This window comes from Strix aluco, chromosome Z (assembly GCF_031877795.1).
Source record: "Strix aluco isolate bStrAlu1 chromosome Z, bStrAlu1.hap1, whole genome shotgun sequence".
Classification (NCBI taxonomy): Eukaryota; Metazoa; Chordata; class Aves; order Strigiformes; family Strigidae; genus Strix; species Strix aluco.
Window position 1 is genome coordinate 79,693,861 of NC_133971.1, and position 144,179 is coordinate 79,838,039.

A 144,179-nucleotide genomic window follows, 5' to 3' on the forward strand; every position below is an offset into this window, starting at 1 on the left:
CATTGTTGACATGGGGAAAGGCTATACTACATTTTTTTTTCCGGGATTAGTGAGTGAAAAGACATCAGTCAGGAATCTGAGATTCACCAAGCTTCACTAGAAAATCCCAAAACTTATTCCAAGAAAGTACCCATATAGTTAAGTATGAGGTTCAAATTTCTGAGCAGGTATGCATAACTATAAATCACAGTCTGATAGGCCCAAAGCCAATTAGTTTCTCATATTCTATTTCTTGCTTGTAATGTGATGGGAAACAACATTTTTTGCATGTGTCTGTTACTTTCAGTTGCACTGAAATTGTTTCAGTTGATCTTTTTCTGAAAGATACTGTCAGTAATCACGCATTGACTAGCTGCAGCAGAAAATGTGTTTGTGTTATATATTGTACTTTCTCCAATTTAATAGGAACTTAGGAAGGTGAATTCTGCCCCACAATCTAACTTAATAGAGTAAATAATGTTTCTTGATACTTCAAAAGAAGGGCTGCCTTCATGCATTAGTTTCAAGATCACTCCTCGAAGCAGTTACAACTGATTGTGTGAACAGACATTAGCAGAGGCGTGAGTTACGAAGTTGTGCTCATACACCGGTATTCTCGTATTACTAAATAGCTTACTAACCTTTAGTAAACTTTATAACCTGAAATGTCTTGCATGAAGTCTTATATAAGATGTAATGATTTTTCCATATCTAAAGTTTACTTTAAAAATGTGAGTACATTTCTTCTTCCTAAACCTGTTAATTCTTTCATCAAATGTGCTTGCTTTAAATTCATTGTTTTTTCCACTGTATAAACTAGGTGGATTTGAATACTTGCAGGAAGAATCTAAAGCATTTGGTTGCTATTAGTGTGCAGATTGCTGACTCACACATACCAAAAATTAAAAAAACTCACAAATGTTCAAGTGATTTTTGTTTTGTTTTGGGGCTATACAGCACCAAACCACATCCTGTAGTACAACAGATCTTCCTTCTTATTTTTATTGTGCAATATAATTTCAGGTTAATAAAACAAACACGGACAATACTGTTATTGTCTTATCCCCAAATTTTATTATTTTTATTTAAATATAACATACTATACATTGTTGCTCAGTAACTTTTTTCCCCTTTTTTAAATCCCCTCCTCTGTTTCCCTTTTGCTCAGGAGTCTGTGTGCTGAGGATGACAGAAAACAGAGTTTATGGTTGAGTACCTGTGATACTCTAGATAGAGTTTCTGCAGTTTGCTCCCACTACAGTGGGTATTACAGTATACCAAACACACAGGAATCATTGATTCCTTCAAGGTTTATTTTGGTTAATATTCTGAAACCACTATTCATGTCACAAGTGGCTCCTGACTCACTTTGGAAAAGTGATATTTCCCGATTTTGGCCTCTGAGCAGCATGGTGTTTTGAGTACTATGATAATATTTATGCATAATCCCTCCTCTGACCAAGTCATACAGGTAATTCTGTTAAAAGAGTATTTCATTTGTACGCTAAAGTAGTCATTCAATACTGTATTCTTCCAGGCTCACATTGAATGTTCACTGCAGGTCCATTATGTTGTGTCAGTTTTAATTATCGATTACAAATTTAAATAACAGAAACTTGCTTTTATCATTGTAGTTAAGATTTGCTGTGACCTGCAATTACATTTAAAATCTGAAATTCATATTTCCCTTTCTGGAAAAATTTTATTTGTGAAGAAGAAAGCTGGAGATAAAGTTCCATGAAATACAATATCAGCTTTCAACTAAAATGTTGTCTCTCAATGAACTGTTTTAAAACAGTTGACTTCATTTAAGGACAGGAAATATAATCTGACCATTTTGTATTTTATGGGAAAGCTATTATTTTTTGCTTTTTTAAAAAACAGCTAATATTTAAATAACAGATTAAGATTGAAGTGCTGGTTAAACATTGACTTAAATAAGTTATAGAAGATTCCAACACCACCAGCCTTTATAGAGGTTAAACATTCTCAGAAAGACATATTATGCAAGGCTCTCCTTTGTACCAAAATACAGTTTCCAAACAATAAAAATAAAACCAACTTTTTCACAACAAGAAATGTTGAAGATAAAACTGCAGCATCAATATAATCTCATAGTTATCACTTAAAGTATTTAGAACAAAATAATATTATACTACTTTTGTTTCTTACTAAAGACACTGCAAAGGCTTACTTATTTAGTGGAATACAATGTGAAGACAGTGGTACAAATTGTTTGATGTACTGTTTTCTATTTATCTGCTCTAACAAAATGAATCTCAATATGGTTACATTGGTGAGCTATCCAGAGCTCGCTAAAATTACAGAATAAAGCAAAACATAAAACAAACCTTATGTACCTTTAATTGAACAGACTTCATATTATGCTTAACTTTATTATACTGCAGTTGCTGAAGTTAAGCCACGGGACTAGTAACACTTCATAAAAGTGTGCTGGATATTATGTATTTTGAGCCTTCAGTTACTATGATGAATACGAAAGGCATGCTAAAGCTGGATACCAGCACGGCTTTTTTGGTTGGTTCTCATATATAATATACATGTGAGTAATAATCTCTGATAAATGCATGAGCATGATTTTGGATCTCCTGTCCCTCAGTCCTTACCTAGGTATCGCTCTCACTACATGCCCGTAATTCTATAAGCTGGTAACAAAGACAAATGTGCTGAATGGGCATATTAATTGAATAAGGAGTGCAGGACTGTGTTGCCTTCTTACTTACCTTTCAGAGGTCAAATTTTACACTTGGGAATTATACACTGTTTAATTTTAACATTTGCAATCTCAGTGACTTTAATAGGGCTGTCCACATCTAGCTTCCAGCCCTATGCTTGCTGCAGAATATTGCACCGATTGCAATGCATTAGATCTCAGTTCCAAATTGAAATCAAAGTCAGATGAATATACACACAGATGCATTGACACCCAAGTACAGATGTAGCCTCTTCTCTGAATTTTAAAATAGCAGAAAGACCCCTTGAACAAAGTATTTCTTGAAGTTTGTTCTTGAGTACTGATAAGTAAAAAAATTTCTCCAACATTAAGACACCCAATACCATAAATCCAAGCACTGCTTGTTTGGTCTTTTGCTTAAGTGCAAGACAGTTTAGGAAAAAAATGGATTATACACATTAAATTCTGCCTTTAAAGCCTTGTCTAATACCTATTCTCAGAATACTTCTGAGGTTTTGACATTTTAACCTATCAACCTCTCTGTGAAGTACTGAGAAAAAGGGAAAATAACACAGAAGCAAATGAGGAAAACATTTCAAATCAAAAAGATATTTAACATCCTATTAAATAAATAACTTAGAGAGAAACAAAAAGAAATGAATTTAGAACATACAAGCAAACCATACTATTCGTTTTGTTAGAACAGTTTTACACTACTTTGCTTATATTCCTTAATTCTATCCATTCTTCCACAAGGCTTCTCCAGAAATATCATTATTTGTGCATATGACCCAAGTGCTTCCAGTAAATGCTTGCGTGTCTAACTGTTCATTGGATCACTAGGCTTGAATGAGCAATTAAGTTCTTTGATATGAGTTAGTATTCCATAAATAACTTTCCCCATGAAGATCATTCAACAGCTTGTCTCATGTCCCTTATGTTCTGTTGCAGAGATAAAAAAAAATTGTTCACACTGGCAATAACTTCCATCCCATTTGATCCAGCTTGTATCTTGATTATAAGATATGACACCAAACTAAATAAAAGTATTTCATGTGCCAGCAAGAAGTACAAAACCTTCAAAGGCTTCCCCTGCTCTCTTTTCAAACAAGCAGATGTCTGCATTATTCTTTGCAGTTACTCTTCAAGAAGATTACCAAATATTCTTGACATAAGAGCCTTTGGTTCAACTGCATCAATAAAATAGTTCCTTCATCTATGACATTACTACCATTGGAAGAAAGTGAGCTGAAGTGTTTTTCCTTCTTGTTTTCTGTCCTCTCTTTGTGGCTCCCCTTCCATTCAGGGCCACAAACATTTGCCTTCCATTGTGCTTCCAATTTAAGGATGCATATGTATTATATCCATTTTCTTCTATTCTTTCCTTCAGTTTGCAATCACTGTTAAACTCCTTCTGTTAAAAGAAGAAAACAAATACATAAATTCAGAATAAACATCATTCAGATTTGCAACGTACTGAAGGTAAATAGTTTCTAAAAATGTTTTGGAAGATTTCAGTGTTGTATATGTGACATCGTTTTAGGATTCTACAGTGTATTTAAAGTTTCTCTCTGTCCATAGCATTTAAAGCAACATCAGTTAGAATGCAAAAAGTGAAATCAACCAAAGACAATCAATTATTCAGTGCATAATTATAGCAGTGAAATGATATAATTCACTCACAGATGAAATTAAACTTCTTTGTGTTGGATTATGGTAACAATATTAAGTCATATTCTCAGTCATAAACTCAAGTATGAGATAGCAATCTTGGAATTATTCATCATATTTCAGTTCTAACAAATATAACCCTTAAATATCTTGAATCAGATTACTGATACCATATGTTAAACAGATATATATGGCATAGGCTTATTTAAAGCAAGATCCTTTACACCACACTGACCATGAAAAAGGGCTTTTTTGGATGCGCAGGTAAGTCACTGTCATGCTGCTGTTACGATGGCCATGAGGCCTGTTTACTTTGCGGACCTGAATTGGGGCTTAGCCTAAAAAGGAATCATGTATGATCCTGTACCTTATTGACTAAATAAACTTGAAAGTAATTTTGTGTGTGGTACTAGGGATTAAGGTTCTCTGTTTTTAAAGGAGAACCAGTTGTCAGTTTGTTAGAAAGAATTAAAATACAAGCATGTGGGGCATGTAGGGGGAGACTATTTTTTTCTGTAATGTTAAATGCACTTTTACACAGATCTTCTCTATAATGAAGCCAAGAATGCTTTGTTTTCACAAAAAAAGTAATTCCTACATAACCCCCAGTTTTGTCAAGTTACTTATATTCTGTTTGGAAGGCTTTTGAAAATGGACATTTATAACACACTTAAATTACAACCAAAAATTAGCATTTTGTTGTTTCTGCATTTCAGAAAATGGTATTTCACAGCTCAGGCAGAAGCACGTCAGAATATCAGACTACGATGAACTAACTACATGTGGTATTTTCAACATGTCTACAAACAGGACGAGAACTAAGTCTGAATAATAAAATTATTTTCATGGTACAGATACAAATTGCAGGGATGTTTTATCTTTTATTATGATCAAAATCCTTAGATCCTCAGGTAATAAAGATACAGAAAGTATCCACGTTAATAAAAAAGGACATAAGAATATGAAAAAAAATACATTTTCCATTCCTATTAATTTAAATTAGAATTTTAAACTAGTTAATATTCAGTACTTTGATGCAGTAAGAAATTTTGGGTGTATAATTAATGTTTTACTTAGTTGCTGCTAAGATGGCAGACCACGTGCTTATGTTTTCCTAACAGAATTCCACATATTCAAATTCAATTTGGCTACCAAAATGCTCTTTGACTTTTGAGATTAGTAGTTGAAAAATGCCTGGCACAGAAGACACTATCAAGAGAAGACTACAAAATGACCCTTGGTATTGCCTGTATTCACAAAGCTACATATAGAACATCTAATATTTATTTACTGTAATACCACTCCCCCACCCCCCACCCCCCCCCCCGGTGTCAAGGTATTAAGAAGGCAGGTGGCCATCAGTCCATCAATCTCAGTTCTAAACCTAACTTCTATCTGCCAGCAATTTATTTTGTTAAAGAAACCAAATAGTGAATCTTATTTTTCTCCCTCATTCTAACCAAAGTCAGTCAAATGGAAAAATATTTGATAAACATAGAAACAATCTTACTTTACTTGTTTTCCCAGATGCAGAATTGTACTCAAATCCAAACTTCTATCTCTATTCTTAGATAATAAAGAGAGAACAGATGACATTGTGATGTGGTTAAGAAGTCTTATTGGCAGGGGTCTGAGTGTTAGCCCAGGACTGATTTGCTCACTTCAAACAAATTTCAGCATAACCCTGTACCAATGTCTATTGTGCACATGTTTAAGAGTGTTTTTAAAATTTTTATTGGTTCCGTTTTTCATATCCATCTGCAAGCTGCCACACTGTAGTAATATGAGTCTAACTGCAACTCTTGGGAGGATGGGAAAATAATAACAGGAGCATTCTTGAAATCTCTGAAGTATTATGGAACAGGTTTTGATAAGTCATTATGTTGTGATTTTATGATGTGAATATTGAGAAATTATCTCAGCTGGAATTAAAAAAAAGGCTTTCCACATTTGAATCCTCCTGTCACCACTATTTCTAGTACACTATCAATTACTGAATCTTATGGCAGCACTTTCCATCTACGGTACATGAAAACTGCTTTGACTTCTTTTGTGTGTATACAGGGTTGGTGCAGGACTGAGCAATGATCATCCTGTATTTCTGGCCAGTGTAATTCTAGAAATTAAAATCCATATTTACAGCAGTTTCAGGAACATTTCTCTGTTCTGGTCTTTCCTTAATGTGATTCTCTGTCCAGAAGTTTAGAAAGTCAGAAGTAATCTTTTGAACCAGAAGTGACTAGCCACAGTGCAGATGAGGCAGGCAATTTATATGGTTTGTATGAACTAAACCCACCCTGTAGAAATGCCCCCTTAAAAAAAGAAGACCAAATGCCTTCAAGCTCCTTGAGTCTCAGTTGAGACTGACATTTGTTATTTTCAGCAGAGGTAGGAGGCTTAGCTACATTGCCCGAGCATAAACCCAGTCCGAGTACCTATCTGTGATCTGCTCTCTTTAAAACCTATAGATGTTCTCAGTACGGAGCAGTCTGAAGATTGGTTCATAACCTTTGCAGATGACTTAAATAAGTTCGTATTTATGTGGGCTCAAACTCACTGGAACTGGCAAAAAGTTGCAAAATTACAAATCAAGCCAGATGTAATACCAGAATAATCTGGTGTTTGTGTAACCATGTGGATGTGTGAGGGTACACTTGAGTTTAGTAGTCAGATTTATAGATCATATCTCTACCTGTAAAAATATTTGGATAGCTACAGGGTTTTGTTGGGTTAGTTGTTTTTTGTTTGGGTTTTTTGGTTGGTTGGTTGGTTGGTTTTTATTCCCCCCCGCTCCCCCCAGGTATCAGTAACCTAAAACACAAATACAAATAGACCGTATATGGACAATTTTCAACCAATACCCAAATTCTGCTCAGTCAAAGCTTATTTATCTGCTGATATATATGTCTGCGTCTCTCTGTACTGCCCATAAACTTGTGCATTAATTAATACAGTCTAAGTTAAAGATGGCTAGTCTAGAAATCTTCGAAGTTGTAGTTTGAGAATTTTGTGTGTCTGCTCCACTAGCTGAAGTTTCCAAGATTTCAGGTACACTTTATAACCCCCCTTCCAATTACTGTTAAATGCAACTCTACTGCAGAAAACCAGGGAAAAACAACCTTAAAGATTCCATTTCGTAGGACCCTCTCCATTGGCCACTACTGAAACAGTAAGCATGATAAATCCTAACAACTGCTCTGGTACAATATGAGCTTAACAAATGACAGGGAGCCTGTGGAGGGTGGGGCTGCTGCTTTGCCAGAGTATGAAATTTTGATGAACAGCACATTTCAGCTTTAATTAGTAATAATACACAGAGAAATGCGGTTTTCAGTAGGTAAGAAAAGGAACTGTGCAGACTACTGCAATCCATTTGGAAGGTAAAAATACTTACAGAGCCGTAGACTTTTCCTTTCTTGTTCATGGCTAAATAATAGTTGCTCTTAATGGACTTAACTGCCACAACTCCAATTTCTACAGATGTTATCTCCAGTATGCCTAAAAAATAAAAATTGAGCTATTTAATCATGTCATTAGAAGAGTTTCTCACTATAGAAAAGTCAATAAACCTGAAAAATATTAAACTAATACTCAGAACAAACTGACCAACAAACTTCAGCAAAATTCTTCTCTAAACCATTGCAAGAATATACACAAACATTGTTTCAGTTAACATGTTTCCTTTGCTAATCCTGCATTTTAAACCCCATAAATACTGAAATAGCTTCATTCTTCTCAGCATGCTTTTTACCAAAATTTATCAGAAGGGACATCTGAACCACAGCATTAAATTAAATCTATAGCATATGTCAATAGAATGATAGATTTACCCCAATCTTCAAAACCAGTGGTAAACTATTCTTTGTAGGACATATAGATAAACTAAATCTCTTGGCTGCACTGAGCTGATACATTCACTTTTTGGCAAGTGTGTTGACAGTTTGGGATATAGTAAGACTAACCCTAACGACCACATTATCTTTGTCTTTCAGATATCAGAGACATTTTGCTCTGTTTGTAATAAATATGATTCTTTTTTCTTTAAAACAAACTCTTTCTGGGATACTGGATGGCTCAAGGGGCCAGTAATGGGAGACAGAGCTTTTCATGTCTATGTTTTCTGCCCAAGAGCATACTGATTTGGGAGCAGCAGAAATTATTACAACTTACGTAGTGAGGTTAGAGATCCCTTCTCAGCTATTCTAGTTACTACTAGAGTAACTGGATGGCTATGTTGTTTTGGCATTGAGTCTTAATACAGGATAAATATGGCTCCAACCAAATAACTTCTAAATGGTTTATCCAGGTAGTATGTCAGTCTCCAACATTTCTCCTGATAATACCAGGAGTAGTAGAAGTCAGAACAATAGCCCATCTAACTTAGTGGTCACTAAGGATCTACCAATGGGGAAATTACAGGAGGGGCAAAAGTGTTGAGAAATTGTGAAGAACATCCTACACCAAGACAACAAATAATGTGACGAATAGATCAGCTCAAAAAACATTGATGAGTTGCTACCTGCTTAAAAAAAAAGAATCTGCAATAATTTCCTTCTAAATATGTTCTATGTTTTTTGTCTGAGCGGGGTAGTACTGGAAAATTTATATGTTTTTTCATTTACTTAAGGATTCCTTGTGGTAACCACATCAGCTGAAGCCAACAGTGTAACTTGGTATTCAGTGCTTTTTCTGGAAATGCTGATTTTCTGTCCCTGAAACTGAATGCAGTCTTTTCAGACTGTCAAATCATGTGGACTTCAGTGTGCAGAGGAGGAAGTTCTTTCACTGTAAATTTTTTTGAAAACGGCTGCTTTATGTACAATCCAAAAGCCATTCTGTATGGCCTTTGAACCAGTCTGTGCAACTCAGGAGTGAAGGTGTTACTTGTCTGTTACTAGAAGTAGAAGCTTTGATGTTATCTGGGCAGTGGCTGTGAATCAAGCATGAAAAAGTAATAACTAATTTTTATTGGGAATTAAACTGATGACATAGTTAATGCATGTGAAGAAGAGAGAGAACATCAAACTAGGCAGTCTAACGTGAAAGACTTCCTTTTATCGTCAAGAAAGGAGAGGTGTCCTTTCCTGGATGCATTTTTAAATATATATAAAATTCTATACTTATATAAATTTTGATATGAACATCTATAAATTTCACTGCAACTACCAGAGGCTTTGTGTTTACTTAGCAAGAAGCATTAGGTTGGCCACAGCTACAAGGTCTATAGTCCTTGCATATGAGAAAGGCTGTGACAACTGCAAGATAAAAAACAGTAGGTCTAGGATCTAGTAAAGCTCTTCAGAAACTGGACCATATTAAACCAGAAGTAATATTAAAAAAAAAAGTTTCTTGTCCAAATCTATAGAATGATGGAAGTGGAGGAATATTTTGTTTAAATATTGACATCAAAACACAAATATAAGTGTTGATAGCCACAAACGATCGTGTATTATCTTAAAAAAAACCACAATAAAGCCTTCTGCTCTAAGATTTTTATGGTAAGATTCTTAATGGAAGCATGAAAAATCAGCAGTGCTAAGGACAGAATTGCACATATAAGCTAAGAAAACTTCACCTATGCTGTGAAAGATCTGCATATCCACTGAGCTGTGTGAGAACAATTCTGCACTAATCCTCTCCCAGGCTTGAAAACCAGACTTGAACAGAATGAATGAACAGCTGCATATGGCACTGCAAGTCTGCTACCTGTGAGGGGGGTAAAAATAACAGTTCCCAAAATAAGCTCACTCCATCATCAGTAGTATCCACTCAGTAGCAGCAAAGGCCCTTCTGATGTCTGGAGTTGCCTAACTACTGCAAAGCAGAAAAGATATGGCCAGTTATTTAAATTAGAACTCTAAACACAACTTTCATTAGTTACTTAAACGTAATGCTAGCTTGAGAATTAGCACAAGGTGCCTACGGGGAAATAAGAGGAGCTATAATTTAGGGGAAGTGTGTAATCTAGAAAGACACAGAAAATACGAGGGAAGAGTCAGTTAAGACCCACAACCTACTTTAAGACTAAATTGTCTACTGCTGCAAAGGAGCCATATATAATTTTCCATATGTAAAATGAAGAGAATTATACTCTCTGATCTCAAGAGAAGTTGCGAGGGCTCCTTAATTAGGTCTTGATAGTCAGGTCATATATATCAGTGTCATGCCATTGATACAAGCAGTGAGTCCATACCAGCCAAGGCCCATTATGCTTCTATTGCTCTTAAAATATTGCTCATTTTCACAGCAAAGCCAAAGTTGCTTTCTTGATTTTCTGCAAGAGCATTAATACAAAGCATTGTTCTTTAATATTTCTCTCCCATGGCATATGTCCTAAATTATCTGTGCTCAAAATCAAACAGACTTAAGTGGAGTGCCTTGAGTTATGTGGATGACAAGCTATTAGAGGGTAAGAATGTGGTGCGACCACTGCTACAATGCCCACTTCTTTTTACAGGAGTGACATGTTTTTTTGTATTTTCCCTGCCAAAAACTGATGAGAAAAATTTAGTTAAATCTTTCTACAGAAATTAATTGCTGCAACCCAAACTGTGGCACCAATAAAACTAGGCTGGATCTATTCCTAACAACAGCAGGGAAAAAAAAAAAAAAGATACTGGCATAACATGTAACATTATTAATTTTTATTTTGAAATTGATTAAACTGAGTTATATTTTGTTATATTATCCTTATAATAATAACACCATATTAGACTATTTCAATTGACTATTACACTTGCAGCTGAAGGAGAACAGTGCTCAAATAAGAAAGTTGCACTGAATTATCCCATTTTAAGTGTCTTGTACTTGAATGATGGATATACATTGCTCTTCAATACAATACCTAAGTAAAAGCAACAGAAGTATTCATATAATTCAGGAAAATTTAGTAATTTTTTCTGGTAAATTTTGTTCACAATCTCACACTCCATTATATCCCCAGTGGAGCAGCTGAAAGTAGGTAGTAACATTTCTATTATATCCACAGTAACTGGCTTGATTATTCCTGGTTACGTTATTTGACTGGAGCCAAATGTAGATGATTCTTTGGAACTATTATTAGTTTGATCTCATCACTAATGATCCTGGATTTATTCTCACTGAGTGTGTTTTGAGTATTTGGAAGTTAAAAAAGATATAATTTTCAGGGACAATTTTGCATATTCTGACCTCTGCAGTATTTTGCAGAGAGAAGGAGAAATTTTAATGGCCGTTTCTCATTCAAATGAATTTATTACTCTTGATCTATTACCGCTTGGGTAACAGGGACATAATTTGGTACTTAGCTACCCTGTTACTCTCTGTACACCCCAGAGACTTCACTGGAGTTACATGCTAGTTACAAGCACAGAACTAGCTCTTGTCTAGATTGCAAATTATTCAATATTGTTTACAGATTTTCTCAAATGGAGATTCTCTCATGAGTTTGATAGAAATCTACTGAAAGCAATAGGAATCTTTTCATAGATGTCAGTGATGTAGACATGCATTTCAAAGGTCAGCATGACAGCACCAACTCACTTGACATGGATCTACAAGCAGAAGTCATAAGGACTTTGCAGAACTTTGAAGCAGACTGGATTTAAATCAAACACCTTTGATGCAAGGGTGAAAATATGTATTTGATTATTCTTGAGTCATTATTAAATTCAGCAGGGATGTATAGACAAAAGAAATTGAGACACACAGTATGAAGCTTAAAACTGTAGTTTCATCATCTATTGAAGATGAGTTCTTCAAGGGCACAAAAAATTTTGTATTTACTTCAGGGTTTATGTAGCAGAGTCACAGGCCATGACTGGACTTCTATACTACTGCAATAAAGGAATAATTTCCACGGGCTCTCAAGATTAACTCTGTAAAATTTCATATTCTGTAATTATGCAGGTTTGGAGGTAAGAGCCTATGTGTAGTCATAGACAATATGGACGAAAGGATGCCAGACCACTGTGGGTACTCCACTGGCCAAGCTATTCTTGGCAGATGATTGTTCTCAGACACCTTCAAAAAATGAGATTCTATGACCTCCTGGGTAACCTATTCTACTAGCTACCTTAGAAAATTTTTTTAGCTTCCAACTTAAATGGCCTTGTAATTCAAGCCAACTAATTCTTGTTTAAACTGTAAACTAACATGAAAGAGATATTTTGTTTATCTTTGCAGAAACCTTTTACTTATTCAGGAATTATTATCATACCTACCTATGTATCTACCAACTTTTGCTCTCTAACCAAGACCAGTTTTTCAATGCTTTCCTTAAAGCTTTCAGGTTTTCTAGACCTTTGAACACTCCTGTTGCTTGTCCCCACAGCATGGCCATAGTATGTTTACTGAAATCTTGCCAGTGTTGATACAGGAAGGAACATTTCATATTTTCTGCAAAGGATATATGCATACTTGTACATTTATGCATACTTCCTTTTTTTTTTTTTTACAGTAATATGATAATACTAATACATGTTTGATCTGTAATCCACCACCCTCAGATACATGGAAGAAATGTAAGCAACCATTCCTCATTCTATATCTGCATATTTGGTTGTTCCTAATTAAATGTCATACTTCACACACGCCCCAGTTAATGTGCTCTTGTTTATTTTGTAATTTCTCTAATCTCTCAGTGTTGTTTTGAGTTCTTATTCAGTCCTCAAAAATACTTGCAACAATTCGAAGTCTGATACTGCCTGCAACTTTTATAACCATATTTTCAATTCCTTTGTTCAAGTTATTACTGAATTTTTGATTAGGAGATATCTTGAAGAGACTCTTGTTGAACTTGATGCGTCTGTTTAGATGGCAGTGAGAAGCTGCTAATTCCTGAGTATGGCTTTCCACACTGTAAGACTTTCACTAAGATTATGCTTGCTGACCTTGGTTAAGAGAATATTGTTAGAGATATTAGTTTCAAAAATCTTTCCCAAATGTATCTATCTTCTGCTTCTCTCCTATACATTTTTATTTCATCACAGTTGAAATTTAGGTTGGTTTGGAATTCTCTTTGATTAATTCTTTGATCAACTCTTTTTGGTTAATAATTTCTTAGGTGCTTATAAACATATATTTAAAAATTACTTTTCCCATATTTTTTCTCAGGATATGCTGACTTGTCTCTAGGTCTCTGTTTTTTCCCTTTTTAAAGTCAGATATTTACTACTTCCTCAGTTATATGGGGAGTCATTTTTCTCCTCAAGTTTTCAGAATGAATCTCCAGCACTTGGCCAATCTACTCAGTAGAGTGACTAAATTTTATCAAGTAAAAACCAGATAAATCATGCAACTGGTTTTGACTTTGTTCTTCTTCTGTTCTAACCAATGTTAGCTTCTCTTTGGAGGTCCTGTTTCTCTTCTGTGAAGACTGAAACAAAAAGGCATTTCAATGTACTTCCTTGTATGTTTCTTGTATCTGATTTTCTACCATTGCTTTGGCTCAGGCATTTCCATGCCTTAAACTTTTTTCTCAAGAAAATTCTTAAAGTAATTAATTTCCATGAAATAATGTTACTTCTAGTTAGGCTTGATAATAAGCACTACAAAAAAAAATTAATATTCCTGGGGGGAAAATTCTTGTTACTGGTTACTCATGTCTGGTTCCATGCTTTCTAGGAACTTGGAAAGGAAAATAAAATAATTAAAAGAAAATAAAATGCTGTGGCCTTCATTATGGTTTTAAAACAGATAGCACACTATTATTTTACAGCCATAACTCTATAAACTTCAACAATTACAACTAATCCCCTTTGACCACATCCACTGTAAAAACATAGCTTTCAATACCCAAACCATTTCCAACTCATTATAATTAGAAACATTTCAAATATCAACTTGAGATGTGCCCTGTAGCTATGCATGTGCTCTCTTTACAGGTCCCAAAGGCTAGAAACATATTCCCAATAGAAACCAAATATATTTAACTTAAATAAATTGTATTTTTATAGTTTATAAAAGTGATCATTATATAAATGACAAGGCAACAGAAAGCTGACTGGCTGTCTTGTTCTAACAGAGGGGCTGTAAAAAATACAAGTGAAAAATTACACTTACATAAGTCTGTATGCTAATGCCAAATGTCCTAGGTTTTTATAAAAATGTTGGTAATATGAGGCAAAAAAATTTACAAAATATCCTAGAACTTGAGTGAAATTATGTCAAACAATTTGTTAGGAAAGACAACTTGACAGAGCACCAGATGTATTACCAAAGCAGTACTTCAATGGATCCAGACATACCCTACAACAAGAACCATTTGACTCTGGGACCAAATTCAACTTCTATGCAGTGTAAAGCAGTGACCATTTTTCTGTGTCTGTGTCATTTGTGTAGTAAGTTCTTAAAATGCACTTTAAATGTCTGCAACCATAGTTGCAGTCCTCTTAATGTAGAGGAACAGGACCACCTTATATCTTCCTTCTCCTCTCAGAGATTATTCCATATACGTGTCAATCCACAGGCAGTTCCTCCCTCCCTTGTCTTTTCTTCTGTCTGCAGAAATACGCAGATGAAGAGTGAGTTCAGCTGGATGGAATGTGATGATGACCGAGAGCTTCTGAAACTTCTGTTTCCCAAATGGTTACAAGAAGCTGCTGGGCCTGTGAAGGCAGCTGCTGCTCTTGGTGGGTAACTGGAGAGGATGGAACTTGGTAACAATCCTCTAAACTGACTTTTCTGAACTTTGCTTTGTGCACCCTCCAGGGAGCTTCTCTGAAGAGATACCTTTGACTGGCATTGGCTTGGGTCAAACAAAGTTGGTGATAAGACATAACATCAAAGATTTGATAGTTCAAAAAGCTACTCTTAGTAAAGTGGTGGTTTGAAGAAATGAGAAGACTGGTTGGGTGTGGTCATGAAAGAGTGAAATGCTAAGGAATATGAGGCCACTGACTCCGATTCAACTGTTTCACCATTTACACCTGTGCAAAGCAAGTTGAAAACGTCCCCAAATGAGAAGTTACACTGTTATTCCTATCTTTTATTTGTTTTGCATAAGAATTATTGACAACAGAAAATAAAACAAATCTAGGAAACTGAAAATGGGCTAAGCAAGACATGCCTTTGGAAGCTTTTTCAATGAAGCAAAGTAGTTCCACTAAACTGTAATCTTAGAGTTTGCGGTTGTCTTTGAAAGGCAGCTTAAGATACAAATCTCACAACCCACAATGCCACAGTTATGGACAGAAATCTCAACTCATAACCAACCTGAACCATAACCTGAGCTTTGACTTAAAGCTAAAACTTTATTTGAAGTTTAAATCAGTTTGGTGGTTTTTATTATTATTTAATATTTTCTGACACCTTCACCCTTCCTGCTCTAAATCAGGAGTGGAAGTACAGAAAGGCCACAAAACAAGCTCTAAATGTATCATATTTAGATCAATTAAAACCAAATTGTGAATGTCCCATGAGCTTTCCAGTCAAAGTCCTACATCTGATGCATTTGGATAAGACTGAGAAATGTATCCAAACTTCTGGAAGGTTGTGAGGACAGGACCTCTGAGCCTTCCTGATTAGTACAATATCAACGTAAGATGTGAAATCTCCATAAAGACAATGTATAAGACTAATTATTATAGCTCTTTCTCAAACCCAGAAGGGGATTAAAAGAAACTAAACCACCTCTTTCCTTATCTACTGCTTTTATGGCTTTAATTTCAGAGCAGAGTAAGGACCTCTGTAGACCAAGTAAATGGAAGGGTGGCAGCAGTAGGGTACATAGGAAGAGAGAACCCTATTAGCAATGCAATAGTGAGAGCTATTGGCTAGCAAATGAGGAGTTTAAGTTTAGCTACAAGAATGGCAGGAATCAATTTAGCTAGTATACACCCTGACATGCAACTGAAACTATTAATTCAGGAGCACGGTTAGCCTACATTTTTCCCTTTTGTCAGTGAAGGGACATAACTCTGAAGAACAGTTCTAAACACCACCACTCCCTCTGTTAAATGTCTAAAGTTAGATGGGTTAAACTTAAGCAAAGGAAATGTAGGAAGTGACTTTGAGAACACATCTATGCTGTCAGTTGAGTTCAGATCTGCCCTTAAGGGCACCTTGTACATCACTTCCACCACTAACATGCAAGCATGTTATCAGATTTAGCCAAAGTGCTAAAACTATCTTGCAGGAGGGAAGATAAATATGTTTGCTTCCTTCACATGGATTTAATTTATGCTCTGGAGATGGGATGGCTGCAGGTAGAGCCAACTGTACCTAACTGTTAATCAGAGCTTGGATTTCTTGAGCTCCATGCTTTGGGCCAAGATGGGAAGACATATAGCCAGCTACCTGAATGTTGATGGAAAATATAAGGGTCTGAACAACTCAGTGTGCTTGACTCCAACACTGAAAGATTTGATAACTTATAGATTAGACACTGGCAGTGTCAGAAATCACTATCTGATCTGTTTCTGGGATGGAGGAGTTATAACTGACCAAGGAATGGTAGCAATTCATATGCCAAGAGAAAAAAAAGGAAAACAAAACGCCCCCCTTGAGTATATATGGTTAGATGCAGGGTTGTAGTTATCTGATTTGTTAGATCTCTTGACAAACATGGCTTAAGGAGTTTCAGCCCTCCCTTCCCCCAGATACTTTTTCTTGTCTCTGTGCTGAAGTTCACCAACCCTTCAAATATAACTGTTTGTGGAGCAGTACTATAAACAAAATCATATGAATGATCTGGCTTGGAAATAACTCTCAATAGGAAACAAATCAATCTAAAACCCCAAGGACTAAACAATCCAAGTTTTTGCAGTCTTTCCTGGTAGTACATGTTTTCTAGACCTCCTATTGCTCTCTTTCTGGTCTCTTTCCAACTGGCTGATTTTTTTTAAGTGAGGTGCCCAAGACTGGACTGATGTTCTAAGGCCTGATGGGTACTGAATTGAGCAGAAAGATTACTTCATGTGTTTATAAGGAAACTTGGATCCCAATCCAAATCCTAATCGAAATTTGGCAGTCCATATATGTTTCCATTTAGCAGACAGGAGAAGGCACTCAAGATTTCTGCCAAATCTTAAATTTCTAGGTCTCCACAGAAATACACAGGAGAATGGAAAGGTTATAAGAAACTAGTACAACTCAGTAACTTTTCTCAGGGGTGTGTGGAGCTGCCTATTTCAACCTTGGTGAAATCCCAAGTTATCTTTTACATTTATGATCATTGTGTTCATATCCTGCATTTTACCATTTGTATAAGTTTCAATGTGAATAACTGCAAATTGGAAGAAACTGGATGGAGTTAAGGCTGTTCCATTAATTGCCCATCCTAACACACAAGGAAGGGATAATACATAGGCCGTGACACTGAAGAAGAAGAAGAAACAGTCAAAATGCACAGTGACTGCTGGGAGAAGTAGCTGTCCATCACCTGCAATCTCATGAAAGGCAGGTCTTCACTGCTTAGTCAGAGGCTTCTAGCAGATACAGTTCATATATTTGCAAATGGCCCACAAATTATAATAAAATGGAGCCAATCACTACTTAGGCACTGACAGGTATAAGCAGATGCAAGAGAGTCTGGGTGCTAAAGTGGTCAGAGTATGTACAAAGAGATGAAAAAGGGTATCCGTATGAGATGTTGTATGTAAGTTGTGAGACTTATGAAAGTCAGTGTGCTGCAGATGGCCTCTGCTTCTTGTCTGTCAACAATCTTTATCCAAATGACAGGTTTGTTGCCTCCTACTGAGACTATCTGACACACACTGTAGCTGTTCTAGCCAAGGCTGCTCAGCTGCACATCAAAATGAGACAACAGTTTCTTTCAACACTTACATTTAATTTGGGGTCTCATTTGTTCTTATGATGGATTTCAATTTGACTCCCCACCGTGCAAGACAACAGGACTGGAAAAATATGGTCTCTCATTTGTTAGTCTCAAATACTTATCTTTCTGCGGAAGGTAGGAGACAGAAGGGAACTCACTGCAGAACTGTAGCATAAAACTTGGCAATGTGCATTGCATTGCCTGTGGCAGGTAGGATCCTCTCCTAAATCTGTATGGGCATAATGACCTAGTAATGGAGTAAAACAGGAAAATCAGAAAGTTCCGCAGGGTTCTCTTTAAGAGACCTTGACAAGGTATATTTCCTAGCAGTAACCTGCTACTGCTATGCTTCTCTGAAAAAAAGGGATGTTTTAGTGTTTTCTCTGCAATTCAGAAGGTTGCCAAACACACTAGTCCACCACATCAATTAGTTGTTGCTTCTAATGGTTTATGTCTGTCTTTGCCTCACACAGGAAAAAGGAATCCATGGTATTTTAAAATATGGGATTCTCATGTTTATAATGCAAGACTACCCCTGGACAGCTATAATGATCCCTCTTTTTCACATAATTATCTTTGGTGGCAGTTACTCATCAGCACTTTCAGCAGTTTTCTTCTACAATGCCACAAATCTTTCTAATATTGCTTGGTCACAATAATTACTTTTTTAAAGGAAACTTTATAATGCTGTGGGAACAGAATAAACATCTGAGAAGTATAGATTAACGCAGCTGTATGTTATAAAATTTTTAACTGTGGTTTGTTCCTCGTAGCTTTTCTTTCTCCACAAATTCTTTTCTTCACTGACCTGGATGTAATCAAACAAAAGGCAGGTGTCTGACCCTAACACTCATATTTGTGTAGTTTGGGTCAATATTGTACATGATTTAAGATGACCAGTCATCAATTGTGAGTAGCTCATAACCTCATGGGTACTTTGAAAACAAACTACTATCTAAGTTTTTTCAGACAAGATATTTATTGAAAGACACAATTGTTACAACACTTGTTATTGGACAATCTTGGAGTAAATAAACAGAAATTCATTGCAAGTTGTTACTATATAAGAAGATGCTAAGGCCCACAGTTTAGCAGCTGAAAAGAACTCAGTAGCCTCTGATCACCAGTTCATTGCTTTGTTCATTCAATTTTTGTTTTCTCTGACATAAATACCACTGTGTACTTAATTCATCCTAAATTACAACCAATCAAAAAGACACCATTCAATAACTGTACTATTCTGGTTACAATGCTATGTAATCAGCTTCTCATTTTTTAACGCCAGATTTGTACCTTGTCTTACATATTCTATACACTTCTTTCATCATCAAAGGTATGCTGAAACACTAAAGCAAGTAACAAGGTCGGTACTCTTGCATGCAGATGTAAACTATTGCCCACTATAGTGCAAGCACCTGATATATGTCTTTCACAGTGTTTTCATCTTTAATACTTGACTGACTCCTAACCTGGCTGGACCTGGTATCTTCAGTCTTCTAATACAAACATTTTTTTTAAAACTTTGATGAGCAGTGATAAGTGCTGTCTTCTTAAACATTCATTCAACACCTCATCAAAAAGCAGGATGACAAAATCGTCAGTCTTGCACAGAAACTTAAAAGGCTGATCTGCAGAGCACAATCGTTTCACACCCTTCTGCTTTCATTATCCTCCAGTCTCCTTCTATAGTGTTTCCCATCTTCCCTGCTGAGATCCTCAGATAGCAGCTAACAAGAATGTTTTGCATGCAGGATTATGTGATCTAATTGCATGTGCTTGCACCTCAGGTCTTGTCCTTTTATACAAACTCTGAGTCCCTAGACTGGGTTGCTGAAATCTTTTCAATTTTCCCTTTCCTTGAGCTATGTAAGTCTTTTCCACAAATACTCACAAAACTATGCTGGGGACAGTTAATGAACAACACGATTCAGCAGGTTTGATATATTCTTCCTAGCTTTTCTACTCAACCTTCTGTATTTAAATTGGAGTTTCTGCTTACTGGAGTCTAACAGCACAAAATCCCTCTCAACCAACCAACACCAATCAACCATGCAACTGACAGTGACTGTGATTTCTGTTGTGATCCCAGCAGAAACCTTGTTAGGGGATGTGTAGAGGGCAGTCAAACAACCTCCCATCTTCTCTATGTACTTTTATATCAGGCTCAGAGATACCTTTGCTTACACTGCTGTCTAACATTGCAAAAAGCACCTGGTCCCTAGGCTATTTGGTGAAAATGGACTGACAATCATATTCACACCTCTAGGGTGGTCTGGTGCATCTCTGACAGTGCTTGGTTCAATTTTCCTCAGACTATTACCTCTAGAGATTTTAACCATAGCCCTCAGGCATGTCTGTGGTTTTTCTGTTCTGAGTGTCTGACATATTGTGAAGACTCTGTGGCAGCCCACCAGCTCACTGTCTGTATAGTCTGATGCCAAGGTCATGTAGACATCCTCTTGCAGGGCCTGGCATGAAAGTATATAAAACCAAAGGAGACAAGCCTGGCTTGGTCTTGTGCATATTCCCTCTTAGGAGTGGTTCCTGCAGTGAACTATCCTGAGAACTTTGTGGAGATTCATCCCAGGAGAAAATAGTTCATGACAAAAAAAGCTAAGTGGGAACTAACGTGTATTGCAAAAGGTCAGGAGTGCTTGATTCAAAAGCCACCTGAGGAGCTAAGTTATTTGACACTGTAGACCTACCCTTAGACAGCTATGGAGATGAGCAGATGAAGAATAGAGCTACCATGTTTCTGTCTGGGATTTTGCATGTGGAGACAGACACCTCTGAGCAATGTCAGTGTGTGCTGCTTGTACAGCCTGGGCACAGAAAATGAATTTAAAACTATGTACAATTTCTTACTGCTTGTGCATGAACAGACTCCACAATTGTATTCCAGTAAGCATGAAGTTTTCTATACAGATGTTGTGTAGCTGATGTATAGATAACAAATAAGTAATGGGTTAAAAATTGGGAACAAAAGTAATCAGTTCTTTCAGGGAAGTAATCAGCAAAGTCCTGGTGTTGTCTGTGCTCGACATATTCATTAATGATCCACAGTTATGCGATGGCAAACCCTGCTGATTACACTAAATTATTCGGTGTAGTAAATCTGAAGGAACTGGGAGTAACTGCAGAAGAATCTCAGGATCCAAGCTGACAAGGCAATAAAATACCAGTTAAAATTCAATGTAGGTGAATGCTGCAAGAAGTGGTGCACACAGGGAAAGTAATATTAGGCTTATAAACACAAAATGTGTTACAGAATGGCTTATGACTCAGCTATCACTTCTTAGTCTTATAATAGATAGCACAACAAAAATTAGAAAAGTACAGGACAGGAGTAAGGAATGTTTAGGAAATGGAAAATATAGCAACAAAGTTCAAATCCATCTGTGCTTCAATTTGAACATGCATGTTACCTGAGTCTCTCATCTCATAAAAGATGGAGCAGAACTGGAAAAGCTACAGGAAAGGGCAACATGCATGATCAGAAATATGCATTAACTGTTGTTTCAGGAGTAACTAAAACCTAGGGCTTTGCGGGGTGGAACAGAAGTTGCTTGAAGAGGGGGAAATCTATAAAATTGTAGACAACTTTGAGAAAGTGAAGGAGCAACTATGCAATGACAAATGAAATTATTGGCCAGATGTTTAAAACAAAAGAAGGTATTTTTTCACACTTAAACTGAAAAGCAAACAGAACAATTAATTCAAAAATATACTCCTGGGACAAGTAAATAGATACCATCATTAGTTTCTGAATTCCATACTGATGGACAACAGGAAAGTATAAAAGGTAGTTGCCACTATATGCTTGTTCTTTTCTGCAGGCTGCTGCTACTGCTACTGTCAGGGACAGGAAACAGACTGACCTTTAGTCTGAAGCAGTGGAGTTTGCCTTTAATTCTTACATATACATCCCCTTATATAGACAAATGGAAGAAAGCAGAGAAACAGCCAACAAAGATTTGAAAAGAGCAAATTCTGTTAAGTCTAACTTCCTTTTATGATAACATAAGAGGTCATATCATGAAAAGAGCTGTGTAGTTAGGCTTTTGGCACTACCACATTACATTATCTTAAATACACTAGTATCATATAAAACCGTATCTTAAGTAGGATGAAAAACAGGCTAGAAACCCATATTAGAAAATCACTCTCAGTGATTCACTGACAATATGGAATGAAGTATTGAGGAAATGCAAATACAGGATGAAGAAGAATGAGATATCCATTTTGCAGAAAAGTGTCTGGGTGGTTTGTGGCTTACAATTTGAGCTTGAGTGAACAGCATGAAAAGCAAACACCTTCCTAACATGTCTAAACATGAAAATAGTGTGAGAAACACAAAAGAAAATCTTTCCACATCATCCAGCACTTAGAAAGCTTCATTTGGGCTCCATGCTCATTTCAAGATACGTCTATGGAGAGCAACCTGCATGGCCATGGGTCTAGAAAATATGATTTGCAATAGAAAACTAAGTAATTCATCCTGTTTATCTTAAGCAGAGGAGAACGGGGAAGAGAAAGCATGTCAGTAACTTTCAAATATCTGGAAATAGGAAGACAATATGCCATGCAGGAAGAAACAGAAATAATGGGCTCAACAGCACAGAAGAGTAAGAGGGGATATTAAGACTAATAAGATTTTAATAAGTGTGGCAAAAACTCTCTGTATTAATTAAAGATGCTCTGGAGTGTGTGCAGTCTTTAAGAGCAGGTGATAAAAGCATCCAACAGAGTTGATGATAGCTATCATCCAAATGTACACTGTGGGACAAGGGGATGCACCACATGATCTCTTGAGATTTCTTCCAAACATATACAGCTGTGTTTTCACACACAAGTCAATCAAATGTTTCTGAAAATGTTAGACTTACTATGCTATGGAGTAGCATTCTGTACAGTATTTGTGTAGGAAGTCAAACACTTCCAGAAATGTACAGACTTACAGCATGCATGGTATGTCCTGAAATATTCAGGATTTTTGGTTACACAGAAACTGGTCAGAACTACTGTACGATATTTCTGATCAAGGCATTCAAATTCCAGAATAAATGCAAAGAATCATTAAAATGACCTCTTCTGCTGTGTCAGTTCAGATATATGGTAGCTCTAGGCAGCACTAGGAGCGTGATTATTCAGATTTTGCTCACAATAACTTCAAGACCATAAAGTGTTTCACAGTGCATCACCTTTACAGATTATGTATAGACTTTGTAGATCTTGCCTCTAAATTGTGAGCTTTACATCCTTCATCTTCATGTTCTTCATTTGCAGGTTTTTGTTTATTGATCCTAACTGATATCTGATCAAATGCAACACTAACCATAATTCCTTTTTGTTTTATCAGAAACCATTCAAATACTGTAGTTCGTGGTGTTTAGAAATGAGACATCTACATATTTCTGTAATGAAAAGCATAATTATGACAACAGTACTAGACCTGTTATACTGAAATTTGAAGGGACATCTACTAAAAAAAATAAGGAGCTTGCATACTGGTACATCCTACAGAATTTGGGATTCAGTATCTGAAAGCTGGATTCCCAAATGTAGTTCCTACAAGGGTTACAAATTTTTGGGACCCTTTTCCCAAATCAGGCTCATAGACAGCAAGTATTTTACAAAGCAAAGCATGAAGATAACAGAACTACTTCTGAAAATGTGATTCTTAATGTTCATGTTCCTCTGCCCACTTCTAGTGAATTATTTTCTTTCTATTCATAATTTTCCTGGTGCCTCTTTTTCCTCTCAAGCCCACATTGTGATCTCCTCCTCTCTCCCTGTGGTAGACACGAACAAAAGAACTTGATAGAAAAAGAGTAAGTTGAAACATACGACTAAGAATCACAGTGGCTTCCTTTAAACTGTCAGTCTATTTATTTACTTTATTTTGCTGTTTTGAAATCTGTGTGTGCCAAGACCACGCTCTGGGAGCTCCTTGCTGTGTATAAACTAACACAGTAATCAACAGTTACAAGACACTGCTAAATCTATTGTCATACATCTGTACAATCATAATTCACTTCCATGCAACTACAAAGCAATTGGACTGCCTGATCCCACTCAGTCCTGCCAGTTGCATTGTCAGCTGCCTATGGAAAAATGAAAACCCTCAGAGAAAGCAGAAGCTAATAAACCAGTCTCTGGTAGGAAAGATGGAAGAAATTTTTGTATCAGGAGAGAAATTATATTGCAAAGATTTCCTTTGTTATGACAATAGAGTAACATCAATATATTACTGACACTATTTGCAGGTGATTTTTAATTTCCATGTCCCATATGTTTCATGTACATACTGAGCAACAGCTAGTTTCTGTAAAATCTTTAATAAGACAGAGATGATGAAATCCCAGTTGGCAAATTACCTTCTCAGTTCTCTAGTATCAAAGTGAAACAGTTCTGGTGCAAGGAGTTTTTAGTACGTTGACTGAAGGATCTCAAAGCTGTCAGTGCCACTGCTGCAAATGTCACCTGACAAGACCCAATGCCCACTGACCCCAGCATTCTCTTCTGATTGATCTTAACTCTTTGAATATCAATCTCTGATTTCCAATGTGCTGTGGGACACATAAAAGGGAGATCTGTGGCCACATTCCCAAATAGAGGCAGACTACCCAGTCAGGAAGACCGGAAGTTTCCAAAGGCTGACCTAAGTTTATGTCAGATCTATCCTTCCTCCTTAAACTCCATTTCAACAGATGTCAGATGTATCGATAAGTGACTAGTCTGGCATAGTTCTCAACTGTTTCATCATTATTTGCTCAAAAATATCTTAAGTCTAGTGCTCAGAAATAGAAAGATCTTAATGAGCAGTATGCTCTAATTTATGAAGCTTTATCTGTTCTTCTTAGTTAATGTCTAACAGGTAAAGTCAGTGACCAGTACTATCCCAAAATATACTGTAATCATCAGCTGATACTTCAGCAGTTCCTTATTTCTATGCTCCTTCTGACAAAATATACATAGCTCTGAAAATTAACAAAAAACGTTCTTGCAGATCTGTGGCCTGTGATTGATTAAATCTACCATTTTTCTTATCATAGAACTAATAATTTATTACTTCTCTGATTGCTTGCCTATTATCTCATAAGAGCTATATCTTTGGTTACATGAAAACTCCAAGCTATTAATTAACAAACCTGAATAAAATTTCCAGCAGATGTAAAAGTTATTAGAAGACAACTAGCATGAATACTTAAATGTTATTTCTTCCAGAAACCTGGCTTACCTCTAAGTAACAATTGGGTTAAAGCAAATCACTGATGGATTTATTATAGGACCACTCTATAATGTCTTCCCAGTCTGTCCTCATAAAATATTTTTTATCATGTTCATTAAAAACAGGCTATTACCTGTTTACTGTTAACAGACATGCCACTTCCCCTTTATGTACATATTAGTATACATATTACAATACCTGGAAAGAGTGTGACCTTCATTCCAGGATCGTTAGGAATCAGAGCCAGGAAGATCAGTTTGAGAAGCCAGTAAACATCATTGATTCAGGTGACTCTTAGCTTTGCAGTAGTGACCTAGCAGAATAACAGCAAAGCTTGAAATAGGACTCCGTTATCTGAGTTCTGTTTTGGTGTTTTATCCAGTGAGGCTACAATATTTAATAAGAACAAACTTTCTTAATTATCTTAAATGATTTGAATATCCATCTCTGATTCCCAGTTTAACAATACCAGTGTTGTGGGACATAGAAAAGATTTCCAGATGCCTTTTAAATTCAGACAATTATTTAGGTTGGAAAAGGCCTTTGAAAGTTGTCTGGTCCAACCCCCAGGGGCCAAATTAAAAGTTTTGTTAAGTTGTTCTATTTCTTCTTTTTGGTATCTGTGTTATCTCTGATGTGGCTGTGCTGGAAAAGAGTCAAGTGACTTCCATGACTGAAGATCCTTAGAATCCATGTCTATCAATGATCTCTTCCAAAACTGGATCTGTCATATACAAACTGAAACCTCACTCGAAGTCACCGTGGTAGAACTAGCATCTAATTCAGAATCTGGTCCTGATTCCACTGTAAATGAATTAGAAGCATTAAGCTCAGAGAAGATCACTGACATTTGTCAAGAAAGTGGCTAATGGGGCATAGTAAAACATATGCAAGAAGACAGTGACAGCTGATTCCGATTTCTCTTCCAACATGTGGATTATGTTACATCCATCCAAGAGCTAAGCTTTCATCTCAAACAGTTGTGAAGGTGAAGGCTTCTGGGGGTCTCATTCTCTAATTATGCCTGACTTAGAATTCACTTAACTTAGACTAACACAGATAGGAAGTCAAGTTCTGTTAGCTGTTCCACCTTTCACCTTACCACACATCTGGGAAATATTCAGATCAAGATCATAACCTTGCATTTTGGCATTAGCTACCTAAAAAAACATTAAGATATCACCAACAATTTGCCTTTGACTGGGAAAATTAGAAGCATATTTGAGATGTAAACACTGTTGTGGCACTAATATTGCTGGTACTGATTAAAGGCTGCTACTTTAACTATAATGGAATAAACCAAAACTGACAGTCTTAGTCCATGCCCATTTTCAGTTTAAACAAGATAAGGAAATCCCAGTGGTATATCATATTCTGAATGAGGGGGAAAGCTGGGAGTATTTAGAGATGAGTATTTTCAATGAAGTCTACAAATGGAAAGCAGTATGTGTAAAGTACTGTAACAAATTTGTGGTTACAAAGCCGAAGTAGGGACAGGACCCAGCTCTTTCTGCTGTAACAGGCTTCTCTATCACTTCAGCTTAGGAAGAACTGTCTTTAATTGTAAACAGGCTAGACCTATGCATATCCTAGAGCTGATGTAGTAGAGGGCAGCATTCATTAGTCAATTATTTCATATTAATTAGCAAATTTGATTATCATCACCATAATTATTGTTTTACTTCAAGAAAAAATATCAGACATCAGAAGCTGCTAATATAGGAGTTAGAGGGGAAGAGCAGCTGGGGCTATCCAGATGTGGGAATGGAGAGGTCCAAACTCCCTTTCCCCTACTGTTTCCAACTCAAACTTCAGAACTCAGGTCTAAAGTTGGGCCTATATGAGGAAGGATTTGCTGTTACAATCATACTGGCAAACCTTGCTCACTTCTAGGTTTATTTCTGTGTTGAGGTTTCTGATCATTTTTCAAAAACACCACAATGACTGCTTAAGGTAAAATACTCAGAGAATCAGCAGAGATCAAATTGTAGAAGCTGAAGCCAAGAAAATTCATTAAGAATGAAAGCACTCTAACGAAAAATTTTGATCAGGCTTTGGTACCCGCCATCAAAGAAAAAATGAAGATTCTCTATCTATTGATGTGTCTAAACCAAGACTAATGCCTGTCTTGGATATATGATATAGTGACAAGGAGAAGGCTGAGGTCCTTAATGTCTTCTTTTCCTCAGTCTTTAATAACAAGACTAGTTGTACTGAGGGAATCCAGCCTCCTCAGCCAGAGGACAGAGACTGGGAGAACGACCCCCCCCACATTCCAGGAGGAGACAGTGACCTACTGCATCACATAGACACACACAAGTCTATGGGACCGGGTGGGATACACCCGAGGGTGCTGAAGGAGCTGGCTGGGGTGCTCGCCAAGCTGCTTTCCATCATTTACCAGCAGTCCTGGCTGACCGGGGAGGTCCCGAAAGATTGGAAACTGGCCAATGTGACGCCCATATATAAGAAGGGTCGGAAGGATGATCCGGGAAATTACAGGCCGGTCAGCTTGACTTCAGTGCCCGGGAAGCTGATGGAGCAGCTCATCCTGAGTACCATCATACAACACATGGGGGACAACCAGATGATCAGGCCCAGTCAGCACGGGGTTATGAAAGGCCGGTCCTGCTTGACAAACCTGATCTCCTTCTACAACAGGGCGACCTGCTTATTGGATGAGGGAAAGGCTGTGGATGTTGTTTACCTTGACTTAAGGCCTTTGACAGTGTTTCCCACAGCATTCTCCTGGTGAAACTGGCTGCTCGAGGCTTGGATGATCGCACGCTTTGCTGGGTAAAAAACTGGCTGGATGGCCGGGCCCAAAGAGTTGTGGTGAATGGAGTTAAATCCAGTTGGCGGCCGGTCACGAGTGGTGTCCCCCAGGGCTCGGTTTTGGGGCCACTCCTGTTTAACATCTTTATTGATGATCTAGACGAGGGGATTGAGTGCACCCTCAGTAAGTTTGCAGATGACACCAAGTTGGGTGGGAGTGTTGATCTGCTCAAGGGTAGGGAGGCTCTGCAGAGAGATCTGGACAGGCTGGAGCGATGGGCTAAGGCCAACTGTAGGAGTTTCAATAAGGCCAAATGCCGGGTGCTGCACTTGGGCCACAACAACCCCCAGCAGCACTACAGGCTTGGGGAGGAGTGGCTGGAGAGCTGCCAGTCAGAGAGGGACCTGGGGGTGTTGATTGACAGCCGGCTGAACAGGAGCCAGCAGTGTGCCCAGGTGGCCAAGAAGGCCAATGGCATCCTGGCTTGCATCAGAAATAGCGTGGCCAGCAGGGACAGGAAAGTGATCTTACCCCTGGACTCGGCACTGGTGAGGCCGCACCTCGATTCCTGTGTTCAGTTTTGGGCCCCTCACTACAAAAAGGACATTGAATTACTCGAGCGTGTCCAGAGAAGGGCAACAAAGCTGGTGAAGGGTCTAGAGCACATGTCGTACGAGGAGCAGCTGAGGGAACTGGGGTTGTTTAGTCTGGAGAAGAGGAGGCTGAGGGGAGAACTCATCGCCCTCTACAACTACCTGAAAGGAGGTTGCAGAGAGCTGGGGGTGAGCCTCTTTAACCAAGTAATGAGTGATAAGACAAGAGGTAATGGCCTCAAGTTGCGCGAGGGAAGGTTTAGACTGGATATTAGGAAGCATTTCTTTATAGAACGGGTTGTTAGGCATTGGAATGGGCTGCCCAGGGAGGTGGTGGAGTCCCCATCCCTGGATGTGTTTAAGAGGTGGGTTGACACAGTGCTGAGGGATATGGTGTAGTTGGGATCTGTCAGTGCTAAGTTAATGGTTGGACTAGATGATCTTCAAGGGTCTTTCCAACCTAGATGATTCTGTGATTCTGTGATTCTATGATTAGCCAAATATTAGTTATGTTCAAGTGGAAGTTACTATTCTATTTGCAGTGTTAACTGCAGGAAATGCAGTAGGCTGTGATGTATAAGCAGTCAGATGAGATGTTCTTGATCTTTCTACACAATTAAGAACACTTAGGAATTGCTGTATATTAGAAATTTATTATCTATTTATTTTTTTTCTTTTTCTTCAAAGTTGTATTTTTAGGTTAGACTTGTAAAGAATGAGATTTCCCTTCAGAAACAAGTGTTTCCTACTGTATCAGTTCTTCACATCAATAAGCAGGAAAATAGTAATTCTGTCAAATCATGAAGCTGTATATGCTGCTAAAGACGGTGAAATGAGACACAGCACACATTAACAAAAGCATGTCTCGCATGTTTAGTTTCTTAAGGCTTTGATGTGTTTCTAACATCAGTAGAGCCTTTTCCGCATCTTCCCCATTGCAGTGCAAGTTCAAAGAAAACATATCATAAAAAAGCTGAATTGTAACAAAAGCTTCCAAAAAGCTTTGAATTGTCACATAGAATTTTAGCATTTATAAGACAATATACAATATCTGAGCTAAGATCACTAAACATTTTTGTTAGTTGGTGACCATTTATCTATTACAGGAGAAATAAATGAGTGTGGTGGAAACAAATAGAGATGTCTGGGGACATAAAGAATATGCAAGCTGTATAATGGCTATAGCATTTATTGTGAAAAATTCAGTTCTATAAAACTAATGTAACAAACAAGTTTAGCGAGAAGAAAGCAGAAAAACCCTAAGCATGCAAAAATTTGGTTCAAGATAAAAATAATTATTTTACCTACATACCTCAATATCATTGCTCCTCACAAAAGCAGTGCACAGAGCTCATGTATGAAGGAACTACTAAACATAGGTAACACTCTAGGAAAGGTAGAAATTGAAGCCACTGTCACAAAAAGAAGTGGACGGGGATAAAGAAAATATAATTTGAAAAATCCAAGAGGCAAGGCATTTTCACAGTCTCCTTCCACAAGCATATATACTTTAAAGTTGATTAAGTTAATAACATTGGATTTATCTAGTCAGTATATGCTTTAATTTTAGCATCAAAATTTAATAAGTTCGCTCCTTTGAGATAAATAGAAAGTGTGCCTAATTCTGCCATCTTTACTCCTTAAGATTCTTCTCCATTCTCCCTCTGACGCTTTGCCTGAAACCACGGGATAAATCAGTACTGTAAACAAAGCAGCACATCTACAATTACTCCTAGGCACGCAAGGCTGACATAGTGAATACTGACTTACACTTAAACTAAAGTAACTTTGGCATTCATTTCCTTCAAACAACCATTGGTTTCAAATATAGTTTTTTGAACATCTGTGACTATAAAATTCTAAGTAATGCATATGTATGATGTGCAGGAAAAACATGTATTATCACATGTGTAGATGCTGAAGGTAGGAGTTTGCCTGCTAGAGAGAAATGAAAATACCAGTGTAAACTGAAAACAGCTCTTCTGCAATCCTTGGAATTCATTAGTGTTTGTGACTAAAGAAACTTGGGTAATGTCACTTATCAGAACAATTAAAACAAAATTACAGAGGTTTTGCAATGGTTGAGGCAGTACAGAGACTTTTTAAAAAGCCCATCATTTTTCTGCTTAAGATACCTCAGCATCTGGGAGCAGCCCTGCCTGTGTGACAAACTCCCAAGCAGGCTGGGAGCCTGCACTGATTTATTTAAATTGTTTGATTTAAATGTAACATCTGATAAAAATTAATATGTTTAGTGCCATCACATTTTTCAGAGGAACTGTCTCCTATTTTGTACTTGTACTGTGTTTACCATAATGGGATTAACACCATGGACTTCCAGGTGCTCAGCACGCAATGTGTTAGCTTTGCAGACTGATCCAGCCCAGTGGCTTGATTGCTGCTGGTACTCCGGCTAGCTGGTTTAAAGCTAGTTTGAACAACTTTGTAATACCATAGTGAAAAAATCCTTTGTCTCTCCTCCAGAATAAACCTCACCCTTTCTGTTTGACGTTGATTCTCTGTGCTCAGCCATTCTCCTGCATTAGATGATATCTTTTTGTGGGCCATTGGTCATTGAACAGTGATGTTTCCATTTTTGTTCCTATCTTATGAAGTCTTCAGACAGTATTTATAAACTGACATCTGGTTGTAAAGGCTAAATTTTACATGCCCCTTTACTTAAAAGACACCAGAAAAACAAGTGACAAGTTCAGCAGCAAAACTGAACGGATAAAGGTCATATCTTTATCTATGCACCTGCAAGTATCTATATTCATCTTGTTCACAACATTAAATTGCATGTAGGAAGCTTTTTTCCACATGTATATTTTTGCATTTGTACCAAACATATATATCATTTTATATACATGTACCTCACCATGTCTCTGATGTAAGAATATACATCCAACCATATGAATGTTAACTACTGAAACTTCTTATATGTATTGAGCATTTGACATATAATTTAGAAATGTACTCCTAAACTCTGAAGTACATCTACCTGGATGGGAAATCCCTCGTATATTTCCCATCAGAGGCCAAATTGCTGCATAGCAGGATTCTACACACAGGCAAAATGATAGTGACCTCTTGTAAATACTTCATGTAACCCAAGGGCACAGGGTGAATTTGCTTCTCTTAAAATTTGATATATTTCAGGACAGGCATGAGACACCATTCATCTTCCCTTCTCATATTTCTACCCACAAGACAGATGTCAATGTTGTCTAATGGATAGATCTCGTCTAAGCTATTTTCCATCTGGAGGCTGGCAAAACAAAAGAAATAACAGCTAGAACCAGAGAATGATACCTTTCGGAAAGTATTCTAAGCTTTTCACTAATTGTGGGTATCTTTTTAGCTCACCTGTGTTTAGCCAGCTTTTAGTAAACATCTGTGAAAAACACGATTTGTTTTTGGGGACATCAGATAACATGTATGTTTACACCAATATGTCCCTAAAGATAATGACATCTAATAATAATAATTCAGTTGATGAACATTAAGCTCATTAATGCAGGTGTTTGCATCTCTCTCCATACCACAGAAATTGTCGGCCAGATATCCCAATGCATGACTTTTAAGCATATCATAAGTAAGAAGAAACATCATCAAATGTCATCAAAGAGAATAAATAATGAAAACTGAAATTGACAGACTATATTGCAGTGTGCACTTCAGCCCAGGGCTGAGGTGTATTTACACAACATGCTCACAGACTAACCACAAATACATCACAAATGCATCATGAAAAAATTTGTCTGTACAGGGACACTTCATTAATAAAGAAGAGATTGCAAAGAAACATTTGGCTGGCTTTGCTGAAAAGGAATTGTGAAATGTAATTATGAAGTGCAGTGTCTGAAAATGGATGCACAAAATGGCTGGAGTTTCTGGTTTTTCTTCCTGTGAGCCATGAGCAGGGCCGGCAAATACAGTGGTGACAGCAGTTTTAGTAGAGATGTGTCAGCTGTAGTTAAATCTCAAGTTTGCTCTCTGACTTTTCCACATAAAATACTCTCACTTTAAAGTCTGGAAGTCTTGCCAACACTGGAAACAATCTACTGCTTGAAAAAAGGCTCAGGTCCCTGAAAACATCATGAATAATTAAAATCAATTTACTGAATATTGCAGAATTAGTAGATATTATAGTACACAAGAACATTTACAGTTCATCATACAACTTCCAAGGCAAAATTATTTTGCATTGTTTATTGCTGTAATATTTTATTTGTGCTGGTAGAGTGGGGAAGTAAGATAAATGCATAGCGACATTTAGGATTGGCCTACATCTAAACAGTCCATTCTTGTGCTAAATGTGCTTTCACTAAAATCAACGTTGAATTTCTTTCAACCCTACATCCCCCTATCACTTTATAATATTACGCCTCCTCAGCATGTACTGATTGAGCATTTGGCTCTTAGAAATATAAACAGATATTACTTTGATTGTAGTGGGGTGTACAAAAGTCTGAATAAAATATTGAGTTTTGTATTATTTTTGGTTGGCACAGAGTTAAATTTCTTCATAATACCTTGTATGGTCCCGTGTTTTGGATATGTGGTGAAAATACCGTTGATAACACAGGATGTTTTAGTTACAGCTGAGCAGCGCTTACAAAAAAGTCAAGGCCTTTGCTGCTGCTCACAGTGCCCTGCCAGCGAGCACGCTGGGGGGGCACAAGAAGTTGGAAAGGGACACAGCTGGGACAGCTGACCCCAACTGACCAAAGGGACCTTCCATACTATATGGTGTCATGCTCAGCAATAAAACTCTGTTAGGCCAGAGCATCAGTTGGTTGGTGGTGAGCAACTGCTTTTTTAGGGTTTTTTTAATCACTTGTTTTTCTTGGTTTTGTTTCTTTTCCTTTTTATTGTTTCCTTTTTTTTTAAAAAAAATTATTAAACAGTCTTTACCTCAATCTACAAGTCTTGTCACTTTTGCTCTTCTGATTCTCTCCACCATCCCACTGGGTGGGGGAGTGAGCAAGAGGATGTGTGGATCTTAGCTGCCTATCAGGGTTAAACCATGACAGCTTTGAATCACAGAAGTTGCTTAACTAATAACTATAGGCAATGCTACAGCACTCCCCATTATTAAACTGTCCACCATGTCTCTCTTTTATATAATTGCAAAAACTCAAATCTGTAGTGTTAGATTTGTTCTAATTAAAAAACAATCAGTATTAACATGATATTTACATCTAACATTATATTTACTTATCTGGATTATTTTTCATTTAATAAATATTATTTAATGAAAAAGTTTAGCTGTATGACAACATATTAAGACTGACACTGAAATCATCATAGTAAATGAAGTAGTACACTTGCTAATGAAGTTAGGTCTCAAACACTTGAGTAGTAAAGGACATTGATGAAACATTTTGAATCCGTTTTAGCAAAGAAAATAATTTCTTCATTATGATTTATTCAACTTATTCATGTCAGTAAGTCATCCATTCAAAGTTAAGAAGTGATTGGTATTTTGAAAGTTAGTGAAATTCATAACGAGAAAGAAATCAATGACTAAAAATAAGGTGTCTGAAGTAGAGTTCTACTACTATTAAACACCAAGGAAGCAGTAACCAGAAACAGCCAGTTTAGTACACTAACTGCATACGCTTCTTTTGCTTGATAAATTAGTTCATACTAAATGCAAATCATGTTTTGACAAATTACTCTTTGTGTTTCCAACATAGTAATTTAATGTAATTTAACTAACAAAACAATGTTAAATTATTGGTTTTTAATTTTTTGTTACATGTTAATTTCTTTCCAAATGTGGCTTGACAAAAGCCATATGTTAATTATTATCTTATAAATAGCTAACTTATCATCCACCATTTTCTAGCAAAACCAAAAAGAAAAAATTACAAATCTGAATAACTGTTCATTAAGCCATATAACTATGCATATACAAATCTGCAAATACTTTGTGGTTAGCAAAGAGGAGTGTTAAACTGTACCAAGCAGTGAGAACCAACAAAAGTACTAAACCCAACAAAATGACTAAACTCACCAAATGCAAAATGATTATTTTTAAATTAAATGTTCCTGTGGGATGCTTTAAATCGTGGTAGTAAGTGGGGTAGCAAAGCTGAGTTAAGTTACTTGTTATGTGAAGCAACCACATCATATAGTCATTTCATAAACTGATAAACCTTAATTCTCGCTCAGGTTTTTGTTGAAAGTGCATTTCAAAAATCTCCTGTATTGTACAGTTAAAAAATATAAATTCCAGCAAAATTTTTAAAGGGTCATTTTTTACCAATTTACTTCTGTGTATCATTAGGTTTTTTTAGTGTAAGCAGACAACTTGTCTCTTTCCATATCTGTAGGGTTACTGCTTTTTATCTTCTTACTTAGATATATTAACACAGAAGTATTGCATCCTTTTTCAGCCTTTCTTTTGCTTCATTAAACAAGTTTTTTTTTTTTTTTCAGACTCCCTGGCAAGACTGTGCCTCTCCATTCCAGAGCTATCCACATCTTCATGTCTGCCTCATCTCCCATTTCCATTTTTTTCTTGACTAGAATCATGCATTTTATTTCAGATGAGCTCTTAACAGTGCCACAATGGAACCACAATTACTCTGCCTCTACAGGAACTCTCTAATGCGGAACACCAGAGGCTTGTGTTTATATTTTTCATGGCTACATCACATTAGAAATTATTCACTCTGTGGTGAAGCTGTATGCCGAAATCCCACTTTCAGATTAATCAATAGTTGCCTATATTATACATTCTTGTTACTAGCCCATAATGGTATACTTTGCTCTTTAAACTACCAAATTTCCTCTCATCCTTCACTCATCAATCTCATCAAATAATTCCTATATACTACTACTGCTTTATATTTTCAAGATTTCTTGGTGTCATTCCACCACATTTAATTTGCTCTGTTGTCCAAGTTACTACTGAAAACACTGGAAATGTACTAACTTTCCTGAAGTCCAGACAGATAGTTGAGATCTCATTTATTTCCTTGCCCGAAAAAAACAAAGATCAATGAAAGATATCAGATTTCCCTGATATCATGCCCTTTTGAAAAATCCATGTTAAAGTTTATCCCATTTTCTATTTATTTCCATGCATTTAAAGTGAATGTTGAAGAGAATAAGTATATCCTAAGATTTTTAGATTATCTGATTTTTAGTTGTGTGGATGAGTCAAAAAGGAAAATTTGAATTGATTGAAGAGAAGAATCTAAGAGCAGTCAGAATTGCTAAGAGCAGTCTTCCTTCTCCTCAATCAGCAGTAGATCCCAACACAGCTGAAATTTTTGCCTGACAATAGCCAGTGGCAAAGCATCCTATTTCTTTTTTTGATGCCACTCAATAAAGAATATGTAATGGACAGGTGTGGCCAGCTACCAGAGGACAGAAGTCTCAAGATACCACTTTTTTGCTAAAACCTGCCTTTAAGACCCTATGTTCATTTAAAAACAGCTCACCAAGTGGTGTTTTTCTGAAAAAATGCTCACATACATCTTGTGGATAAAAAAGTTTGTCCTACACAACCAGGAGGACACTAAAGAATCACAGTCTGCCCTTGTTTGTCAATAGACGGAAGTAAAATTACAACCATGCTGTCTTCATAAAATGGAAAGGGTGAATGCACATGCAAGTAGGGGATGAATATACTAACAGAAAAAGACAGACTGATTCCTCTTATCTTATAAAGATGCTTAAGCTTAACTTAATATACACAAGACTTTGCAGACAGGAGTGAATTACACCAGATCTTTGTCCATAACCATATCTCTGCATGGTTCTGCACAAACCATCTAAAACATGTGCCTTGCTTCTTTACAATGACAAAAAGCGTTTTCCTAACATGGCAAGTTTGGGCTATGTATGTATGTGCATGCTTAAAAAGTATTTCTGTTTAGCTGCAATGGTGCTTTGAGATCTCATGCAGGATCTACTGCCCTATTTTGCAGAGTTCTGTATTGATGTTCATTCTTGAAATGATCATGGTCCCTAAAAAAATATTGACAAGATGCAACGAACAGCATAAGTGACCACAACTTAACAATTGTGACAGTGTGGCAAGGTCAATTAGCAACAGTTTTCTGGGTGTGTTGTGATATATGAATTGGAAGCAGAGACTGGAAAGCATGGTATAATGGTTTTTACAGACTTTTTAAGAGTGAGAGAAAGGTGAGAATGAACAGACAAGAAATAGCAATGACATTTGCAAAAGCTGGAGTAAATGGTCAATAAAGACTAACATGGCTAGCAGAAGCCAAAGCTTTCTGAAGGTAATACAGGATTTATACAGACAGACTTTGTTCAGTGAGTCATAGCTTTGTACTATTACCATTTCTTTGTGCAGACAAAAATACTCCAACGATGAATTCTGGGCATAATAATGCTTGTGTGAGAAAAATTAGTTGGAAATTGTTCGAGGGAAGATTGTTGGGAGATGAAAGAGAGTGATCACAGTGAGATCATCTCCAGATGTGAGAGACCTGAATCTTTGAGGACAGCCATGTGTCCAGTAGGGCCCTTTGAGACAAAACTGTGTTCAGAATAAGATTCAGTCAAGGATGAGTTCAAAGTCATGTTGAAATTGCTATCCAGGATCATTTTTCAGGAGGATGCATTCTTGTCTCTAAGGCAAAGCAAGAAATTTGATATTTTGTCATCCATCCCAGGCATACAATAATTTTTATGGATCATTAAAGCTTGGAAACATAGTATGAGAATCTTCTGGGGTACTCAGAGAAACAGGGATATAACAATACCTGGGGTTTTCAACCATTTTATCTAAGCTAAAACACATTTTAATTCTTAGCTCTACTTAAAACAAATATTCTGCCAAAACAACCATGTTAGAAGTTGATTTATCTGGAACTGCATTTGAACCTGATTTAAAAACTCCCATTTAAAAGTTAAGGTAAGGAGTAGCTCTTGAAGAGGCTTAAAAATAAAACAAAAGTCAACTGTATGTTTGAAAGATTTTCCTTTTCACCTCACCTGCTTTTTAACACCACATTTTAACAATGTAGGGACAAATCTCTCTCATATATAATGATGTACATAGGAGAACTGAAATTCTTGTGTTGAAACTAATTGTTATCCTCCAGTTATGAACCAGAAGTGCAGGGCAGTATGTTTGAGTAATCTAAGGAAAGAAGATAACTTTAATTTGACATTCTTTATGGACCAGATTTAAACTTCACTGGAGTCAGTGGAAACGCTTCCATGAACTTCATTCTGGACCCTTTAATGGCACATACCTCAGTGAAGTCCATCTCCTCACAACTCAAACTCTCAATCAGAATAAATATTACTTTCTCATAATATGAAAATATATACACAACACTGAAGATGTCTGTAAAATAAAACATACCAAAATTATGAATTAATCTATGTTGATGATCAGATATGTCTGTGCCAGATACAGTCAACAGTTGTTTTTTATCAATCTACAATGAAGGACATATTTTTCTTCAAAAAACAATAATTATAATCACTCTATCAAGAACACTCAGCAAACGTAAGCAAGGAGGCATTTCCTATTTGATCTCTTTAAGGCAAATATTTAAATACCAAAAACAAAATAGCAAAAATACTATTAAGCCTTTCCACTCACAAAGACAAGCAAAAACTTGTGTGAGTAAAATAAAAGGATTAAACCCTCATCTACTTGATATCAAAGCTGGTCCCCTGGAATCAATAGAGATTCCTATTTTATACCTCAATGAGGTCTTACACCATTTATTAATTTTATTCGGGTAGTATAAAAAACCTTTTAATTAGTTTAGTTTTAATTAGGTATGAGGTTGTTTGGACTTTGTGAGTGGGATAATATGTAAAGGCACTGGTGGTATATAACAGCTTACTAAAGTTTTTTGGTTTTTTTTTTTTGATTTTCAAATGGGGATGGCCCAGAGCTTTTGTTACCTGCTGAACATTGTTAATAGTCCACAAAGAACTAATGACCAGAAAATGTTTTTCTTCTTTATTTCTACCTGTGACACCAAAATAAGAGGCTACTTAAAAAATACTTCGCATTTTTATCAGCAATGTCAACAGAGATAAATAAGCCTGGAGCTAAGGCACCCAAAAATGTGTCTCAAATTGTCAGTTTGCACACTGCTATGCTATTGCAATAACTGTATAAAATAAAATGCCATTGTAAAACAAAAAAAGTGAAGGTTTTCCTTGCTGCTAATGAAGTAGTCTCTACTAAGATCTGCTATGGACCAAGACCAACCTTGGGAATGCCTCTGTCAGTGACTTCTATCTAGGGCAGTATTTTTTCAATAGATTATTTTGTATGAGATAAAAATTGCATGACACACTTAACACTGTAAGACTGTAAAAGGAAGTTCAAGGGTTGCTTTAGAAGTGCCATTCTTCTTCAGAAATCAGTGGTTTACACTTTATGGAAATGTAAACTGGCCCTACTCCCAGTGAAGTCAATGGCAAATCTACTGCTGGTTTGAAGGAGAACAACATAAGGTCCTGCAATTCCAGCTGCTACTTTCCTACTATGGTGTAATACAACGAACAGATGCATAAAATCCACTGAGGACATGCTACTTACTTCGTCTGTGTCAGAAAACTAACTTTTGCCAACTTAGGAAAGAAAATGAAAGCAGTATATTTTGTTACTCTGTATCTATCACTGACATGAGATTGCACCACAATGTCATAGGAAGATAACTTTGATTTACATTATAAAGAAAATATTTGCCTTGGATTTAAGCAAGAGTCCTTTAGTGCCTTCCACCAAAGAAACAAGAGGGTAAATCAGAACTCTGAAAATTGCTTGAAGTACAAAAAAATGGTTCACTTTTAAGGTTTATTCTGAGGAGTTTTCCTTATAAAGAAGGGACACTAACATGCATTAACTGCTGAACTTTCTGTTTCCCTTGTAGTCAAAGTTGCAGTTTCTAATATACTGCCACTATATTTTTCAAACAATGGAGAGGCAAGGGCCTTTCTAGTGCCTTTCAGTGATCAGTTCCCTTGGTTCAGTCTAATTCTCTGAGTTTGCACCAAGAACCAGTCTCTTTTTATCCCTTTCACCCAACTGGACAAATGTGCCTGGGGCACAGCTTACTCCAGAGCATATTGCAGTTGTTCTACTCTATCTTCTCTTACACTAAGCTTATAACTAGAGAAGGAAACCTTTTGTTGTTCCTAAACCAGGGGCAAATGCCTCATTTTGCAAGGTTAAGGTCCTACAGTTATTACAACAAATCCTGAAATCCCCAGTGTGATAACAGTTCCTGACATGTTGTCTTCCTGCTCCTCTTTTCCTTGCTGCTTCCAAAGACACAAGTGAAAATCTTCACTTGTGCTGAGACTATGCTTTCCTAAGTGCTCGTACAGAACCTCACAAAGCAGCCCTTGTGGTCCCAGAATCCAAATTCTTCCTACAAAGAAAATTCCTTCCAAAGCACCAAAGCACTAGAAACAATGAAAGAATGGCCTGACAACTCTTTTGAAAGTGTACTTTCAAAAATCAGTATTTTTATGAGAAGACTAAATCAGCCTAATGTTACTAGAGAGGAGAACATACCTTACGTCTTCAGCTTGCAAACAACATACACAATTTAGGGACAATCTTTCCATTGCAGCAGCAGAAAATCAAATCCTTTTACTAGCTGTTTTATTAGGAAAAAGGAAGTTGCATTCACTAGGTGCTTACTTACATATACACTTACATCCAGTTTTAATTCACAACTTCTGTTTTCTAGTGGTTGGAAATACAGAGATAACTTACTGACATGAGCCAAAATGTAAAAAATTATGAACTGACTGATTTGCTTTGGTGTACCTCATTAGTTGGTTCTATTTACTTTCTTATTTTGCTTGAAGAGTATCCACTAGACACAGCTGAGTGGCAAGATCTTAATGGCAGTGTTTAGTACTTCCATACAGAGCTTAGACTCAAACAATCTCTCCTCCTGTTTTGTTTGTACTTTTATTATGCTAGGCAGTAGCACTTAGGAAATAACAAAACATGGTGAGATGATGATGATCATGTAATTTTAAGCAGTTAGAAGAATACTTCAAAAGCGATCTTAGAATTAAAAACAAAAATTCAGACTTGAGCCAGATGATATACATTGGCATGCCATTGTGAGGTTTCTGAATGGACACCCACATCTGTAGCTTACATTTTATATGAGATTATCATATAATATTGTTAAAAACTACTCTGAAAAACAATTTTGGCCTGTTGGTATGACACCTCCAATCAGCTCCATGAACAAAGAAGAGCTCTTAACACAGTGATGCTTACAGGCTACTTAGGCACAATGAGTATGATGGGAGTGGAATAGTGGTACTCTATGCACCTTACAAGAGAAGGAGAGGTGGTTGCCTGCTGAGTCCAGACACAATGTTTGCCTTTGGACCAGGCTGTAATGGAAGCCTCTTGCACCTTACATCTCAAGTGAGGACAGGATATATGAACCATGTCTTATTCTTTCCCTTTTCTCCCACAGTAACAATATTTCCTCAAAGTAGGAGAATAAGCAATATTTGCCAGAAAGGTATCTTCTAACTGAGCTAAGATCTGTATCTACTGGACTGGAACCGAAAGACTTCTCAGCCACTTCAAGCATATTAATAACAAAACACAGGTACACATCTCAAATTCCTGGATTCAGCTCACAAGTTAACAGAGAAAGATATGTGACACTCAGTGTAGTTTTGGCCAATCTTTATATAATGGAAGACATTTTTAAAATGGTATTTATCAATTTCAGGATCACCCTGTTGCTCTCATACTTTTGTGCCATGAATTTCTGAGGACTGCTGACTTCAGAGCTGACAAAGACGCCAAAAGTTGATTGCTGTCTGCCCCCTGCTATGTACACAGAGCACTGCAGTGCTCTCATCTACAGGAGTCAGCCAGAGGACTCTGCTTTTGTTGATTCTTTGCTTTCTGCATGGCTGAGGTTTTCAACCCTCAGAGAGTCACCAATTTGCCTCCAGGCCGGAGTTTGTAATGAAAGCCTTAGTGCCAGGATTTTGTACATTCTATTCTGCCTCTAGTCAGGATGAGGAAACTTTCAGAATAATTATCCAATTTTAAAGACAAAAGTAACAAATGGGTATCCAAGGAGCTGTAAGGTTCAATATAGGCTGTTTCCTCATACAGTCAATATTGGTCTACAAACACCAGGCCTAAGTTTAGCAGTGACTAAGATTGAAAACTCTGCAGAGCAGAAGAGAAATAAATCTGTACTGAGGAAAACTGCTGTGGTAGGAAAGCTGCCCTCTACACATTACCACCCACAAAGCCATATGGGGATTCCATGGATAAATATGTGACTGCTAGCAAGAGCTGGGTGGGAAACCATCTCTCTAGCCCAGGAAACATTTCAAGATTTCTAAAGTGTTCCCATTCTGCACCAAGGAGGCTGACCAAGCCACTGTTACCACTGGAATCAGATGTTACAGAACAAAACAGGTAGTGGCAAGGTAGCTTTCATAACCTACAGAGTTGTAGAAAAAAAAAAAAACTGATATCAGACTTTCTCACCACTAGAGTCTGAGAGCAAAATAGGAATTTCCTAGAATAGGAAACATGTAATCGAAGTCCCGGTAGCCTGGTAAAAATAATGTACAGTACAATGGACAAAGCCCAGAAGGGCTACAGCACACTTCCCCTTTCTCTTTACAAAGGTAAATTCTTTATTGTGATAGCATCTGGCCATTGCATAGTTTAAAACTGGGGTGAGTAAATCCTGAATATCATAGGGCAGATCCAGAGCACCATAATCAAGCTGGTGGTCTGTGCCCTGCTGCCTTCTTTCTTGATGGCCCTGTGAGAGGAGCCATGACAAATGTGACTGCTCCTGTTATATGGTCTTGATCAAATCATAAATGCAATTCCATTACCAGGTCAAAGGATGGTGATCTGAAGTCCTTCAGTGCCTCTCTACTTTTCACTGACTCTAACCAAAAGTCTTCATCATGGATTGACAACTACATTAGCAGACTGTCTATGAAGTATTTGATAGCACATCCTACAAATGTCCTTGATAGACAAATTCCATTTTATATGATTTATAAACAATTAAAATAGTTCTCTAACATGAAGACAACATTCAGACTGACATGAGAAATAAAAATTTTCTATAAGAGCTTCACAAGGCTACTAGGTGTGAGAGGCAAATTCCCTTGACATCTGCCATAATCCTATGACTTTTTGTTGATACCAGATAGCCAAGGAGCAGTACAGGACATAAACGGAGAATGATTCAAACAGCAGTGATGATAACGTGAATTTTCTGCCTTTTAAACAGATAAAAGCCTGAAATTTGGAAGACCTCATAAAGAAAAATGATGGCTTCACTTAGCACACTATTACTCCAGCTAGTATTCAAGACTATTTCGCATGCAGACATGTAAGCTGATTATGTTATCCTGCTACATCACATTCAAAGCACTACAGAACTTTTATTGCTTCATATGCTTCCAGAACATTAATTAGCTTATGCTGCTATAGCTTTGAAAATTTGAAGTAAAACTGCTAAATATTCTCTTCAACAGGTTGATTAGTATTACATTTAATTTCATAGCTTTGACACTTCAAATAATAAACATGTAATATTCAGGATTAAGAGGTTTTCTTGGCTGGTGAAGTGTGCTTGCTCTGTATTTCTTTGGCACACCTTGTACAGAAAAGAATACAATACTCTCTCCAAAGCTTCCTGATCATTAAAAAGGAAGAACAGACTGAAGAATAGTCTTCTCTAAGGATAAAAGACATCTTGGAATGCTGTGTTTGAAGGCAATGCTGCAACATCATCTCAACTAAATGTTCCTCCTGTGTATATAGGAAAGAAGCCATCAAAGCACACTGATGAACTTGAGCGTCTGATGTATACAATGCAAATATTTTAGTAGCAGTGAAACATTGTCCAGCTGTCTCTTCTAAGCTTTCAATTCAGTTTAGCAGGAAGCCAAATGGTCCTAGGCTGTTACATAAATTTGGTGACATCTGAAAGAAGTGGTGTGCTCAGTTGGACAGACAGGTTTTGCATGGGAATATGTTGTATTAGGAAAGTTATAAAGCAGCTGGAGATTCAATACAAAATCTGTGATGGATAAAATCCAGGGCTACTGGCTGTGCTACTGCCTGCCCTTAGTCACACCATCTCTACTCGACCAACACATGCAACATATTAACAATGCAATAATTAGTACACATTCCTGTCTGCTACTTAAAACTTCACTCCCAGATGCTGCTTTGGTCTGATCTCAATTTTATTACCTTTGATGATTCCCTGCACTTCATAATACCAGGCTCCATTGCTATTCATTAGACTCAACAGTGGTTAGGCAGACACTAGCTGAAGCCAGGTTTCTAACAAGAATACCCTTGCTTTCATTTCATGTGGCTAACTTCTGCAATATATGTTCATGCATGTATGTATCTAGGCAAAACAACTGCAGCCATAAGAACAAAAAACCAGGCAGCTAGATAACAAGCCAAATGATTAATTCATTAAAAAGAACCCAAACAAACAACAAAAAAGCTATTTTGCAGTAAATCACCTTGAGTAAGATAACATCTGTTGTTTAATCTATTATTTGTACATACACACACCCCCACCCCCCTACTCTTTTCAGTTCTTATGGTTTCTCCTCACCCATAACACTACAAGACATCTAATACTCTCCTACAGTTGGGCAGTCAGACCTGGTCATTTTATATACATATTTCTGCTAAGAAAATGCTCATGAGATGTATGTGAATGATGACATTTTTGTTTATAGTTTTAAATAACGAGATCTCTTACCTTTTATCTTATTGTTCTAGGTCTTGTCTCACCTTTCTTATCAGCTCCTAAGTGTTTTGCTGCAATGTATGTGAGCAGAGTGAAATTCTTTAGCATATTTTTCTGGACAGCAGCTATAAATTCTTGAATGTGTAAAAAAGTATGCACATTTGGACACTGTAAGTGGATAGCCAAAGGCTTAACTTCCATCATCGAAGATTTTAAAGTTCTTTTAATTTAAAATAAACATTAAGAGAAAGATTTCATACAAATACAAACTGTCAAGGTTTGACTTTAATTGATACAAACAAAATAATACTTTAAAACATCTTTACCTGCCTTTTTGCTTATTGCTACAGCAAAATATACTAAATAAAAGGGAAAAAAACCCCTATTACTTAGTTTGCAACAACTGGAAATATTCACAGTAAAGCCAGAAATTGTGAAGCTTAGCAGATGTTGACTTTAATGAACATTTTGGGATTGAGTTTTTGCAAGTGTTTATACAAATCATTCAAAAAAGAACAGGGCTGGTATTTTTGCCTATGTGGAAATCTTTCTAGAACTTGAATTTACTTTTAACATTTTTATTCAACAAAACCCAAACTAGAAAGCTAATGTTCAGAAGAAAGAGTAGTATACATCTAGACTGACAGCACAAGCCCTTTACAACTGCTGTTGATTTTAGACAGCTTTACTTCAAACTGGCTTAAATACCTTTTTTTTTTTTTTCCAATTTTGACTTACTTTCTTTTTTCCTAGAAAAGCATTTAATTTCACCTTCAAACTTCGGAGCTATTCCTAGCTACAATTTCAATCTGTTTCTCTCTTTTTCTGCTACGTAATTTACAGAACTGTCATCTCTCATTGCACAATCAACATGAATTTATGAGTGGTGCATTGGTTTAACTACTGTTACCCATAATGAGCAATTTTTCAACATGGATATTTCAGATCATGTTCTGTTTCAAGATATGTCTTACAGTACTTTACTTACTGATGGGATGGAATAAACAAACAAAACCAACAAGATACTCAAATTCCTCAGACTGGACAATGACTAATTAAGTGTTAGCGTCCAGGAAGGGTGTCAAACCAAACAAGGGACGAATGGAGCTTGTTTGTCACACTCTTAATCAAAAAACTTCTTATTAGACGTATAAATGGTCATCTTGATAATAGAAAAATAAACAGCAAATATAATTCATAAAAGCTGGGGTGTGCAAATTTTGTTTAACTGAAAGTGCCTGGGCAACTTGCAAGGAAACCACAGCTGATCCTCCTCCATCCAAGTTATATTTAACCTCAAGAAAATTATCCAATGACTACAATAGTGTTTTGATATATAAAGAATGAGATCCTTTAATCCTTAAATGTACTCTAAATGTCTTTAAATGTACTCTAATTTACAAAAAATGGAAAAGGTCGCACTCATTTGAGAACCAAGATCTCATTTGATAGAAGATAATAATGTGTGCTTATTCCCATTGGCCAGCTTCTACCCCCAAATATTTAAGTGCCATTTTTTGACTTGCACTATGAGTTTAAAGACGTTTTCCCCAGTACATCACTCTAGCAACACCTCACCTGTCCAAAAGGGAAGTTGTCTACACAGACTCTTGCTTACAGGGAATAAAAACTCCACTTTACACTATTCTGTTTTAAAGGAAACTCTCTCCAAGCTATCTTAGAAAAGCCTACTATCACATAGTAGTTAATTGCTATTTACAGGCATTATTATATGAACAGCTTAGTCTGTTTCAATTAATATGAATTAGAATTCAACTCTCATTCCACTCCCTCCCCAAAACCAGTATTAAACATAAATACAATTTAACACTACTCTGCCAAAATTTAATAGTTTCATTAACTGGACTACCTAGCACTCTTATTACACAACATACTAAATTATATAAACATAATTTTTGGCATATGTGTATTTTAATTCAAAACCCTAGTTGGACAGCACAATGTAACATTTGGCAAATCACAATCTTATCTTGGCTTTTGTAGTAATTATGTCTAAACAAAAGTAGACATTTACTGGCAACAGCAAACAGCAGAACTTGTGTCTTTTCCTTTTTACAATTCACAGTATCATGCTGGCATTTGTTATACATTTCTAAGCACATTTTGACAGCTAAAAATGTCCCACATCATATCTCAATGTAATGGCTGGTTTATATTATATTTTTATATCTAATCCACTTAAAAAAATGATGATCCAATTATTTTTGGTATAAAAGAATTCCTTAGAAATTCTGGTAATTAAATCTAGCAACCTGGAGAATTCCTTGAGTGTCTTATGATTTTTTTTTTTGCTGTGATCTCATATAGGCAAATTCAAGACAGCTCCTATGCAAGCAGTGTCCAAGTTGCTTCAAGCATACAATCCGTATCAAACAGATTTAAAAGATTATTGTGCTGCTGCTCTGAAGAAGCAGGAATGAGGTGAGACAGAAGTGAATTGCCACGCTTTGAGCTCACTGGCTGACCTTCCAACCCTTCCAACCCTTCCTCAACTTGTTCCTGCACACTCCAAAGCATAAAGCTTCAAAAATAAAGAAAATGGTGTTGGAATGTAAGAAAGCATCATAACAAGAGACAGAGGGAAGCAGGTACTTGCACTTTAATTTCTTTGTTTTGCATAACTGATAACTGATAACAGATAACTGATTTCACTGGAGTTTGGTTTGGAAAAAAAAAATAAATCTTGAGATGTGATTGTCCTGAGGACTGCTTTTGTTTGAAAACCTCATGCTTTCTGTTTTTAACCTAACACCTACAAGGATGCTATTAAAAGGAGAGCAATGATTTATCAGTATCCTTACACTGCACTCTTGGCAATACTTCAGTATAATGAGTTCTACTATTTTCCCAATGAAATTTAGCTTCTACATCAATATGGAATTTTTCACTGGACAACAGAGAAAAAGTAATTTTTAAACTAGCAAAATGTGATCACAGAACCTCAAAAGTTCTTGACAGGTACAATATACACAGGTGCTCTACCAAAATTACTTAAAGCTTTTTCTTAAAAAAAGAAATATCAGGTACGTTAAATAAAAAGAAAACTTTTAGAAAGGACTATTTAGGTGTTAAATTTTTGGAGGACAGGTAGAAATCTTTTTCCTTGTATATATGAAAAAAATCCACACACAGGATGTGCAGCTGACCAACAACTTATTTGAATTCGTATATGACTCATGCAAGATGTTCAACCATGTGTGAAGGCTTTGAAATGCAAGCAAGCAGTGCAGGGGCTGGGGAAGAGCAGCTCTCCTGCTTTGCTAATGATAGCTTCTCCTAGATTGTTTATGTAGTGTGCCGAGAGTGTCAACTGATGTGGATAGTACTGGAAACTTTCAGGCATAATTAACCTCTGTAGTCTCTTAATGCAGTTTCACCTATAATCCAGAGGTCCATATCAGAGAAGAGCAAAGAGTTTGTTCAGGTCCAACAGCAACATTTCACAGAGAAATCTCTGATTAAAGCCAGACGTACAGACAGTAAAAGAAAAGGAAAACAGAAAAAAAAGCTGTCACGCAATGCCCATTATCTCCATACATCAGCTGCAACAGCCCACACTTCTATATCTTGATGCATCAGGGGAACATAACAATAGCTTTGGCTGATATATCTACCTTAGAATGGCAGGAACAAGTGAAATTATACCTAAAGGCGTCAGGAAATACTATATTGAAAAGATCTGTCACAATATGAAAAAAAAAATTGTCAACACATTCTTGTCACCCCTCCTCAGCACAGAAGTGAGACACCTGTATGGATTGTATCAAATACAAATAAATACACAGCCACATAAGACACACTGTTTCCTAAAGTGCTTTTCTAAATACAAATGTGTGTTTAGCATACAAAAGATATAACGTCACGAAAAAAAAGTCCTGGTCGCTCAGCTTGTAATGTATCCAGAAAAAAACAGCAGTTGTCTTGCTACTGAAAAAAGTCAGGGGAAGCAATACTTTGCTTGGGGAGAAGAAAGAAAATGTATTTCCTCATGTTTACCATAAACCCACTGATAACACAGGGGAATGACATCAAGGAAGTAAAGGTAGAGCTCTGCCTGTTCTCTTCTACATGTGGACAGAGAGATAATGACCTGCAGCCAGGTTTCTGCACGGAAAGCAACAGTTCAGTGCAGAGTGTTAAGCCATTATGGGTATGTGTCCTAACTCTCTAGTATTTCTAATTCAATAATTCAATAACTCTTAGGGATTGAAGCTCTACCTAATGACTAACTGGAACTATCTATTCCTTCAGTCATACAGATACCAGTGCCTTGAGCCTCAAGTATTAACTTAGACATTCTACAGATGGTCAAACTGCTTGCCAGGACCAAGAACTTGGACATAGGCCTCTGCGAAACACAACATAGTCATTCTCTGCGTTTAACATCATGTCAGTGAAGAGCCTGATTATTCTGACAAAGAATACTACAATTCTCTTCTGAGCATTTATTTGCTCACTCTCAATTCTTTTCTTATTTTGAAATTAATGAACTGTATATGGAACTTTTATGACCAAACATTATTTCATTTGAAAATATCACTAAATTAGTTTCATTTTCCCATAGAAATAATGGGCTTCAACCAAATTTTCAATTCAACATTCTAAAAAAGATAATAAAATTCTTTTTTTATGCTTTTAAAAGACAAGTGAAACATTTCGTCAAGCTTACTATAAAAAAAAAATATTTCAATGTGGACATTTTTCATGATATATTTCCAACTAGTTCACACAAAATGTCATGCTTTATCTAAACTGACATTACTTTGGACTTTGATTTTGTAGAAGAGTCTGTTTCAGTATTTCATATTCACTCTAATTGGAAAATGCTTTAGCATTTCAAGATCTTTAAGAAAATGAGAATAAGTTCCTTCCCTAAAACACCCATAAACCAGTATTCTTTCAAATTTCAAGAGAAGTCTTATATACAAATCAATGAGAGTAAAAAATTACATGATAAATTATTTCAATTCACCTTTGTCTATATCAGCTGTATTCGACCATCACTCTTAACAGAGTACTTCAACCTTTCCAACACTCTGCTCTGTCAAACACACTGTAAAACGGGGCCATTTCTAAAGTCCACATTTCTTTTCCTAACTGGACATAGAGCAGCCTTTGTCAATTGGGAGATGTGAGGTCTGTTTGGGGGGTTTGTTAGTTTTGGCAGTCTTGGAATTCTTCTTTTAAGTCTGGGACATGGTGCGCAGTTCTGGTTTAAGACCAGGCACCTAGAAGCAGTTCTAGAAAGGCAGGAGTATGAAAACATTATCTTACAAGAAGAGGTCATGTCCACACAGAAACAACCAGAAGACCCACAAGAAATAATTCAAATTAAACTTCCCCAGAAAACCTACTAAACTTGGGTTTGGAAACCAAGACACCTACATTTTCAGGGTGCCACACAAATTAATATGCTCCACCAAGAAGCACAGTTTATTAGCCTATGTGGATGTAGCTACATTGCTTCACATGCAGAACAAGCAGGGAGATGGGAGAGCTATGTCTCAGCACACTGTTGTCTGTTTAGCAATGAACTTGGCATATTAAGTTTAGCAGAGGAAAAACAAAGAGGAGAGAATATAACTGCCTCCTATGTGTATGTTACAGTGGTGAATTCTAAAGAAGAAAAGCTGTGAGGCAGTGAAGGACACTACTGGGGCAAAAGAGTGGGAAGAGTAGTGCTGATTATGAAGGTATTTTGATTGAAAATAAGACTTATTTGTAGCCATTAGAGGTCTGAGATCGAGGAACAGCCGCCAGCTAAAGAGTATGGTGAGCAAACCTACCTGGTGTTAACTCGATGAACTTCTGAACAAATTTATATGACAAGCACTGGTGATAACAGGGGATATATCAGGGTTCCTAGGAGGTTTTCCTTGGTCTTGCATTCCTGTGACTTGACACATTTTTAGTTAATGGACACACACCAACCAAGTGTAACAAATGCCCATGGGGAGGCTGTGCATGCAATGCTGACTGCTTCCTGATCCTGGGGTGCAAGGCCTGTCAGACCACTAAGAAGTGATCCACCAGAAGTTGATGTTAAAAGAAGAAGACAGAGAAAGATGAGTAGAGATTTGTTTTGGTACCAGACATCCACTAGTTACATATTACATGGCTTTGCAGAACTTCCCTGTTCTAGACAGAGAGCCACAAACCACTCTCCACCTACCTACAGCTCTCAAACTGCCACAGACAAGATGTTTGTAGGTGGGAGAGGCCATCTGGAAGTGCCCATTTTGTGGATGAGAGAGCATTTGGGAAGTGTAGTAAAGATGCCATTGATACCATGCATAGACTGCTGTTCCACAGAAACTGTCTACTGAAGCTATCCAGTAGGAATGGTTACCTTTGAAACACAGAGTTTCTAGGGTAGTTGCAGGGCACAAAAGATGAGAAGCTTATTGTGTGAATTCAGAGTGCTCCTGCCTCCCCACTGCAGCTTGCATCACAAAAAATTCTTTTTAAAATTTGCTCTTCCTCTTTATCCCACAACTATTTCCTTCGGCTATTTCAGCTGTCTATAAAGCTGACATCTGCAACTTTTTGCAGGATTGGCACAACCCATAAAATCAACTGGTATTTTCTCCTGGACTAGATCCTAAGGTGGTATTATTACTTTTATAACAAGCTGAAACGATACTCCTGATAAAAATTGAAATCACAGTGTGAATAAATTGGCTACTTTACCCTGCCATTATCAGAGAAATACAAGGAATGCATAACTGAGATCCTGGACTGCTACACTTAGGTACAGGGTCAAAACTCCATTTTCTCTGTTCAAAGTCTAAATGATTTTGGTGATTTTGTATCAAATGTCACTCCTTTTAACACACCCTTTACTTTTTTTTTCTTCTAAAACATTCTGCATCCCTGTTATGAATCATGACTAAAGGAAAAAAATAAATCTGTACCAGCCAGTCTTTATGTTATTTCCCCAGATGGAGTTTAGCTGCTCTCCAAACACTCCAGTGTACACTTGCTTTAGATAATATCAGCCAGGACGGCTGAAATCTTTTATGTAAGCCAGTAAAACTAAGATGTGTGATTTTGCATGGGGGAAATTATGGAATGCTAACATGAGCTGGTGAGATTTAGTAACTTTCAGCAGAGGAGTTAGAACAAGTTGCTGGAGGGCTTCTCCTCTACTCACTCACCTCTGGTAGCGATTCCCTGTTTGCAATAGTCTCCATTTTTGCAATGTTAGACCTGTTTCTCCTGCCTTTCTGTAGGCAATTTTCTTTTGTTCCTGGGTGAATGCCTCTGCTTCAGTAAAATCTCTCCTAAATACCAGTTCATCCAAAAAGCTTAGCAATACGAGAAGGAAGCAATTAAAATTATGAATTTAGAATCCATATGCAAACTCTGCTGGTTCTCAGACCGGGCACTTCCAAAAGGACAGACTCTCTCTCCAACTGGTATCTGCAGTGAATACATTAATAACACTTAAACCATTTATCTTTCATGATAAAACAAACTCAGTTCCCAAACTCTTCCAAAGGATAGCTTATGGGTTACCATCAGCTCCTAGCTTTGCTCATTAAGAACAACTCATTTTCAAACATTGCCAATTATCTCATCTCCACTAGCTGATGAACATTTTTACCAAGAGAAGGCACTTTCCAATACCTCTGTCTTTAGACAGAATTTTGTCTCTTTTCAATCACTTCTGTAGACTTTTCTTCTACTTTCTGTATCTTTAACTAGTTTAAAGTTGTCGTTTAAGCTGTCACAGATGTATATCTGTTGGAGACATACTCTGCTATACAAAATAAACAGTATTACACCTTACCCTTCAATTCCCATTTCTATTAAGAACACGAATATCACCCTTTGTATTGTGAACACAAAATAAGGAACAAAGTGGAATCATCAGTCCAGGGATTGATGGTGGAATAATCTTCAATAAAAATAAAAGAGAGAAAATCCTGGTCTTTAAACCCTCTGCCTCAGTCCCTGTCTCTGAAGATGGGGAAAAATAACACAGGATTTGATTACCTGTCTGTAGAAGTGAAAAAGTCTAACACCAAATAGCAGTCCTAAGATTTGCAGCATGGTATTTGTAGGTTTTCTCTAACACATGAGAATTTAAGCTACTTCTTACTTTCATTTTTGCTGCGACTCAACAAAATTTCTGTCACTACTTATCAAAAGTAAACATGGAGTTACTGTTCTGAGTATGTATGTATCACTACAGTAAAAGTCTGTTGGCCTAACACAGGACTCTGTAATGCTGTCTTCTTCTGAAGAGCTCTTATCCAGTTGAAAAGTTCACCTTACCATATCAGTTATTTTTGTTTAGAAATATTTTAACTTTTTGTTCCTAATGGAAGCCAATCAGAAAAATGAGGGCAAGAGGTTAAACATACATCTGGTCTCCCTATTTAACGCAGGGGTTTATCTTTTGCATGCTGCTTCTGATAATTTAGCAGGGAGAGCACAAAGGAAAAGAAAAGCTTCCCTGCCCTAACACGTGTATATTTTTCTGTTATGAAAATGGCAGCATTAATTTCTCATTTGACATATGAAATAGCTCTGCCATACAAACCTGTATTTTTCAGCTTTGTGCTTAATTGCTGGAGCCAAGAAAGGGAGGCGAAGAAATAAGACAGATCTTGCTTGGGCTTATACTGTTTAAAAAGTAGGCTATGGCAAGCATGGCTCTCATTATATTTAAGTGAATTAGTCTGTTTCCTTTAAAAAAGGAGGGGGGGGGGGAGGGGAAAGGGGAGATTAACAAGCCACCAAGGGCCTGCTGTAAGATTTTGACACTTTTAGTGGCTTGTGACATATGACTTGTGAGTATCAGCTCTCCTTCAAAATCAGAAAACAAATCTACCATTTGGATAAGGAATGCACAAAAAAAAAAAAAGAGCAGCAAAAACTCTGCTACAAGGTCATGTTAGCTAGGATTCATTAGCAAGGTATTTATTGGAACAGAGAATGAGATAAATTCTTCAACTGACTAAACTCTGAAATTATTATTAGATATCTAGAAGTCTCTAACATTTGTCACCCTTTGCTAGGTAAAGCATATGTTACGGTCCTCCTGAAGGCAATAATCTAATGTGTCCAAATACTTTAATAATGACACAGATTTCTACTTATTCTCAAGATGTTTCACATCATGAGAGCTTTCACATCATAAACTTGATAGAGCAAGCTCTCAGAGGTGCTCACAGCAATAGCTGCACAAGGATTACACCTGAAAACCTAAGTGTGCTGTTCAGTTAGGGCCCTTACACATTCTTTGGAAACTTCATCTTATATGGTACGTTAGTTGCATCATCATGCAATCTACTCTTGCAATACCAGTATGTCTGCGAGTGGCTAACAGGAGTTTTGCACGTAGAACTTCTATAGCTTGACACACAAAACACACCTATAAATGAAAAGCTTATATATATATATTTATGACTGGCTACTGTGAAAAGCAGAAAGATTCTGAAACTACCACGAAAAAATACTTAGCTGAAAAAACAACAATATGAATATTAGAAAATGCCAGACTGAAGTTAACTCAAACACCAAAATTATGTTCGTGTCCCCACTATGAACTTAATGCGAAGTGTCTGGTAACCTCAGCTATAACTTCCTGTATTAAGCACAAACTAGTTAGACGTTTTTACATACTGGTTTTCCTGCTCATCATTACAGATATTTCTTGAGTCTGCATTGGTGTGTGAGCACAGAGACTCATACTCCTCACATCTGTGGCTCCCTTTTTAAAGATTTTAAACTGACTGTGATTAAGTTTTGGAGATCCCAGGATAAGAGAGCTGACTAACACTCTCCATCCACACAGTGGCAATTTTTTGGTAACATTGAATTTAATAGTTCAGAGAGCACTAAAGATCTTCCTGAATATAAGCACTGTGGTCTGCTTTTTTAAAAATTTCATTTTGGACACAGGAGTTACTTAAATCAGCCTGTACTGAAATGCTACATCAATCTTTGTTATGCCCTGAGTACAGCTGAAAACAAAAAAGTTACATCTTGCTGACCTTTATGGTCTACTCTGTACATTTATAAAATCAGCAAAAGCAAAGAGGGAAGAGTTCCACAGAAAAATTATTATAGGTATTTTACAATAGCGTTTGTCTCCAAATCCTCATCTTTGCAAAATGTTTCCTGTTTCATAAGCAGAATCAGCTGCAAGCAGAGTCCACAAATGCATGTGTGGCAGAACTGAAGGAATAAAGCAAGCATGGTGAATTTTGAGCAAATCTGGATAATGCTTTGAGGAATTATTTGGTGTGTGGTCTGAGGCAAGAAGCCACAGAGAGGCGGAAGTTAATCTTATGTACTCCCCAGCTGCAGATATGTCTTTCTGAGAGCAGGCTGCAGCAGGAGACACAGAAGAAATGACCAAGAGACCAGATTAATACCACATGAGCCAAGTGTCAGCCTCATTATATGTGTTTTCACTAAAGTTGAAAAGACTTTAACTTGGATGGCTGTCATTTCAAAGAGAAGTTGTGACATGTAAAAGTAACTGTAATAAATTAAACTGAAAGAATATTGTCCGTGACACTAAAGGGGAAGTATCAATAATAAAAAAATGGTAGGAAAAGAAATAAAAGCTAAACAAATAATTCCAGTAGTTTAACTCCAGGGAAATTCAGGGAAATCAAGGAAGTCCCAAAAATGTATAATAGGGCCAAATGCAATAAATATTGGATGGAGATCATGCTCAAATTTCTTTAACTAATAGGCCTGACATTAAAAAGAAGAGAGTGAAATTACAATTATATTTTAATTGTTTAATCATGGAAATTATACAAATCCTTGATCTGAAACATCCTAATGTTCATACCTTTGAAGCAAAATAAATTTTGATATCGCTCATGACTATAACTTTCATACAGCACAATCAGATCTAGAGCTCAGCTTGACAGAAGGACAGATCCAATTTGCGCCTACACCCACGCTGTTTGGTTAGGAGCTATTTTGCCATTAACTTTTGTATTATGCTATGTAATGAATTTGTTGAGTAATCTTGACAGAGTGCTTGCAAGAGAGACTATAGAATATTTTTTTTTCTGGGTGATGTTAAGTTTTTTCTAGTCAAAAGACAAACAACTAAGTCTGCTAGAGTTAAGAAGTAGCCTACTCTTTCCTGTTCTATAAGAGGAAAAAACTGTCTTTGCTATTCCTTATATCCAAATCTCTCTGTAAAAAGAGAACTATTACCCTCTGGGTGGCCTTTTTTCCCACTGGCACTCATTACAGTGTTACTGGTGTGTTTCACAAATAATTTGTTTTCATAACACCCTTGCTTATGTAGGAAGTATTACTATCTTCATTTTATAAGCAGCAAAGATCCAAAGAGACATTAGACTCAAATACATTTATAAATTTTGGGGTACAATGGATAACAAACATGTATAGGACCTGATATTTCATAATACCTAACACTTTACGGCACTCCCTATACTCAGAGTTTCTTTCCCACAGACTATCCTTGTGCCAAATTGTTCAGTCTTCTTCCCTCTCCCTTAAGTAGATTCCTCCTCTGTGTTGCTTAACCATCAGCAGGAGGAGCACAAGGAACTCAGAAAAGTGCCCCAGCTCCCTTTATGGCCAGGGTATCTTCACAGCACATGGCGAAGGGCATGAGCCTTTGGTTTCCCACAATCCTACATCATTATTCCAGTTTCAATCTTGATTTAAAAAAAAAAAAAAAATAAAAATCCATCGTGGTCTTTAAGAATCTTTCTAAAGTTCAAAAAACCCCCACAAACCCTTTGAGAAAGAAAGCTGATGTTGGACCTTTTCTTTCCCCACCAACTTAGTTGCAACCTTGATGGAGTAGTTGCTCTGTGAGGTATACCATCCAGTTGAAATGCATTTCCTGATCCAAAGCCCTATAACAAGGTATTTTACACACTGCATTTACTAATAGTAACCTTTTTATGCCTTTCATACAATGATCCTAAAACATTTTTATCCATGTCTGTGGTTCCAGTCTTGTAGCTCCTTAACACACAATTACCAGTAGCTCTGAAGGAATCAGCAGTCACAGTTCTTGGCTGTTTTATGCCATATGAGAAAAGGAAGTACCAAGGAATAACGAAGTAATATATAGCGGTTACATAGTCTAAATGCCATGGGATGTACAGACTGGGTTCCAACTAGGAACCACATTATTCAGGCACGTGAATCTGTGAGAGAAATGGTCCATTTCTCTACATAGTACTTCAAGCAGAGATTTTTGTTAGTATTATTCCCCTCCTCCTGTCCTGCAGTATCTCCCACCATATGTTGGCAATAGGAAACATCATCACTGCCAGGATGAATTGCCAGTCTGCATGATCTCAGCATCTCCCTCCATTTTCCTTGGCTTAGGACTAGGGCTGCCCACAAAGCAAAACCCAAGGGAAGCACCAAAACTGCTTGAATTGAATCCACTTCTTGGCCTCAGAAACAGCATGATTTTCACCTCTTGGTGCTAACCTTTATAAATTGTGTTTTAACTGCTTAAGTGGTTTAAACTGTGCATTGCCCTAAGAAATGAGTCATTGCTTGTGTGTGCTTATGGGTGTTTGGAAGCAGAGGATATGCTGGTCTGTGAATAAAAGCTAATAGACATGACAGTAAATGTTCATAATAATTGGTGTACTTGCACAACATGTGCCTTCCCCAGCATCTTCACCTATAAGAAGCTGAAACATTTCCTTCCATTTCCTACATGCCACTCACTTTCCAACCTATTTCTCTCAGAACCAGATGAAGTGATACTTTAAGATCTGGCAATGGTTTGGATGTCCAGCTGTACCTCAGAACACATGGTGAAACTCGGCTTGTACTAACTCTCTGCTCCACTTTACACAGAGTGGTGTCTTAGCCCAGCCCTTTGGCCAAAATACCTGCTGCTGACCCAGCTACCCAGTAAGGGTAGCACCAAACCCACATATCTATCTTTTACAGGAGGAGGTCATCTTTCTAGCATCTGAAGAGCCAGGTGAGCAACCAGGCCTAGATCTTGAAGCAGACTAACAAAATGTGCCCATAGCTTGGCTCATGCTGCTTCTTTCCATGTTAGCTTTGCAGTTACAGATCCTCAGCACACAATTTCTGTATTACAGTTATTAGCACCAGTGTTTTGACAAAGGAAAGGTGTCCTGTCATCCAAACTTGGGCCATGTGCACTGTCAAGCTTCCCGCAAGACAGGGGAGAAGGGCACAGTGAAGTCAGCTAACGTTACAGTTCAGGGGAAGGTTTTCATTAGCCTCCTTGCCTCCAAGGGACAGGTGCCACAGGTACTAAGATCTTTCATGTTGGTGAGAGAGGTACTTCCAGATCTACATGGTTTACACCTTTAATGTTTACCTCCAGAAAAACCATAGGGAAAAAAATAAGTATCTGGGAAATACACAGAGAACAAACTGTATTCTGTTGAAGTCAAAAAGGCTGTTTCAGTGAACATCAGGAGCTTTAGCATCTCCTAAAACATCATAAAAATGTACAAAAAGAAGGCACTAAAACTGCAGTCTTGTAAAATCCACTTCATATTAAATACAGTCATCCTGTATCTTATCCTACAGCATATATTCTCTTGCTCACTGAAGCACAGTTACTGAATATATGAACTTGTAACTATGTAAATACTTCAAATCTTAAAGATAAGCTTACAAGATATGACATACTTCATAACACTAAACACACCAGTCACAAAAATACCCCATTCCATCCCCAAAGATTAATACACCTAGAAGTTTAAGATATCTTGATGTCCTTCAGGTATATGATTCTCATAACAAATATAGTGGATAGTACTAGCATAGTGAAAAATTGAAGAAGAACCAACCAAACAAAACCTTAACTTTTTTTCTTCTTTAACAGGTTTGCTTGTGTCTTCTTTAAAATAGCTTATTACTTCCAAAGGCAAGTTTGCCCACCTTTCTGCTTGTGAGTAGTCTATGCTGACTTTGACATTAGGAATGAAGCAGGTTATTAATCCTCTTGAAGAGGATAATGTGAAGAAAAGAATCCCAGAGCACCTACCAAATAGTATCTAGTATCTACAGAATAGAGTCAGAGAAGACACAATGAAATTTGAGTGTGAAGAGTTATATCCCAATTACACACTTTTAGACAAATTCAACAGGCACCTTAATGACTTCATAGGATAAGACTGTGCAAAACTGATGATGCAGTAAGATGAGACAGGACAATTCAACATCACTGACAGTTCACAGCTGCCCAGATGGGTAAGCCATGCTTTCCCTCTCCCCACTTCTCTCTCACTCATGACACATGCTGCTCCTATTTCTTTTTGTCATCTTTTCTAGTGTTGCTCTGGCACTCGTCACACTTCCCATCCCCTTCCTCTAATGTGGGCACAATATCATTGATTTATACCTAGCCTTCACTTAGCATGATGCCTTAATTGCAATTAAACAACATCCCAGATGTTTCGGTGTTCCCTCCCCAACTCTCTCACACACTGACTACAGCTACACACATGTGCATCAGGAACCTGGAAGAAAACTTATATTTCCTTTATTTCTATGTAATGTTTGAAGCTCTAATATCAGTGGCAGAAGAAGGAAGAGCAACAAGACTTCTCAGGCCTCCCATTTTTCACTTCGGCTCCCCACGTAGGAGAAGAGTCAGGAACTGTAAAAAACAAATAAGTTTATTGTTTTCCACATATGTTTTCCACCATGAAAGGTGTAGGCATCGTATTGCTTTACTAAATCAAGGTTTATGAAATATCTGATCTTTGTTTTTATATAATATTTATGAGCATTCATGTTTCTAGTATCTGCAGCCTTTTCTTCTCTTGCACAACACCAGAAATTATGGAAGGAGAGAGGGAGAAAAGGAGTGAAACTTTTTGGTGTTGTTTCAACATTTCCTTTTTCTTGAAAGTCAGCTTCAATGCGTGTGAAAATTTCTCTTTAACTGTAGAAGTTATACACTACTGACAGATTATTTAGAGGTAAATGTGAAAGGGGACAGGCTAATAATTCTTTAGGCTAACTATAAAATAGGGGAATGCTTCACAGCTGACACCGTGAGTGTATCAACCCAGTAATTGGATGCACGTGTTAGTAGCAGTAAAAAGGCACTGTCCAGTTGTCCACCTTACATGGGAATCTACTTTGAGTGTATTCTTTGATTTACTGTTGCAATTAGAACTGAATGTTCAAAGAAAGAACTCAAGTGACCTAATTTAAAAGCAAAGAGTGCCTTTAAAGCCATTATTTAGCATGTGACCTGGCTCACTTGTAACTATTTCTTTCCCTTCCAATTTCCATTTGTTGCACTGTACTCATGAAGTGTATAATCAGTTTTAATAATCCACTCAGCTAATTAATTCAGTTTTAATATCCATTCAGTGATTAAAGATTAAGCCACTTCCTCCTCACTCCTACCCTTGAAGATTTTAATTTTTTTCATAAACACAGAGTGCTTTCCCAGGCTGACTTTTCAAAATTTCATGTAACAGAGCTTCCTGTCTCCTTCTTACTATGTTGCAACTAACAGAGATGTTTTACAGAAAATTGGCACTAGAAATAGAAGCAATTAATACAGCTACCAAAGGCTTTTTCTAGTTAACAGAACTCATGGTTGCAAGGCCACTGACTACTTTTCTGTGTTCAAAGCAATGAAAGGCTGCAAGATACTAAAATAGTACATCAAAATAGGTTGTCAAAGCAAAAGAATAAGAATTTGTTTGATAAGGGCATACAGTTAGACTAGCTGTACTAGTATACCTACCAACCAAGAAACATACATGTGCTAACAATAACCATTTAGTCCTCCATTTCTGATCTGATAATTTGGTCATAGCCCAAAGCAAGCCAAGGTTACTTCTCCATGGAGTCTCATCAAGCTGATGTTGGTTATTAATGCTGCTAAACATTCAGACTATTTGTGCTGTTCAAAGTGGCAAAGAGGTCATTAGATGATAAACCCTAGAATATTAGGATAAGGTAGTTCAGTGCCTTATGGCAACTGGAAGCAGTGGTAGCAAGCGTTCAAAATGTGCAAACGGAAATTTCAACTCAGTGCTGTTTTGGGGAAGAAGGGACTGTAAGAGCTTGGTTCAGAAAGCTCTTCAGAAAGCTGAGAAAACAAACAAACAAAAACAAGCTATGGAGGGAGCAGTATAACAGATCCCAAGCTGACCAAATAATTTCTCCGCTTTGCTGACACTTTTTCTATGATCCCAAATATTAAGCTTAGGAATAGAAATACAGTATTCTTTACAAAGATTTTTTTTCTATTTAGAACCTTCCTTGTGCAATTATATTACTTACTCAGAGAAAAAAGTTGGGAATCCACCATGACAGGTGATATTGCCCTATGTTCATACAGGTACCTGCTATTTTTAACCTAAGACACAGGGGTTAACAAGATTTGCTCACAGAAGGGTTTTTCCTTTTCCAGAATGAAAGTCTCTGTGGAATAAATGAAAACTCCCCTATTGCAGGATCTGATCTGACTCCCATTTGAAGTGAAAAGGCCCCTATTCATACACACAGCTCAAAGACATCTGAAAGTCATCTTAAAATGCTTTATTTCAAAACAGAGGATCTTATCCTATGAGTGAATGCATCCAAGATGTTTCAGAAGTGTAAGCACATTCTATAGTGCTCACTCAGCTAACGCCATCTTCAAGGGAAGCTTTGACCGAGCCACTACCTGAGAACCCTCCCATTAAAACCAAAGCATGGCACCTATAAGCCTGCATGTTCCTTGGTTTCTTTATTCTGAGGTTTTAAGTGGAGCAAACTTCCAATTTCTCTATTTTTTTCTTTTTTTTTTTTTTTTTTGCAAGTGGCTATAAGTTAGATTTATGAAGACAAAAAGACTTCTTACAACTGTATATTTTGAACAGATTTATGACAGGGCTATCAGCATGGAGGGTCCACAAGGCAGGAATGCAGTAAGAGTAACAGGAGACTGTCATGTAGCCATTAAATAGTACAATTCTTTCCACATTCATAAATCCTAAGTGCCTAAGGTTGTATACTGCTGGTTATATTATGTAACAGAAAGAAGGGAAAAAAAAAAAAAAAGGACTTGAAGTGAGAAATCATCTCCATAAGAACTCATACATTTCATAATAAAGAACCTAAGTTTCAAATTACATTACTAAACCAGTATTATTTCCTATTTAAAGTATTCTGATTGCTAAAAAAATAAACCAGATCTCTATGGAGAGTAAAACAACAAAACACATATGCCTACTGATCAGTATTTGGAAAAACAGAGAAAAGTTCTCACATTAATTTACAAACATCAGCTCATTAGGAGTTGATAACCCCAAACAGCTAGCTTAAAAAATGCCCGGTAGCAAAAGAATGTGTTTTACCATGTATTTTAATCCGGTTTGAGCTTTACAGCTGAGGTTAAGGTACCTGTCAAGCTTTATGATTTTACTGCACTTGAGTTATAATCAAAAAAATGAGTTTAATCAAAACACATTTAATGCTATTTTTATGTATATAACCCAATATATAACAGAAATCTGTATTTATGTGTCATGTATATATGCACACACTTAAAACCCTCAGTAGTAATGTTCAGCATTTCTAGTAATTAGAGTGGTTGTTTACAATCCTTTGGGCTACAGAATGAGGCTCAAATGTTTCTTGCTATTAGTCGCTGTGTTGCTAATCTGATCCCACACTACGTATCGCAAAACCAAAAAATATCAGGGACTTCAGCAGATCCTAAAGCTATGTATAAAAGATAATTGCATACCCAGGGGAAAAGCCTGGAATAGGTTAGCTCATGAGAAGTAGCTAATTATTTCATGCTAGCTTCTCCAGTAAACACTCTTAGTCTTCAATTGCAGTGCCTTCACACTGTTTGGATCAATCCACTCTGGATGCTCAGAAGGCCAATTAATAGACTCTCAGCTGGTGTAAACCCTTTTAGCTTTGCTTGAGCAAAATTAGCTCATACAGCTGAGGATCCAGCCCCTTCTAGTCCACCTACTTCGAGCAGAGGTGACACCAGACAGTGGCTGTGCCGCCATCTACCGTAGATTTTGCAAAGCACTGCTTGGTCTAAAGCCCGCAGGAATCGCTCCGGCAATTCTTCCCACTAGTATCCAGGCTCAATGACACAGCCTCCACTCCCTAAACACGTACTTAAATAATGGCCTGATCCTGTAATCCTTGCTCAGGCAGAACTCTCTCCACAGACTGCAGGTTAGCTGCTGCGAATTAGGCATTGCATATTGTTATCATTCTTCAGCTACTAAGATCCCTCCTGTAAATTTGAAGTCTGTGTGCTTCATAGCAATATTAACAGTTGCCTTAAAAGTCAATTGAAAATAGTATAACACTCGAAAATACGTGCAGGTGTTCCTGAACCAGCTTATCATATATCATGTAGCCTGATGCATGCCATGCATTAAACCCAATGAGTTTCACTACCTTCAAGAAAGCTTTCCGGGTGCAGATAAGGTCAGAATCTGCACACATGCAGCTCTCTCCCAATTTTAATATATGGCTTAAGCTTCTCTTGGTCATCTCAGATCAAGTTATAGTGAAAGCTTTTGTAATTGCTCCTTGGAGGCTTTTTGGTTTTGTTTTTCCCCCAGCAAGTACTTAAGTCACCAGAAAGCAGTACATCTCTCCGTATTCGTGCGTGCAAATGGCTCTACCAAGAACAGGGGCAAGGGACTTTACAGCTGTGGTGCTGTGGGACGAGCTAGTAGTTGCATTTCGAGGACAAGCTTCCAGATATAAAGAACAATAAATCAAAACCTGAAAAGTGTCCTACTTCTATCTAGTGACAGACACCCTCCAGCTATGCCAAATGCTGCATGTGCTCCCAGCCTCCTGACAGACCAGTGAGAACCCACCTCTGTTCCCACGACCCTATAGGTAGAGAAAGGCTGATGGAATAGTTTCAGGCATTCAAGTTGGAAAATATCTGCCAGAGTATTTAGCACAATCTACACAATAATTATAGAGAAAAATCTATGAATGCTGCTTGAGCCATTTAAAGGCTGGAGACTAAATTCTGTTTTCTGAATGTTTATTCTGACTTTCTCCAACCGCTCTTACTTGACAGTGCTTAGTTGGCTGCCAGCCATGAAAGCTGTTGTCTAATTACACAACATACCATGATCTTATAGCCCTATAGATAATGCTTTACTGCAGCAAAAATGGATTTCAAACATTAGCATATGAGAAAAAGAAAATCAGTCCTCAAATTAGGATATTTCAAAGTCTTTGTATTTGTTTAGCAAAGCACGGCTTTAAAAGAGGAACTTGTATTAGAGATTAAATAGCCTTTAATGTTAAACAGGCTACAATTTAGTGGGCTAGCTGGCTAATCCTTTTTGCAGAAATCTATTCACATGTAATTACATATTTTAGACTATCTTAAAGTTATACTTGCATGGAATCAGACCAGCTGGGGATTATGGTAGTATGATGATGGCACAGCCACACGTGAAGTTATGAAAAGCACAGATTTTGTGAATCACTTGCAACATTTTCTTACACAGACACTCTTGAAATAAAGGCACAGTAAATATATTCTTAAATGGTCTCAGACTATGTACTTTTACAGAAAAAACAATTTCACCCTTCAAATTTTAATGACTATCAAAGAAGAACATACAACTGTTTGACTTATCTTCTGCTAACAAGATCCTAATTCTTTTGCATTTAAAGGTGTACACTAGTTCTGACTTTGTGATGTAAGCGCAGTTAGCAAGTTGCAAGTTTTAAGATGATGGGAGTCTTCACTGCACGTGAACTTGAGGGACAGGAGACAGCTATGTATAATAAAGGCATTGTTTTGCTTTTATGGGAAACAATTACATTCTTTCAGTAGATACTCTGCAGGTGTGACAATAACCACGACATCACCAAGAATGCCAATCCTCTTTCTGATGCACTGACTGGAAAACTAGGAAAAAAAGAACCGTACCCTATAGTTGCATATCATACAGTTGCATGGGGTTCCATGTAGACTGAAAGCGTAGAAAGGTGTCTATGTGCATTTCAGCGTATTCTACCTTTTGGCAAGATCTCACAGAAGTTCATGCATGTGTGTAACTTTACTCACTGAACAGTTGTGCTGGCTAAGTGGGATGGCTCAGATGAGTAGTTACTTCTCCTAGTACACTGTTGTCAGATTGGGCCCCTTTTGCAGCCTTTTCGGCAGCAATATTCTACACAGAATGGCTTTTTCTCAGAGAAGCACACAAAGCTTTCAGAATCTCATTTTAGGGGAATGATGCTGTCCTCCTTCACAAACAAAAGTAAATCTAAGAAATACAGTGCCAGGGCTTCATTCCATATAGATTCAAAGTGAAGCCTTCATCATAGCTCCTTTTTTCAAGAAATTGGCTTTCTATGAGATATATAAAGGGAGGTGGTAAGATTAAGCTGCTTTGACATCTAAAGCTTTTACAAACATTAAGTGCATGATAAAGTATGAAGTTGCAAGGTGGAGCAAGCGAAGTAGTGACATATGATATAGCAGTCCTCTCCTCCCTGTTTATAAGCCTGTATTATGAGTATTTAATAGAAATACAGCTGAATGAACAGTAATGTCTATCATACAGCATGGCAACCTGCTGAAGTACTCCATACTTTATACATCAGCTAAGAAGAGATCTACTTAAGTCACTTTAAGTTGTTTTAATTTAACAGAAGATTTATCACCAGGTTTATCTGGATTTATGTGAAACAACCCAAGAACCAAAACGTGGTTTTCCACCAGTGAAGCAAGTCAGAGAGTTTCCTCCAACACAACAGAGCTTACTTTCTCAGCATGCTACTGTAGTAAGACGCAGTCACTTAAGAGTTACAAAGCAATATACTGTGATTTACTACAGTTACTTCAATTTGAGATTGCACAGGCAGGAAAATCGAATAAAGGTTACATTTCTAGCACTGACAGCCAAAAATACATTACCAGAAGCATGCTATTACTAAAAGCCTAATTTGTACTACAGAAAAGCTCGAAACTTCAGCCATGGAAACAGCCATATGACTTTTGCTTTGAAATAATTTCTTAAAGAAAAAAAAAAAATGACAATGAAACGCGTGTGAGGTCTGTGCGAACCCAGCCCCAGATGTTTACAATGGAGCGAGTAGCGGTATAGCGGCGCTGCAGCCCGGGAGCGGCGCGGCGCGCCAGGGACGCGGCAGGCACCAGCACCGCCGCACCGCGGGTGGCTGCGCGGCCGCGCACCGGCACCCCCACGGCGGAGAGCAAACACAGGCAAAATCCCAGCCCGAAGGAGAAAGCCCCTGTCCCGGGCTCGGGGAGGAGGGAGCGCGGAGCAGACGGCTCTTGTGCAGCTCGGGGGAAAGAGTGTGTGTGTGCGTGGGGGAAATCGATGCATTGTTTCAATACAGCGTTCTCGTCAAGGCGCTTTAATGACAAGGGATAATGATTTTCAGATTCGGGAGACAATGCCCCCCCCCCCCCCCCCCTCCGCGCCACATCCTTACAAATCTTTCTAATTTGCTTTTCTGCCAGGCAAAGAAACAAACTGTGCTCGGCGAAGCCATTTGCACAACAAATGTAAGCGGAGATATTCTCAGCTACGGGCCGGCGGGGAGCGACGGCCCGGAGGAGCCCACCCCACCTCTGCCCCGCGCCCCCTTCCCCTTCCCTCCCCAGCCCGCGGGCCCGGGGCTGCAGCTCCCGCCGCGGCCGGGGCGCTGGGGCGGGCGCGGCGGCCGCTGCCTGGCAGCGCGGCGGCGGAGCGGTACTTACTGAAGGGGCAGTTCTCCTTCTTGGTGCCGCTGACCTTGCCGTTCTTCTCGATCTTGAGAAAGTACTTGTTGTAAGAGTAGAGCTTCCTCTTGCGCACGTCTCCTTGGAGGTGATTGTAGCTCCGCACGTGTCTCCCCGCACTGGAAGGAGAGGAGAAGGACGAGGGGAAGGAGGAGGATGATGAAGAAGAAGAGTTGGTGGCCTCCGGGGACAGCATGTCCTGGCCGAGGTCATGGCAGGTGACAGGCACAGAAGACACCAAGAAGAGCAGCAGCAAGCAGCAACAAGGCAGGTGGGAAAAGGCTGAGGCACCATTTGTCAGTATCCATTTGCACATTGTACTGAAACTCTGGGCGCTGGAAAATGTCTTATCAAATGAAACATACTGGAAGGGTAAAACCTGGTAAAAGGCAAGTGGAGAGCCGGTGGTTGCTGCTTCTGGTTAGATCCCTCTGAGCTCTGATCTGGCCTGAAGTAAGTGCACCAACATCCATAACTCAGGGGACAAATCGCCTCAGAAGTTGCTGCCTTTTAATCCTTCGAGTCCTCCCTCAGAAAAAAGAGCTGTTGGTTTTTTTGGGGGGGTTGCTGTGGTTAATCCTCTTTCCTTTTGCTTTTCCCCACCCCACCCCCCCACATACACACACACTCCCCAACCTGCTTTGAGACTTCCCAGTAGTTATTTTGTTCTCTTCCTCACTCCTTTCTTCACCATCTTAGATGCAGAAAGGTCTGAAAAATAGATGACAGCAAAGTGAACAACAACAACAAAAATAACTAAGCAGCGGAAAGGGGTGCTGGAAGGGATTTTTCACACATACCCCTTTACATATACACACGCATTCACACTTTGTGGCTTTGCACCTTCTTCTGATCCCCACCCCCTTGCCTTTTTGCAAATCCCAAGCCAGTTGCACAACTCGTCCTTTCTCACTGACAACCCCAGAGGAGGCAGTTTCTTTGTTTTGCTTTGAATTCTCCAGAACAGTATTAAAAAAAAAAATCCACAGAGAGAGAGAGAGAAAGAAGGAGAGAGAGAGGAGGGGGGGAAATCCCAACTTGTCGTCCCCGTCCCCCCTCCCTTCCCTTCCTTTCCCTCCCCCTTTGGTTGTAAACAGGTTGGAAGTTGTAGCCTAAATGTCAGCGATTACAAGTCAGAGGTGGGATGTGCCTCTGGTGGTCAACCCTTATTTGCAGGGGGTCAAGCAGCGGTGGGACATCTGAAACCCTTTTGCAGTTGGAGCGAGCGGTGCCTGCTGCGGAGGGAGCCCCGGGAGCTGCCCTCGCTTCCTCCCGGGCTGCAGCGGCGGCGGCAGCAGCCGCCGCCTTCGGCTCGCTGCTAATTGCTCCTAAAGCGTTCTTCTCCTCAGAGCGCCGGCCACCAGCACGGCTTGGAGACTCATGCTTTACTAATTTCCCTGTCTTCCAGGCTGAACCAATCGCCTCTAGGGAGGCTTCCCTTCCCCTTCTTCCCTCCCCAACTTGTTTTCTAGCAGAGGACTTTATTTTATTTTTTTGGCAGTGAAGTGCTTGAGAAAGCCACCTGGAGCTTGTTGCCTGCTAGATCTCCCCCTCCCCCCCCGCTGGAGGAGGGGTTGGGTGGAGAGGTTGGAAAGAAGTGTATACTACAGGCAGACCTTGGAAAAGCAGATTATATGCTGGTCAGAGGGAGTGAAAAGGGGAAAGAGACATAATTAGCTCCTTTTCCTTCTTCTTTGCCAGCTTCCATGGAGGTCCTTCTCCCTCCTTTAATGAATCAGTGATTTCTCGCTTCCGCTGCTGAAATAAAAAGTTCACACTTTAGCCTGCTCTTCCTTTTAAGCCTCTCAAGATTTATTGTGTCTCTTTCCCCACCCTCACCCTTCTTGTCTCAAAAGAAATCAGGGCCCTAAATGACCATTTTCTAATTGCTAACATGAGTCATTTACTGAATCACGCGTCTGACTTCAAAGCAAAAGGGGCTTTATTGGGATTGCAAAGGTTTCCCCATAAAATCTGTCTGAATGTTTTGCTGTCTTTTTTTTTTTTTTTTTTTTAAACTAATGCAGTTTCCTTTGCCAGAAAAGAACAAATTCTCCATTTTCAAGGCTACTTTAAAGTGACTGTTCAAGTTATTATTTTCCTGGAGGGGTATATGTTGTTGGTTTTTCCTCTGATGCCACCTCCCTGAATGGATTTCTCATTTCACATACTGAATGTTATGACAGATTCATACTTCTAGCCCGTCACTGAACTGTCAACTTTCCCAGTGAATAACAGGCATCTTCCATATGATGTATTATCTTTTAACACCAGAATAAGGGATCAGGGACTGACAGGATATGGACATCATGCAAGACATTAAATTTTGGTTCAGTATTTAGTATTATAAAACAACTGTTTTATAATGCAAGATGGGACACTTGCTAAGAGAATGGAATAGCAGAGAAGTGAAGCAGTGCAGAAACGTAGCTCACTAGGTAAACCCAGAACTTTTTGAAATAGAAGCAGTTTAATAATGCAGATCAGTGGAATGCAATGGAAAACTGACTATGAAATTGCATTTGTCATGTGGAGTAAATCTTAATTTAAACAATGAAAATGCAGAAAAGAACAAATAGTTCTAAAATTAGACTGATTCATTAGATTAGGATGTTAAATATATTGTTAACTTCACAACAGAAATTAGAAATTATTTTCTCCAATTATGGCGTTCATTCTGGAGGGAGTTGGCTCCTAAATTTATGTGTTCAGCTTCTGGGGGTGACATTTAAACAGCCTTAAAAATGAAACCATTTAATGTTAGAATCAATATGTTTTATGATGTTGTTTATGGTACTTCAGAGTATTTATTCTGCATGGATTTGCACTGAGTGCAAAGCATTTCAGAAAATTTTCTGTGAATCTGATTTAGGCTTTCCTTTTTTGGCAACTAATAAAGAAATAGAAATAAAACAACTAGGAAAAGCAAAAGCCTACTTTTCAGTGAATGCCTGAGCTTACATGTAGTTCTACAAAGCTGATGTCAATGTTTGCTTGCTGTCTAGGTCATGAAGGGTACAACATGTTATTTCTAAAATTGAAGTTCTTTGATTCCAGGAGCTTAAATCATAAATAATTATTATAATGTCTTAAAATTATACATTTGAAGAAACCTTTCATTTTCTTATCTTTTACCTGTCAAATGCTGGAAAATACAGTGAACCAGCATTTCAGGTGGCAGGAGAAAATAGTAGTTTGGGTGTCAAACAGATGTATTTAACCCCTACTCATTAAAAAAATAGGTACTTTCTTGAATTTACTCAGGAGTTCTGCTTGCTTAGATCCATTTCTAGCTTGTGATTGGCTGAATGTTGGTCGTAAGATCTTGTGTTTAAGAACAAAACCCACATATCCGGAATTTCATATTAAATTTTCTTCTGGCAGGTGCAATATTCAGTGAAGTATTTAAAACTACTACAACGCATAGAGTCCTTTTCTATCCTGTGTGATGACAGGGAGGGCATTTACAAAACAGAGTCCAAATGAAAAGCTGACATAGCTTTTTAGATTATATCTCATTCTTTTTTCTACTTTCTGTATAGCCTTTCTTTTATAGCACAGTTGAATCCCTAAATACCCCACTACTTTGTATTGTCAGGTCACCTCTTAGGTTAGCCTGAGAAAGCCTGAGAAAAGTTCCACAGGAAAGATGCACTATTTAACGGAATTCAATCTGTCCCAATAGATTTGAATCACTAACATAAATGTATGAATGTAGATTATATCTCTGTAATGAGGCCTGAATCATTCTCAGTTACTTCAAAGGACTGAAATTCAACCTTCCTTTTTAGCAGCAACAATCAGACCTTAATGGGTTCCTTTATTAATTGTTCCATTGCTAAGCTTGAAAAGCATCTACCTTCAGTACAGGTCCTAGACTAGAAATGGTACCTACTGCTTCTAAAGTAGTGTTTCTGTTTTGCTTTTTATTGCTCCAAGATTCTGTGAAAATTTTCCTGTGCTGCAGTTTTATACGTGTTGAATTACATTGACCCATCCAGAATGAAATAAAGAAAACCCTTTCTAAGAAATGTGCAGAAAGTAGAATACATATTTTAAGAATTCTCTTTTCAGGCTGTTTTCTTTCTAAAGAGTGTTCAGGGAAATGAGTTTCACAGGTGAATTTTAAGGAAAAATAGTCTAAACAGAAATTTTTTTTGGATACTTGTAGCAATAGCTTATGTCACTTTTTTGTTTTGTGATCAGTAAAGAGGTATATTTGGTGTTTGGTTTTGCTTGTGGGTCTTTTTTTCCTTGTTAAGTAGATAACTTGAATCAGAGAAGGAATATTTTAAGGTAGTTGGAATAGATTTTGCCTCGTATGATTTCCCCTAGCCAAGGCATTATCTTTTTTGGTGTTGTAAATAAGTTCTGTCTATGCCTTTGAGTGTTAATATGATCAACTCACAGATGTCACCAGCCCCTCAGTCTGGATGGCTAGATAGCAATCATGAACATTTGCTACTTACAGTAGAGACGCACATGCATCTTCTGGTCATGGGACCCAATTCTGATCTTATTCAAGGTGCTGGGAAATTTGCCAGTGATTTCATTGAGAGAGATCTGGGCCAGGAATGTCACTGCCAGAAAGGCAGCTTTGCCAGAAATGAGGCAATGAATGCCAAATGCCAATGATGGCTCAGATGCCTCCGTCTATAAGTCAGTTCTGAACTGCAGAACTTGGTAGTGTTGTAAAACACTAATCTTGGTTATAAAGAAAAGGCAGTGGCTCATAGTGTCACAATCACCAGCCAGCAATGAGACAAACTGATTTGAGATGCAGTGCTACTTGCTGAAATCTTTACATTGTGGAGTTCGTGCCCACCAACAACAGGGAAGGCCATTGCATTTTATCTGAATAATATGTCTTACAGCTTGAGAAAAAAATCCTCATTACAGTTGTTTTCTTCTGAGAAATCTGCAAAATCACTATCATTGTATTTACCTCTATTTTTCACCGTTTCATGTAAATCCATGTAATTTAAAAAGTGTCAGAATATTAATATTATTCTAATTTTATGTATAGAATGAGCCCTTGAGTTGTCAAAGATCAAGACTGAAGGCAGTGTAACTCATCTGTGTGTATGAAGTTGGAATAAGATATAAAATCAAAACACTGTTTTAGCTGCCTGTAGTGGGATTTGGTAGTGTGTGGAGCATACTGCTTGGCTCATCTGTGCACAGTCCTTTCCAACTAAGTATCCAAAACTGGAGAAGAACTCGAGCAGACTTTAGCAGAGGTTAATAAAATGCTTGTTTCAGCATTTCTTTTTTATTTCAGAACCACTTGCGTTTCTAGGTCAGACATAACAACAGAGACGTACAAAATGAGTCTGAGATAACCAAAATGTAGTTCAGCCAGAGCTGGTTCCACCCAGTCTACGGAGTCACTAGTGAGAATGGCCAAGTGTCCTGCACAGGTTGAGGCTAGTCCTCAGGAGTAAAACGGTACTCACTCTGTGAGGTCTCGTGAAAAAATGAAGAGTTTGCTGGCCCACTGGTGATAAGTAATGATTAGCTGGAATATACCATGTTTCGTGTCTTTTTTAAGAAACAGAATCAAAATATGGCAACTCTTAGGACTGCGCAAGTCACCTTCTTGTGAACAGACATATAAATTGTGGGACAAGGCAGGATTTGCCCCATTACTTACATTAGTAGTATGTATTTCTCTCATGGATGTATTAGCAAAATTGTCTGAATGTTGTGCTTCAAGCATACAATTAAGAAAATTGTTTATCTTCTTAAAATGTTAATTATGGCTATTAGAATATAGTTATGCTGTGTCTGACCAAGAAATTACAAAGAGATGTATGAAAATATCTGTATGAATTTTGTTTGATAAATATAGCTATTAAAAAAAGAAAAAATAAGTTTAAAAAATGCATTCTATGGAAGTCAACTAGAGGAGACTACAGACCCCCAGACACTGAGCTGCAGTGCCATAAATAGCTATGTGCATGTGTTGGACACTGACCATGTTTAGTAATGGTCTGCCGACAGCCAGTTTTGCATACTCTGCGGCACACACATAATTAAAAAGGCAACATTTTCAAGGAGTTACTTTACTTTTAGAGGATTCGTTTTTCCTTCTCATTTCATGCAGAACTACCATGGATGCAGGCCACTTAAATACTCCTATAGATATAAGTGACTGAGAACAAAACTGTCAGACACTTCCAGGAAGAGGCAAATGTCAGTCATTCCTTTGCTGATTCTCTCTTTCCCGCCCCCCCCCCCCCCCCAATCTCATCTAAGCCTACACTTTCCATGGGGAAACCTATCAGGACTCTGAGGAAATACTCTGTGCTTTCTGATACACTCTCCCTCCACGTAAACCAATACACTTGTGAGTTTTCTTTGTAATGAATAATACTGACAGTAATTAATTACTTCCCCCCCCCCCCCCCCCCCCCCCCCCCCCGTGGTTATTCTGTTTATACATTTTCTTCTGAAGATACAGTATAAACGTTTTCACTAATCATTCCCAGGATCCAAACCTTCAGCTGAAACAAGGTGTTGGCTTATTTGTGACATTTGAAGCTCCCGTTCCCTGGAGGAAACTTTCCAGAAATGGAGATAATTTGGTACTTAAATGTCATCTTTGTATCTTTGAATTATATCTATTAATTTACTGAAAAAGGTAAATGTGGGATGTAACTGAGACAAAACCAAAAAAGTTACACAAGCTTTTTTATGAATGGGAGTGTGTACCCTGAGAGGTGCGAATGATCAGGTACTCTCCTGGATCCAACCAAGATCCCTTTTAGAAAAGCATCAAAGCCAAACCAAAACTCCACAGCTCTGCTAGGCTTTATCCTTCTTGAGTGCTACTGGAAGGGAGCGAAGAAGTCACTTCTAGGCATCGCTTGTGGAGCTATTTGAAACAGAGCTGACAGCTAGGAACATCAGCCCAACAGCTGAACACGCTTGCCTCACCACAGGCAACCAGGGTTGCCAGCTGGGCTCCCTCTGAGCTAGTTAATAGCTCACACATTGTGGGGGAGCTCACACATTGCCTCTTCTTTGTCAGTTAATTTGTAGCAGTCACTGGAATTACTTCTGTGAGTAAGCACCTCTCAGTGTGAGGAAGGGTGATGGAAGCGAGTCCTTTGCTAGCTGAGAAGTGTGGGGCAGAGCTGGGAAGCAAGGGACAGCTCCCTATGCCTCCCACTGAGCGGGTAGTGCTGGAGCTGCTGCGAGTCAGGCTGGGCACCTGACAGCCTTCCTCAGTATGGCATCATCTGGGAGATGTATCACAGTATCTCTTATAGAGTATATTCCACCTGTGTTTCCACAGAAGTGTTGTGCAGGGTTGGACACCACCTTTCCTAAGACCATGCCTTTTCATATATGTGTGACAAACATATCTCATTGAAGATACTGTGAAGACAAAATACAAATGTGCAGTCAGCTCAAATATACGGGATTTTTTCCTAAGCACTTCATAGCTTAGGGCATAACAGTACACTTAATATTATTAGTAAGAACACCATGACTCAGATATAATTGCCCAGCTAGATACACCCTTATTATTTAGTCCTGGATTTCAGAAGGAACAGTCAGGCTCTACTGCTGTTCTAGGCTCTGTATCAAAGAATGGGTCCCTCAAAGTCAGCTTATTGCTGAGTTGTGATCTTTTTAAAGATGATTTTCTTCTGTTATAGGGTACTCCCCAGCTTCTGATTATGGTTTTGGAAATGCAGCTTAATTAGTTCTATATTTATTAGCAGATTGTTTGGTTTTTTATTAAGATCAAAACACAAAGACAAAGAATAACAATATGGTATCTTCTTTCTAGCATTATTTAAACTGTTTACAGCATGTTAAAGATTTAAGCAACTCTCTGAAGAGCAGTCATCCATTCTGTGAGGCTTAAAGAGATTATTTTTCTTTACAGCATATGGATAACAACTGGCCACACAGATCCAAATTATTGCAGATTTTAACCATGTTGCCTGTTATTGATGATAATGGTTAGCTCCTAACTGCCAGATTCAGTAAACCTGACATCAATTTCATGTATCCTACATGTAGTTAAAAGCAAGGAACTTTAAAAATGACACACATTGGTTTTTGTATGCCAATAATTGATAAAATAACCTTCCTTGGATATTTCTAAATACTGAAAATCTGCTGCAGGTTTTTTCAGTGCAGCTTAGGGGTATGTACCCCTTAAACCAAGCTGGAATTTGCCAAACCAAGAGACATTACTGATCATAACAAGCAGTAGAAGCCTGTGTATATGGTATAAGCTTATCCTGAGTGTTTTTCAAAAATGTAAAAGAGCTTCTTGCACCCAAAGAATGGAGGGAGGAAGCCAAAGAAGGAGGGACACCTCCATTTCTTTCTCTCTACTCTGCTTGTGATGCTGCCTTGCCTCTGGTATTCCTTCCAGCCCTGAATCACCAAGTTATGCTAGTCACGTGATTACTGAGAAGAGAATATAATCTTGGAGCCTGTTTTGTGTATCTGAATGATAGAAATATAAACAACAGAGAGCAAGTTACTTAGTTGTGGCAAATGTTGGCTGTTGTCTGTAGAAAAGCACTACTTAATACAAAATGTTGTCTAAGCAACAAGGAGAGCATATGGAAGCGCTGAATAGAAAGACCAACCTTCAATAGCTACAGATGATGCAGGAGTAAAAATAATTTCTTAATTTCTGAGACGTTCAGCACTAGCACTTTTAATGTCTTCTGAACTTCTGTGAGTCTGTTGTACAAACAATTCAAGAAAACAGTGGTGACCCTTGCTTCAGCCTGTCCCAGGTCAGCTTCACTTGTTGGTGCTTGTGTCAGGCATACACCAAAAGGCAGAAATGAACAATTTCCATTAATTAACAATTCTATTCTTTAGTTAGTTAGTTAGTAAATTGTCAGGTAAATGCTCCTTACCAAAAAACTCTAGGCATGAGAGACAGCTAGTTAGATTAATGGTTACTGAATGGCAACTAGTCATAAAAAATTTAAAAAACATTTACAAATAATGTATTAACTTAGACCGTACAATTTAATTACCAAACAGTCTTTCTGGTCCTGGTTCCTTGTGGACATGCATTCAAATTTGTCAACGAATCACATCATCAGATAAGCCACCACAAATCAGCTCTCTGAGGAGAGGGGTATGAGGGAGAGAAAGCTCTTTTTTCTCTACAGTTTGCAGTAAAAGGTGCTTCTCCAGACGTCTAAGACTGGGAGCTTATGCACATTTCCAGTGGACAAGTTGGTCCCTGGTGACCTTTGGAAGAAATATCCTTCCATTCTTTTGTAATTGCTTAGTATCCTCAAATGGGAGCTAGGGAGAAGCCATACATCCTCCAAAATGGAAACTTGTCCTTGAAGATCTGTTCAGAAATGCACAATATTTTGGACCCTGAAAACAGCCTAGCCTATTCCCGACATGGAGCATCTGCAGAGAAGTGAAAGCTGGGATGTCATCTCCCCAGTTTTTTGATTGATGGCTGACACACGTAGATCTCCTTTCTGAACACTGAATAGAATTGGGAGTAGGGAGCAGCCTGGCACCAAGAATGACTATGTCCAGCCTGGATTTCTGACGAAAGCAAATCAATAAACATCAGCTTATGTGTAAGAAGTATTGTCCTCTACAACAGGAGCAAATGTGCAAGTCATATCTATGAAGACATAATTACTGAGATTTATGTCAGGGAAATAAACGCAAGTCAACTCACCAAATCATGACATAGAAAACACTATCCATAAATAAGGCCCTCTAATCTACTGGTAATCTTCAAGCAAAACTGTGCTTGGTTGTACAGAACTTTGAGCCCTTTGCCAGCCATCTAGACAATTTCTTATGCCTGTGCTTAAGCACCTACGTATTCCAAAGAGTTTCAATATGACAGCACATATGTTCAAAGCTATATGTGTGTTTAAGTACTCTTAGGGCAAGTTATTCAGCTTTCCCTACTCAGACTTTCAGTTGGCTTATAAAAAGTTCCTCAGGTGTGGAATTCTTCTTGAGGAAATCTGGGTATCAGGGGTGAAATTATCAAGATTTTTAAGGGATTAAAAACTACCCAAAATGTAAGAATAAAAAATTATGTTTGCATAGCCCTTTTTCAAGTCTGAAAGATACTAACGTTTTCATAACTGGAAAGAATGGTACCAAAGTAGCTGTTATGTGTTCCCTCAGGAGAAGGTCATTATGTTGGACACAATGTTCAGTGCTTTTGATGAGCATGACAAGGAACCAGTAGGTTGTATTTTTTGCATGGGAAGTTTCAAAAGTTAGTTAGAAAGAAATTTGTTGGTTTGTTCTAGGTGGCCCTGATCTGATGTAGGGATCAGTTTAGATGAATGCTGGATTGTTTTCCTATAGTTTTTGTGATGTTGAAGAAAACAAATAGATCTTGATTAAAAGCTTAACAAGATGATTTCATTACTAAATAACATCTGCAAAACTACAGCATAAGCAAGAACAGAGCAAGCTCTCTCATCCTTTCACAATAATTTATTTTCCATTTCTTTTTATGAGGATCTTCTCTCTCTAAAACTTTTAATTCTGCAAAACTTGGAGAATAAACAGGACTCAAATTTCAGTTGATTCTGGGCAGCTGACTTCAACAGATCCTATGTGGTTTTCCTGCACTGACCAAACTGCAGAAAATACATCAAGGCGTGGCAATTCTAGAAATTCCCTGGAAATTCCCACTGTAGACTAAGGAAGACAGACATTAATGCTTATTCAGTATATGCTGATTTTTTTCATTCTTCCTGTTTTTTTCAGTGTAGTATACTTGTGTCATGTGTGCATATCCACTAGGAATTTGATTTAGCAGTTTGTTTTACATAGTGCACGGAATACCTGTCAGACAGTATGACTGTTAGATCACAACTGAGTGAAAAAAATCAATAGTATAGCAGGAAAAGGTTTCTACTTTTATTGATAATCCTTGGGGGTTTTTTTAGCTATGCTATGTATTCATATAGAGGGTTTACTGTCTGGTAAAAAAAAAAAAAAAAAAGAAAAAAGAAAGGAATGCTAACAATCCATTAAATTCTGGGATACAAATTTCCCCTAGATTAAAAATGACATTTGCTTTAAGTACTGTGGGTTTTTTCCGTAATAATTGCTGGGTGATTTTGATTTAGAAAGACAAGTGAACAACATTTAAAGTCTTCAAGACTCACTATTGCATTACTGTAACATATGAATAACTTTGCTTGTTAAGTGAACATTTGTAACCAATTAGTCTGAAGAATGCATCCTTACAGCTGAGAAAAAGAGGACCTCTTCAGCTACCCTTGTTCTGCTTTCTTGAACATTGGCCTGCTATGGCAGCAGTAAGTAGGAGCTATGTAGGCATGTGCTTGGTGCACCAAGGTATTTAGCTGGGGATGGTGGTAGCAGAGAACAGGTAGACTAAGTTCCTTTTACTCCTCTGGCACCAAGTTAGAGGAAGGAATCTTTTGCTGGTGATATTATCAACCTTCATGGAAAGGGGGAAAAATGTCATGAAAGGCTATCTGACTCAGAAGGCCTTCTTCTGTCAAGATGTTGTTTATTTGTCAGTCTTACTCAAGGCTATGTTAACAATCAAGGTCCTGTCAATGGTTCTAGACCAATTCTCCAGCCTGTTTACTTGTAGAGCTCCTGCCAGTTTTAAGTTGTGTTAAAAATTTAAACATGTTGTGTCAAAAATTTAACTGTTTAAATGCTCCATTAGTTTGAAGTAGTCTTGTCTTTGTCTTTTGACCCAGACTTTGCAGTATTTTCTGGACAGACAAAAGATGTGAAAAATGAGGAACTATACCAAGAATCATATCCTCAGATGGTTGGCATTTAAACAAATAATTCAATAATAAAAACTCATGAAGTTGTAATTTATATTGCCACAAATCCTGACTGTATCAACCTCTTCAGAAATGTATGTGCATACACATACCCTCACTCCCCACCCCTTCCACTGACAGTTTTTCACAGCATTCTTGACAATAGCTGCAATAAATATGACAGTGGGTTAAGGTACTAAGGACCTGAACTAGACATGGGAAGTGTTTGACTCATGTCAGATTGTTACTGATTATGCTTTTACGTGACTGTCAGAATGTCATTTCTTACTGGTAAGTGCAAGGTATCTAAAACATTCTTTCTACATATTTTTATGAGAAAATGTATGATTTACAGAGTTGGAATCTGAACTGGAAAATTTGTAAGACTTGCCAAAAATTGCTGAGTGTCTGGGACATCATCATGTCTACAAGTGTGCTCCTGTCTCTGTGCAATGTAACTACCATGAGAATCTGTTCATAATAAAGGATTTTGGCACTGTGATATTCATCACCACAGTCCCTAAGTATCAGATGCTTGGCTCCTCTAGAAGAAGCTACAGCCTGTTACATCTAGACTGTTGTCTGTATACCTATGAAAAAATGTTCTGACCTGGTTAACATTCTGTTGGAGACCTAGGTGCTGTTTCCATACTAGAGGAAGATGACTTCTTCTCCTTTGGATTTATAGACAATTCAGGTAAATCTTTGTTCAAATGAAGTAAGAAACAGTACTTTGAAACAGATGAGAGCGCAAGTGATGATCACTTTTCAACCACAGGTTCTTATTCATGTGATGGGACTTTTTGGTTCAAATCCCTCTGCCTGAAGAGGATTAGGTCTACATTTCCAGCCCAACAAAGTGCTTGAGCCATGGTAGGTGAAATAATCTCCGTTCTTCTTCTTACTCAATTCTAATGTTGTTTTTCCACTTTGCATGCACTTGTGTCCAGAAAAACACCAAGTGTGGCCTAGGGTTAAAGCTTTCCTCTTAAAATAAAGATCTAGGTTCCAGTCATTGCATGGTATGTTTATGAATTTTATGTCTGCCTAACGCAAAATAAATAAGCAGCAGTTCAAGAAGGCACTGAAATTCGAGTCTCTCTTCTCATGATTGTTAACACCCACTGGACTGAATCCCTCATGGAAATAAGCAGATTTAGTTTCAGGTTTCCAGCAGAACTTGTGCTTACACCATGATATAAAGTATGCACTAGTGTGCAGAGCTGCTTGGTCCTATCCAGTTTTAGGTGCTTAGGGGCTTTTTTACACACTAGATCCATAGGTACCAATGTACCTTTGTTGAAGTCTGAGCCCCCTATAAACTTTAAAAAATCTTTAAGCAAAGGTTTTCAAAACTTCAGTTGATTAGATGCATAAGTCTGCCGTAAATCCCATTCTGGATACTGCAAATAGCCCTGCGTTAACATTATTTCCCCAAGGGTAGTGCTGTGAGGTAAACTATGTCCCACATGCCGAAACTATATTTTGCCTTCAAAAAGGATAAGATCGCAGTAAAGTATGAAAACAATACCATTTAACCAGAAGAGCATTACCAAGAAATCTCAAAATGCTTTTTGGAGGAAATCCACAGTACATACTATGAAACTGAGGTACAAGATATGGACGTGACTTGCTGAAGGTAACCCAGAAGGCCAGTAGCAAAGGTCAGAGGCAAATCTCCAGAACCCAAGTCTGCTACTCTATGCAGCAAATTAGTTCTTCCCGTATAGTGTCCACTTACTTTGTATTGTAAAATAGCTGACAAAATAAGACTTTGCTCATCTGCTTATTTGTTCATTTGCTATTTTGCTCATCTGATGTAGTTTAAAATTCTAATAAACCATTGAATTTGCTTCTCTATTTCTCAATTATATCTTGCCTTTCTTTTTAAATTGCTACCAGCTTTGTAGTTCTGTAGCTTTGTACATGGTAGCCTTTCTTTAAAATATGGAATAAAATGTACATCCGTTATTGCTGAAGATTCTATTTTTTTCATAAGCAGCACCAGGAATAACTGTTATGGCTATCAGATCCATCCTGGATTCTAATGTATGCTACAGGAAGCTCCTCTTTCCCATATCTGTCTTCCACACAATTCCTGTGGCTAGTACAATAACTTGTGGTTAAAAGTAACGTTCCAGAAGCCTCCAACAGCGGATTCTAGTCAACACCATGAGGAAGAATGAGCTCCAAGTATGACATTCACTTGCTTATGGACTAGAAATTCATGAATCTGTACGATAGCCTTATCCCCCCAAAATAAAAATTGAAACAATGAAAACGTGCTTCACTTCTATATAGAAGTGAAGCAACAGGTGTCTAAGTTCAGGACATTTATTTTTGAATGAAATGTTGAAATGTCTATATTTTATTTTCTGCTCTGACTGTATTTTTGAGTTCTTAAACTTTTCCATCAGTTAAAAAGAACAAAAACTCAGCTTAATTTGTGTTCATAACCAACAGATGCATTCACAAACAGATTTTCTCTCTCTTTCCTGTTTGTGCTGTGGCAAATTAGCTTTTAGCTCTGCTGAAAGACAAATGAGTTTTATGATTCTTATAGAATGCTGTAGTTTTTCTTCACTGAAGCTAAAGATAAGAGAACCGATGCTGTTGCAATTTTTGTCTTAGAGTATAAAAGCTGTGGAAAATATTAATGTCATATAAAAAGGGTTGACATTTCTACATCACTGGTCTTTGTGTTAGTCAGAAAGGAATGGAAGAAGAAGACATTGCAGTGAATCAGATCTTACAGTGACAAATTTTTCATATGCCATTTCCTTTAGAAAAACATACTTGCTTCATTTTCGTGGGGAACAAAAAAAAGAAGGAAAAGAAATGGACATCTAGGCTTATGGGTTGTTCTTGGAGTTTGAGATATTAGACTTCGTTTTTATTTTCTTTCCATGAAAACCTTAGAGCTGAAATTTCTAAATAGTGAAGACAAGACCAAACAGCCAGTTTGTCTTTATTTAAAGTTTCTTGTTGATGTGAGATTAAATGTCAGCAAACTTTAGAAATAAACAGAATATTTCATGAAAAAAGGCACCCTGTATTAATTCCTCTCTAATGCTTTAGCTGCCATATCCCAACCTGTCTGAGCTAGGTGCTGCTGTCATAACCTTAATGATTTAAGTTCACTCACTGAAAGAAAACCTACTCACACAAAAAAGGCTGTTTACAATTCCTGAGCCAAAGGTCTGTCACATCAGCTGGAAGAAGGTCTCTGTTCATATCAGTGTTTTCTGGATCAGGCTAAGTTTGTTAATTTGAGGTTGCAAGAGTAGCAACCAGATTGCAGTATCCCAGCCTGTTGCTAGTCACTGCAGTAACGTAACTCTGTTAGCGAGTTTTGACATCTTTCTGTGCCACTCTCAAGATTTCAGTTTCCACTGTATGGCTGGCCTGCCATCCTGTTAGCCAAGGTCCCCTGTAGCTGCAAGAACAGTAGCCACAGAGAAGGCATTGACAGGGAATCTGAAAGATTTGGAAAGGAATTTGTTTGTGAAGAATGGCTATTTTTACCCTCCTTCTCTCTTGTGGGTAGTTGATGACAGATCAACTACCAAGTACTTTAGTAGAGGGGAAGAATCCCTTTCTTGCATGAAGATTGTCCAAGACATTACAGTATTCTAAAAGTTGCATATCCGTATAATGAATGGCAGGTCTTGTCCCACAGAGGGGCCTGTATTTCCTCAGTGGACGACACAATCGTCCTTTAAGTACTATATTCCACCTCTATTAAAAAAAACCAACAAAACTTAAGCTATTACAGTCGGATTTATCCTTGAACCCATATAATGACCAAAGGGTCTACTGTGCACATCTTCAATGCAGGACTGTTTTAAAGAAACCTGAGATCACTGTAATAGGCAGTGCTTTTAGGACTGCACCTATAATCTTTGGTGAGATTCAAGCTACCAGAGGTTTGGAACACCATAGCATATTTCATTTCTCTCACTATTGGTTCTGTGCTTACAGACTGAGAAACATTTTTTTGCTTCTTTGAAATACTTCTCAACTTTCTTTGCCGTGCTGGCACAACTTGGGTCAGAAGAGCCATGCAAGCTTGACTCTTTCATTCTGGGAAAGTTGCAGAGGTAATTGTGCAACTTTGGCTATGACATTGGTGTTGCCCAAAAGAGTCTCTTAAAGTACCTGTTGTAACTGATGGTTATATGTTTTCTTTAATACATCTTTATAGGTAACAAGCAGAACTGTTCTAGCGTCTGAAGCCTGTTACTGGTTTAAAATATATTAAAACAATCTCCTTACTAAGTTTATAGCAATATACCTTAAGTCACAAAGTATTCAGTAAAAGCAGATTCATCTAGAAAGGATTGGCTGTATCATTTTTAAGAATACACTGCTGCTGCTCACTGTTCAGGCACAGATATCCTTTCAAGTTTCTCTTCCTTTAAAGTCCAACTTTAACATGTAGGGGCAATTTGCCTTGTTGTAGCCCAAGTGGGATTTCCTACTTAAAGAGACTGTTTTTTTCTTTTCAAACAAATAACTAGACAATACCAACACAAAAGCCGGCTGAAAAGCATCACATGCATGGAGCTTACTGAGTCACTATAAGTCTTTTTTGATCTTTCAGCATGGACCTCTGAACCCAACAAAATAAACAACCCAGATTATGTCCTAATTACTCCTAGTGAGCAGAGCTGCAACACCTGGGTGTGTGGTTTCCCTTTACAAATTAAAAGGTCAAGCTAGCCCCTCCTTCCTTTAGGAAAACATCCTGTGCCTATCCATCAGTGGCTTTAGGTAGCTAATCAGTTTTGTGCCAGTGGGTTAGTTGTGGGTGTCTACTTTGACTGTATCTTTCTCCGCCTGTATTTTATTCTCTGCTGCTGGTTTCCTTTGGAAATGTTCTTACTATTTAAACACTAAAGGAATAATGCTTAACAAATGGCAGCAGTCTCATATCAAGCCCTGAGCTCTGCAGGGACGAGTCTTCTGAATAAGCTGATGTGATCTGCATAAACAGCTATACTAGTGTACTCAAGGTATGTTGCCTCCCTAGGTCTATAAGCAGAGACTAACACAGTGGGAATGAATTTGCAGTTACAATACCTTGCTGTAACAGAAATAAAATAAGAACTGAAAAAAAAAATTCTTAATTAGAAGGCAGCAAAAAGGTAAGGTACTAATTTGCCTTTAAGCAGAAATTTTAAAAGAGTATGAAAAGAAAACATTCTCTGGGTTACCAACTCATAGTATTTCCTTTCTAGCAAGCTTGAAATAAGCAACTGAGGGCAAAAGGGAGCTCTGTAAAACATCTGCCATGTCTCCATTCCCACATTTCCTTTAGACTCTCTTTCAAAGTGCATGTTGTTTCTTTCTATTGGTAGGTCTAAGGTTAGGGTGATTGTACTGGAAATCACAGGGCATGCTGCCACCATTTGTATATTTTTTTTTGCAAAGCTAAAAACATTTTATCACACTATAGTGTTGACAGTTTGGTTTTCCACTTCTCTAGGTAAAACCTGCTGGTCTTTTTGAAAGTACTGCAGATATGTTATATTTTAAAAACTATTCTTACAGAGTAGCATTTCTCTCTAGGAAAAGAAGTGTTTTGGAAAAACAGGCCAAGTCCTGACACGGAAAATGAAAATATCATGGTTATGTATTTAGTGTTTGTATCTAACTCAGCTGAATACTGTGCCTTAGCTGAAGCTCACAAAACCTTATGTAATACCAGTTGTATAAGTAGATAATAATAAAGTGTGGCTTTTGACTGATAAAAGGCACTTGTTCCCTGAAAGAAAATTGCCTAAATATACATCTAGATATAGCACTTTTCTACTGGGGCTGCTAACAGAGTAATGATTTTGAGGTAGTTACAGGTGACTTTACAGTGGCTGCCAAACAGTTACATTGATGTAACTTAGTTTATTTTTAACATGTAAGACAGATGAAGAATGTTATATTAAACCATCCCTTGATTGGTTTGTTTTGTACATGTTTCTGTGGAAACAAAGCTTGTTGATGGTGTGTCACAGACTGGACACATTGGTTATCTGAGCTGGGTAACTCAACATGTAGACTCGGTGGGGTTAGTTTTGCTCCAGAGGTATTTGTTTAAATGTTTGCACTCTATTTTTGTTTCTATCCCAAGAAAACTGGGGTGGGGGAAGAATATTGCTTCATGAACAACATAATCTTGGGGTATTGCAGGCTGTACCTTACACTTACAGTTCTAGACCAATGAAACTTTTCTCAGGGACCATCCACACAAAAATGTACAGGAACAGGGGAAAGCAGTTAGCAGACGAAATTTGTTTGAAAGGCACCAAGGCATTAATAATTTTTCAGAATGTAATGGTTCTTCAGGGGCTTTCAACTGAAAGATTAATAATCTAATTATCATGCCTGTGATATAATTAGTTCCCCTGGTTTATGCAATATAGAAATTCTTAGTTATGGGGAAAAGGTGTGTTCCTACATCTGTATCTATACACTGTTGTGCCAAGGGGCTGCTGTGGCTGAGCTTGTAATAATATCTCACTTCTCTTTCTCTGAGCTCCTTATGCTACAGTGTCTTCCCATCCTTGTTTGCACTCAAGTTCTTTCTAAAGGCTTGCTCCTAACAATGATGATAATTAATGACTGTGTTTCAAGGCTTCCCAGTACATCCTGTCATTTCAGAGCCTGTCTTCTATACTGTAGGCTCTGAGAGGCAGTATTTGTTTTCATGTTTTGTCTTACGCAATGCCAAGCAGTTCATTCTGTTCAACAAACAATAAAAGTGGGTGAAATTTCACTCAGTTATACTTTTGCAAATCTTAAGCCTTTTAACTCCATATAGAGAGGAGCAAATGAATATATTTCATATGCATTGTTACATGCCAATATATACCTGTGCAAAACAGAAGTCTATTAGATTTCAGAATGGGTAGTTCATTTATTAAGCCATGCAAAACAGATGTTTCTCTGTACTGGCATGAGCAAATATTTCGTTTGGTCATCTAAAGCATTCTATGTATTTTATATTGCTTAAGGAATAAAACATCTTGCAGTTCCTTCTTCCCATTTTTATCACAGCTTTATGCTATCCATGTATTATAACCCAACATTGCATGAGTAACTGCAGCCCTCTTCTTCTTGGTCTCAGTTCACCTCTTTGAAAGGCTAAAGAGTTTTGTCTGACACTTTTATTGTCCAGATGGTTTGTGATGTGTACAGATTTTATATTTGGTAATACACTGATTATCAAAACATGTCCTGTTGCTCACTTGAGGGTTACGACTTGATGCATAGATCTATTACAAAGATTGATAGTCTTAATAAAGGCTAACCTACCGATTCTGTAAGTACACAGAGATTTTGTTGTTGGGATTTTTTATAAAGATGCTAGGTGGCACTGCTAGTCAAGGCTTTTTTTGAACAGCTGGGTTTCATAAAGTTAATTCTGAAAGTTACAAAAAGGACATGTAAGGTATTACTTAAGCTTAACACCTAACGCATTCTGAGAAATATATACCATGATGCATATAATGTTTCCACTGTACTAGCATTCAGGTTTAGGTCTATAAACTCTAGTTAACTGCAGTCAAAATTGTTGCACAAATATCCTTGTGGTTGCATTTTGTCCTCTGTGTTTCTTCTTCACACACCCCCTCATTTCATGGTTGTTGAGTTATGATAGCATGGAACTTGTTATTTATTTTAATTTTTTATTCAAAATATTTGTCATGGTACTTTAAATGCCTTTTTCAATTTAAGAATTAGAGATCCAACAATGGAAAAAATATACTTTTTTTTTTTAAATGGAATAGTTTATTTCATAAATGTTATGCCACCCGTGTTGAAAGTCATAAAATAATTATTTTGCAGTTCTGTAGAATATTTAAGTATCTCTGTAACCATAGTGCTCTCTGTTTTCTTCATTCACCTTAACTTCTATTTAGTCTATGGTTTACCTTTCTTTTATAGAAGTCAGGGATTCGATGTCATTGTCTGCCAACAAGTGAGGGTTTCATTTTAGAAAAATACATTTTACACCTAAAAAATTAGGGGAGAGAACAAAAAAAGCAATATTTGCAGTAAAAGACTCTAACAGCATGCAAAGTTGTTCCTGCTGCATAAAGATTTGTTACTTGAAAAAGTTTATACAATGTTATTGACTATTCATTCTCTGTTTAGTTAGTATCAAATTCCCTTCTTTTGTTTATTGTGCAGTAAGCTTACAAAGAAACTGCAAATTCTCAGCCTTTTGGGCAGACAGTTGGATACCGTGTCTAAGCGTTCGGAGCAACCAAATGGAACCTGTACCGTTCTGACCACTGGCTGGGTCACTGGCTGGGGCTTAAAGACTCACCTGAGTAACTCGAGAAATCCCTTCAATCTCCCCTTTTGATTTGCCTTTCACAGGCCAGTACTTTTTATTTCTTCTCATCTGTCTGCTATCATGTTAACAAGCAAAGGAGAATCTCGGCAGTTCATTGACAGCATAATAAAATGGGATTTAGATTTCAGTATTTGAAGAATGGCTTGCTTTTAGGGTTTTAAGCTTTCGTCTCATAGTTGTATTGCCCCAGTGATCAAAAAAGCCCCAAACCCCACAGTGTTTGTCATTGGCCCTATGAATTGTTCACCTAAGCTGTCCAGTCATAACTGGCAGAACATACAGTGTGTAACAAACTTTATGCAAAATTTTGCATATTACTCTGTAATACTGTAAAGTAAACAATGAATATTCCGTGGGGTTTTTCTCAGGTAATTATTTCCATCTAAATAAAACTGAAGATGCAAAGTCTAATTCAACACAGTTGAATAGAGAATGGCCCAAATTCATTCCAGACGTGAATTAAGTGAACTGATGAGGTGAATTTGACCTTGTGTATCTGCATAGGAAAACTCATACTTCCTCTTAGAAACCTAATGCAAATGTAACCTAAGATTATTGTTTTGAAAATCTGTACTAGATGATGCTCTCAGGTGAATATTGTGCTAAATACTTCATGACTGTTGAGAGATGTTGCTTGACAATGTTGTGTTTAGTTCCTAGAAGATTATTTATTGTTGATGGAACAGCTACAGAGCAATGAAGTACTAAAACATTTGCACGTTTATATAATCTAAAATACCGCAAAACTTTTCATTATTATAAGGCTGCTTTATTGCTTTCAAATTATGCAAATTTGTAGATATTTAAATTAATTCTAATATATTTTATCTGAGCAATAGAGTAATGAGAGTGGTATCAATCTGAATGCCAAACATTGTGGCATCTATGGAAAAACTCCATCTATATATAAAACTGCAGGTTTTACTTAAAACTGCAGTTTACCAAGTATGCTGGCAAAAAATACAGTGATATCCACTAGGATAAACAGTTATGTGTATTAGTTTGTCAGCTGTTCCTAATTCTACATAATTTAGATGCTGTGAATTGGAGAGGTGTACATTATTTATCAATAATGTATGTGTGGATTAGTTTCATGTGAGAGAAAGCTGAGTAAATGAAACCGCTCTAATGTGCTCTATCTATTATTAATCAGTGCAACAGAATAACTCTTAAAATATCCTGGTATGAAATAGACATCAGTAAGAATTTGAAAGACTTGTGACTTTTGAAAGACTTCTGTACTAAGATTTTGAGATCTTTGGTCAATTCTTTGTGAATGTATGTCTAAAAATATTCTAATGTAGAATTTAATGTGATTTTTTTTTTTTTAAATAGAAATATTTATTCATTTTGCCTATTCTAATTTTAATCCATGTCAGCAAAGGAGAATTTCAAATTAGGGCCTCCATTCTTCAGAAATTTCCATGACATATTAAGGCACTTGCTGAGAATTTCATTGGCTTCCCATATAGATACAGGGTCTAGACAGGAAACTTTCAGTGCAGGGTCAGGACTGAAATTAGCAGGGGCTGAGCATTTCTTAAGGAAGCTGCATTCTTCCTATCAAGTTGGCACCTGGAAAATAACCCAGAATTAATATGAATTCCATACAGAGAAAAATCTCAAGATGGAATCCAAACCAGCTGATTAGAGTCACCCAAGCTAGTCTGGGTGAAATGCGGTGAACAAAGGTGGGGTTTGTTCTGCTCTTAGAAGTTTTATATATTTTATTCAGGATTTTGGAGAGAGATCTCAATTTGGGAACCTCATGGAGTGCTAGGTGGGTGGGTGGGACACTCAAGCGTGGCCATCTCATGAGACATGAGAATGTGGGCTTGCACTGAGAGGTAGGTTTCCTGCAGAAGAGAAGGGACACATTTGCTTGCTTCTCGAGTCTGTTCAGGAGACTGGGGTTTTGCACACCGTGCTGCAAAAAAGCTTTGCGCCTTCTTGCTGTCGTCTTCCACCTCAATAAATTTTTATTTTTTTTTTGTTTGTTTAGGGGAACAACTTCATCAAGAGAATCTGAAACCATCAATTCCTCATCTGACATGGTCATCAGACTAGCCAATACCTGGAGGGTTTTGGCACATCTGGATACATGAATACAAATGTCCTCAGTGAGAAAATCATTCTTTCATAATCTGCATGTGTGCTCTGATCTCTTGGTGTAAAAATGAAGGTAGTTCTTCCAGATGTCTTCTAAATGAAAAGAATTGCTACTGCATTTTATGCAGATCCTGCTTCAGCTGGTGTTCAGTCGATGTGCTCAGAGAATGAGTGCTTGATAAGAGAAATAGGAAGAGTGACCCCAAGTGCAGAGCTCTCCTTACCTACCTCTAAGAATCAATGTCTGAGGTACTTGTCCTGTTGACAGTAGAGTGGGTGGAATCTATACCATATTTCTTCTGAGCAAATCTTGGGAAGAAGGTGAGTTATGTCTCCATTAACTACAGTGACTTGATCTCCCTTGATCGTAGAAAGATTCTTGCTGGCAATGTCAGAATGGGGCACCTACATTGTAGATCCCTGCAGCTCGGTGGAGGGGTCTTGGTCCCAGAGCATTGGGTCTATATCTGGTAAGTTAAGTAGGGAGCAGTATAACACTTAAGAAAGAAGCTGTTTAGTCTGTGCCAAACTGGAAATAGATATTCACAATAATAGAGGCACTGCAATGTTTAGAGAGCTGTTGAAGAAGGATTTTCAGGGCTATTTTGGAATTAAGTGCCTAAATTGCTCTTAAACTAGCATTAGGCACCTAAAGCCTATTTTTTAAAAACTTCAACCACTATAGAGCTATCCTATTTATTTCAAGGTTTAAGTCTAATGCTAAAGGCCTGATCTGTCTGCACTGGAGATGGACTTTTGCCATGACCTTCAACAGAAGCAAAATTGGCTTTCATTTGTGCGCACACATAGTAAATCTGAGGTATCAACAAGCCCTTCCTGACACTACAGTACTTTTTAAAAAACTGTTTCATTTTTAACCAAGTTAATTAGTTTCCAAGTGAGTAGGATGCTTTTATACCCTCTTAATATTCTCTTTGCAGTGTGTTGGTTGCCTGGGGTTAAAGTGTTTTTGATTAACTATATGCGATAATGAAAACCATGAGAACAACCTTATGCAGAAGTTCTCTCTTTCTGATGTTACATATAAAACAGCGGAAGTCTTACAATATTTAACACACAGCTTTTTCTCTCCTCCTGCTCCTTTCCCAACATTCTCTAAGCCAGAGCTCAAGCTGATTATGGAAGTGTTAGAAATGCTTGTATACTAAGACTTTAGTGTTTTGTAAGGTGTGCCCAAGCAGAGAATTTGACTATTTTTTACTGGAAAAAAGGGACAGCACTGTCTGATAAGGACTCAAAGCAACTGTACTCAGAGCTGCTTTGGTTACTGCAATGACCTACAGTATGATCGTGCGTAACACTCAGCTGAGCACATGTATGCTTAGGCCTTGTTAATGAAGGAAGCGGGACACCCTGCTCCACTTGCACATTTGTTATTTTTTCAGCTAAACGTTGTTGACTGTTGGATCTTTCCTACGTCCTGAAGCCTATGAAATGGATTATAACTAGCCTTTAGGGACTAAATAAGACAGCCAGATGCCAGGGGTTGAGAAAACAGTACTGACTTTCTACTTTGGATTCTGTGTTATGGGCTTCATTTTTTGTGTTAAATCTCATTGCAAAAATACATTTGGATATGGATGATTCTCATGGATAAACATGCATAGCAGGGTGTAGCCCCTGGTAAAGATCTGAAAGGATCTGATTCTTCTCCCAGTGAAATGGGCAGGAGTTTTGCAATTTCCTTTAATTACGGAAGGACTAAAATCCTTGAAACAAGGATACAACCTTAATAGGCATATTTTGCTGTCTCACACAGATTTAAATTTGTATTAAATAGGTGAATTACAATAGCATTCAAATTCACCTTTACAAATATTTTAAGGCTATTAAGTTTGTATCAGACTGAAAATCTCAGACTCTTTCTGCATGTCACTAGTAGGAGGAACTTTGTAGGCTGTTCGGGTTGATGGCAATCTCCCCGTCTGCTCTGTAGCGAATTCTGAGCTCTTGACAGATATTATTCCAGTTTACTTTGGGGAGGCGGGGCAGGGGGAAAATGTGATGGCCAAAGTTCCTTACAATAACACAGAAAGGCTTTGAGAATTAGAGGTCTAAAAATAATTGTGGCTTTGATGTTGAAATGTATTATGTAGAGTATTAAGCTTGCTGGATATTGTTATATATTGTGTCAAGAGGATACAATGCAATGTGGTTTTGGACCCATGGGAATTTTACTGCAGACTATCACTGAAGCAGGGACTGGAGCCCATATACTAGTATTTGGCATATGCTACAGAAAAAGATTTGGGCATATGTTATATTTCCTTGTCATTTAATTTTTTCAGGAGCAGAGCTATGCCCAGAATGGAACAGAGGAATAAAGTACAATTGAGAATTCATTGATTCTGGTTTATGCTAACAAAATGACCTCCAAATTGAAGCCAGTTAAATTAAAACAAAACCTGCTGTAGATCATAGATATGAGCATTGCAGACTAAAACTGAATGTACTCTAGGCATAAACTGTTTTGAAGTGAAAATAATTCTACAGCAATTGAAACTGGTGTGCATAATCCTGCCAGGGCCATGCTATTAGGGCTTTGTAAAATGTTGCTGTATCAGGCTAAGAACTTCATATAGACTGACTTGTTATATTTGGGGGAATACTTTTGTTGGTATACATTTCTTAATTCATTTCACATCATTTGACAAATGGGCAAACATTTCAGTGCAGTGCTGTATGTAACCAACCTTTTTGTAGCAAAAATCAAGCAGGTATTAAATAAAGCTGAAACAGTGTTTGTCAACACCAAAAGAAGAACAGTGGGTATTACAATGATTAAATACAACTGGTGCCATCCTTTAAAAAAAAAAAAGACATCTCCGTGTCTCATTAAAATCCTTCCTCTGAAACCACTTAGCTATCTGTTCCTTTACAAATGCTATACTACAAAGGTGTTAAATTGCAGGGATCAAATTAACTCTCCATACATTCAGATTAGTGTTTCTCTGAAGTAAACACTGCCTAAATGTTCAAAGTAAGAGAAGTGGCTTTGAAAAGGTGTTTGGGATAACTGTAATATTGGTTTTTGCTACAGCAGTATCCTGATGGCAAACAGACACATCACAGCATGTCACCTTTTGGCAGATAGCTGCTGGGCTGTAGTTTGCATCCCTACTGGCTCTGCTTGGGATTTCAGAATGTAAATCTGGGTAGAATTTGTCCGGTTGTGTCCAAAGAACATTGCTGTGAAAGTTAATGAGAAATTCAGCAATAATTTTTACCATTGGGACAAAAAGTAAGAGATCATGCCAAATATGACTCAAAGCCAATTCTCAATTCTCATTTAAATATTAGTAGCCTGATAGAGCTGAAAAATTTTATTCCTTTAAAAATCAAAAGTAGCACTTTGTTAGATGTGAGAAGTATGAGTCAGCTTTCTAATGGCTAACTGTAAACGGTACAAACCAATATTTTAAGAACATTTGTGACTAATTTAGTGTTACTTATTTGTTTAATTAGATGACCTTTAAATACAAGCCCAAATGATTTTATAAATATTTAGCTTTCCAATAAAACTATATCCAGATATCAGTCTTTTGAAAGAAACAATCTGCAACATTTGAACTTTCTGCATGTTTAAATTCTTATTTATTCTTTTGCTTTCATTCTGAAAGCAATACTTTGTTTACCAGTATTAACAATGCAGCACCTAAATGAGATCTCAACTCTGTGGCATGATACAGGCATACAACTCAGATGCTTAAAGTCAAGGCCAAGCATGGATAGCAACTTTGAACTAGACAATTGCTAAAATTCCTTGTAGGTCATGCACATTTTGGAAATGTGAGTACTGTAGAAGGGAGACAAAAATCACACAGACATTATACTGATTTAAATGGTTACTTCTGAACTTAAGTTTTATGTAGTAAAATCTGTGTATTCCATGAAAGTTATTTTGAAGCTAGATAATTAATCATTTCTATAAGGACAGTAAAACAACTCATGACTAGAAATGTTCTAGTGATAATAGTTTTTCATCTGTCAATAACCAAAGAAACATTTTGCTGGGAGCTACTGGTCTAAAGCAGTAACAAATATGTCTTTCACTTTCTTATGACTTTGTTAATTTTATCTTTTGTGCCTTCTGTTGATATGCCCCTTAACTATATCAATGTCATCTGAATTTAAAAGATAAACTATTTACTGAACTATTTCTTACTGTTTCACCTGTTCAAGTTAGATATAATAAACCAAAATACTCCTTTACATGAGAGGAAAGGTATATATTTCCTGACAATAATAAATACAGTTCAAAAGGGCTCTTGTGTTTTCTCTGATGTGATTTGTGTGTGACACCATCAAACTTTAGGATAAACATCTGTTGTCTGTGCGGATTTTCCTTGATGGTTTGATGTCAAGTGCACAGATCTTAATCGTTAATCCTGCTAATCTCTCCTCAGAGAAATATCACCAGTGATCAGTGGCTACCCACAAGCCATGATTTTCAGAATAGGGCCCTCTCTGTTTTCTGAATAGAAAATGTAAATTGTTTAGTCTGAATAGCTTGTGGCATGCAGTCACTTCATATATGACTCATATGTAAATGACACTTGACACTAAACAAACTGTTGCCCTTAATGTAATTGCTCACATTAGAAATGGAAGAAATTTTTGAAAAGACAAAGCTAAAAAAGCTGAAGAGGCACATTGCTTTTTCTTGTTCAGATTCTTTCATTATATTTTTCAGCTGTGATGCTGATACTATGTAAAAATACAAAGGCATTTCATTAAACTTTGTGGTAATATCTGTGTCTGTTCATGAAAAACATATTTGTAGTGTAATACACAATGTAGACATGGAATCACTTTTATGAAGTATGTTCAGAGGTTAATGCATCCTCAGTTTTTTTGCTGTGGTTTGTATTTCCAGAATCTTGACTTTATGAAAGAAACCCCTGTGTCAGCCTCCTTATGCATATGTTTATCTTTTCCTGATTTTGCTATTTGTAAAAAGCTTCTGTTTCTCTGGTCTTAATGAGTGTATCTGTTAAAAAAGTTGGTGAAGCTGGAGTATCTTTACAGCAGTCTCTTCTAAGCTTTATATGCTCAGTGGAGGTTTACAAATTCTTACTAATGCAAAATTAGAGCACTAATTTCTCCTGTTTTTCCCTCACCCTGAGGACTTGAGTGGGGAGAGGGAATTTTATAAAGGAGATGAAAAGCTTTAGCATACTCACCCTGCAGGGCAGAGGATACGGAAGATCACAGCTGTGTCTACCTCTTGGGTCTGGATCTTATTAATGTCATCAAGCAGGGAATCCTCTGTAGCTGTAGGCTGGACTTTTTCTGCTGTTAATAGGCCTCAGAATGAACTGAAGTTCACCAAACTTTCTGCAACTAAGTAAACTCAGCATTATTCAAAAGTTTTCTCTAGAGCCTAAGACGACAACAAATAGGATAGTGTTAGTACAACAACTCCATAGAGCGGTTTGATGTCTGCAAATTGGCTGGAGTGCGAAAGTGTATCTCCTGGGGCTGCCCCTCCTCCCGGCCATAACCTGCCCCTCTAATAGGGAGGTGAAGTTGTGCAGGCTGCAGCGGTATGGAGGGGAGGCATGGCTCTGCTCCTGCACTGCTCACTAATTCTTCTGCTGTCTTAACCATAGCAAGCTCTACCTTTGCTACCTGGCCCTTTGAGATGGACAAATTGGACACTAGGGAAGAGGAATTCAAAATGTCTTTCTGCAGGATAGATATACAAGAAAACAGCAAAACTAGAAATAGGGGGGGTGGGAAAAGGACAAAACAAAACTCACCCTGACCCCTGGATTTTGAACTATTTATTTGTTTCATCTGGCAGTTAATAAAGAGTGAGCTCCTTTCCATGAAATGTGTTCATGATAAATCTGATACCTTTCTACTGTAGTGTATTATACTATTTATAAAGACAGTCTAAACCTGGGAGTGAAGCTTCAACAGATATCCTATTATAATAATCTGAACGTGAAATGCTTGGGAAAATACAGCTTTAATGTCCTGAAAACTGGTTGTCTGTTATTAGAGGATTTTTTCAATACTGTGCAGTATTTAAGAACATCATTGTTAATTAGCCCAATCACATTGCTTGCCTAATGCCGAATGTTTTCAGAATGTCATCAAATTGCCAGTATGAATGGATGGCAAGAAATAAATGTAAAATAGGTTCTCTTTTATTAGAGGTTCCCAGCACTGCTATTTTTAAAAATCTTGGACTATAGTAAGAAGTTGAGCTAAATACCAGAGATTGGTAACCCCAAGGGTATTCTGGGGAGACATAGGAATTACAAGCGACTACAGATGGAAGTGTCATCTGAAAGTGCTACTACACTAAGCAACTGCAACACCAAGACGCAAAAGAAATTTTGGAAGATCATATGATAAGGAGGTGGTATTTTTTTTCCTGTCATTGCTGCTTTGCATTTTTTGGAAAGCAGATCTTCTTGCCTATATACACTCTGTTTATCTGTGAAATATGGAAGAGATCCAAGAGACACTTGGATGCCACAGTCTAGTTGTCACAACATGTCATAAGCATGGAAAAATATTGCCATGTACTTTCTTCTAGGTGAAACTGAGGCACACAGATTAAAACTGTCACAGGATGTTAATGGTACATTTGGTACTGCAGTCCAAGTTTCTGCCTTTTAGTTCCCTAAAGAAATAGGTGTCCTGTTTCAGTGAATTCTTGTTGATGGATCCTTGTGCAGCAGTGATGCCCACAAAGAAAGAGGAAGAAGGAAGGTGTGAAGTGTACACTGCAAAGAAAGAATCATCCATATATTCTTACAGCGATCATCAAATTAGGAAGTAGGGCAGCATGAGCCTGAATTACCTACAGCACAGGGCAAAGATTTTTAAATTTTGTCCCATTAAATAATTCTTCATGCTGATCTGGAGCCTTTCTTCTAAAGGATGTCACAGAGTTTTTACAAATGAATATTGAATGTTTTCAAATGTTTACTTAACTTTCATGGGACCCTCCTTAGAAAGCAAAAACATCTTTAAAATATACATGAAGACCTATACCCTCTCTAACAGCAACAGTACATGAAGTTTGATGTATGAAGTAAACCAAAATAGGCTAGTTGAAATACCTGTCGGGCTAAGGTAGCTCATGCCCTGGATTTGCCAAAGAATGGGTTAACACCACATTTTCATCAAACAATACAGTGGTATTTAGTGATGAAGAGTTGCATTTTATTTGAAAAAGTCTGTTCACAGAATAGTGCCACCTAGCACCATATTAGAACATCAGTGTATGGCTGGAGGAAAGAATGTAACCTAACCTATCCACCAGCCCGTGTCTCAAAAGAAACTGCTGCAGAATCCTGAGTTGGAAGTCTTCCACCCAAGAGTTGGCTAGACTTAACTTTAACATCCTTATGAAATGTCAAAGTCAATCTAAAAAGGGGATAGTTTGTGAGTGTCTTTTAATTCCGCCCAGAAAAGCTTTTTATTTGAAGTCTGATTTAGCAAAAATATGATGAAGGGGAAAAAAAATTTTGGCCTTTAGTAGGGCAAAAGCTGCTTCAAGGTTTCAGTGGTGGGTTTTGGGGGATGAAGTATTTTGGTACAGACTTGGTTTTGAGACAGAATTTCTATGAGAAAATTAAACAGGGTTTGAATGTCTAAGTTCTGATTTGATATCCCTCAAATCAACCTCAGATACTTAATTTATGATGTTGTTGACTATTAAGTGCTCTTGGCCTATTCTGGATCATGAACTTGGAAGTCTTTTAGACACTTAAGTAAAAACTTTCTCCTGGAACTGAAAGCTGCTTTCCTAGGGGGGCTTACTGGAATTGGAAGTCAGTTTACTACAGTTTTCCAGACGTCCCATCTGTAAGAAAAAATGAGCTAGGAAAAAAAAAAAAAAAAGGTTGTAAAGTACGTTTTTAAAAGAACTATGGCGCACATCTTTTTATTTTAAAAGTCTCATGCAGAAATACATTGCTTGTTTTCCATTATGTTTTTTGTATTTATTTCCTGATACCTGTTGGAGTGAAAAGGGCAAGAAAAAGTGTATCTGTCACCTACCAGAGGATAAGTCTAAAATGTTTATTCAGCAGCATTTTAGAAGTTCTAGTGAAGAATCTAATTCTGATGTCATTACAACCAGATGAATTAAGTTTATGTAGATATAACAACATTACATGCTGTTGGTTGAGTAGATTCTTTGAAAGATGTGTAAATTAATTGTAAGATCTGAACCTTTGTCTTCTAGAATATCTTGGAAAACACTGAATGGCATGTATTGCTAATTAAATTTTGAAATCCAAATCGGAAGCCTGAAGAGCAGTATGTCAAGATGGTCAAAACTGCATTAATGAATTTAGACTTTTAATTTCACTTGCTTTTGGGAAACTTCCTGATAAATCATCAGCTTCCATTTGTGTTTTTCACATTGCTCCTTAACAGTCTATCTAGATGACCAAAGAGTTGCTTCTGCTCACTTCACATTGGTATTTCCTGCTTTGGGTTTACTTCAGTTGTTTATTTTATTTTGTAGATTTAGTCTGCAGGTTGGGGTAGTATGGGATCCACACAGCTGCAAAACAAACACTGCTGTAATATCTTATTTGGACAGATCAGAGGATCCTGGAAGGAAGAATTAAACTGGTGATAAAAACTGCTAAGAGTGGAGGAGAAGGTTGTGAGGAACAAATTATCTTTCACATTTTCTGTGTGAGAAGAGAACAAGTACTACTGCAGATTATTTCCTCAGCTATTCTGTGGCCCTGGGGTGTTAGCCTTGTGATTTCTTTCAGGGAAGTTTCTCTGGTGACAGTACAGTTTGGAGGAGTACAAATAAGATGAACAAAGAGCAGAACAAAAGTTGTTCTTATGAAATACCACCAAACACAGAAGGCTTGTGTCTTCTTCCTCTGTTGAATATTCAACTTGTTAGACACAAATCTATCCCCATATTAAAAATGAGGAAATTTTCCCCAGACACAATATTTTTGTGCCTTTTATTTCTCTTTCTATGGAAAGCTTTCTGCTTTTTCTTATTACCCTCAAGACAGAAACGTAAATAGGGAAAGCAGCAGCCAGGGGACGTTGGTGCTAAATTTACTCAACACCATCATAAAGCAGTGAGAAGGCACAGGTTTAGGTCAGAATTTTGAGCCCTTCTTGACTACATTCCTATTATCTAGTTGCTGAATCTCATGATCCAGGCAGCCTTTTTGCAGGCTATCTAGATTTGATTTTTGGTTGGTTTTGTTTGGCTGGTTGTTGTTGTGGTTTTTTTTTTCAATTGTTACCTGTCTTGTGCTTATTTGTGCTAATTAAAGATGTTGCCACTGACTTGAAGGAGAATGTAAAGGCTTGGATTTATACTGTGAATGAGGCCCCTGGGGCATAGGGTGAATATAATTCTCAAGGAAGCTAATAAAATTTCCTTATTCTTACAATTCTGGAAGCCAAAGTCTAAATATGAAAATATGAATGGCTAACAAGCACATGTGTTATAAATGCTGGTCCCATTTATCACTGCCTTCTATAACCTTGCCTTCGGAAAGACCCTTGACATCTTTGAAGGTAAAACATTACACAGGCCAAGTGATAAGAGCCACACTAAGACAAATTCAACTTGTAGTTCTATTAGCATAAATACAAAGTTAAAGAGTTGCATTTCAGTAGGCCCTGAGGAGGAACATTGCACATCCACTGAGACTTCTAAAATAATTCAAATTGCTGTTGTTCTTGAAACATAAAAGTGAATGATGAAAATGAGGAAACAAGTGCTGGCAAGAGGTTAGCAAGAGGCAGTGTGCAGCCATGTCCATGCAGCTATTCTGCTTTGCCTCCTTCGCTCATGACCTGCAACGCCCTGAACACTCTAGTCCTGGATCTTTGCGGAAAAGCGGTTACAAGCTGTGCCAAACTGTGTGATGCTTTTGTGCTCTGAATACATGTCCTCCAGGGGCGAGGAAGAAACCACCGCATTCATTTGCACTTGAGTAAAAACTACATTGTTTTTGCAGTCATTTGGCATCATGTTCAAAAAATATAAGGTCAAATTCAGCTCCAGTGTTGCAACTCGAATGATTTCAATGGCATTTTGCCCACCTACATCAGAGCTGGATTTGGCCCATCATCTGGATCTACTTAGTGAATACTGTGCTAAATGTTCAATGCCTTGCACAGGGTTTTAGTTATGTGCTTACCATTGAATTAAATGGGAATTGTATTCTTAGGATCTTATCCAAATTATGAGACCATAGGACTGTGAAGAGAACGTTATTCTTGTTAAAGTTTGTGCAGCACCAAGCACACTAGAACTTAAATTCCTTTTTAAAAGGAATACATTGTAAAATTTTGCCTAGATTTATTAGTTAATGGATATCTGCAAAGTTTTGTTGATCAAGGGAGCAACACAGTAAGTCAGAAGCCTTCAGAAATAGATTCATTACATGTCACCATGTGTCCAGCCGAACGTGATTAAGTGGTTTTGGTCATATTTGTTTTTCATAGAAAATCAAGTTTTCAAATACAGGATGTTTTGCAAAAGCATTTCATTTTCTAAGAAAAAATTCTTGACTTCCTGCGAATCTATTAGGACTTTGGAAACGCTTTCATTTCTGATGGTCATAATGTCTGCCTTTGACACAGAACACTCTTACTGGGTCTAGCTTATCTAAACCAAGTGGTTGACATATACTCCTCCAAGATATTTTTGAAAATGGTACACCAGTGGAGTCTTGGAACAAGAGTTTTATTTCCATTTCTAAGAATCTGATTTCTCTAAGCATAAAAGATTTTTAGAAGAGAAATTAGCAAAAATTTTAGTTTTAAGAAAAGAATCTAAATTTCTTATTGTCCTCCTACTCTTGGCTGATATTGTTTCAGATTTGATTAAACCAAATAAAAACAATGATGTGAAATTACCTAGTTAAGGCACTTAGCTTTAGATTTATCTAGTGGTTGCTTTCATGTAGTTGCAATTTTTCTGTCCTGTCTATTTCTAAATTAATCAACGGTGTCAATAAATCTTACCATTTGGGATACTGTTTCATGATGTTGTGTCCTTTTTGAAGCTCTAAGTGTATGTGAAAAACTTGTACTGGCTCTTTTTTCACCCCTGCTGGCAGTTCAGTAGCTTACAGGGTGAGGAATAAAAGAAAACTTGGGGTGGGGGAGGAAGGATGTGGTGAACAAGTCAGGGGTGAATTCTGCAGCAATTACACATACAGAATACTGCTTAACCATGGCAAAATGATCCTTTAAGGTCAGTGGGACAACATATGGAGAGGGCCAATTCTACATGAGAAGGTTTCTCAAACCAAAGTAAATGCAGTAGAAATACAAGTGCATAAAACTAGCATTAGGTTGTGGCAGTGAATACACTGGCATTTGAAATTAGAATCTTTGCTCTGTAGAGGAGAGATATACTCCTGAGGGACATATGGTTGAGAATACTGAGTCTGACTGAGAATCAGTTATTTAGAAACCAGACGAAGGATACTGGTTCATTGCAGCTTATGCTGCAAAGTTAATCACAGGAGACCAAGAACCGTAAAGCTACTGTGAGTCAGAAATCTACAGCGTGCCTTGGAAGAGAGAACCAAAAAACCAGAAATCTGCAATTCTAGCCACAGTTCTCAACTATGCTATTATATTTCCCAAAATAACAGAAAGCTTGGGAGATTTGGTCTGGTGCATTACTATGACAAGCTTAAACCAGAGTGTGTTATTGACAGAAAGTCAGTCTGTAGGATTTTATGGTGTATCACCTAAAAATAAAAGAAACTAAATAATGAGCTGATTAGACATCACAGTAGACATTACAATAGTAATATTTAAAGTGACAGAAACTGGAGAACATGTGCTGACCCTGATCCCTAATGCACAGGTAGTTCAAGATAATTAATAACTTTCTGCTGTAGCAGACAATGTAAAACATTGGGAGTAGAATTTATAATATATTTTGTTTCTGGCTATAATTAAAGTGATGAAAACTCACTGTGGAACACCCTTTAGATTTGCTGATGAGCAGTAAGTGATCTAACCCAAGTTTTTGGGAATGGAAGAAGTTCTCAAGTACTTAGATTATTTCAACTGTTTATATGGAATAGAGGAGAGCTATTTGGTAGAAACTGGAAGGATCCTAAAGCTGTCCAAATGCATGTTGCAAATTTAGAGTTCACACCTTAACACACAGAAAGAGAAAGCAAGTTTAAAGTAACATCATCTGTGCTCCTGCACTTCCAGTTACGAAACTGACCATTAGAAAGGGCTAGGAAATTTCTTCAAGACTGGAGGGAATTCATTGGTTTGAAAGTACAGAAGACTTGTATACAATTTGGATGAGTGGGCAATACCATTGTAGTACCAACTAATTGAGTGACTTTTGACAGAGAACCAGCAAAAACGCATTTGAATTGGTGAAGAAAGGATTTTTATGAACTAGATTGTGTTTAAATTTCCAGATTGATCTTAGTCACTTGCAGCTTCTGTATGGGAAATAACTTTTATGCAATGCTGAAAGTTTCTGTGGGATTTGCACTTGAATAAATTGAGCTTGACTGGTGCAGAGTTTGGAGACTGCAAATTAAATGCTTAAATCTTGGTGAAGACTATAAATGCTAGAATATCAAAATAACATTTGTTGTCTTTGCTAGTGTTCTATTATCCATTACTTTCCCCAAGTTTATTTTTGCACTTTTGCTTTTCTGTGCCTTAACACAACATCACTGATAATTATCAGAGTGCTTTTTAGGTAGCTGTTGTTGTAGTGATATCTCTGCCTTCAGCACAGTATTACTGAATATAAGGCTGCAAGTAAAGACAGTAGAAGCCCAAAAGAAATTAGAAGAATGATGTACCCATCCAGGGAGCAGAAAATGCTTGGCTCTTGATTAGAAAAAGTAGTGGGGAAAAGGATTCCAAACTTAGTCCCTTTTGGAGAAAGCCTAGCCCAGTAATTATGAAACTAAACATTTTATTCTTGTTGATTCCAAAACTAAGAGCTCATTCTTTTGTTGAGGACCTGGTGCAGAGATTTAAGAAACATCCCAAAGGAATGAGGAGGGAATCTGGAACTATTCCAGCAAGTTTTATGCCTAACAGGAGATGGCTTGTGGAGGAGAAATTGCTCAGGACTTAAGAGATCTCATTGCAGCTGATAGATCTGGCTAAAAGTTGTTGATAATCTCAGTTAAAGAACAGGGAATGCTCTCTAGCAGAAATTTAGCAGAACACTAACAAAACCTAGTTAGGAGACATGCTATTTGGATTTCAGAAGTTTGGACAGAAATAAAACTTTCTGTAGATAATTTTCTTTAAATGAAAGGAAGCGTGGTAGAAAATGGGCTGTAGTCAGAAGTCTGGGTATCAAGATCTACCAGTTGTTACACTGCCATCTTCCATAGTGACTTTTTTCTGTTCAGATTGGGTAGAAGGAGATCAAATTCTGCTTGTGTTAGCGGGATGCTTACTTGTTATGTCCTAATGAATAATTTAATTGCAATAAGCAAGCACTACAGTATGAGGCTGTAGTAGTAGAGCAGTTAGAGGTTTCAGGTGTGATTATGTAGATGTGTTGATCATCAGGACTCAAAATGTTAGGAGATAACATCTAAGGTCATCATGTACTGCTAGAGCAGTATAACGCTCCAGCTCTATCATCCATGATTTGCATTCAACAGCTGCATGAATTGAACACCTATACTATTTTGTGCACTGGGATAATGAAGGCCTTTCAGATATGTTCTTAATCTACAAAGCATGACTGGCTGTTTTATATTGCCCCAAAAAATGCATCTAAGAAGGACTGAAAGCACAATGAACAATACCAGTGATAATTAGAAGGGAGTATAAACCCACAGGAACTTTCCCACTAAGTAAATAATGGAATCATACATACACATTAGGGCCATAATAGAGTTGCATTTTCAGAAATCACTTTCAACTTCTGGGCAAAATTTCTTCCTGAATTTCTTAGATATTTAATTCATTATACAAATACCTGCACTTAAATAGCCTGTAATGACAAGTGTAGAATAAAAATTGCTTTGTAAATTTTGTGGAAATAAGATTACAGGTTTTCTAGGTCTCTTTCAGCAATTTACCCCCTTGACCAGCACACTATAGGACTGGGTTACAAGTTGTTTTGAACAAATAACCTGTTACGTAGATCCCTAAATTGACCTTCTATTTTTCTTTTATCAGATGGCTTTTTAAAAATCTGATTGTTCCTACTTTATGCAGGTTGTGTGTGTGAAATGGAAGTCTAACATCTCTTTCCCCTTCTTGCCATCTTTCTCCTGCAAATCTCTAAAGCCTCCTTATTGTGCATTCCCAGTCAGACTTAGCTGCCTTGCCATGCCTATTGTACCCTTAAGCCTGTATAGAGTATCTCAATTCCCTTCTCCAAGCAAGCTGCCTTGCCTTGGCCCTGCTCCTGTGTGCTGAGCCTGAAGAGCAGGTTCCAGAGCTGGTTGTATTCTTTCAGCAAAAGCGACAAATCGCACAGGCTGCCAAGAGGTAATCTCTGTAGCACAGAGCAGTGACATAGTAGGGATCAGCTGGAACTGCTTGTTTAGAAGTGCTTCAACTCAGGTAACCCATCACCACTGTTTCAGGAACTCTTCAAGTTCAGCTCAGCAAACCAGTTTGGAAACCTCTGCTCCAAAATCTTTGCTCATAGTAAGGTTTTAATAGTTACCAGCCCATGCAGAAGCATACCTTTCAGGTCTATCTAGAGTTAGAAGGTTAGATGGTTCAGTGTATGACAGGCATATTGAAAGCAAGAATGGCTCATACTATCAACAGAATCATTCATATCAGTACGATATGTGCTTTCTTGAATAATTAATTAATTACTTAGTTTTATTAAGATAGTTCCAAAACCATTGTGGTGTGTAACTAATAGTACAAGCTTGCCAGTAATTATTTTAGGTAAAGGAGTAGTTAAAGCCTATATTCTAATAACTACTACAGTAATTGATTCATAACTAAAAATTTGGAGTGTACTGCTAATACTTATGCTAACACCTAAGTTTTGTAGTCATAGGCACAATTCTTCTTTTCCTAACCATCTCTTCTACCTACTGGTACATGTTATAATGTAAGCACATAGTTATTTTCTTCTTTCCTGGCCTGAAATTGAATTAGCCTTTTTGCTTCCTATTGTGGCAGGAACATAGGGAAAATCCTGTTCCTTCCTGTAGAGAGTGATTTCAAAGCTAGATATATCACTTGACATTTCTTAAAACTGCTTTCTCTGTTCCAAAACAACTTAATTTACAGCTTTCTATATTTACAGTGTTTCATAAAAAGAAATTTTGTTTGGCTTTGTTGAATAAAAGCTGAACAGCTTGAAGTGAGGTATCTTCAAAGTAATAAGAATATTGTGCAAATACTTCGTAAAATCAAATAAAATAATTATAATCAAATCTTGCTCAACTCTGTTTGGATTCTAGAAGCTAAACTCGATCAGACTGTACAAATAAAATGCTGCAAAAGCTAGCATGGGTTTACTTGTGTTCTCTGTTCTCGGCCAAAACCTTAGAGATTTGGATTCCAGTTAGAATCATTCCAAGAGCTTTGTGAACAAATTTAATCAAGTCTGCTTTTGATGCTACTTTTTTTTTTTTTCTTTCTTTTTTTTTTAAATAAAGCTTTCATATCTTAGCCTTGGAAAGGTTGAACTGTCTTGTGAGCATTCATGCCTATGATTGCTCAGCTTTGTGCTGCTACTTTATTTTAGCCAGACTTCCTTCAGTTAGTTATGTTTTTCATAATGCACTGCTGCTTATTGCTAAGAATCTCTTTCTCCTGAGAAAAATACAGGGTAAAGGGAAGACAAACATGCCTATTGAAAACTTACAGGCATCAGAATATTTTGGCATTGATATTTCTAATGCAAACTATATTGTCAGAAAAAGACTTACTTTTGATGCATATTTCTTTGGAAAAACTATGTATTTGCTACTTCTGTATTCCCTTTCTGTCATGGGTGTGTTATCTTTAAAGATCATGTTTTTTCATCTTTGTTTTCTCATTGGACTATGATAGTTTTGTTGTGTGGAGGACACATGATACAGGGAGAAAAACTTTTTTCATATCAGTGTTCTTTTTCTTTCTGTTTTTTCTCCTTAGGCCATCACAGTAGTTTCTCAGTGCACCTGAAGCTTCACCCAAAGAGAAGAGGGTATTCCATTTTTGTCAGCATCCGGGACTAGACTAAGGAATAAACCAGTCCCATATCACCTCTGCATTGCTACAGGTGCTCTTATTAAAGAGGGGCTTTCAAGCATGAATGTGCTAAGGGAAGCGGTCAGAGACCTGCAGCCAAGGAACAAGTGCTGTAAGGGTGGCCTTGTCCCTTCCATTAACACTTCAAAGTCTGTAGGACTGAGAGATGGACCCTGATTCATGAGGATAACCACTTTTACTCTACCCCATACCAGAGTGCCCCAGTGCTTCCTTCTCCCTGAAAAGCAGGTCAGGTTATATGAGTGAATGAAGAGAGGACAGCATGTTATTTTGTTAAATCTTCTTCTAGTCTTTAGTATTCTGTAAAGCAGTTTCGACATGGAGAGTGTTATTTTGTTTTGGAGCCATTCTATATTTTTGGTATTTACAGGTACTTGTGTCTTGTATATTTAATATGATAAATTTTAATAAGAATTTAATTTCAGTAATTACTTTGACTATTTGATAAAGGATAAGGTAAAGAGGATAATTTAGTTTAAATTATCTTGCTAGTCTTAGAATTTACACTAATTTTTAATCTTACAAATTGTTCTTTGTGGCACCAGGTGGAAAAGCCATAGAGGATGTATTTAAAATTGCATGTTTTTTTCTGGTGTTATAGAGGAAGGGAAAACTTTCAAATGATACAATTTGAAAAAAATGTCCACAAGCTGCTACTACTTAGAATTCTGTATAATGTGAAACTCCCTTAAAGTTAAGGGAATGCAACACAAAATATCCTTTATTACTAAATTTGTTTTTCTTTAAATTCCATAGTTTAAGATCAAGGTTGGGGGTCAGATGTGAATCTCATGATGGCTTCCTTTCCAGTGGTCCACACTAGCCATGGTAGAGACCTCACATTTGTGAACACACTGGAGCCCTGATCCTCTTCTGGTGTAACAGTACCTGTAAACCAGGAAAGTGTTGTATCTTTCAGTCTTGACTTTGCATGTAGTAGAGTACAGAGCTGCAGAAAACTAGAAGTATTTTATGACAATGTGGTGACATTGTCTTTGGGACTGGTCTTTGCACAAAGTTCTCTGCTTTGGAGGTGCTGTATCTGCTGTGATGAAGCTGCCTTAGTTTCCTAATCCTACAATTCTGCTTGGGATGACTGATGGTCCTTTCCATTAAGTTTTCACCATTCTTGACCCCTGCTACTGCAAATCAGTCAGCTCAAAACGGAGGTAGATTAAGATAGGTTTCTAAATAATTGCTGTTGGAAGGATAGCTTTCATGTCTGTCCTAAGAAGAAAGAGCATGGAATATGCAGATAGGAGATGTTTCTCTTCTCTGTAAACCCTGCATAAATGAATTTACTCCTCTCTTGGTTTGTCGACTCCTGTGGGACTACTCATTTGAATTAGGAAAGTAGAGTTTTGCCCATATGAAATTTGAGTCTTAGTGATCTCCTTCTGATTCAAAATTAGTACAGTCTATCTGAGTGTATTTACAGTTCCAACTAATTCTTTGCAGGTTCTTTAAACTACATTATGTAATGTGTGTTTTTACTTTTATTGCTCTTCCTGAATCTCTAATGTTCCTGTTAATGCTGTTCTGAAAATAAAACAGCTATGTAACAAGACTATAATATTTTACATTTTTTGGATGATTTCAAATGTAAAAAGCATGTCAATGTGAATTGCATAATGGAATGAGGAATGCAGACCTTCCTCTGTCCTCACGCGAAAATAGTAATCATGATGCCCAATCCAAAGCCAACAGAAGTGCCCTTGGAAAGGGAAGGGCAAGCCTCTCCACTGGCTGCAGATCCATTGTGTTCTATATTTGAACAGTTGGAAAGCTGATTGCTTCTATCAGCATCACTTTGCATGGCTTATTGAAATCTCAGGATCATCTATGTTATAAATTCACATGTGGGGATGTAAAGTGTCTTTTGATATGCCACTAAAGTAATTTCTGAGAAAACGAATACTGGTTTTGGAACAGTGTGCCCTAGAGAAAGAGATCTGGAATCCTTGGAGTGGCTTAGGGGGTTGGTTTGAGCTAGGACCCCAAGAAATGCATCAATAATGACATACAGTCAAACTCCAGGAACCAACTGAATTTTATGTAAGATTATTGTGAACTGCCAAAGTTAATCAGGGCAATGGCCATCCAGTCTTCTATATTTATCTTGTTATTGGCCATTTCTTCATAGAAGAGAAAACAAAATTGTATTTTTGTGCTTGGTTTTCAGGGGTCAGTGCTGAGCGTACCACAGAAAAAGAAAATGAAAAGGAACACAATAAGTGAACAACAACTTGCAGGCATACACACAAGCTTTCTCCATGGTCAGGAGGACTTATGATTTCCTAGTTAATTTTTTGGCCACTGTGGGAAGATAGAACATGTTTTGATATATGAAAAAATACATAACTTCTGTTAAAAGCATTGCAATAATCAGAGAACACAAAAATGTCTAACACTGTCTTTTTTTGTTGACAAAATGATCATTAGATTATTTTACAGATTTTTTGAATACCTGTTGTTAATGATAAATCTGTCCGGGTATAACTAGGATAGACCTATTTCAACTTTATTCAAAATCTCCTGGAGAGTATTGTGTGTAGATTTGTCCCTTGGTCAGAGAGGATGAGCTGTTGTAGACCCTGACCACAAAATTTTGGCACTCTCCACATCCAGCTGCTGCAGTCTGTAGTTCAGGATCTCAAGGTCACTTCTTCGGGTTTTTTTGTTTTTTTGTTTTTTGTTTTTTTTCTTTGGTTTGGTTTGGGTTTTGTGGGTTTCTTTTTTTTTTTTGTTTGTTGTTGTTTTCTTCCTTACTTATTTTTATTTAGAGACTATAGCTGAACATAATAGAGAATTATTTAAATACTCTAGCTTAATTATGTGTAGAACTAAAACTATTACGTGACTGAGTCTTTCAAGTGCAAAGAAAATCTGCTTGTCACCAAAATGTGACTTCTTAGGTTCACTGGGTTGCTTCTCACAGTGTCAATCAAATCTGGAGTCCTCTGTAATCATTATACAGTGCCTCTGAGCTCAGTTTACTAGCTAGGTCCTACTGATTATTGAAGTCCTGGGAAGAGGATTCTCCATCCAAAGTAGAAGAACATGCATTCTTCTCTCAAAAATCATCTGTCTCTGCTAGGTCTTTTCAATGTCCTCTTCCACCCTCTTCCCTCACAATTTGGAGTGATAGACCCAAAGGAATGTCCATAGGAACCTAGAGCCTAGGAGTTAAATTCAAGGTCCCTTTGAATTCTATCTTATTTTCAGGCACAGCAGAAAAACTGATCCTTCTGTTTTTCCAAAATCTCTGTACCTGCTTACAGTTCATTCTTTGTTTCTTTAGGTTTTTTCTTCCTGGACATTTTGTATTCTGTTTGTGTATGACAATGTGAAGGTAAGACAATAGCATACACTTGACTCTCTGGTTTAATTTTAATAATCCTAGCTGGGACCAGTGACAATGAAGCTATGGACATGCAGAAACAGTTGAAGTAAAGACTGTCAAGGGAACGTGAGTAGATGCATTGGTTAGCATATGCTGAAGTTTACACCATTATTTCTGCTGTCCGAATATATATAGAAGTTATATGCCAAAGTCTGTTAAAATTCTTGAATCTATTTCACTCTATCAGCGTGAACATTTGCATAGCCCTTTTTATTGCTTACAACAAAAATATTAATTGACTTAAAGCCAATTAAAGTGTATAGCAGTTCCTTTTTTAATAAGCAAAAACATACTGTAACAACATAGTGGCTAGTTCTTGCCTTCCTGCTCCAGGTAAAAGACTTAGACTTATTAACTTTAGCAGTGCTTTGTCTGAATAAAGGTTAAGCAAGGTTTGCTGAGAGCACTGTCAAGTAGATTATGTACAATTTTTGTTTATTCCTGCATAGCACAGTTTGAGTATAGCTTTCTCCTCCATGCCTTAAAAAAAAATAAAAAGTTCTAAGAAGACATAAATCTCAGTCTCTGTCAAAAATAAATGACTATGATTAAGTAACTTCTCAGGAACATCCTGGACTGTAAATTTTTAGATTACATTAAAAGCTTCAAATATAAGTTAGTCTTTATATAGTGAAGGAGTCACTGTAGTGACACTACAGAGGGAGTTCCTCTTTATGCTCTGAATGCAGAGGTATGTGTATGGTTACACCTGCTCGAGAAGCCTGCCCAAGAAGACAACAGACAAGTGAATAAATTTGAGATGCCTCATGCAACACATGCTTTTTGCTGTAAAACTAATGGAAATATGAGTCATTGCAATCTTAAAATATAATGCTAGACAAATGAGAACCAGACCACAAACAATGAAGCCAAGTACATCATTATAGGTTGGATAATGTGAAAGACTTACACAAGCTATGGCTGAAACTCGGGGTTTAGCAAAAGACCATCACTCTTAATTGCATCAAGAACAATTAAAATCTCATTAGTCTGCAAGTTGTCCATCAGGAACAAGAATCTCATTAATTTAAGTCATAAATATTTAAGGAGGCCGATTTTTAATTTTAATTTAACTATTTTCCTTTATCTTACCTTTTTTCCTATGTTAAGAATTGGTTTTCATTTATCCACTCTCTTCCCCAAAATTGGGAAATAATTGCACTTTGTCTTCACCTAGTCTCATTTCCAGCAAGATTTTTCACCCCAGGATCTTTAATGAAATCCTCTGTCTTTCTGAAGACCTTTCTTGTTTTACTAACAATGCTCTCTCGTGAGCTTAGTGTTAGGTTCCTCCTTTTCTGATCCTTTGATTCCACATAACAGTAATCCAGATGATCCTAACAATCTCTTGAAAAAGAATGTGTTGTTGGTAGCTGTAAGGTCCATAGGACTTGTGATAACTTTGTTTCTACTCTTCATTTAAAAAAGGTAAAAACCACTTATCAACCAGCTCCTGTTAATGCTAGCTAACATCACCATTAGGCGCTTGCTGTCTGCACTGGATGAAGTCATTCACTAAGAAGCACCATTTATAGGATGCACGCCCACATGATGAAATAAACCACAGATTATCAAAGGCTTTAAGGGTGTTAGTAGACTTTGGATGAGACTGTGAAGAGAGGAGGCATCAAACTGAGAACAAAACTTAAGTCCTTCAAGACAATGTTGTAACATCTCCAGTGTGTTGTCACACAGCCACATTAAGAAACTCTCACTTCTTAAGTTGCCTCAAAGACCATGGAAATTCTCTGATGGCAGGAGGTAGCAGACACTAAGAACAAATGCATCAGGGATTTCTCTAATGCACATTTGAAGTGGTTGGCCATGTGATCTAAGTGTGTAGAGGCAGACTATCCCATAAGACATTCAAGTGTGGTAAACAATTTTGTGTGAGTCAGCTTAAGGGTTATAAAGATTTTCTAGAGATAATCCTAAAAATGTGAAAAGTCCACTGATTTATGAGCTTATGATGCTCCTAAGAACAACAACAACAAAAACTGGCAGAAGATGATTTACAGGGGTGTAAATACATTTGAAACAACTAGTGTCTAGCTAGCTGAAGAGAGGACTTTTTAAAAAATTTTTTTAAGAAGAGCCACACTAAATTAAGTCTGACAATTGTGTGGCAAAAACATTCCTTGGATTTCATAATCATAGAAGAACTCATCATCAGAGTTAATGTAGAGAGGAATTTGCTTGCTGCCATCATGGATACAGCAGAACAGAACAGTCTCTAACCAGCAGCTAGTTCAACTTTTTACAGCTCAAGCTTTCCAGTTCCCATTTTAAATACCTTAAGAAGCAACAACAAATCTAATCTCACTTCTAAATTGTCTTCCTAACAGAGTACCTCATAACAGGAACCACAACATTCAAGTGGGAGACAAGAGAGAAGGATTTGTTGGCATTTGCTGAAGAGATATTTGGTGGAAGTGACGTGTTTACACAGACTCAATGCACAGCTGTTTTTCTCTACTGCCCTTGACACCTGCTAAGTACTTGATTTCAGGTATGAGAAGAGAGTTCAAGACCTGGCTTATTCTTTGATGTAAAGCAGAAGCTCTTACCTAGCTCAGGGAGACTGAAGTCCAACTGGAAGGAAAAGCTGGAGGCTTAAAACCATTTTATTCTAATTGACAGACTAATGATGAGTTTAGAAACTAAAAGTGTATGATTGCCTCTAAGGTATTTGTGAAGCCATCTTAACGAGTGGTAGCAGTGCTTCTCCACATTAAATCATCAGATGGATGTTAATAATAACTTGGCTGAAGAATACTAGAATGAACAGAACAACTTGTGCTACTTGTAAGTAACTCTTGCTGAAGCATGTCTTGATAAGTCCTACTAGATTAAATAAACTGCTGAAAGCTATTGCTCCAGTGAATTTTGACAAACTAGGCATTTGCTCTGCTTCTGCAGCTGGTTCATAATAACATCTGGTACATTATGTTCTCACTGGGTTCCCACAGAGAGATTTGATACTATTGATTCATCTCACTGGGTTCCAGACATAACACAAACTGAAATATTAGAAAGTAGAAAATGAAACATATTCATTTTTTTAAGTTGAGGTAGCAAAGCATTTTATTGTCTACAATGAGTGTTCCTTGAACCACTTGAGGAGCCAGATGTTCTTTTAAATCTGACAAAAATAAGCTTTGAGTTCAAATTAAAATTCCAACAAGGATTTCATTATGTCAGTTTTGACTTCACTCATTTTTGAAAAATTATAGACCTATAAAATATTCTGTTTTAATTGCCAGTCAGTGTTCCAGGGATGGATAACACTGAACTGTTTTTTCAGTTAATTTGTAAATGCAATACTGGAAACTAATAACTATGGGCACTTTGTTATCCAGTAGCATGAATTTGTCTGGATTTTCAATAGCCTGCATTTCTGATTCTTTCAAGTGTTCTTTGGCAGTGGTGTGCTGCAAAGAGCTAATGAGAATCAAAACACCGACCCAGATACCTCTGTATCCTTAATAAACACCAAAGGTTTCTGAATTAGATAAAGTGAAAAAGTGAGGCTTGGCTGTATTATCTTAGAGTTGACAATCATACATATCAAGATTTTTTCCCAGAGTTTTGGTTTGGTTTGTTTTTGGGGTTTTTTTTGGTTTTTTTTTTTTTTTACTTTTTATATTGGCTTACGTTATACCGTGTTCTGATCATTGTGTGTGTGTGCTTTTGGCATACTATAGGCCTTCACAGTCCAATTCCTAGAAATGTCGATTAGTTCTAGACCAGGCATGGACACAGAATCCTGCTGTCAAATCAGCCAAAGCCCAGAGCCAGAATGCATGCCGGCCTTGTGTTTTTATGCTGCTTGCAGAAAGACAGAGTATTTGGCATAAAACCTATGGGTAACAAGTTAATAAAGCAATATTTTTGGAATGCACCTGAAATACTGGGTAATTTTGTAATGCAACCACACTTTGTGACTCACAGCTTCAGGATCTTTGATCTAGAACTAGGAGCTTTCAAACTGAATTTCATTGTATCATTCAACAGCAATCAAAACTGTGCCTTCAAATGCCCATTGCTGTGTAAAGATTATGTATTTGTAGATTTACAAGTGAATTTTGTAAGTACATCTCATCTAACCTAAAGAATTCACGGAGATTTCCAGTATTAATCTCAACTTTATAAGTACAACATGAAAATATAGTCACAACTACATAGGCAGTGCCAAGTGACAGTGGAAAGCATTCAAGACTAGGTTTTTTAACACTTACCACCACTTATTGTTCAAAATATTTGCCACTCAACAAATTCCACTGTGTCCCCAAATGGGACCAAATTATCTCAAATAAAATTACCAAGATCTTTGTTTATATCCAAATCTAATTGAACGGATTCACAGATTTCCAACTTTAATCCCAATAAATTTGCACCATCAATCTTCATCAGAGACTGATTTTTTGACTTAATTAGATCTTTTATTTATATTAGTTCTTATTCACAGTGTCTCTCATCATTACTGTTTAGTTTTGCACCTTCATCCTTACGTTTGTCTGTTCCTCTAAATCCTACACCTATGCTTTAGTTACAGTATCTGTTTGTTACTTCTGCTGTTGCTGGTTTCGTATCCTGAACTAGCAGCTATTCATCCATTTTTCTCCCAGGTTCTTGTGTTCATACAATAAAGGTTTCAGTTTTGTTGTATGCCTTATGCCTAAAATTTCCTGAGAGCAAGTATTCCACACACATTTGTTGTACACAGACTTGGCTTCTAGTTGCATTTTGACAAAAATAATCTTTGTTCCTTTCTCCAAATACCAGTAGACCATAAGCCTATATTTTTTACTCAACAAGCATAGCACAAAATTAAATAACATTATAAGAGTATTGTCGGGCCTGTGACAATGATTGCAGTAGGAATAAAATTAAAGCATTAACATTTTTATTGAAATAAGACAGGATTATTCCTTTTAGTGCTAATTAAAATTAAAGCTGGGTTGAGAAACAGTCAAGTTTTTGTCCCATGTCACAAAAAACCTCCATAATTATTCTTATATCTGAAATGGAAATATTATTCTTTCTTTTATTTTACAAAATTAAATATAAGTATTGGTCTGTATTTTCTGTCTTACTGCCCTGCAGCAGAATCAGGAAGCCTGGAAATGTCAGGTCAGCAGCAGCAGGCAAGGCCAGGAAGTTCTGTTGTAGATGGGCTGAACGTGGTATCTTGAGCACTTTACCTTGCTCTGAGGCTGGCAGCCTCCAAGGCTCTCCAGATTCACAGTGCTAGAAGTCTTTATTTCTGGCACTTCCCACATCCTCCTCAAAACAATTTGCAAAGTCAGAATTGACCATTTTCGTCTTAAGAACTGTGATTTTTAAAAAAGAAAATATAAATTTCTGCTTGAAAAAAGAATAACTCTGAAATTCTAAAAAGGCCCTAATACAAATGCCCTTCAGAAACATCCCTCTTCTATTGGAAGTTCTAAAGCTTCATTATGTTCAGAAGCAGTTCAAACCCATGCCTTTGGGCCACAGCTTGGGAAACAAGAACTCTTTAACCTGCATCAGTTGAAGGTTTTAATTCTGAAAAGGGCTGAAAGAATTTCCCCTTTCTGGAACATCTCTCTCTGAGCCATTAACTTCCAGAGGCAAATGCTGGCTGCTGGTGAAAATTCAGGTTGCTCAGCTCACCTACCCTAAATATCATAGTACAATTAGATTTTATTTCTTCTAATAATTTCCAAGGAGCAATATCTGAAGTAGAATTCTAGATCCATAGGAAAAGGCATAGATCTGAATGTTCAACAGGGTTTTCAGCACATGAAAGAGTTAATTATAATTTTGTTGCTGGAATAACATGTATGAAAGTCTGGCTCCAAACTGTGGTACAGTGCTCAAAAGCAATAGTACTATGACCTGAATCAGCATTATCTATCTGTACAAGAAATTATTATATAGTTAACAAAGTGAAATCCTGACCGCTGACAAAATCTTTCAGGCATGAAAGATTTAAAGGCCACATAAATGGTTTAATAGCTGCAGTTTCATAATTAAAATAATATCAATAATTAAAATATTAATTGTAATAAATACAATTACAATTGTTTAAAATATTACCATGATATTTATCACAGAATCACAGAATCAGCTAGGTTGGAAAGGACCCTGAAGATCATCTAGTCCAACCATTAACCCAGCACTGCCAGTTCCCAACTACACCATATCTCTCAGCGCCATGTCGACCCTACTCTTAAACACCTCCAGGGATGAGGACTCCACCACCTCCCTGGGCAGCCCATTCCACTGCCTAATTACCCATTCTGTAAAGAAATACTTCCTGACATCTAGTCTAAACCTTCCCTGGCGCAACTTGAGGCCATTCCCTCTTGTCCTATCACTTGTTACTTGGTTAAAGAGACTCATCCCCAGCTCTCTGCAACCTCCTTTCAGGTAGCTGTAGAGGGTGGTGAGGTCTCCCCTCAGCCTCCTCTTCTCCAGACTAAACAACCCCAGTTCCCTCAGCCGCTCCTCATACGACATGTGCTCCAGACCCTTCACCAGCTTCGTTACCCTTCTCTGGACACGCTCGAGTAATTCAATGTCCTTTTTGTAGTGAGGGGCCCAAAACTGAACACAGGAATAGAGGTGCGGTCTCACCAGTGCTGAGTACAGGGGTAAGATCACTTCCCTGTCCCTGCTGGCCACGCTATTTCTGATACGGGCCAGGATGCCATTGGCCTTCATGGCCACCTGGGCACACTGCTGGCTCCTGTTCAGCCGGCTGTCAATCAACACCCCCAGGTCCCTCTCTGACTGGCAGCTCTCCAGCCACTCCTCCCCAAGCCTGTAGCGTTGCTTGGGGTTGTTGTGGCCCAAGTGCAGCACCTGGCATTTGGTCTTATTGAAACTCCTCCAGTTGGCCTTAGCCCATCGCTCCAGCCTGTCCAGGTCTCTCTGCAGAACCTCCCTACCCTCGAGCAGATCAACACTCCCACCCAACTTGGTGTCATCTGCAAACTTACTGAGGGTGCACTCAATCCCCTCGTCTAGATCATCAATAAAGATGTTAAACAGGAGTGGCCCCAAAACCGAGCCCTGGGGGACACCACTCGTGACCGGCCTCCAACCGGATTTAACTCCGTTTACCACAACTCTCTAGGCCCGGCCATCCAGCCAGTTTTTTACCCAGCAAAGCGTGCGATCATCTAAGCCTATTTACGTAGATACTAAGTTACCATTCACTCCTTAGTTACCAAAGAATAATGTGGTGAAAAACAATTCACAGAATATTTTCAAAAAAGTTAGATTTTTGGTTAGAAAAGGTGGAAAACCACTTCTGCTCTTAATTGCAATGAATATAATTAATTCATATTTTAATGTATGTGGTTTTAGAAATGTTATTTTAATATACTAAATAACACATATTTTAATATATGTGTTTTTAGTGACATTGACTAAATGTAGCAGAGAATAAAAAATTACGTTCTACCTAGTACAAACTTTTCCAGGAAGGATCATATTATAAATAGGAATTCCTAGTGGTGTTGGAAGGACATCCTGTAAATATCTACTTGTGAAATAGCACACATTTGTTCACCTCCTAAATAAATAATTACCAAATAAAAATTTTTATATTATATATAATTTTAAAATCTGTTGTATACTTTTGTAAAATGAATATATCATTATATTTTATAACATAAATAGTTAAAATATTTATAAACATGACTGTATTTTTAAAAAAATGTATTTTTAAAAATAGCATTATGGAACCATGATATTAAAATATATTAATTTTCCATAACTCTGTTAGCATGCAGTTCCTGTAGACACAAAATATATCAGACGATAGACCAGATGCAAAAGATTTGCCTACACCATTACAGATTTATTTTCAATTCCACATAACCTTCTCATGAATAATCTAATATATGTAGAGCTTGCCACTCCTAGCAGTCAGCAAATAAGAGCAGTCTTCTTATGAAAAACACAATATCACCACTTGTATGTACTTGAATTTGGCTTTGAGGCCAGGAAGATAGCTTCAGCAGATGCACTAACCACACCAAACACGTGGATTGCAGATTTGGTAAAACAGATTAGAAAAGAAGGGCTGCAATTGCTCACCTGATGCTTGCTCATGAAAGAAACAGGTAGAGTGACTCCTCTTCAGCAGGGTGGCCACTGAAGTTGATGACTGGCAACGGCCTGTAGCTCAGAAAGAAAGCTGAGGAGATAGCATTGATGTCCTTCACCCCACTTTCTGAAGGGGATGGTGTGTGCCAAAATCTTTTTGGAGGAACAGTTTATGCTGCAAGTACAGCTCATCCACCATGGGTTGCGTTCAGCCCCTGAGGAACTGTAGCTCATAAATTACAGGAAAGAGCCTTTCCAGAAATTAATATGTGTTCCTGCAACCACATTTAAAATTAATTTGTTAAAATCTACTCTGAAAAACCTAAATGATATCCTTCCTATTTGTTGTTGGTCCTGCTTCTGCTCGTTAGGGACTCCAGATCTAACTTCATATTGCTCATCTACCAAAGCCAGCCAACACAGCAATACAAGTCTTTGTCATTTAAGCCAAACATAATGTGAGAATATGAACTGAAAATTCTGACTTTATTAAGGGATTGGACAAATGAGTGATTATTTTGCTGACAGCCACTCTGGGTCACCGGCCAGGAATGATCAACCCTGTGGTGAATCTGATACTGGTTTCAGCAGATTTATTTGCCTTCAGAGTCATAACAGGTTAGGACAATTTATTAAGCAGGAGTTAAAAGGATTAATCTGTTCCTCGACAGGCATTCCTATGTGTTTAGTTAGATTCAGGCTCAGGGTTTTGGCATAAACAAATGAAAAAGCGAGCGCAGAAAAATTCAGGTTAATGATTGAGTTCTCTTGGGTAATCATCCAGCAGTTACAAGATATGTCAGGTTTAGCAATAGGCCATAATTCTGAAAACAAGATACTTTAATATAAGCTTTGTTATATCAGTTTGTCCTGTTTATTAAGGTTCTGATCTTCAGATAACTCAAATAATTGTACTTGAGACAATTGCTATGATGCGCCAAATCTTGAAATAAAGAACTTTTGAAATTTCCTCTAGCTTTCGATAGGGATTTCTGTTGTAAAAATGGGTTATGATATGACTGTAAGAGAAACTGGTATAGGAGGAGCTTTAAAGGCATAACAGTTTGGGGTTTTTTTTGGTCAAAGTAGCAATTTGAGAAGACATTCTGGCAGAGGCAGTTATGTTATGAATATTCACAGTATGTCCAGGATAACCAGTTGCATTATTTTACATTATACATTTTGCTCAGTGATAAAAGCTATGTTCTTTGGGATGCAAACTTGGAACTGCCCTAATTCTTTGTTTTCACATGTTTATCACTTAAAACGTGATGAAACATCCCATGTTAACATCTCAGCCAAAGGAAACCAAAAGGAGATTTATCACTCTTCTGTTCAGATATAAAAGGGAAGGGACAAATCCTCCCATTAAAAAAAAATTATTTTTAGTGGAGTTACCAACCCTTTGCTAGATCAACTAAAATACTAAATGCCTAAAGATTATAAACCTGTTTGAGTATCTGATCCCAGCTCCCTTATATTACAGGAATGGAAAATTTCCACTTCATCTCACCCTGCCTGACACTGCTTGGTGTCTCTGAATTTTCTGGGTTGCTGTAACGGAGTGATTGAAATAAAGCTGAGAAATCATCCTGAATGTCATGGACATTGAAGACAGGAAAAAGCTCACAACAAAAAAACCCTATCTCCCCTAGCCACAGTAAGGGGCTCTTACTAACCTATCTTTTTCTAACTATGAAGTTTGTCTATGACAGCGTCAGTGAGGATTTGCTGGACTGACCCTAGAGAAAGGACTTTGTGATGTTCTAGACTCTGCCCACTTCCCTGACTCCTGAAATTCAGAGCCTTACTCTAACACTGTGGCTGAAACAATTTAACACTTTTCTCCTCTTGTCCCCAGCTGTGTTTCTCCCACCCTTTGTGCTAAACCTTACCTATATGGACCAACTCCAAAACCATGAATAAGTCTCTTATGTGCAGCATAGATTAATCTACCGCAGGCAGCATAATATTAATTTCCTGACTTAACATTGTCCTGTATTTCATGTTTGCTATTCTAGTTATGCTATATATGTTATCTGTGTCCTATCTAGAGGCCCACCAAAACCGGTCATTCGAATTGACAGTTTCTCTGCAAGATCCCATTCCTGTAATGTTTTTTCTGTTTCTATTGTTGTTTTTATTCCTGGGGTAGATGCAAAAATCCACTGATGGAAACCTGATTGGAAAACTGGGGCCTTAAGATCCCTTGTATCTGTGAGGAACAAAAAAAAAAAAGACACTTCTTTATTAACAAATGTTTAAAGTTTTTATTACATAAAATGGTCTAACAAGGGCATACTTTTCAAAAACAAAAGATTGAAGTTTTGGACTCTCACCAATAATTATTGGAGAGAGAGACTAATGCAGAATATGTTTCCAAAACACTGTCACTGGGGAGCCCTGAATACTCCCATTCCTTCTGCCTTCCATTTGCTGTTTTGCTGAACAAGACAGTTTTAACTTTTCAAGACTTTTCAGAAAACATTACAAAGAACACAGCCTCATTAGTGTTGTACAGAAAGCCATGATAAATAGGTGTTAATGGTTCCTAATCAGTTTTAAAAAAGGAATAAAATACAGATTCTTCCTATATGTCTGTTCTGAATAGACAACCCACTGGAGGAGCAAGGTAAATCAGGCCATGCTGAGAAGCTAGACAATGACTCATACCACTGCTAACTAGTTGAAAGAATGGAGTTGGGCATCTCTTTTACGCTGATTACTCCCTCTGCTGTGGTAATACTGCAGAGAACATTTAAGTATATAGTAACAATAACAGGAAAAGACCCCATAAAAGTAGAATTCGTAATACGGTGGATAACCTGGCAAACAAGGTTGGGTAACAATAGGTCTGCTGGGTGCTCTTTGTAGAGATTTCCTTTCTGTCAGAGCAAGCAGTGCTGACAGGAGCGGAGAGACCTCGGCTCACCACCCCAGGCAGGATGTGTGTCCTTCCTAGAGGTGTCTGTTCCATCTGCTCTTGCAACCTGGTGCTGGAGGCTCCAGGGAATGTGTTCTGCTAGTGTCCATACTCTGAGAAAGTGCTTACTAACATATAATCTGAAATTTCTTGATGTAGTTTTAATCTGTTTCTCATTTTGGCTACCAGAAACTACTTTCTTTCTCCATCACATTTTATGTAAATCTTACGTTACTATACACTACCATACTCATTTCTTTTTAATTGCAGCTAAAACTATTATTTACTGACAGCAAGTGAAACCTGTAATGCAGTTCAGAGGTTTCTTGAATATTGCCCAATTAGCTAAATGATTGGTTTGAAATGGATCATAGTGAAATTGGCAGTTAATTTTTTTTATTGAGGGGGGAAGCTGCAGTGAACTTTAGGGACTTCAGGCAGCTGCCCCATATACAACTATGGAGAAACATCTGGGCTTCCTGGTGCAATCTCACCCCCAGACTCCTCAGCTATCTCTTTCCAGCCCCATCTTCTGGGCACCACTCTGCAAGGCATGTGCCCAAAAGCTAAGCCCTCGCAGTCTTGAGAACAAATAATTTTCATACAGGTAAGAGGAGGTGGAGCATATATCCAGGTAGGATAGGAAAGTCACCCTTCAGACCAACACCACATAAGACACACCATGCATCACTGGTTTCAGTGAGCTCTTGCAAAAACGTCTTCAAGGTGTAAAGGTCTGTACAGTATGTATCTCTTCCCTAATGATTCTCTCCCTTCTTTGGATAAAAGTCACACAGTATCAGCTATTAACAGCAGGAAACTCTAAATGGAAGTTACCCTATGTTTTCATTTTGAGTGTTGTGCTTCAAAAAAGAAATTAAAAAGAAATATTTGCACATTTAGAAGTATTTTTGGGTTTTTTTTTACATTTATTGGATATTTTGGGAACCTTGCCAGGGATATAGGAAAATAAAAATATATGCAAGAAGCACATAGTGTAGTAAATCCACCAGATAAATAGTTTCTTCATGAAAACATTATGAAGTTGTGCTCACTAAGCCACTTTCCATGATTTACCTGAAATCATGGCTAACTGGGGAGGTCCCATTGGGCTGGAGGGTAGCAAATTTAACACCCATCTACAGGAGAGGCAGAAAGGAGGATCCAGGAAACTATAGACCTGTCAGTCTGACCTCAGTGCCAGGGAAGGTCATGGAGCAGATCATCTCGAGGGCCATTAAAAGTCAGATAATGGACAACCGGGGGATCAGGCCTAGTCAGCATGGGTTTATGAAAGGCAGGTCCTGCCTGACAAACCTGATCTCCTTCTATGACAAGATGACCCGACTATTGGATGAGGGAAAAGCTGTGGATATTATCTACCTGGATTTTTGAAAGCATTCAACACAGTTCCCCATAGAATTCTCATAGAAAAACTGGCTGCCCATGGCCTGGATGAGCGAACAGTCTGCTGGGTCAAGCACTGGCTGGATGGACGGTCCCAGAGAGTGGTGGTCAATGGAGCTAAATCCAGCTGGTGGCCAGTCACAAGTGGTGTTCCTCAGGGCTCGGTGTTGGGACCATTTCTGTTCAACATCTTTATTGATGATCTTGATAAGGACATAGAGTGTATCATCAGTAAGTTCGCAGATGACACCAAGTTAAGCGGGAGTGTCGATCTGCATGAAGATAGGGAGGGTCTACAGAGACACTTGGATAGATTGGATCGGTGGGCCAACGTTAACAGGATGAGCTTCCACAAGGCCAAGTGCCAGGTCCTGCACTTGGGCCACAACAACCCCTTGCATCGCTACAGGCTTGGGGAGGTGTGGCTGGAGAGCTGTGTGGAAGAGAAGGATCTTGGGGTTCTAATTGACAAGCAGCTGAACATGAGCCAGCAGTGTGCCCAGGTGGCCAAGAAAGCCAACGGCATCCTGGCTTGTATTAGAAATAGTGTGACCAGCAGAAGTAGGGAGGTGATAGTCCCCCTGTACTCTGCACTGGTGAGGCCACACCTGGAGCGTTGTGTCCAGTTTTGGGCACCTCAATATGAGAGGGATATCGAGGTGCTGGAGTGAGTGCAGAGGAGGGCAACGAAGCTGGTGAAGGGCCTGGAGAATAAATCCTATGAGGAGCAATTGAAGGAGCTGGGACTGTTTAACTTGAGGAGGAGAAAGCTGAGGGGAGACCTCATCACTCTCTACAACTACCTGAAAGGACATTATAGAGAGGTTGGTGCTGGTCTTTTCTCACAGGTAGTTAGTGACCAAACAAGAGGGAATGGCTTTAAACTCCAACAGGGGAGGTTTAGACTGGACATTAGGAAAACATTTTTTACGGAAAGAGTGGTCAGACAGTGGAATAGGCTGCCCAGGGAGGTGGTGGAGTCACCATCCCTGGATGTGTTTAAGGGGTGTTTAGTTGAGGTGCTGGGGGATATGGTGTAGGGGAGAACTTTGTAGAGTAGGGCTGATGGCTGGACTCGATGATCCCAAGGGTCTTTTCCAACCTGAATGATTCTGTGAAATCTTGTTTAAAATCTCAGCACTTCTGATCTGCCAAAGCTAAGCTTAGGGAACTTTAGTGTGTGTAACCAGTGCTTATCCACGGAGTTAGAAGGACTCTAGTGGGCATGACCACAGATGTATTTTATACAGTTCAATAATTTAGGAATAGATCCATCTGAAAACATCTGCAGAGAGAATTTACATGAAACGATAATGAAATTTTGATTCCTATCAAAATGATGTGTTGCTCTGAAAAATGCTGACATGTTGTTCAAAGGCCTTTCCATTTTTGTGGTGATTAGAAAAGGAAGTAATTACTGAGAATATATGGTTAGAATAGAAATGAGTAAGGAGAGAAAAAGAATACAAGGTCTTCCTTATTTTTACATAAAATATAGGAGCTCACCAGAGGTCTTTATGGTCCTTTTCCTGCAGCAAGGCAAGATTTGTGTGTTTTGCATGCCTGTGTACACAGCTGCATTGCTGTAGTCTTTTAGTAACCAGACTTTTGCAGGGATTTTTGCTCGTCGCAGATGGATGAATGTGCACCAGTGCTGAGCACTCTGCTGTGCATGAGTCCTGTTTTCAGCAGACCATGTCTTCGGAGCATATATAGAGGCATCCAGGTATGGAGACATCCTGGTATTTGGGAACTTGTTTGCGGGCTTTTGGCCTGGATAGGCTGTGAGCACTCAGTGCCTCTTTCAGAAAAGCACCTCTGGGTGTGTCCCACCCTTGTTCTAGACATATCTCTAGGTGCTCTGAGCTCTGACAGAGTGAGAGGTGATAAAATATGTCAAAGAAATAACTGATTTTACTGGAACACTTGAAACTGTTTTTTTCCACAACCAGTTAAAGCTCCAAGTGAACTTGAGTGGTGAATATTTCATAGCTTTATACAATCTCTGATATTCACAGCTACCTCAAATGAATTCCTTTTAGTAAAAGTAAGTGGTCAGAACTTTAACTGAAACATTTCAGAGGCAGAAGCATTAACATTTCCAAACTCCTAGTTCATGCGACATCTGAAACTGCCTAGTGCTCTTCAGTTCTGGATCAGTAGGAGTAAAGCCTTAGTTTTTAAATATGGGCTGTGTACATATGGAACTGCCCTTGGGCCTTCAGACAAAATGTCTGAGCAAATATTTGAGTGACTGAATGTTAGAGCAAATGTCTCAAATTAAAGACACATACTCTGGAACTGGAGAGTCCTCAGGTTGTTGTGAATCAAACCCCATGTTTTAATGGAGAAAACCTGCAGGTGCTGTGGAAGATACCTCTTGAATTCATCCAAAGCAAAAACAATTAACAACTCTGGCAGCTGGAATGGCTGAAGATAGATACTTGGTTTCCTATATGATGTACTGGACACTGTGGTATAAGTGAAGCTAGTGTAACTTTAAACACCAGCGAGGCCCCTGAAGGCCATCTGGAGTCCAGGTGGGAAATGACTGGGAAGTTGAAAGATACATTTCCTTCTAATCCTCTTCAGTCCTGCTCTCTGAAGAAAGTATGATGTGCCAAGGTGGGTGTGATAACATGTCTGAGGCCATCGCCATAACCATGCCTACTCTGAGTGTCATAGTTCAAAACTGAGTCTGACACTTTTTCAGGGATTCTGCAGCTGTTGAAGACTGTTACCTGCATAGGATACTTTAAAGTGTACTTACAGTACACCAGATACATCTTGATTTTTCTTATGTTATCATAGGTCTCAAAAATACTCTCCAATTCCTCATCTGTACTTATGCTCATGGGACCTATATTGCTCTTTCTTTGACTGTAGATACTTTCAAAGTTAGAGCTCTAAACCAAGTGAGAGGTGCACATTCCAGAGACTGCAGCTGAGCACTAAAAAAGATAATGTATTTTTATACAAATAAAAAGATAACCAGAGTTCACCATGGGAGTTTTCTGCTATGAGTACCACAAAGGCAGAGTGGATTTTTTCTTGTCAAAAAGGTAGGTTCTTGGAAAGTGTGATCTCGTATTTTAAATATAACTGAAAGTCTTGTCTAATTGCACTTGTGCTTGTGCAAATCTGGAATAATTCACTTGCAACTGAGGTAGTAGTTCTGGTGTAATTTCATGCGAGACAGATCATTATCAGCTGCAATTAACTGCACACTCTCCTGTTTAAATGTGGGTATTTCAAGAAGCACAATCTCTCCCAGTACAGGATGTTTTTTTCTTAAGCTTCTCACTCTTCCAGGGCATTACAACTTTTTCAAATTAATTACTTTGGTGGTAAAAATTATAATTGCTGCTTTTAATTCTAAATACACTAAATTTCTCCAAATTTGGAAAAAAAAAGACCCCACAATCCAGTGAGGCTGAGTTATGCTAGTATAAGAATGTACCTTATGCCATAGTTTCATATCTGAGAATGACTAAAGTCACATCATTTGATCCAGATGTGGGTCTAAAACATCCTCAATCCAGACTCAGGAAACACTAAAATTTAAGACTGTTTCCACAGTGTTTACTTGGCCAAGTTGTACACGTGTTATTTTCTATTCCTGGTTTCCTTATTAAATGGAAACCTTAATGTATCAGTTTGTTATTTATGGTCTACCATAAAAACTACAGGATATACAATGTGAAGAGTTAAACCCGAGGAAGTTAAAGCTTAGTATTTGGCTTTTCTGACTTCGAGTGCATGTTGCTTTATTCATGTAGCTCACATGTATTTTCTTACGTAAATTGCTTTATGGAAATTGCAAGGTGACTTTTGGCTCTCTCAAAGCTGTTACTCTGTTACATTCTTGTTCTTTAGAAGTGATTTCATGTGTGTTTATGGCACATCCCAGATTTGAATTCTGACCACATGGTTAAATAAACAGTGAATATTCTAATCAGTTAGTTTGAAATCTGCTATAAGGACAAGGGGAAAGGTGTTGTTCAGTTTAAGCCATTTGCTTGTTTTAAATCTCAGATTTGACGCTGTAACAGATGGGAAAGAGCTTTTACGTGCAATCCAGTCTTTGCTGCATGTATTACTCCATCACTGAACTCGGACGGGAGGGTTTTAGGGCGAGGGCCCGGCAAGCAGTGCTGTGCGCTCCCTCTGCCGGCAGCCACTCTCGGCGGGACGGGCCCCACCGCGGGGGAACGGGGACGGGCTCCTCGTCCCCATCCCGCCTCCCGTCTCGCTCCCACTTCTCTGGCACCGGCGCTGGCTCTCACCCCGGCCCGCCGAGGCCCTCCGGGAAGAAGAGGGAAGGGAGAGCGAAAGAGGAAGAGGGGAGGAAGCAAAGAAGGAGCAAGGGAAAGAAAGAAGAAAAAGGAAAAGGAAGAAGAAGAGGGACGAGTGGAAGGGAGGGATGGAGGAAGAGAGAGAACAAAAGGGAGAACGGAAGAAAGAGAAAGAAAAAGACAGTAAAGGAAAAAAGGAAAAGGAAGGAAAAGAAAATAATTTTCTCGCTAGTGCAAAGGGGGGTAGAGGGGTGGGAAAAAATAGCTGATGGGAGAAAAGAGGAAGCAAAAAAAGCTTCTTCTGACAGCAGTTTACTGTTAGATCCCTTTAGTTGTAATGTCAGGCTGCATCCTTAGATAAAAACAGAACAGTTTAAGTTTAGCTGCATGCTAAGCTTATAAAAGGGGTGAAAAGTTACGTGTCAGAAGGAAACTAACAATGTGTAGGGAAATGCTAATTTTCAGTTACTAAAAGAATCACTAGCAGTAATTCATATATAGATATGAGGCATATTTTGGACAGTGTTAGAAAAGAACCGTATCTTTAATGTCCATGATTGGAAGTAACTTTTGTGTGACTGAACTGCAAATGAAATGTCTGCTTTATGTATATAGGAATTTAATTAATTCATCCTTGTTTCTTCCTGCTCCATGTACAACTCTAAAACAAAATGCCATCTTACTTATCAGAGAACATCTCCCATTTTGTGATTTTACTGCATTCCTCTCTCTGAGCACTCATACAAGGTGGATGGAAACAGAAAACCCAAAGGCAAAGGGGATAGAAAAATTGTCCCCGAAAAAAATATTCCTGCTTTTAAACCAGATTGGTTTTTGATAGGATTTCTGTTTATGCTTCACTTTTTTGATAGATCCAGTTTAACATTCTTGAACTATGGGTGTAGTTCTAACACGAAGACTTAATAAAATTAGTATGTTCTGCCCTCTCCATGACACTATTCCTGTTTCTTTCTTCATCACTCTCCTTGTTTTCTCTCCTTTGCTTGGGGAGAAACAAAAGAGATTGACCTTTCCTATCTGTATCCATCGGCATTTGTTCTTTTCTCCTTTGGCTCACCTTGTTGTTGCCATCCCTTAGCTCCTCTCTTATGCATCTAGCTGCCATTTCTCTCTCTGGGGTTAATTGTTAAACTGATACCAAAATTAGCAAGGAGTTTCCAAAGCAGAATGTGGACTGCAGTGAAAAGAAAATGAAGGCTAGGAGGAAAAAAATCAGGCACTGTGAAAAACAGACATAAATTATAGCACCATTACAATGCTTCTTATGTTATACCTGATTTATGTTGTTTTTCTGGTTTTATGTTCTGTCTAACGTAATGCAAAACATATTGCTGACAGATACCTATTTTGCTGTTACTTTAAGCAGGCCTAAAATTTGTATCCTCTTACAGTTCACATAGTTACATTTTATGCCAGTGCTGCAGGAATGGAAAAGAGATTTTGTTTTGTGGAGGGCAGCTCTATCGTGAGATTTCCTGGAAATTTTTCTTTTTTTCTGTGACTCTTCTAACCTATATACCTTACAGGTATGCTTGGAAATCAACACAGTGATCAGGTACCTGAATCACGTACCTGATGAGGGGACCAAAAATTATGCTCAGTCTATTCTTATATAGGAAAAATAAAAGTGAGGAGGAATCAGTCAGAGCTAATGCACAAAATACAAATGGATTTACCTGTTAGTTGTTACTTCTTACAGAAGTAAAGAAGCTTTAATTATTTTTGGATAGGATTAGTTTAAACTGAAATAAAACCATTGTGTCCCTGTATGTGACACTCTAAGGGGAACAAGAGCTTAATGCACTTGTGCATTAAATTAGTAACTTTAATTGATTTGCCCTATATTTCTTAAGAGTTCTTGTTTAGACAAGACCTTTATGATTTTTAGTGCATATATTACTAATACAAGTTTTGTGTGGTTTCTGAATTATTAACTAAACTATAACTAGTGTTACACTGGAATGTGATGTGATTTCTTGTTGTGCCAGCTTGTCAAACTATGTGGGAAAATGAGGAAAGCAGTCAAAGTTTTATACCCTAAGATTCTTCTGGCACTTGCCCAAGCTGACTCACATCAAGTTGACAAGTGTTTTTATTAGTATCCAACAGCTATCGCTCAGCTAACAGTGTTAATCTTCCCAAATAAACTTGCCTACAGGCCCAGGTTAGCAAGGCTGCAAACAGTGTTCTCTATTCCTATTTTGGAGATGCTGTCTTTACTCAGGTTTAGGTGGTAGCCATGGCAAGCAAAGAAATGTGTCCTGAACTTAGAATCGGCTCTTTCTAACATCTTAAATCTAGTATATTTAGAGGGCTAAGTCCATGTCTGATCTAAAATATTTCTGTGGATATGTACTAGGATTGGGTTATACCCAGGAACTAATAATGTCCCTTAAATCTGTATAAATATGTGTGCATGTGTATGTGTAAAATGTACATTAAAAGTGATATGGGATGTTAGCTAAATATTTGTTGATTGCCTTTGCCGAAGCTTTATGAATGACAATTGCCTTTGGTTTCATATTAAAAATACTTACGGTGGAGAAAAAGTCTGTGAAGAGTCTCAGAAGAAACCATTCCATCCCTCAGAGACCCTGCATTACTTATGGCAAAGTTAAAAAGTCATGGGGAACCAGCAGAGAAGCTCCCTCCTCTACTACCTAGCCTTTGTTCAACCAGGCTTCAACACTTGCCTAGTCATTTGGGACACATTAAGAAGTTGCGTCCTCCCTGTAATCTAAACAATGAGCAGTAGTGTACCATATGCTCTAACCCAAACAAATCAAAGTTTCTTAGACATTACTTTCTAAGAAAATTTGTACTAGTTGTCTCAGCATTTCTTCTCTACTCTCAAATCTCTATAAATCCAATCCTCTGTGAATGGCTTGACTTAAAAATGGCTTATTGCAGGTTTTTTTTGTTTGTTCCAAATCAGTTTGGATTAAATTAAATAAAAAAATCATCCACATGGCTTTTAGCAGCAACATAATAACACCACGTCTTCAGGAAGTTTAATGAGGATCTAAGGTACTTGACACTAGATTTTTCTGACTAGTAGAAGGTACAGAAATGATATAACCAAACACCTTGTGTATACATTTAATAATGAAGGTACAGGTTTAAAACAATAATTTAGGCAGTGTCTCTGAAGTATTTTGTGCTTCACTGAAGAATCTACTTATAGTAACTGGACACTTCTTCAAGGAAAAGCTGACTTTCTGTAAGAAGGTGCGCTCTACAATTTTGTTTGCAGACAGTTATAGGTACATCTGTTTGTACCAGACATATGCATTACTCTGGAAACATATGGAGCTTTAAAGAAAGATAGGAGAGGAAAACAAGGTCCTAGGAGCCTCTGTTTCACAAATGAAGCAATGAAAAATAAAATAAATCTAAACAGAAGTGTATTGAAATAATTTTAAAAGTGCATTCAACTACTCTCTTTAATGCCTGGGTTGGATGAAAAGGAATTGGTCTTTCTCAGGAAATAATAGTTTGACTGTTGACCTACTCTACTTGATTCCATTTCACATTCTAGAAGGAAATGATAAATGTAATTGGAAAATAATTAGAAATTCTAGATTGGCCTCATGGGATATCTGATCTGCTGCTTAATTTAACCTAAGTTACATTCAAATGTTTAAAATGTGAGTATCTTTTACTCTTTCACATGCTAAGGAGCTGATGCAGTATCTATAAAAATGGTCAGCTGTCTAGAGATGGCAAAGGTACAAGGGAGAAGGAGGGGTCAGAATGACATTCCATGTAGGATGGTGCTAATGAGTAGGGAATCAACTGCATCAACCTCCCTGCCATGACCCAACTAAATGCCAATATTTTACCTTTAACTAGACCCCAGCTATGACTCAGAAACATGGAGTAAGCTATTATAGAGCCACGACACATGTTATGCCACAAACTCTATGAAATGCAGATATAGCTATTCCCAAAACTCACTCTGTCTGAGTGATGAATGTTCTCCTCAGCCAGCTTTCCTAGTACTCTGCCTAATATTGTTCAGACACTAGTATTTTGTGCCAAATTAGCAGAACATGAGTTTAGCCATCCACTCTACAATCTCATTACACCAGATGTAATGAAATTTTAATTAATGAAGGTACTGCTAAATACCACTGATATTCATTCTAATATATATAAGATTTTTTTCCCCAGCATTTATTACTTCAGATATGGGTCTGTTGTACAATTCTTACTACCAAGTAGACAGAGCACAGATTTATGCCAGCTTGGATAGAAGAATCTATCTTAGTTACAGTTGGACCAGTTTCATAAAAACTAGTTTTATCAATACAAGACAAAATACCTGTTTTGGGCTGAATAATAAAAAAAGATTTTATTTTTGTAGGAATCTATTTTTTGCGTGCAGAAAGACTTTAAATATGAATAGCTTCTGGAAACCATTTTAACCAGCAGTTCAACTAAATGCTATTGGGGTAGTCAGCAAACCACGTAATTTCCCAGAATAATAGCAGGCTGCTTTCTGAACTGTAGATATTCACAGCATGTTCATGAATGCTCAAAAAATGGACCTTTGCAGTGGCAGATGAAGTTTTGTCAAAATAACCATAGCATATGGTAGAGTTTCAGCATTTCTAGATTAATTTCCTTTTTATATTTGGTTTATGAGAAGAAACTATAGCTTGAACAGCTGTGCTAAAATCCTGAGAAATGGTTTTTGAAGGAACATTGACAGCAACCTTGCACTGGTTACCAGTAGGGTCTAACAGATGAATTAAATAAAAAAAATAGTTGGACTGAAAATTACATTGGATCACAGTTCAGTTTGTCTTTGAAGCAATCTTATGTATTGCTTCTTTGAATTCTGCAAAACCTTATAGTTGGTCTAGTTTCAGAATATAAATTTTTTTGTATGCTTCCGACAACATATAAGCAACTAATTATGAGTCTTTTCAGCATTCACAGGGAAACTGTTCTTCAGACACTGTATCTTGAAAGTTCTCATTTCTCATCTTTGAAGTTACAAGTTTTCTGCATGAAATATTCCTGTTTGCTTAATCTCCCTTCAGCAGAGTTAGCTGCTGGACACTGCCTGCAGTCAGTGTTGTTTGTTTTTTTTTTTTTTTTTTTTTTTAAATTCTGGGGTGTTTGTTCTAAGATCTATTGCCCTAAAGCTTCTTCACTTGCACCCCCAGAGCAATCTAGAAGTAGCCTTCCCATTCTTAGTGTACTGGTATCCAGTCACCACTGACCTGATCAAGTGTAGTAGCACCAGATGCTGAGGAAGTCAACTGGTTGCCAACATGACATCAACAGGAGTTTCAGCAGTACCATAAACTTCTGCAGTCAGATTTCTTCTGTGAGGTTCTTAAAATCTTTCTGTTTACAATTGTACTGCGTCAATGGAGGCTTTTCTGTTTGATGAATAGGGTGTAAAAATGCTTTCCACATGAGGGTATGCACTGTTACAATAGGCAGTCAAAAGATGCCTTTCTTATGCCATTATTTCAACACTGAAATACTTAGCTAGACTCCACCCATGGGTACATGGTATGTGTCTTCATAGTCTCAAGTTTTGCAGTAATTAATTCTGTGCAGACAATGCACTCTTCTGGTCATGGAGAGGATTTTAAGCCAAGAACATTTCCTATTAACAATATTTGAATAAGCCCATAAACTAAACCTGAGTAACTTCTTGAGAAAGTAAATGTAATTTTGATACATCTGTACAAATGTTTGCTATAATACTGAATGATTACCTAAACAAGCTGAACTGTAATGGGCTGTCTCTTGACTGTGTCTCAGAGGTCAATGTTTAGAGGCCTGGATCTGAGTAGATTCTTTTTCTGCTACTCCTTGCCTCCAGTGTAAGATGTCCATGAAGTTTGGGATGAGATTATGCTTACCATAATGCATTCTGCTGTGACAGTTTTGTTGAGTGTGCAATGATCTAAAGGTGTCAAGGAAGCAAGGTATGCAGCGGTAATGCTAAGTGGCCTCATTGCTATAAAATGAAGACAAGCAAGCTTTTAGGCTCTCTGCTAATTCATACATACATAATCTAGTTGTAGGTCAAGTGTCTTACAAGAGTGAAGGTAATGTTTCTTGTGTTGCAAGTCCTAATGTGTGGATGAATACTATGAGATAGATTACACAGAGGAAAGACAAAAAATAAGTGTAGTTTTCCTTTCTGTGTAGTGGAAGGACAAAATGGAACTTGGCTTATGGGATTTTTTTTTTGTTTGTTTTACTATAGTTGATCATTTCTTCAGTGGCATAGTTCTGCTGCAGCAAAATAGGTATGTATAGTACATAGCGCTGGCTATGTACTCTGTGTGTCTTCAGCCCTGTGTCATTCCTATACTCTGAAAGCTATAAAAATCAACCTGAATTCAAGTTCTAAGCAATAATCACAGAATCATCTAGGTCGGAAAGGACCTTGAAGATCATCTAGTCCAGTCGTTAACCTAGCACTGACAGTTCCCAACTACTACTAATAGTAACATGAAAAGCACTACTGGTAGCCAATTTTATATTAAACAAACTTATACCATAAGCATTTTTTGCCTTGTCTTCCTCATGAACTATTAAAAGGACCCAAACTCCCAACTTTGCTCTCAGAGAAAATGCTGACACCTTTAGGTCTGTTTTTCTCTACCTTTACATTTTTTAATGATAATTTTCCCCTCATCTTCCTAGCCAAAGATGAACCTAAAGAATGCAAAGTTTATATCTACTTCGAAAACCTTCTCTCCATGTATCCACAATATATCTTATGTATCTTAATATATCTTAAGTAACATCTTATTACAGTAACCCAGAAATGCACTGAAGTAAGCATGGAAATTTTCATGCTGAGGCACCTGAGACTGTGGGATCTCAAATCACCTCTGAGACTATGGTTAAAAAATAATGTAATGCATGATGCAAGAACTAGGAGCAACAGAGTCATTTAATGAAAATTTAGTCAGAAAGTCTCAGAAACAACACTTCTGAAAACTATGGAATACATTATTTATGGAAGATTTTTTTCCTGTTGCTTTATGGAGACAAGATTGACTAACTAAGCACATGAATTGAAGTTATTAACAGCATTATAATTGTTATTAGTTGTGTGAATAGGCTTAGAGGATAATTAGCTACATGTTCAGGATGTAAATTAGAAGTTCTTGAAAACTGACTGTGAGCTCAAGAGCTGGATGTCAGTTTCATGTAGACAAAACCTAAATGATATGGATATGCAAAGATGTAAAGGATAAAGAAGCATGGATCAAACAATGGACTTGACATGAATGATGTTTAGTGTGCCCTTTTCCTCCATTCTGCAGCAGCTCTTACATCCTGCTTTGCTTCCTATTGCGAGTTGACAAGAAACAGACATTCTCTGTCTTCAAGTGGCGGATGGACCGAGGCACTAAATATCTGGTTGCCTTGACTTTCCTCTGTTTGTTTGAAATGGGCCATCTCTTTATTTTCACTACATACTTCATAGTGTCCTGCAGAATGTGATATTTTCTACCAACAAAACAAACGTTCATAGAAAATTATGAGAGTGTACAGCTTCCAAGCTAAGAATATTAAAACTGTTAACTTGAAGTCCAATTATATAGAACTAACATTAAAAAAAAAATCTAATTAATTGGAGTAAATAAAAAAACACATGCTGGAATTAAACACACACAGCCAAAAACCAACTAGTATAAAACAGCATTATATCTCTGCAACAGAAACCATCTTTTCATTGTGTATGCATGTGTGTCCAGAGGAGTATACCTGTCTATGCTCAAATTTAGGACTCAAGATCACACAGAAGACAAAGCACTTTGAATATTGACACAATCTATATTTTATCTTGTGTTTTGCCTCTTTTGGTAAGTAAGACCAACTAATTTTCCATTCAGGGAAACTGTTATGAGGAGAAGAGGGGAATGATTCTGAATGAATTCAGATTATGTTCCTAAAGACAGGCTACGTCTTGATGGCTTTGAAAATGAGAGCACAGTACCAGAGACTGGTTTAGGTCAGAAACACTGAGTTTAAATGAACAACAAATGTTATAGTTGTCTATAGCATTGCACTTGCTTGCACAGGGGCTGAATTTTTCTTTAAAGCAAAGTTTTAAAAAACAGGCAGTGCTTTAAGTTGAATGAACATAGGTAAGGAAATCTAAAAGTTTGAATGTATGTTCCATATTTATCTAAAAAAAGTGCAACTGAACAAAGAAACCAAACCAAAGGTCATATCTCTGCTCCGAGTTTTTATACTTCAGTTACAACTAAGATTATTATGATGAAGAATGTGAGCAAAAATCACCTCCTTTTTTTCCTGTTTTTATTACTCTGTGTTGATGGCCTTTAATTAACCAAAATAGCTTTGATCCCATTGTGAGCTCATAAGGGAGATGTGAGTCAGTGTCAGTATATTTTCCATACACTTCAGTGCCAGTCACTTTCTTTTCTTTTTAAAAAAACCCTACTTTTAAACTCCAATAGAGAAGGAAGGAACTCTGATGCCATATAAAAATAAATAAATATTCAGAACATACTATTAAATTATTATGTCACAAAATGTATTTTGTTTTAAATGCTCCATTTTATGAAAATGACTGTTGACTATGTGGCTCCACACTCAGATGGGATGAAGGCTGAATTGCATTGATACGTGTCACAAAGAGAGCAGGAAGACTCCTCCACTTTATCTTGCTACAGAAGTAGAAGTGTGTTCAAATCCCAGTCAGTAGTGAGATCCTTGGACTGACAGTTGATCAGAAGGAGAACAGGTATTTAACATACAATTTCAGCTGACAAAAAAGGACAGAGTTACTGAAAGTCAGAAAGCAAATGGCATGTTAGAGGCAACAGAAGCAACTGAAGAATATAGTCATCAGTTCTACAGTTGTTTCTTTTGTTATTATTTTCCATTCACAGAGATTCTGTTTATCTTTTGAAAACAAATTTATTTTCTATTTAGTGATCACATACATTTGTTATGAATAAAGAGCCAAAGAGAAACTGCTGCATTTAAAACCAGTCTCAAATTCCAGTTACTCCCAACTCATGCTTGTGATTCATTTGTGGATTCTTACACATGCATTTGTAACTGTTTGATGGCTCATAAATCCCTTTTATTACCCTGCATGGTAGGGCTACCAGTGGGAAGATGGATATTGCCTTAAGTGGAATCTGACGAAAAGTGGAGTGACTTCTTATATTCATATCACTGCTTTTCAGTGTGAAAGTTATAGATGATCGTGAACTCAAGAGGATGATAGGGGTAGCATAGGTCAAAATTAAAACAATAGCACATTTCTACATCTGCATAATAAAAGCCAACATTCACCCTGCTAGGCTATATATAGAAAAAGAAGTGTTTCTATTGAAACATGAACCATATGTTTTTAGCCAAATATTCATTCAACCTAGAGTTGTGAAGTAGCCAGAAAGAGTCACTTCACTAGGGACTAAATCATAGAAGGTACTGAGGACTAAGCAGAAGAAGTTCATTTGGTAAAACAACCAAGCAAATCTTCACAATTATGTATTATTTAGTACAATTTATGCAATTTACTATCTTTATTCCCCATCACAACAGTGACTATCTTGTCTGTGATGATTCTTGTACAGCTGTCTCTTTAATGCAGACTAAGCCTGTGAAAGCCTGGGTATTATCTTGTTTTCTTGCTGTTAGTTTGATCTGTTGGAAGTACCTTAACCTGAAAATTGAACACATTTGAATGCATACCAGGCATATGAATAAAATCTATAGGGACTGTAATGAAAGACCGGTCACACTGCTGCCAGATTTTCTTCCATCTGCTCAGAAATGGAATCACTGAGATTCATTATTTGGGAATATATGCTGTAATGATTAAATCAGGGATCCCCTGGCTCCGTGGGAAACATGGAGCCATCCCAAACACCTTTAAGGTTAATTTCTGCCAGTGGAAGCATTCTGCATTTTATTTTCAACAAGCAAATGAAGAGAAAGATCATGAAGGATTAGAGTCAGCTACTGCTTTTGTATAGTGTGCAATTTTGCATGGCTCTAGTCCTCTTAGAAGCCTCTGTATATTGCCATGTAAAGTTTTAAAAACAATGTGAATAATTTCATATTCTACTTATCACCATGTCTTCATATATGTCAGAATTTTTCTAGCTGAATGCTTAAGAAAGGTTTTCTTATCTTAAGTTTTCACTTATATCTACTATTATATTACAAACCACACAAATTATGAATTATGTGAAATGATGAATTAAAAAAAGGATATATATTCAGCATTATCTTTAGCTTGTCTCAAGCATCAGAAACTAAGTGAAACTGAGGGTATGCCAACATAAGTCAAGCAGCCTTGTGCTGAAATATGTAGAGATGGGGAGTCTTTGGGGTCTCATGCACAAATATTAGCTTGTATCCAGCAGGGGTACAGCTATATTATGTAGTGCTCCAACTGAGCTAATCATCCCAGGAGGAATGCCATAATGATGTGACATAAGTATTTATGATTCTGGAGTGAGCTCAGGCATCTCTTCATCATGCTGTGTTTGTAAGATGTAGACATAACCTTCGTGGCTCATGATATGCAGGAAGTCAGATTAGATAGGTGACCTGGAGGTCAGTTTGGGCCCTCAGTTCTATTAATCTATCTATGTATCAGAATAAACCATAAACATATTAGAGGAAGCAGTAAAATAGCTCCATTAAACACCACATTAAGGGAACAAATTTCCACAAGAGCCTAGGGAAAAAAAAAAAAAAAAAAAGAAGCAAGGCATTCAAAGATTTGTGTTTAGCTAAGGTCAGAAAAAGAGAAAAGACCTCATAATAACACATTCATTGCTTCTAAGGTTAACAGAGATACAGGTCATTAACCTGGGGAAAATGTTGCTGTGAGGAAAAGGAAAAAACCTAGAAAGCCTGCAGCACAACTGCACTTCTCTAGATTTTGTTGCTGCATGTGTTCTGTTCTCTTTTAGTGTATTCCATATGATATCTTATCACCCCAGTATTTGAACACCTTCCAATAATGCATTAAGCAACATAAGTAACATCTGCCATATGTTCATTCTCACATCTCCTCCTCAGTGGTAGATGCACAATAAGTGTTGTTTTTTGGCTTCATTTCAGTGATAGATTCATGTTGCTGCATGTTTATGGCAGAGGCAAAAAATAAATGCTGAGGACACGACTTTAGAGCAGAAGGTAGCAAGTTAGTTCTTCATCCCTGGGGAATGCATTGCTTCCTGTTGAGTCAGCCCTTGAAAACTCCTGTCCCTTGCACAGACATTTGTCAGGGTTTTCTAGTGAGTGTCATTGCCTCAGGAGCAGGAATTTATTGAAGGAAGTCTGGAGCTTTAGGCGATAGTGCTAATATACTGGGCTTGGGTTACTGAGCTCTTCCAAATTTGATGGGTTGTTATCTTTACTGTAGAGAATGGGATGCAGGTTTGAGTTGTTTACAGTAGCCAGTATTACTAAAAGGACAATCTGTAATATTTTATACCAGTTAGTGTTTCCTAGGCACTTAATGCTTCTTGTTCAGCTGAAAGGTGATGAGAGTTTGAATATTTTAGGCTAAATCATCATCTGCTAGTATATGACAGAATTATTTGGACAGTGACACTCCAGAAAGCACAGCCTGGGGATAATACATCGTGTAAGAGTTTTGCATCATTAAGGAATACAGGAATAGTCCTATATCCTGGACTGAATTGATCATTTTGGGTACAAATACCTCAGCCAAATAACACCGTAAGTTTTATGAAGGCTTTACTTTGTCAGAGCATTGCCCAAGACCCACAGTCATTCATCTTGCAGCTGATCTAAGCCACTATGCTATTAGGGATTGGTCATGATATGTATTCCTCTATCTCTTTTATGTCCTTTTCTGACATTGAATATCACTAACTTTACTTTTCTTTTAGAATTATTTTATGTAAGCAGGCAAGCATATGCATGCAGCAATAATGTGCTTGTTTTCAGAGTTTATTTTAATTTTTTCTGAATAAAATTTTGCTTTTTGTGCAGACAGAAGTACCTGGTGCTAATAATAACTTCTGCATATCATTAGCTGATCTGTTTGCCTGGGCTAAGCAGATCTTTGAAGTCACCTAATATGTAGACAGGCAGTCTTGGAAAAGTTGGCTATACGAAACTGTACCCTTCCCTAAAAATAATAATCAAACAATTCCCAGCACTGCTTTTCTCTTGTCCTTCAAAAAGAACTTGTTCTTTATTTAGCTGTGTTTGTCTCTTTTTTTCAGCTCAGAGTTCTGTTTTTTCTTCCTGATTTATGACAATCCTACCTTTATGGTTTCCTTTTTCCTTCTGTCAAGTGATCTGTGGAGGAATCTAGTGTGGATCTATGAAGGAAAAAAAAGTGATTCTAGACATTCCATGACTAAAGCACAGAGAAAAAAGGCCACTGAAGAATTTAATTGTACCATTAATGGAAAAAAAACCCCAACCAACAGCCCCAAGCAAGTTAACGTATGTCACCATAGCAAAGGGTATTGCACTAGGTTACACAGATTTGCACACTTAGAGCAGGATGAGAGATGGGTGAAGCACTCTTCTAGACAGCATGGGGGACACCTGATTTTTACTTCCAGAAAGTCTCCCACAAGGAAATTCATCTAGTCACTTTTTCTGAAATGCCAGTATCTGTTCTCTGCCTTGCTTTCACTTACACATTCCATTGGAGAATGGTGCTTCCTCTTGCTTCTTGTAAATCTTTAGCCCCATGGTATAACAATCAGAAGATAAAGGATGATGAATCAAGCATAACATATTGCATAAAAGTTAAACAAAAAGAAGTTCCTCGAGCAAAATAAATGTATTCTTTATGTTTTATTGTTTTCCTGATTGTACGTTATATTAAAACATAAAAGTTCTATGATACATTCATGGAATACAAATTGTAGAAACAATTTATTTTTATAGAGGAGTTCCCCAAAGAATTGAAGAAAAATCATATTCACATGAAGAGTGCCATAGTGCGATGAGCTAAGTTCCTAAGTAACTCAAATTGAGCCCATTCTATCATTGTGCATGTAAACTCAGGAAACAAGTCAAGTAGGGACTACTTTTGCTGGCTTTGAACAGTATACTCCTAGCATCCAAGATGAAGAACACTTGTTAAGACAGAAGAGATTCCCATATGTTTACTGCTAACTGGCTGTTCAAAAGACTCATTCTATCTGTACCACAAGCCAACACAATAGAGAAGGCTGGATAATCAGTTTTATCAGTATTTCCACAGTCAAATGATGAACATTTAAATATCTTTTTACATTTAGGTCTGATCCTACCTCCTGGTATTCTGGAAAAACCAAGCATATGAGAAGTAATAACATCGCTTTCCTTGATAACTGAAAATACTGAAATAAAGGTTGACATCACAGATTTATTTGATATTGCATTTTTTGTTAATACTGTATTTGTATTTTCTCTTTATATATTTCCTTTCGTCATAACGTTTTACTATTTGCAGAGCATTTGTGTTCCATTCCCAAGGACTAATGAACATGGGAATTTAGCATTATAAGCTGAAGCCCAGGTGAAAACACTTAAGTAGGTGATCACACTTTCGAAAACATCAGCTTTAATAGAAGATGCTGGGCTCTCAGCCCTTTGGAAAATCATGTCTAATATACAGCTGCTTTACTGTAGACTCAGAAGCCCAAATTTAGATACTCAGCTTTCAATAGCTTCACTAATTTTCCTTTCATGTTTTTGTTTTTATAAGTTTATTGTAGTATGTCTCTTGGTTTTCCAGTTCTTTTGAAAGTATTGGAAAAAATATGATACAAGTCCAATACTAATTGTTTTCATCTTGGAATATTACTCATCTTTTCAAAGAAAAGCATCATTTCTAGGCAACATTTTGTTCCTTATTTGCACAGTTGTTTGTTGGCTGCATCTCACTCCCATATGTATATGCCAAGGATGAGTAGCTGTATGCATCCAAATGTATCATTTGTTTATAGCATGTGTGCAAATTGTACAGAATTAATGTACTGAATGAGTGTATTTAAGTTCTTCTCATCCCATATTTTCCTTAAAACATGCATAATCCTTCCTCAGTGCTCTTCTAGCCAAGATTTTGAGAGCTCACATCTAAGTAGATGGATAGAAAAATGTTCTTAGGTACCTGATTTGCTGTCTATGAATTTCTGTGAGAAGTCTTTTTTTCTATCTTCTCTCATATCTTTCTCCTGGATAGGAGAGAGAATTTCAGATATTTCAAATAAAGTAAAATCTAAGTTTTATACGTCTCACATGAAAGCATAACTGCTTGATTTGGGATTTTGCCCTAGGTTTCCATGTGATTTTGTTAAATAGATAAAATTCACATTGTTGCTTTCTTCCATAAGGAGTTGAATTATTTGCTAGTCATTTATTTAGGTCAGCCTTTTTAAAAAGAGAAAGATATCCAAGATCAGAAACAGAATGTATTATGCCTGTGTATCCAATAAAAGCTGCTGATCTCCTTACTCTACTCTTCTGAGAAGAATCTGTAGCTGGAAACGAAAGACCAAAAGGAAAACAGAGGCCAAGAATAGCAGACCTCCCACTGGGATCACAGTCTTTGTCTCGTTCTTTCCATTACAATGACTTGGAATGGCAACAGAGCCCACGATGTATCATTACATGTGACTGGAGAGTCCCTGGAAAGGCGGTCAAGGACACTTTTACTATTAGAACTAATAATTTAGTTTGTAGATAAAGAATTTAGTGATACTAAAATGTTCTTAAGTTTCTAATGGATATTTCTAACTGAAAGATTTCTTCTTTATATAAACACTACCAGTGAAAAATAGAAGTTTAATTTTAAACCAATATTTTTAAGGCACCTCTAGGGCCCTATAATGACTAAGAATAACCTGCAACACATAAATTGGCAACAAGAGTAATTTTCCTTACATGAATTGTGATCTACTATCTAGTGGCAGCAACTAGAAGTGATGCTTCTGTAAATATTGAGTATTTCAAGTGTGTAACCCGCTCAAGTGTATACTAAAACACAGACCCTCTGTCTTTAATAAAAACCAACCACTTATTAATTGAGATGTCTCGTATATAACTTTGAAAATTACTATTTTGCATACCTTAATAATAAAAAAGTACTTTTTATTTTCTAATAATATAGTAAAAAAGCCAGTACCTAAGAATGAAAAATAGTTTAGAAAGTCTTTTCAAGATTTACCATGTGAAAAGGTAACACCTGGAAGGTAACAGGGCCTGTCACGTTAACAGATGCTCTGGAGTCTACAAGAACACGCATTACATCCTCCCATTAGTGATACCAGCTGCCAAAAGAAATTATGGGTGAACTGAGTGAAGAAGAGATATTCTTTCCATTCCTACCATACTGGACAATTGAGCATCGTGGAGTCCTCAAATTGGGGAGATTTGAAGTTATATTGCTATTGCTCATCTGGATTCCTATGGGGTAGGAAGATTTTGCTTTACCTTACAGGTGACAGTCTGCTCACCTCATGTTGTCCCTCCAATATAACTTCTTCCTAAGGCATACTGTTCAAATCCAATAACCCATATTTTCAACCACTGCAGTTTGCAGTGCAATCCAAACAGTCATTTCTTTGCAAACAATCTTTAGAAAACAAACTTTATTGTTACACTGTAAAGTCTGCTTAATTATACTCCATACCAAATGTTGCTTTACAGATGATTTATATATTTTATGATCTGGGAAGTGATTTTTCAAAAATGTTAGTTTTAATCATATGTCTTGTCCATGCAATACCCCCTCATGTACTTCATACTAAACAAGGAGTTACTCCATCATAGAGTTTGATATTTCAACTTTGTGTCCTCTAATTTTGGCCCATAAGTACAAAGATTCATTATTATGTGCTTCTTTCTTCTGTGTCCTTTGACTTTTTGGATTTATATACATGGAGTCTGGACTTAAACCTGAATTATAAAAACATTCAGCAGAGTAGATCCATTACATGGGAAAATGCTTCAACTAAGGGCAAGGTGTCCGTTTTTCCTATTTTGTGCAAGTGAGGCCCGTAGGTGAGCAGGCTATTATTTCTAATGGAAAAAGGGACTGCCAGATGTAGATGTAGAAGGTAACACTGGTTGTAGATGCAGTTTCCACATGGACTTAGCAAGAGAATTAGTAAGACATTCCATATGAATGTCTCCAACTGTTTTTAGCCAGGTCCCACCAATGTTGCTTTTTCTTCATCTGTGGCACTGGGTAAATACCTCCTAATTTCTGCTACTGATTTCTTTCTTCAGCTGCAGCACACCTCATTAGTTTGGGCTTGGTTTTACACTGCCTGTCTACTTGAGTGTCAGTGCCATAGATTATAAATCATTCAAGGTCATGACTGGTACTTTTGTGTGTTTTCTATGAGTCAAACAAGCACAACCACCAAACACTGGTATTAGATCATATCAATTATTTTCATAAGCCTTTATATTAATTATTCATTATGGTGTATTTAATCTGGGTATATATTAAAATGAAAGTTTGAGTAATTACATCCTTTATTTATCTTCCAGGTGTAATAAAATCTCTCTTCCTAAGCAAATCTAGCTTTAGTCTTAACTTCCTTTCACCTGTTTTGACTGTTAAAACATTTTCTCTCTGTCTGCAAAATGTAAAGCAGCTTCAGATGCAATATACTCACAGCATCAGCAACAAAAGAAGACAGGTGAGATGTGTTCTTCACAACTGACCTTGTCCTGGGCAATTATATTTTAAAGATTAATTAATGTGAATGCTAGGGTGAAATACAAAAAATTGCCTTTGACAGAGGATACTGGAACATTTCAAAAACAAAGGAAAATATGCCTTGACAGATTAAAGAGCCCAGTGCCATGCTTTGCTTCCCTTAAACCGCCCTTTATCAGATGGATTGATGCGTTACAACTATTTGAGAATACAGACCAGTCTATGTGACAGAAACAAAATATCTGAGTGAATCTGGTTTGACTTTAACAGAGAAGGAAAGGGAAGTGTTTATTTCCCTTGTCAGTAGGCTGACAGAATTAGACAACTATTGGCATGCGGCTTATCTTAAATGAGCTTCATTAACACAAAAATCAAGTGGGAAAATTACAAAACAGATACCATAGCAGAACAGAGTTCAAGAGGGTGGCCTCTGTATCAGTTCAATCTCCCTCTCCCCTCAACCCCATCCCCTCAAGTAACTGTGATTTACACAATGATGTTCCTTTCCTAAGATGGTTAGAGTGAAGTTAGTCGCTCTTTCCATTGGTCTTTTTCAGACTGCGCTATCGTTGCTGTTGTGTGCATTGAAATGTTGATTAGATTAATAGTCACAAGGCTCAGCATGATCTGTCCAGAATACATCTAAATATCGGTACTTTTAGCCTACAGCCCTACTGATACACACAGAGGTGGTTCATGGAAGAAAGATTTCATCTTAATAATGGGCCTATCTGTTTCAGCCAGGGCCTTCATTAATAATAGAAATATCAAATGAAGGCTACTGATAGATAACTTCTTGGCCTCTTCTTCTTTCTTGTCTAGCAAATGATATGCTCACATCACAAATAATAACCATTAAATACTATTTCCAAATCTATTAAAAGTCTAGTGTACAGGCATCTCTGTATTTCCTTCTAATTAAATTTTGTTTTTTTCTTTCAAAATAATTTATAGCAAAGGCTGTGTTTCAGAAAAATTATCCAAGTTTACTGTAAAAAAGAACTCTCCCTACACATTGGTACAAATGTACAATACAACGTCAATGTGATTGTCAGCATTGTGTAATAGATGAACAACTGCCACAGAAATCTTAGTTATGGAACACCAAATTCGGGACAGATGAAGTTCTCGCAGCACAAGATCATTTAGAACTGATAACATAACCTTGAAAACCCATATACAATCTATTTAACACCAGATTTCTGTGCAATACTTTTCATCCATCTATTTGTTTTATCACAAATAAATCTGTCACATTCTGTGGAGTAAGACCAATATAATCTGCTGGCTATTGCATGACTGTGTCAAAGTTGTGATTTGTTCTAAAGGTAGAAAATATAGTATTTAATTACTTACAGATAAGGAAAACATACTGCTTATATAACAAACAATGTTGGTGATACCAAGATAGTGACTCAACTTTGCAGTGAAATGAAATTAATAAAAAGATGGAAGATTTTATAAAACAAAGGAAGATATTCCACTTTCTTCTTTCCAAACTAAATTCTTGATGACAATACATACTGTATTCACTGATGTAGAAGTTTATATAGCTCTCCATCTATAAATAACAAAGATGTATCTTCTCCTAGCAGAAGCATAGGAAACAGTTGGTGGTTTCTTTTCAGTTGACCAGTGGACAGTGACTTGTGCGAGTGATGATGTCATAAACTCACATTGAAACGTGTCAATTTGCCATGGGATATAGTTCATTCAAAGATAATCCTACTTAAGAATCAATCAGGAAAGTTATTTTCCTAGATAAAAATGTGAGTTAAGGTCTAAATATCATTTGTGCATTTGAAAATCGTGCTTAGCTGAAATGTTCCATTTACTTTTAACAGTTAAACATATGTAGCAAATCCTATCTGTAGGAAAGAGCAGAAGGATGCATAACATACAAGAAAGGATTTGAGTAAGCACAGTCTCCCTTTGCCCCCAGGATTGAAGAGTGAATTCCTATATCAAAATATTTCTATGAAGTCTTGAATTACCAATACATATTAAAAAGTTGACACATAGACATTCTATTGGGCTCACTTTGTTGAAATCCCAGTACAAATAGAAAAGTGAGCTCAGATTGTCTTTATGTCAATAATGTCATGGTTTGTTCCCTTTGCTTTTACCTGAATACAACCAAAGATGTTGGTGGTGAGATCAGGGAGGGAATAGAGATTGCTGCAAACAACCTGCCACGTAAAGAAACAAGCTAAGTCATCTTCCCAAAGCTAACCTACCAAAAACTACAAAAGGGTCAGGAAGACGAAAGGGAAACATAAACATTCTCTAACCTGTGATTCTGTTCTATGTGATTTCAAATTGACATACTTGATGTAATAAGGTTTATTAGTAAATAAAGGTTAGGATCTCAGTTTTTCTAGCCATTTCACAAAGGTATGGTAAAGGACATCAACATCATAGGAGTTGCTAGAAAGTTGGAAGAGGGAGGAAAGAGGTAGAGGGGAAGAAAAGACATACACAAGAATGCAGAAAAGATTTACCCAGGTTATACAGCTCTGGAGAGAACAGTAGACTGTCTTTACTGACAATCTACTGGTTTACTTGCTGATCGAGGCCAAAATTCATTTACAAAAACTTAGACTTCTTTTTAAATCC

At 37.5% G+C, this 144,179-nt stretch overlaps 1 protein-coding gene and 1 long non-coding RNA gene across 2 annotated transcripts; both read right to left on the reverse strand.

The window, feature by feature from the left end:
- Positions 1-1,049: 1,049 nt before the first annotated feature.
- On the reverse strand, positions 1,050-66,734 carry FGF10 (fibroblast growth factor 10). The gene is made up of 3 exons (XM_074812133.1): positions 66,208-66,734; positions 7,740-7,843; positions 1,050-4,088 (listed from the first exon to the last, which is right to left on the reverse strand). Exons 1-3 carry the CDS (start codon positions 66,542-66,544, stop codon positions 3,891-3,893), a joined length of 639 nt encoding a protein of 212 aa, XP_074668234.1. The 5' UTR covers positions 66,545-66,734; the 3' UTR covers positions 1,050-3,890.
- Positions 66,731-67,473, reverse strand: LOC141918092 (uncharacterized). The gene is made up of 3 exons (XR_012621566.1): positions 67,359-67,473; positions 66,865-66,939; positions 66,731-66,771 (listed from the first exon to the last, which is right to left on the reverse strand). It is a non-coding gene; the product is annotated as an uncharacterized LOC141918092 (long non-coding RNA).
- Positions 67,474-144,179: the final 76,706 nt, after the last annotated feature.

Excerpts from the sequence above, each read along its gene's own strand:
- FGF10 (XM_074812133.1), bottom strand. The coding sequence starts at position 66,544 with ATGTGCAAATGGATACTGACAAATGGTGCCTCAGCCTTTTCCCACCTG. Across the intron at positions 7,844-66,207 it reads GAAGGAGAACTGCCCCTTCA|GCATACTGGAGATAACATCT; the intron begins GTAAGTACCGCT and ends TTTATTTTTTAG. Across the intron at positions 4,089-7,739 it reads AAGGAAAAGTCTACGGCTCT|AAGGAGTTTAACAGTGATTG; the intron begins GTAAGTATTTTT and ends TTCTTTTAACAG.